The following is a 144,179-nucleotide window of genomic DNA, read 5'->3' on the forward strand; positions in this document are numbered from 1 at the left end:
TTAAATTTTCTGGTTCTTGACAAACTCACCGTAGCCCAACAGCACCAACACTTTGTCTCACTTGGTTCCAATGTTAATCTGTCTATAGATAAAATAAAATCAATAGTATGTAATTACATCCCCTCGTATTGCATTGGGATGCAGTTAGCACCATCACCTCTAGGGGCCACTAGTAAGCTTCAGACAGTCTTATTGCTATGAAACACCAACTTGTGAACACTTTTTTCATCTCACCACAGGAAATCCGACCTTGAGTTAGAAAAAGGAAAATGTTGTGCCATAGTGCGAAATTGGTGTCAGTTTCTCCCCTAAGTTTATTCCGTCTGCTTCCTACTCAACCCATTTTTTAAAATGGAGTCCAACATTTTAGCACTTTGTGGTGAATTCATCCAGCTCATATAACCTCTGGGTTTGCTTGTATACTGTTATGATACAAGGTATGGATACCACCAAGAAAATTGTGTGGTCATGTTCAGATCTTAGGTCACCACAAGGTAATGAAAACGTTTTTTAATATTTGACTTGTAAAATATGTACAACACTTGTTATTTCAAGAACTAGGTTTTTATTATGCATATTTATACATCTAACTGTTCATATTTGATGACACCATCACCAAACACACACACACACACACAATCACACATTAATATTTGTATAAGACTGTTGGTAACTCAGACTTGTTCGCAACCTGATGTTCTTCCAAAACTTCCCAACCTGTATTCCTGGCTGGTGACAACACATACGTAGTCTAACACTGGAAGAGCTGCCTCAACAACCAGCCAATCACAGAGTTTACCTAATATACAACCGACCAATGAAAGTGCAGTTCTTCAATACATCACATAGAAACCAGCCAATCCTATTAGTGTCAGGAGAAGCACAATCCATGGCCAACCTGGTTGACCTAGTTTACACTAAGCAGCCAATAAATGAGCCATAAAAATGAGAATTAAAAAGTGTGTTAGAATTTGTATCCAAAATGAGAAAATTTGATTTACTGACTTACATACACAGCATTGATGGAACATTTTCAACATTTCTTTGGATTTCAATTGTAACGTGAATAATGTGTTGATAGAAAATACAAAGCAATTTCGGTCACGGCCATAAAACCACAAAAACCATAAAACTAACATTGTGCAACAAATGTATATTTTTAGAACTTGCATCAGAAGTAATACCCATACCAGCACAAAAGTATTAACATGGATCCTGTCACACCTATATTCCTTTGCTAACAAACACAAACACACTCACAAGGCTCTGTGGAGTTTCAAGCTGAGTGTTGGGTATCGCGGATTACGTTGTGTATTTGTTTGTGCATGAGTGACTGTTTGAAGGTAATTGATTGGAGAGTTTAAAAGTGAGTATGTTTTTTATTTTGAGCTTAAGCCATGGTGTGCAGGAGCGCTCTGTATTTGTGTATTTGTGTTTGTGTGTGTGTCTTTTTTTAAAGGTAACAGAATACAATTTTTATCCATCAGCATGTTTGTGTGTTATGCTTATCTGCTCTCACACACTTTCTCCCAAGGCTACTTTGACTGCTATCCTGCTGCTCTCCACACGCAGAAGCATGCACACACACACATACACACACACACACAAACAGGTGTACACATTCACACACACTTTTCTTTCAGATTTATCAGTGCAAAAATAGCCAGGTTTTCTGAGGCCTTAATTTTCAAAGGAGGGAACACACAAAGGTTTGCTCAAGATTTAATGATTTAAAACATATACAAACTCACCTGGTCTGTGCATTAACTGTCATTAGGTTACGGCAGATCCTTTCACTTTAAGAGCAAATGTGTGATAAAATAAAAGACTTCAGTCATCACTATAACTCAGTCAGACAGCGGTGAATGCACATTATTGCTCTCAAAGGAAAAATGTATCTCAGATATGGTACATCAATTGGATGTCTTTCTGACTAACTCAGGGGTTAATTTGTCCTTAATAGGTTATCTTATAAACCATAAAATGCATTGAATTAGGCTGGGCATCATCCAGGAGTGAAGGAGTGTTAGCTGGCATGTAGTACTGTGGTATGAAAAAAGAGGATGGTTTCAAGGATTCAAGAGCCTCTTTCACGTATGCACTTTGGACATTTTCCAAAGTTGCTTAAATTTAAATGTCCCTCTGTGTCAAATGGGGGGGGGGGGGGGGTACATTTAAATGTCGTCATTGTAAAGCTCAACTAACCATAATGAAAATGTGTTATTGTGAGGGTGGTCAGTGAACAAAGTGTAAGATAACAGTCAAGATAGACATAAAATAGTTCAGATACACTGCAAGTGCTTAAAACTAAGCATGTTTTATCTCATTTCTAGTGAAAAAAATAACTCACAAAACTTAACATTAGCAACATCCACCTGACTATAGTCCTGATAAACGTCTTATTTCAAGATAATACATGCAAATGATAAGGTCTGAATTGCTTTTAATGAGTAATGAGCTCTGTATGTTTCAGTTCACATGTAAACACATTTCTGCTACAACACATTAGCTTATGCTGTGTTTTGTCTTTGGGGTGCATTTTTCTGCACCTCAAGAAGCTCCCATCAGAGCAAAAGCACTGCAATGTACAACTGTTGACAAGAGACAGTGGAGGCTAGACACGTGACCAATCAGTAACTACACACACAAGAATTCTTATCTACATTTTATCACATTATACACATTACTTTACTCTTAAAAATTGATATTTACAGCACATAGTTACTCCTTGTGGAGAGTGGCGGGGTGTACAGGTTGTTGTCGAGTAAAATGTATTTTAGTCTTATAATTTTTTTCAGTACCCTGACACCTTTTGCTAAACAGAGATACAAACAGGGAAATGTGGGAGAGAGGCTGACTTGTGACACACAGCAAAGACCCCTGGCCTGTAAAAATGGCATGCGTCTTAACCACTAGGCCGCCAGGCACAGAGCAAAAACTGCAAGAAACTCCTTTCCATTTTAAAGAGTGGATGGAGATAAGAGAGAGCTCAGTGGTCCTCTGTGTCCTGTCTGTGTGTGTTTGAGCTTCCTCCAAAGACACACTGCTGAATTGGAAATTCCAAAATGCCTTTAGGTGTGAATACAAGAGCGAATGTGTTGGTCCTTCTGGAATATTGTGCGTATGAGTCTGGTGCTCTGCCTCTCACAGAGTGCAGGGATTGGCTCAAGCAGCATGTAGCCTAAGAATCATGGATGAGGCTTTTTTTTCTTTGCATTGAGATGATCCCAACATGCCTACACCTCTGACACTTTCAGGTCAGTTCACTCAGGTGGGAATTCTACAAATAAATAATTACTATTTGATCACATGTTAAAACTTCAGCTTGACATCCACCACGACACCTGAAGGTTAACAACTCCACAAGAAGCACTAGTATACCTAACACCTCAGCTGGCATAGTGGAAACATGGCCTAGAGTCAACTTCAGTAGGTGTTTGTTATATTTGTGATTTATAGAACTATACACTATATCAATAATGGACATAGCCAGCGTGACATTACCCACTGCTTTGTTGACTTTAGTTATGAAGCCTTGAGGATAGCGGTTAGGTTGTCTCCATGTTGTTCTTTTTGCCAGACGTGCTCGGATAACACGATCAAGCTGAGGAAGAGCAAGCGGATGTTGGGTCAATAATTAATCAAAATTGTAATCCTTATGCTTGTTGCTCGCAAATTAGCGAATCAACCATAATGTTTCCCCATAATGATGACTTATTTGTAGTCAATGCTGTACGTAAGATCCTGTAAAAAAGTAAAAGACTTACTGCGCACTTACCCGACTCTCTTTAATGGTGAATCTCAGTATGGAACAGGAGTTCTCTCAGTCCACGTCCACACGGATTCAGATGTTTTTATAACCAAAGTTTTTTCTCTCTGTTTTCAAATAAAAATCCTGTCCACACCTGAGGTGTTCATGAATATTTCTCTAGGACTTGTTGTTCAAGAGTTCAAATCTTGAAGCCAATAAATGTAAGGAATGTGACCATAGTTTATATGAGCTCTCCAAGCCCAGAGGAAAATTTTGCTGCTCAAGGCTTTCTCTCTTCTAAGTCTCTGTAGACAAAATTGAGATTCTCACTTCAGCTTTATTCAAGTTTCAAATTGTTCTCATTCATTTCTCATTAGTTTATCCTAAAATTCACTAGGAGCAATAGTTGAGACCATAACATGAGTCTTATTTCAGACTTAAATGAGAGATCTCATTAATGGCGAATTTTCTTCTCTTTATTAAATTTATTTTTGGCCTTTTTGCCTTTATTTGACAGGACAGCTGAAGAGGGACAGGACATGTGGGGAGTAGTGAGAAGGGTAAGACATGAAGGAAATGGTCGACCGACTGGGAATCAAACCGGCCACCCCTGCAACAAGAACTGTAGCCTCTGTATAAGGGGCGCTTAGACCGCTAGGCCACCAGCACCAAAAAGAATCCACCCCTTTAATTGTTGTAAGAGCCAGATTCATGTTTTGGGTCAAGCTTTGAAACACATTGTTTATTGTGCCACAAGGTGTCATCGTTTTGCTCATTAAGGGCACAGGTATAAAAGTACGTCACCGCCTGGGTATCAGATGTGTGTCTTGACCCGGAAGGGCAGTTGGTTTTTGACCGTTGTCGCGTTGTCACGTTGTTGCGTTATCACGTTGTCACATTGTTGCCTTGTCACGTTGTTGCCTTGTCACGTTGTTGCCTTGTCACGCTGTTACGTTGGATGCTGTGACGCTGCATCGGCAGGCGGCATGGAGAACCGCATCTAAGATGTTTGTTCGTGCAATGAAGGAGAAACTTGTGGACGCTGTCTAACTGTTCGTACGGTGATGCAATAAATGGATTGTATGGTGCTGCAAACCAAAGTTACGCCTAAGACCTGTTATTTCAACAACTACAGTAAATGGTATTGTATGGACAAACATATGACAGTACAACGCGTCAGCCAAGTCATTCCCGGGAGTAATCAAAACACACCAGCAGCTTTAGTACAGGACTAAGCTTCTATAATTGTAATAATCTGGCTAAATCAGGTCAGCCATTTTGCGGCCCATATTTTAAAGAAATCGTCTGTCATACCTGCTATGAAATCTCTATCTTTTGCAATTTCTCTCAAATACACCAACTCTTTGTGAAGTTGTTTTGTTCCAAACAGACTTGTAAAGGAAGGACCATGTTGTGAAGTCAAAGAAGAGATCATTTGACATCTAAATAGCTGATCTTGCAAGTGGTTCAAATTTTTTTTCAATTACATTGAAATCTTAATTTTTCAGGGTACTATAAATGTTCATGAAAAGATGAGCACAGGCTCTTTCTTTGCTCCATCTGAGCTCAACTTGAGACACAAAAACTGAGTCTGACAAAAACAAATGGAAGAGGTTAGATTGAGACAATTGAGAGAGCTCCCTGATTTCTCCACCTGAGCTCAAAAGGAATCACAAAACTTGAGAAATACCTGAGAATCATTTCAGACTTTGACAAGATCTCCTTTTGAACTGAAAGGGAGACTGAGCTGAGACTTTTTGCAACTTTTTTCTGGAGGCAAGAATGAGAAACAGGAGACATAAGCTGTAGTCTCATTTTGCTTTCAAACAGATCTCATTGTTGTCTAGGAGACATAAATGAATCACTTTTGAGCTCTCCTCTCTAAATTTCTTTTCCTATGGGAGGAGACATTTCCAAACTTCCCCTATTTTTGGAAAGCCATCTGTCCTTCAAAAAGCAAATGTAACATTTTTTATTTGTTGATATTGTATATTAAATTTCTATGCCCGCTAGGTGAGGTTTCTCTCTGTGGTTCATTTGTGTTTTCCAACTAGTACAATGCAGCTGTGGCCATGTGATGGCATCTATTTACAAAAACATAATCTAGGTGAAAATAAAAAGCTTCAGTTTCTTCAAACTTCTCATCAAACAAGGAACTGATTTGGCCTGGTGGTTAAACCGCATGCCCCATGCACAGAGGTTATATAATCCTGGATTTAATTCCAACCCCGCCTTACCCAGTGCTGTTCCCCACTCTCTCTCCCAGTTTCCTGCTCTATCCACTGTCCTATGAAGGCATAAAACCCTCCAAAATAAACTAAAAAAAAACATAAACACTTCTGACTAAACTCTAAACTTCAAAGCTCTAACTTTAAAAAAAAAATTTGTTCAGTACATGCTCTTCAAATTGTTCAAGAGCGGCTTTTGTTTACTTCGGATATGGCTTGGAGAGATGTGTCTAATTTTGAAGGCCTAGTAAAAAGGTAATATACTGTAAATGTTGGGTTTGTTTTTTTTCACTGTCAGGATTATTAAGACCACAATTGCAGAAGCTGGAACATTCTTGGTCAGTTTGCAAGCAACATTTTGTTTTAAAGTTTTGAAAATGCACAAGGTACTAAATTTAAATTGAAAATGATTAGATTTAAATAAGAATGGATTTCATATACTCTGCCCTTTCTGATATAGTCAACATGCATGTCATGACTTGTGAAAATTCCATCATGAGGCAACCCACGTCCTTTAGAGTAAAGTGCACACATGCATGCTGTGAGGTTTCAAGGCCGCTATTATTTAATCATGAAGCCGGCTGAGAGGCATGTGTTAAAGTTAGCATAGCATGTTACCACCGTGTGTGAAAACACTTTGACAAGGACAAATATTCCTGCATGTTGAAAGTTTACAAAGGCCATATCTTAAAGCAAATAAAAAACACATAATTTTTTCACATAAACCATTGTACTCACTGTTAAAGATGTTAAAGGTAGCTTCGGTTTGTCACCTGTTCTACACTGCAAGGATTGAATTCCTCTTCCTTGTCCAGGAACTGCCAAACAGAACAGCAGCCCCGCCATTGGCTTATGAGGTGGTGTGCTAAGTGAAAGGCACCATTTATGGATGAGGTGGAGGGGTGTTTTGACAGATGAAATAAGAAATGCTCTTTTAACTGAATATTGAGAATTAACTTTATGTAAATGTATTTGGATAATGTTTTGTAACCCCGTTGTATATGTTTGAATCATTTGTAGACCAGGTCGGAGTTTGATGTGAGTTGATTGATTACAAATGATTAACCCCTCTCTCTTGGTAGGAGCCAGCTGCTATATAATAGGAGGCTGAACAGCCTTCTGGCTGTTTTTGGTTTAAATTGAAGTCACATCAGTTGTTGGAGAGTGGTTCAATTGAAAAAGAGAATACTGAGCTGCATGGGCCAAAATGGCATTATGTTGAGCCTTGTCCCAAACTTTGGTTAACACTTTAGTCTGGCATTTTACAGATCCCTAGGCCTGCTCTGTACATAATGCCCCACAGAGGGGTTTTTTCTACACTGAAAATACACTTGGACTGCAGTTTTGACTTTGGCCTCATTATTGGACCAAATCAACTAGGCCATACTTACAAATTCAACTTAATGTCGTCTATACCATGAGGAAAGGCTTATCTATGTTCTCCTTATGTGAACACGGTAAACGCAACCCCATTTGAAGGCACTAAAATTCTGTCTCCTTCCTTCTGTGTTGGATCATTGCATCTTATCCCTTGTACTCTATGCATGAAATCCTCCTGTCCTGGTAGCTCCTTCTATGTTTATTCAAATTTTCTGTTGGACTTTTTTGGAATATTTTTTTTGCCTTTTCAAGTACGAATGTTTGTCTGCCTTTTGAAATTTAGTTTAACAAATGTTCTGCAAGTCTGCACTTGAGTCCTCTACTTTTAGAAAAAATAGAATGCCTTTATTGTCATTGCCTGACTTGCATACAATGGAATTAGTACAATTACTTTTGATTTAGTGAAAACTGTGACAATACCAAGCAATGTTGAATCTCTTAGTTTATGCACTTGTTGGATAAATAGAATTTTTTTTTCCCTTTTCAAGGAATATGCAGCCCAAATGTGACATTTATTTATAATTACAACTTTTTACTAGAAATCATTACACCTTCTCTGCTCCAAAACATTAACGGCACAGCATGCTGCTTTGTCCTGCCACCATGGGTTTTTAAAAATGTTATGACTGACTGTGAAATTTAAAATTAAAACAAACCATAGACAGGGTAAGTGTCATACAACTGTTACTTTTTAAGTCCTGCACCAGTATTGGCTCACTATTCCAAATTAATATTATAGGTGGGGACTTTAGGACAAGGACTGAAGCTGGAATCTGTGTCTCTTGTGTGTGTTTACATGCACATACTGTATGTGTCATTATGTGGTCTTAAGGCCGACTCTCAGACCTCGCACTCCCTCTGTCCTCCACATGACAGAAATCCATAATTCAGCTGTCACTGCCATACCCTGTAGTAAGACCTACCACTGAATGTGTGTGTTCATTGTTTTCTAACAACATTTTCTCTCACTCTCTCCCCACCAGGTAAATCCCTGTCTGCCTTCTCACCTAAACTAAAGGTAAGAAAAATCAATAGCTGTGATCTCTCCTCTCTCCCTCTCTGTTTCTCTCGCCCATGTGTTCTGTGTTGCTCTCTGAGGTTTCACACAGTCACACACACACCGACCACTCAAATGCACATCACATGATGAGCATGGTCTACAGGTCTGATGCCCCCCCCCCCCCCCCCCCCCCCCCCTGTTTTGTATTTATAAGATAACTGATGGTGGCTTGCAAAAACACAACTATCAGCCCTGGTATAATGTTTGACCAGCTCTCTTTTGTGTGATGAGATAATTGATTGCTTTGGAATGATTGAAAATGATAGAGGTGGAGAGCAGGTCTTCAAAAATATGTAAATTTGCCTTGCTACTGTTGACTGGCACTTTTTTTTTTTTGGTGTATACAAGAAACAAACAGCTGATGATTCCGTAAAAAAAAAAAAAAAAGTCTATATGATCATCCAGTATTTATTGGTGTCTATCTGCCAGAGTATGCATTAAATTTACATGAAAATAATAGCAAAACAATGGTCACCGGTCTTGGTATGTATCTGCGTTCTGCAAGTTCATTATGATTGCAGTTAACAGGAAATAAAATAAGTTAGTAGCTAGAAAGTGCAACTTGGATTAAAGAAGTTAGGAATTTTTACAAAATGGCTACGGTGTAGTTTTTGACTTTATTTTGTATTTTCCTGGTATCTCTGGTTGAAGCTTAAACTGGATTTGAAGCAACCCTAAGGTTTTGTCTGCAGTCCTGCCATCTAAATGTACACAAGGGAATATAACCATGAGAATATCAGACGTGTACTCTTCAGGGTGTATCATCCTTCATATATCATATATTCATCAGAGTAACAGTGTATTTGTAAAATTTTTCATTTACGTTGTGGTGTACATCCACAGAGGGATACCCATATTCAGTATAAACAGCCTTCGAGGCACATCCAAATAACCTCTTTTCACAAAAGGGCGGAACGTTTTGGTATGGAATGAATGAATTAATCATCCAATCAATCATCCAATCTAATTTTTATGTTCCCAAAAACTAAATATTTTTTTTTGTTCAGATGATTATGCAGTCATTCAAATATACATATGAACAATATACTCTTTTCCAACCAATCTGTTCTAATAATTGCTGCTAAATATTACACACTGCTCCTTTCAAGTTGTGTAAAAATGTCGTATGTAACCACAATGACTGACACTCTGTTCGGTCCCCAGCGGTCACCTTAGCCTGTGTACTTCAACATATGTATCTAGCAACCTTCAATCTTCAAAAGAAAGTTATGAAAAGAAAACCACAAAGCTATAGAATAAATTTACTTATTTCCTGCCATTTGTGACCAACAGATGTGGCCCTTTTCTCAAACAGTCTTCATTCTACTTTCGTTGTGAGCAAATTTTTTTTCCAAGATTTGTGCCGGCTCCATTTTTTCTATGCAATGAAGCAAATGCCTGTAAGCTGACCACTAATCACCTGGCTGAACCTGGACAGAGGAGAAGACAAGTAGCCAAAGAGAGGAAGTAGGGATTAGTCCATCTGGAATGGACGGTCACATTTGTGGCATATTTTCAAGGAGCATTGTATGTTTTGGCTCTGAAATATGCAAAGGCCTTAATGTCCATATGAATGACCAGTGTAATCCTGTGTTGTCCTGGGATGATGAATGGGAAGAGAAGAAGATGGGTAATTCTTCTTTACCAGCCAAAGGTTTGAAGATGAGTCTGCCCAGACACTGTCTGAAAGAAACCGGAAAGATTAAGAGAAAAAGAAGGAGAATTGAAAGGAGAAAGGAATTAAACCACCCAGGCCTTGGTGGCTTAATCCACCTAAGCTGGACCTGGAAAGAGGAGGGTAAGGGAGGAGAAGGCTAAAGAGAGGGGCAGAGAAAAATATGGACAGAAAGGAATGGATGGGGCAAAGAATAGATGGACAGTCAATCTGAGTAAGCCAGCGAGAGGTAAAGGGATTGTTAATCTTGGTTGACCCACAAAGTCTGGAAGACCTTGAACAAAGTCTTACCCAAAATTTGAAGCGTGTTCCCGTGGCTTTGAACCTGGTCCTTTTTTGAGTTTTGGGTACAAAAAGTTTTGGAACTGCTCAGTTTGCTTCAGTGAGATGTGAAACAAATTGATCATTCAATGGGAGAAATGTCAAAAGGAGCAACCAGCTCTCTGACATTTTAGGCAATGTTTCTTTATCAGAAAGGTGTAGTAAAAGGAGACAAGAGAGTAGTATGTGGAAACAAACTCTAAAAGTGCAACCCAAGTCTACTAATGTGACCACAGATGCTTGCAAGCAGCTTAATGAGAAATACAAGAAAAAGGCTGAAGTTGATCATTTCAAGCACACTTGGCAACTCTGAATGACACAGGGTTTTAATATGTTTCATTATCACAAAGTCTTGCAGAAACATACAAGCAGATACTATGTAGGAACTCTTTATGCTGATGATTCTGTGCTTTATTTAACAGGAAATGTGTTGAGTTTAGTGGTGTAATGAGGTTTCAGTTGTGTATGGCTGCACGGTGAGATGACAGCTCCTGAGGTAATCCTTTCCACTCTCAGGCATGTCTCAACAATGAGAACATCCTTTGATCCCTCCTCTAGAAGTTCAGGTCAGTACAGTGAAGCAGAAAACAGCACCTGACATGATGAGGGTGAATGATAGGAACAGAGTGTCTTGTCAGTCCTTGGACAGATGACAAGCACACAAATATACACTCCTATACGTTACAATCTGGCATTTAAGTTAATGACATGGAAAAGAATCGGAAATGGCACAGCGTATTGGATGTCCACTTGACATTTGCAGCCTGACGCGGGAGATTTCTGATGCTGTGCCAGGGATTTTATATTTAATTTATCTGTCACGCAGTCAGACTGGCGTGTACTTTCATGCTCTCTGTTTTCACCGTGAAAGCAGTGAGTCAATGAGATCAACAAGACATCAAGTTCTTCTTCAAAGACACGTTTTTTCTCATGTTGAGGCAATGCTGCTTTCGCAACATCACAGTCGAGATAAAGGGAATGGGGAAGGAAAGTTATTAATTTGATGTTTCAAAAAATCATCTCTCCTTATAATCTGTTTGGCTTAAACCTTTTCCTTAAAATATGTTTACTGTTTGGACAGACAGGCTTAATTAAATGACTGCTCTCTACTGGATAACTTGTTTAAACCCTACCCCCAGCCTTCAGACAAGGCTATGATTCGTCAACTGAGTGCCAGGAAAAGATTTTTAGCTGCTCTCAGACTGACAGTAGCCCCTGTAAGAAAAGAAAAACCCTTTCATGTAGGAAACCAGTTAAACAGCTCAGTGCCAGTGCAGAGCGCCAGCCAACCACAGATTTGTCTTGCAAAAAAAAGTTACACATTTTCCTAAAGAATACAACATCTTCTTACAATGCCAGGCTGAAGCCCAAGTCATATCAATGCAAAAGCCAGATGTAAGTATGTCATATGAAGACCATATTCTTGCTTAGTACTTTGCAATTGTTGGGAGCAAAAATCTGTATGTGAATATTAAAGGTGACATATTATGCAAAATCAACTTTTTAATGGTTCTCTACCTGAAATATGCGTCCCTGGCATGTCTACAAACCCCCCCCAAAATGAAAAAAAACCCTTCCCCCTGTTTTGATTTCTCCACCTTTCTGTAAATGTGTGATGAAACGAGCCAATTCAGTTTTCCGTGTTTTTCTTACGTCACAACATCATTAGTTCTGTAATGGAAGTCAGAGCTCGGAGCTTGTAGGCCCATAGACTGTATAAACTACAACTCAACCCCTCCTCCGTTTTTCATCACCTGCACATGTGTGCTAACAAGGAGCTTAGGAGGGAGGCATGCTAGTTGTAGGCTGTCTTAAAAAACACAAAGTTCGGTTTTACTCCCACGTTTGCAGATTTGAAGATCTAGTGGATGATTTTTAGTTTTCATGGGAAAGTGCTAGCGCTAGTTAGTATAGCCATATAGCTACATATTTGTAGCCATGTACCAAGACACACGTCGACATACTGACAAATAAAACAACAAGAAACACAAAATCTGTGACCAATCATTCAGAAAGGTCCTGCTGCAGGCGCCTCTCCGTCAGGATCAGATTCTGAATCAAATTCAGAGGGTTGAAGTAATGCGGGTCTGTGAGCAGCCGTGTATATTCAGCCAACATGTAAACATTAGATCAACGTGCTGGACAGCTGAGGCCACATCCACTTCCTGAGGGGGCGTGGTCAGAGAGCTCATTCTCATTTAACGGCACAGACACAGAAAAAAGCCTGTTCTGAGCAGGTCTGAAAAAGAGGGGTTTACAAGCATACCAAAATCTGATTTCAAAGTGTTTTTTGGAGTAATAAACTTTAAAGACGTGCTTTGGGGACCTCTTAGACAAAATATATTTGATGAAAAAGAGCATATGTCACCTTTAAAAAACATTGTATAGGTCATGTAGGCATGTAACAATTAGGGATGGGGATTGTTAATTTGTATATATATTAATACTATTGTCCAGCCTCCTTAACAATCCAAGTTTTTATCCATTCCGTTTTTGATGCGTTTCTAATATTGGGTGGGAAGACAGTACATTTTTGACAGAACTGGTATTGCTACATTTTATTAATCTTTACCGTATAGTAATTTTGCTGACCTGAGCTTGAACACATTACATTTTCACTTCATGTCACTTCATTTAGTTAGCTAACTAACTGTTATTCTGCCTTTTCAATGCATATTTTAACATTTGGTTTCTATTTTTAAATGATACTTGGTACAACACTTGTGTGTGATAACCGTGGCTGCTTTGAGTGGAAGAGGTGGATGACTGTCCCACAGCAGCAGTCAGAGTATTTTGGTATAATTGGATGCTTATGCGCTTGGTAGTACAAGCAGGTGACCACCAGAAGTCTTCTTTGTGGCATTTAATAACTGCTGTTTGCCAGTTCAATTTTATTCAAAAACCTATACATTTGATCTATGTTTGTGCAACAGTGTTTTAAATTAACATGGCATGACTCATGGGGGGGTGGTTTTGGCCTAGAGGTTCATTTGCTCAACTCTTGTAAAAAGGCTATTAGTCCTGAAGTGGGCGGCCCAGGTTAGATTCCAAACTGTGGCCCCTTACAGCATTACACTCTCCACTCTCTCTCCTGGATTCCTGCTCTATGGAATATCCTATCTGCTCTAGGTAAAGACATAAAACAGGGTTCCCATTCTTTTCCAGAGATCATTTTCCAGGACATTTCCAGGACATTTTCATTGATGATCAAACTGGTATGACCGTCTAAATTTAGTTCCTAATTTAGTTCCTAAATAGTCTAATCCTCTCAGTGGAAGTCTACATTGAAAGACATGTAGTCTATGGCTATCAATGAAATCATCTCTTACATACTTAAAAATGATGGCAAATTGATAATAGAATAATGCAACCACAGATGTACAGCACTTCACTTTATTAGTGCAACCAAGTAACAATGATGGGCAACTCTCATCTCAGCTTTCTCTTTTCTCAAAAAATGTAAAATGAGCTAAGAAAAAAACAAAAGAGCCAGCAAAGGAATCTGGAAGCTGCCTTACTGAAATAATTAAATAATAATAATGATCAGAGGATCAGTGCTTTAATGACCTAAATAGATCTGAATGACAAAAATGGCCACAAATGTTTCTCAACTCAACTCAGACTCAAAATATACCTGCTTAATCATGATATTCATCCTGCTAAGTGGTCGATATAAAACAAAGCAAATGTCACATTTTTTTTATTTGAGTTACCGTAAACTTTGAAAAAATCACACCGGTGTAAAGACGCACTCTGTATTTGAAGATCTCCCAGAGATTTAAAAAAATGTAAACTGTCTTCCTGCGTGGCGTTGTCTATTATGATCAGCGATGTCTACAACGTGGAGTTTCTGTGCAGCTGTGTCACTCTTTTTGTTCCTTTTGTTTTCACTATCGGGAGTTTGCACTCCTACTAGCTAGAGCAGGGGTTCTCAAACTTTTTGGAGCCAGGGACCCCTTACAGGTGAGAAAATTGTCCAAGGCCCCCTCATAATTGTAACACAGATTAAGCACATTAGTGATGTGTCATGATCAAAAGCTGCGACTCTGAGAGCCGATGCTTTATAGTGAATCAGAAGAGCCGGCTCGCATCGAGAGAGAGCCGGCTCCCAGTTTTTTCCTTTCACTGCTTAGCTCTCACAGTGCTCAGCCCCAGCTCTGCTCACAGCAGAACTTTGTTTTGATTGGTCAGCATGGCGGCCATGCGGCCAATCACATGTGAGGATATAGGATACAGGTGATGGAGGGGAGGCTGTGTATCCTGGCTTCATCTGTTCCTTCAGAGAGAGTCTTCTTGAAGACCTGGCAAAAACTCACTGAGAGGAGAAATCGGATCAGCCCATCCAAGCTGAGGCATCTGATTTTTCTTATTGCCAACCTGTGGACATTAATAATGCTTGCTTGAGTTTGGTTCTGGTTCTGTTTGTTTGAGTTTGGTTCTGGTTCTGGTTCTGTTTGCTCGAGTTTGATTCTGGTTCAGTTTGCTTGAGTTTGGTTCTGGTTTTGGTTCAGTTTGCTTGAGTTCGGTTCTGTTCTGGTTCTGTTCTGGTTCTGTTCTGGTATGGTTCTGGTTCTATTCTGTTCTGGTTCTATTCTGTTCTGGTTCGATTCTGGTTCAAGTGAAGTTCGGTTCTGGTATGGTTCGAGTTCGGTTCTGGTACGGTTCTGCTTCGGTTCTGCTTCGGTTCTGGTACAGTTCTGGTATGGTTCTGGTTCAGTTCGGTTCTGGTTCGGTTCTGGTTCGGTTCTGGTTCGGTTCTGGTTCGGTTCTGGTTCCGCTCTGGTTCAAGTCTGGTTCGGTTCTGGTTCGGTTCTGGTACGGTTCTTGTTCGGTTCGGTTCCGGTTCGGTTCTGGTTCGGTCCTGGTACGGTTCTGGTTCAGTTCTGGTTCGGTTCTGGTTCAAGTCTGGTTCGGTTCTGGTACGGTTCTGGTACGGTTCTGGTTCAGTTCGGTTCTGGTTCGGTTCTGGTACGCTTCTGGTACGGTTCTGTTTCGGTTCTGGTTCGTTTCTGGTTCAAGTCTGGTTCGGTTCTGGTTCGGTTCTGGTTCGGTTCTGGTACGGTTCTTGTTCGGTTCGGTTCCGGTTCGGTTCTGGTTCGGTCCTGGTAGGGTTCTGGTTCAGTTCTGGTTCGGTCCTGGTACGGTTCTGGTTCAAGTCTGGTTCAAGTCTGGTTCGGTTCTGGTTTGGTTCTGGTACGGTTCTGGTACGGTTCTTGTTCGGTTCCGGTTTGGTTCTGGTTCGGTTCTGGTACGGTTCTGGTTCGGTTCTGGTTCAGTTCTGCTTTGGTTTTGGTTCGGTTCTAGTTCTGGGTCGGTTCTGGTTTGGTTCTGGTAGGTTTCTGGTTCTGTTCTTGTTGAGCTTGATTCTGGTTCTGTTTGCATGAGTTTGGTTCTGGTTCTGTATGCTTAAGTTTAGTTCTGGTTCTAAACCTAACCCTAATCCTAACCCTAACCCTAACCCTAATCACAACCCTAACCATAACCCTAATCACAACCCTAACCCTAATCACAACCCTAACCCTAATCACAACCCTAACCCCAACCCCAACCCCAAACCCTAACCCTAACCCTAACCCTAATCACAACCCTAACCCTAACCCCAACCCTAACCCTAATCACAACCCTAACCCTAATCACAACCCTAACTCTAACCCTAACCCTAATCACAACCACAACCCTAACCACAACCCTAACCCTAACCCTAACCACAACCCTAACCCCAACCCTAACCACAACCCTAACCCTAATCACAACCCTAACCCTAATCACAACCCTAACCCTAATCACAACCCCAACCCTAATCACAACCCTAACCCCAAGCCTAACCACAACCCTAACCCTAACCCAAATCACAACCCTAACCCCAACCCTAACCACAACCCTAACCCTAATCACAACCCTAACCCTAATCACAACCCTAACCCTAACTCCAACCCTAACCCTAATCACATCCCTAACCCTAACCCCAACCCTAACCCTAATCACAACCCTAACCCTAATCACAACCCTAACCCTAACTCCAACCCTAACCCTAATCACATCCCTAACCCTAACCCCAACCCTAATCACAACCCTAACCCTAACCCTATCCCTAATCACAACCCTAACCCTATCCCTAATCACAACCCCAACCCTAATCACAACCCTAACCCTAATCATAACCCTAACCCTAATCATAACCCTAATCACAACCCTAACCCTAATCACAGCCCTAACCCTAACCCCAACCCTAGCCCTAATCACAACCCTAACCCTAATCATAACCCTAATCACAACCCTAACCCTAATCACAACCCTAACCCTAATCACAACCCCAACCCTAATCACAACCCTAATCACAACCCTAACCCTAACCACAACCCTAACCCTAACCCTAATCACAACCCTAACCCTAATCACAACCCTAACCCTAATCACAACCCTAACCCTAATCACAACCCTAACACTAATCATAACCCCAACCCTAACCCTAATCACAACCCTAATCATAACCCTAATCACAACCCTAACCCTAACCCTAACCATAACCCCAACCCTAACCCTAATCACAACCCTTATCATAACCCTAATCACAACCCTAACCCTAACCCTAATCATAACCGTAGGATCAGGGTGGTAATGATTTTGTAACAGAATAAATGCACACAATTGGACAATTATGAGGCTTCTCATATAAACACCGTACGTAAAAGGGTTTTCAACACACAAACCATTAGTTTTTGCAAAAAGGTAAAATACACGACTACAAAAGATCCTAAATTAAGAGCCGTTCGGGAGTCGAAAGAGCTGGCTTTTCTTTGGGGGCCGAGTCAAAAGAGCCAGCTCTCTGAAAAGAGCCCAACTTCCCATCACTAAAGCACATGCTTACTACCATTTGCACTCTTAGTTGCCCATGGAACTATTTGTATAGTAAAACGTATCAATGTAAATACTTCAGACCTGTACCATAGTGATAAACAGATAACACTTCAATTTGAATCAAGTAAATACCACTTGTATACTTTAAAACAGAGGGTCGTTTCATTCCTTGTGGACTCAACATGACAGCATTTATACTTTTCAAGTACTTAATCTTAAACGCTTTTAGAAAATTAACAGTAGCAAGACTCACATATCCCTTCGAGCCACCAAATGGTATCATAACAATGGTGTGTATGCTGTTTTGTAATGACACAGCACAATTTTATGATTTACTAGAAATGTATTCAAATTATTTCACGGACCCCCACGCTATGGTTCGCAGACCCCCAGGGGTCCCAGGACCCCACTTTGAGAACAACTGAGCTAGAGTACGGTAATTGAGCCAAATGTACCATAAAACATAAACAATATACCCCCGTTTTCTGTGAATGCATGATTATGACCAAGTGAAGGAGAAAAGATGTGAAAAAATTTGTGCAGTGTCACTGTCTTTTCCAGCCCAGTGTGCACTCAACTTTCAATGAATGGGGATGTGTTTTGTTAATAGGGTCAGGTCACACGCAGCCATGTTGGAATAATTTTCCAGGACTATATGTGATTTTCCAGGACATTTTACTTTTTCTCCCATTTTCCAGGTGTTTTCCAGTACTGGAAAACTGGTCAACTGTTTTCCAGGTTTTCCAGGACGCGTGGGAACCCTGATAAAAGACTAAAAATATACCCACCAAAAACAAGCAACTTCTCCCAAGATATGGATCTTACATCATAGGACCCACAGACTAGATAGAAGACTTGATTAGCTCTAACTATTGAGTTTGAGTTTTGAAAAATGAAAAACAGGATTTCTAATATGACTGGGTTTTTACTGCCCTGTTCTAGTGACAATATCTTGTGAGACAGTTATCAGTAAGCATATAATCAGACGTGGCAGCAGCAATGGAAGATTTAGCATTTTCTGTTTCCTACACATAGACGATACCGGGGCAGCCAGCCAAAGTATATTTGACCACCATTGTAAAATGTTTTCATGTTTGTCTATACTGTCTCCACACCTCAGCAAAGAACAGACAGAGATGTAACAGACAATGTTAAAGCTTAAGTCTCTTCAGGAAACAGATCCAACAAGTTATATTGTTGATAATCCTTCCTGCTGTTTTCATTTACTCCTGTAACTTTACCAGTTGCCAGTGCCTTTTTACGTCCTTTCAAAATACAAGCATGTTTGTCCTCAAAATGTGAAATGAAGTAACCTAGGTGTAAGGTAGTAAAAAGAAAACAGAGAGCATGACAAACGACAGTTTTCGGAGGCGAGACAGGAACTGAGTTACTTACTCTCTCAAAAAAGTGGAAAAAAATCACATCATGAACCCAGCATCATGGATTTCATTATGAGTCATGTGTATTGTTGTACAATATATTGATCATTTGTTGATCAAGATATTGGAGCTTTGGTAGCATATTTCATGTCAGGTAGGTCTGTAAACGTAAGTTCAGGACTTGCATCTACTAGTTAGAAGTTGTTGTCAGTATGTTTCCTTCAGTGAATACTTTCTGTTCTTAGTACGAGAATAGCTCCACATCAGACACACGATAAAAGTGCATCCATTATGCACCATTATGTTTTACTGTGTTCATGTTTTAGCATGATTATCCTTCCAAAGGACAAAGCTCTCTCCAGATGCCACCAGGAGGTCGACTAATGGTAATTATTGTTCAAGCAAATAATCCGGCCCCATGTGGAAAGTCCAGGTTAGTGATTTTCCCTCCATCTACCACGCCTGAAATAACTTAGACATTCTTAAGGTACCACTCACAATCTGCTAAGTGTGGCTCCACTTTCAGTCCAGACAGCCTGCTGTATAGTGTTCAACTCATGGTGCCTGTGGATTTCAGTAAAGGGCTTGCACAATGGAAATATAATGGCTCTAAAGACAGAAGGAAAAGAGGAACAGAATTTTTTATACTTTTACTGTGTAGGCTTGCATTACACACTATCACACCAAATCCCCTCAAAAACAGAACAACAGCGTCATTCAAGGTTAAAACTCCTGAAGGGAACTTTTGGTTTGTCTAGCTTCCCCAGTGGACAATATTTCACTGCTGATTATGTCCTAAACATGTAAGTATGTGTTGATTTCAACTAAAATCTCACCCTGCTTTCTTTAAATACTCAAATACATCATTCACTTTGCACTTTGATGGATTTGTTTGCTTTTGTAACCCATGTAGAGTTGTCAGTTTTAGTTTTGGTCTGTTTCATTATTGCCTAAAAACTTCTTATTGGAGCTTTAAGAACCAAGAAACCCAATCTAAGCCCATCAGTCACTGCACTACGCTGGCTGGAACTGGCTTTCAGTAAAACAAATGCTAGGCACGTTATTCTTATGTTTAGACCAGCTGCATACCGCGCAACATCTCTGGTCTGGTTAAAAAAGGTAACCAAAGACCTGAGATGGCAGCCTTGCAAAAACACAGCATGAAGAATGCAGAAACACAAGGAGAAGGTGTTTCTCTGCAGATACACACAGGTGCACTGAACATTTGTGAAGCTAGCAGGTTGTTGATGTGTTTTAGAGGATGATCCAAGAGGAAAATACTTCAGGGAAATAATTTACTGTTGCCAGAACTTGCATTTTGTCATCTGCTCTTCCATTTCAAGTCTAACGTGTCACTTTTAATTTTAAGTAGTTTCTGGTCAATTGTTCTGACAGTTTCTTAGTCTGATGTATCTCTGAGGAGACTTCAGAGGATTTCATCTAATCAGTGTGATTTTGTCTCACTGATGTTTGGTGCGAGATGCATTGTTTATGAGTCATAATTCAGCTGCCTGTTTGGCTCCCTGGTGTTTGGGCCTTTTTTAATTAAAATGATGTATACCTGTATGATTCTTTGTGATGATGACTGGACCTATGTGCAGAAACATGACCAACCTGAAAGATATTATACTGAACTATCATCTGCCAAGTGATTTTCCCTTGACACTACTCTTCTTTTTATTTATTGCCGATCTGTATGGTTGTCTTTGTAAGCATGCTTCTCAGTTGTAATGAATCACTAGTAATGAAGGCTGTGCAATGATCAATTTTTAAAAATATGATTAAATGAAGAATATCAATCAATGATCGTGACTAATCCCATGTATGTCTAAAATTCCATTATTTTGCGTTTCAAAATAGTTTTTAAGTCCATTTTAAGAATGGAAAGCAATTTTTACCATTATATTGATTAGGGAATCAAATTAATGCAATAATATGTATTTTATGATATTGTCCCCCAAGGTATCCTTTGGGCCAGTGCCCCGAGAATATGGAGTGGATGGCCTGTTGCTACGGGCCATTCAGTCTCTGTATTGTCGGAGCCAGAGTTTGGTTCGCATTGCCGGCAGTAACTCGAATTCATTCCCTGTTGAGGTTGGACTCCGCCAGGGCTGCCCTTTGTCATCGGTTCTGTTCATAACTTTTATGGACAGAATTTCTAGGCGCAGCCAAGTGGTGAAGAGAGAGCTGAGCCAGAGGGCAAAGTTCTCAATTTACCGGTCAATCTTCATTCCAATCCTCACCTATGGTCACGAGCTGTGGGTAGTGACCGAAAGAACGAGATCGCAAATACAAGCGGACGAAATGAGCTTTCTCCGCAGGGTGGCTGGGCTCTGCCTTAGAGATAGGGTTAGCAGCTCAGACATCCGGGAGAGGCTCAAAGTAGAGTTGCATGCTCCTCCGGATTGAGAGGAGCCAGATGAGGTGGTTCGGGCATCTGGTCAGGATGCCTCCCAGACATCTCCCTGGGGAGGTGTTTCGGGCGTCTGTCCGCCTGAGAGGAGGGGAAGGCCCAGGACACGCTGGCAAGATTATATCTCTCAGCTGGCCTGGGAGCGCCTCGGTATCCTCCCGGAAGAGCTGGTGGAAGTGGCCAGGGAGAGGAGTGTCTGGCCTTCCCTGCTGAGGCTGCTGCCCCCATGACCCGGACCTGGATAAGCGGAAGAAGATGGATGGATAGATGATATTGATTTTTACATTTATACAATATTTCAAATAAAAACCTCACTGCTACTACGGTGTGGTCTTAAACCATGGCTTAGAGATAGCAGACAGCTTCAAAGTACTTATTCTGTCAAATACAGGGTTTACTAATTTACTTATTTCAAAAGGTAACAATGTTAAATATTAAGAAATAGTCAAGAATGCATGTACAAATTGTCCATTGATATGGTGAGCAGGTATTCTGAGATCATTTTGATCACTCACTGACGTTAAGTGATCCCTGGTTAACACAACAGCATTTGCAGTCTTCAGGAGTTCCAGTTTGGTTGCTTCATCAGTTTCACTGGTCCTGTATGCAGGAAACTATTGGCATGACTGAACCCAACAACCTGAGGACTTTTCATAAACCAGAGTACATCTCAGTCTGTCGCCATCCATTTAGCAAACACTGTAGATCCGTAGACACTTCTTCGACAGGTCTGTGGTGATTAACACACTCTGAAGTACTGCTCTGATGTTTTTCTGATGCTTTTGCTCGCCGCCGTCAGTCTGATTAGCTGCATATATGCTTATAGCTCGTAGGTGGTATCTCAAACGTGAAGTGCTTGAAGACACAAAGTGCATATTACTTTGGACTTGTCAACTGAGACGTCTGGAGTTTTTTTAAATGAAATGTGCCGTGGTGTCTGTATTTTCCATTAGTATGGCAACTAGAGTCGAGAGATGCAGCCGTGGCTAAACTACTTAAAAAAATATATAATTCGATAGTTAACCACTTAACTTGCATTGTTTATGCTTACAGTGCAACTAATACCATATCTTTCTTACATTTCTCTCTTTGCTTCTGGCCATTATTGGCAGTATTTCAGCAGCTCCACTGAACTAAGTCTTCGCCTTCCCTTTTTAGCTGCATGCTCCTTAAGAATGCTGTTTTATTGGTCATCTGAGAGAACCAGTCCCTTAATTTCCCTTTATGAATTCAACTTTCAGATCATATTTGATGACGTTTTCTTTTGTCTACTTTATAAAATCCCAAGAGCAATCCAGGTTATAAAACCCTGCATGTGAGGCAGACAAATCCCAATGACTACAAACACCTCTGCTCAAACAGAAACCAATATACTGCTTTGATTTTCCTCTTCATACTGTCAATAATAAGAACTCGTTTCCAAAAACACCTTGTGAACTTGTTTACTTGTTTCTACAACTAAATCAAAATTCATCAGATGACAGTAGATAACAGAGATTGCCAAGATGGGAAGAATAACATCATAGTGGTGATTGTTTGTGGTATTCAGCATGAACCTATCAGCAACTACTGTCCATTCTGATAAATGTTGCATGTCAGAAACAATAAAACACTTGTTAAAAGTTGTCAAATGAAATATGATTCAACAAATATTTCAACATTTGAATATCAGCACCCTGTAATCATTTAATTTAGAGTTATTGGCAGTGATATCACAGTCTGTTAGTTCAGACACTCATTCTCTGGAAGCCAGTGAAAACACATAGCCATGCTTTTTTTGTTGTTTTGTGTTTTTTGTTCCCTTTTCGCTGTTTGTCCACAGGTGGCTGTTTGGCATTAATTTGTTATAATAAGATAAAACAGTCAAAATAAATTCACTGCCAGAACTCAAATCTCATTTAGTGATGCCTAATCAAAATATAATTACAGTTAATTAAAGTCACATTGACCCGACGAGTCCAGAAACAACATCCTACATAAAGATTTTACAAACCAACAATGATTGTAATGAGTAAAATATCTACCAAATGCATGAAGTTTCTTGTAATACATATCACATCTTGTGTGAGGTCCATGTGGCTTGTATTAAGTGTGATAGGATATTTTGACTATTACAGGGTTTCCCACAGTGTGACCCTGTAACTATAGCTGGGGAGATGGCGGGGGTTGGTTTTAACAATACTGAGATACATTTTCCTTTTTGTGTAACACTATGACATCCCTCTTTTCTCTTTTATTATTAGTTTGTGTTCATGCACTTCTTAAATTTGCTCAACTTACGTTCTTTCAGTTATGTGACCCTTCCAACACACACTCACACTCTGCATCTTTATACATACAACAGCCCCGCCCTTGCCTCTATTTTCTGCACGTATTTGATCTCTTTGTAATATTCATCAGTTGCATGTTTGAAAAAGAAGCAAAAATAACAACAGTTTCATTCAATATTCTTTTATCACAAAAGGTGATCTGCATGTGGATGACACTTGTTGATGGCATACTGTTTCACACAGATCAAAAACAATGATAGTTGATTAATAATGACATTGGCTTCAGTTGATGCACATAGCTTTTAAAAACGCTGGTATAAGAAGGTTCCAATTTAACATGAGATGTTAAACCTCAATCAATGCATTCACAGGAGGGATAATGAAAGACCTCTCTCTACAGTATTTCTGACCACCTGCAGAGCATGTGTCAGATGCTGCTGTGAAAAAGTGTTAATATTTCATCTGCATTAGACCCCCATCAGTTTACTCTCCTGTGAAGGTCAATAAAAATAGAAGTCAAAGGGTTATAAATATACATAAACCTGCTTTTAGAAGGCTGGAAAACCTCATTATTAGCACAAGGTCATTTGAACTGACCATCTGACCCCATTTCCATGAAGAAAAAAAAGCTGCAATTTGGTAACATTCTTTGGAAATGGCCACTTTGCTCCTCATGGATTTTCAAATAGCTGATTGGGCAAATATGACCAATAAACCCCAGAGAACATCCCAACCAAGTATTATTATAAGCAGACATTAACCTCTTTTTTTTACACCATGCACATCTGTCCTGATGTTCCTGTTTTCCTCCCTTTCTCATTAACTCCATCATCTCTTGCTATAAAGCCATTCCCAATGTTCCTTCCCAGTAAAACTACAGCTGCAGAAAACCAGCAAAACTGAAGAAAACATTATATTTTGGAAAGTGTGAACTAATAATCTCTCCCACAAGCTGTTAGAATGGTTATCATCACTATCTCTGACAGCATGCAGTAAACAGCCTGGCACACCTGTTGGAGGGTACTGGCAATAAGTTCATCCCCTGTAGGAGAGAGATTTATGAGCTCAAAGCTGTAGCATTATACTTTATGGAAAGCTGTGTTGAGCAGTGATAGGCATTTTTATACCAGGGCACATAACTTGAGGCTTTTACTTTTATGGCAACATTCAAGGATATGTTAATGACTGTCAAACAACTAAACTGTTTTTGCTGTTCCAGGTGCAGTGTTTCCGATAATGACAGGGTCAAGAAGAAGTGAAGTGACGTCCCTCTGTGATGACATTTTCAGCTGATCACAGCTGGATCAGCTGTCAATTGGCTTCTACTGCTGTGTGTGTCTGCACACATGTTCACTGTACCCCATTCTAATGAAACAAACAGTGACAGTCTCAGTTTGTTATCTGTTAAACAAAAACACCTGCACATGACATCATTTAATGAAGTTTTACAGGATCTTTTGGGAGTTTTAGTCAGATGGTGAATCAGAAAACAAATCAAATACAAAACTTTGGAGTGGTCCGCAATTGTATTCTTATTTAAGTTGTGGTAAAGTACACTTCTTTCAAATCACTTTCTTCCGCAACTCTTAACTGATGTATGGCTATGGTCTGTTTCAAGGCACCCCTTAGTGTCTGTTTTAGGTCCAACTGTTCTCTGTTAATGAAATCCTGCGAACTGTCAGTGCAGTCCAGTTCACTGCAGCATCCAATCATTAAGCAATATTCAATACTGGGGTGTGTCTGTCTGTGAAAAACTGTCTGTGTAGGCATCTCTCTTGTCTCCTCGCCCATCACTCGTCAGACTTCTCTCCTCCATCCTCTATCCACAGATCAACAGTCAGAGCTTTGGGATGCTCCTTAACATGGTGGATCTGAACATTCTTCCAGTTTGATTGAACGAGGAGTGTAGTGTAGTGTAGCAGGGATGTAGGTTGGGCTTTTGAAATGCTGTATGCACCACACAGGTGGTTCACATGAGCATGAGTTTCTGATATTTTTGGCACCTTCAGGGATGTGGAGTGACTTAAGTTTGAGCACCAATCTTTAGAAATGCAGAGAATGAACTTGTAGTAAAGCAAAAATTCAAATATTTATGGCATTTTGCAGTACATATTCTACACATACCTGCAGTTTTTAGAGGGGCTTGAGCACTCCAGTGTTTTAAAGTTGCTTGTACCAAAGTGTATGCTAAAGCCCAGGAATCTGTTGCTCTTCTTTGCTGTTTTTCTCTCTTGATTTGGTCTCTTGTGACCAAATGTTCCACCAACCGTGGAACCAAACACTCCATGAGAACTCCATCCCTGTGTGGCTCTATAGGTGGCTTCTCATTGGCCCACTGTGTCCCCAGGCGCTTTGTCATTGGTCCCCTTTTCCTGCGGGAGGCAGTTGAGGGCCCCCTTGGATCCCAACAGTGTCTTACCCCCCTGTTACGCAGAGGTAGCTGCAGGATTTTCTCAACTTTAAGACTGTATACACAAACAGTTCATAAACACCAGAGGTGGGAAAAGAAACTACTGAGCATGTGCGGTCCTCTCATACAGCACCAATTTTTTAAATTTAGGTTTCCCTTATCAGTAGGAGTTATAAAACGTATTTTCTTTCGTGGAAACTGGTTCATTGCAGCAGCTCGATTTCCTTTCCAATCACCAAACTTATTTGTTACCATCTGCTTGAGGAATTAAAACTGGAAACTCTCCAGTCACATAGCTTTGTCTATAGCCTATACAGTGCTTCTGCTGGGTGACGTTGCCAAGTGGAGCAAATGAGTCAGTCCCTGCTGCATACATTGGTATTTTATTTGAGCAGAATATTATCAGAGCAGCATGTAGCTGCACAATTCTTGGAGGCCCAATCCTTCATACCAAAACCCACAACAACTCCTCCCATGGCTGTTTTGCCTTTTCCTGTTTACTTTGATTTTTTCTTAAAGCAAATGTAAGAACCCAGTGTGTACAAGATAAGCAAATACCCTGTGCCCACGGCAGTCTGTGTTATTGGAAAAGCATCAAGGAGTGGCACATTAATCTAGTGTGTCTCACATTTTGGATATTTGTTGTGTTTTTGTTTGAAATGAGACAGCTTGGTAATGCACTTAACTTACAGGTTTTTGTAAAAGCAAATCAAGGTCCTGACTTGCTCTCACGTAAAGCACTCTGCTCGCTGTAATGGAACAGTAAAAGTCTCTCCAGGAAGTTGGGGTGTTAAGATTCAGTGACCTGAGCAAAGTCAACAAATCCTTACCTTCTTTCAAGCTTTTGGCAGATATCTGCCAAATTTTGGGAAATTTGAGCAATCATCCCTTTGATTTATCAAAGATGTCACCAAAGTAACTTATTTGGCATTCAAAATATGAATCCCCTGAGGTGTGCTATGTTGTAAAAACATCAGAGGATTTAGTGTCTTTAATTACTTTGATTTACAACAAAAATAAGAGTTTGGATTGTGCAAAGGTCCAAACTGCTGAGCCCTTTCAGTCAAGGCTCTGATGCGCTCTTTTCTCTCCATGAGCTGAAAGAGAATCTGGCCTCAGTTTACTCTGGGCTTGATTCAAAAAAGGATTGCTCAACTTTTGAGGCCAAAAGACAATGCTTAATCTATCATTTTCTATGCAAACTGACCCCACTGTAAAAACACCTTATTAGATATGATTAGATATGATTAGATTAGATTAGATTAGATTAGATTAGATTAGATTAGATTTTTTGTCATTGAGCATGTAACAGGTACAAACAAGCAATGAAATTATTCCCAAACACAGGGGGCTAACAGACATGTGCATTTGACTAATAAAGGCAGGGGATAGGGAGATCCTTAATGATAAAGAAAAAGTTTAGCCAGCCATAACACACAGCTTAGTACTTTTTCCCAGCACAGACAGAGTGATGTAACCACAAAGTTGTATTTACCAGGAAACATGTTCTCCCTCCGCTGTTCAATTACAGAACAGTGTCATTGATCCACTTCTCTCCACACAGTCCATCATACATACACCAAACACACACATACACACAGCCATCTACACAAATTACAAAGCCAAACACAGGCACACACACAGGCACACACACACACACACAATGGTGTCATAAAGTATCTGAGAAATAATGACGGCCCTAACAGAGAGCACATTGATTAAATCATTACACCACTAATTGACTGGAGTCATTGATCTGGACTTAACACACACACTTTACAGGACAGCACAAACAGGCCAGACAATACACTTTGTACTTTTGACCGTTTCTGATCAACAGTGGATGCTCAGGCACGTATTGTCTGGATGTTCATTTGTTTCTGTTTTCTTTTTCTCTCTGAATATCACATTCAAACAAACGCACACATACTCACATACACACACATACACACATACACACAGGTCAATCATGCCGATGAGAAAAAACACACACTGGTGTCTTGAGACACAGCACAGTTTAAACATTCATTAATGCTTAATGAAGGCAGAGAAAATGATTGATTAGGTTTTATTAGCTGCTCTGTGGGAAGGTGAGGATGGCCTTTTGTTAACTGATTAGATTGTGGTAAATAAGTAATTGGATCAGGGGATATAGACAACTTTCTCAGGCCAGGATTTAAAACTGATTATATGTAGTTTCTGAGAAAGGGATCAGGCTTGAATTAAATATTCACTTCTTTTTCTCATGACTGCCTTATGGAACATCTTTTATTTTTTTCTCTTTATTTTAACTCTCATGTTGCTACTTTACGATTCAGACAAGACATTTTACAGTTTCCAAATCATTCAAATATACACACCTATCACCTTATAGCAGACTTTTTTTTGTGATCAACTTTTTTGTTTTTACTCATATGTATACATATAAAGATATAAAGGACTTTGAATTGGGGTCTTCCTTATACCCTGAAGCACTTCTAATTTGCATAAACACCTGTCCATTTCAAATTATTTCACTTGTTACCAATGTACCAACAAAAGACATAAACTAGTTCAAACAAAATACCAATTTAAAGATGATATTAATTGTATTAAAGTATTATTTCATACAGCTGAAAAATAATGCCCCTGATTCCATAGTTAGAAACCTTTCATGGCATGGATTCTGATCTGCCTCCTTGTGAAACAATTAAATATTCAACTGAACATTTTAATTAACATTTGAATTAACATTTGAATAAAAATGGCGTCAAAGCTACTACAAGCTCAGAGAGCTAGGTTTATATGTATCATTTGGAATAAAACAATTGTTTAGTTACACACTTTGGCGTGCTTCCTCAGGTAGGACGGGGGATTATTATAAGCTGTGATGAAGTTTGTGCAAAGTAAACGCAGTGAACATTTAAAAATGTTATGTCCATGGCTGCTCAGGTGGAAAATCATCATCCTTCTCTTCCGTCACCACCATTTGTCATTAGGACCAGAAAAATGAAGAAAATGAATCAGAGAAAAAGACGCAAGAATCAAGAACTTTCATAAAAGTCAAAAGTACAATATTTGTGTTTCAAAAGTAGTGGAGTAAAAGTCACAAGTTTCCCTCAAAAAATAATACTCAGGTAAAGAACAGATACTCAAAGCATGTCCTTAAGTACATAACTCAAGTACATTAACTGTGTTACTGTCCATCACTGCTCTCTAAATACACTTCACACCTAACGATGAGTGTTTTAATCTGTCTTAAATGTAAGTTTTAACTAGCTAATAATCTAAAAGTCTTGTCCCCCTTAGGTCATAAATTCCAAATGCTTCTACAAAAGAAGACTGTGTGAAAAGCCCTTTCAAGTTTGACATTTGGAACAGATCTTCATCTTTTTTTTTATCTGAGATTTTATTTGAACACACAAAACACAAATATACACATTTACAGTTAGAAGGTGAATTTCATGCTGTCTGTTTCAGCTCTGTGGGAGAAAAAGACCTAAAAACTGAGGCTAATGTACCACACACCTTTAATTAAGCTGTTCAGAACACACACACACACACACACACACACACACACACACACACACACACACACACACACACACACACACACACACACGCAAACACACACACAAACACAAACACATATACAAAGCTCACACTCTCAGGAAATAAGCATAAAAATCCATGCAAGGAAGAAGTGAGAGAAAAATACACTTTTGCAGCACACACACATGCACACCTGTTGATGCTCCGGTGCGACTCCTAGTTTGGACCAATGGTGTGTCGAGCCACGCAGCAGGTGTCCAATTAGCAGCAGCCTAAGGCGGGACCTCCTGCTGTGGTTATAGCTCCTGACCAATTAGAGGTCTAGATTTATACCAGTAATAACTGTGTGCTCACCCCGCTGCACACATACTGTGTCCACGGTGAGTGCTCACACACAGGTATATATTGTTAGACAGGATTTGTGTATGCATGAAGAACAAAAGAGGCATAAACATTACAACTAGAGTGCATGCAACACAAACACAGACCCCCTATATGTGCTATAATCATCAGCAATTAGAGCCTTTTGCAGGATCAGTCATATCTCAGCTCAACAAACTATTGCTGCATAAGCAGGACTTCAGCTTTACAGAATGTGAGCACATACACTCACTGTTCTATAGTTGTAGCAGACCATCATTAAAGACCCATGGCAGTATGGATGATTGTAATAGAGCTACAAAAGGAAGACAGTCTTTTTCAGTCAAAGCAGATTGCTTATAAGCCCTCTTCAAATCTTTCTGCTCGGCTGGCTATTCAGTGAGTGTGTCTATGGTTACACATCCCCTGGGTCCAGTTGCAAGGCTAATCCAAGAAAAGGGTTTGATTGGTTGAGCAGTGTAGTAGCATAGTGTGTCACTGACAACAAATGCATTGATCTGTGAGTTTCCTGAGCTGCTAAAATTGTGAAAGCTGAGAAAAGCATTGTCATATGAAGTAGACTACTGTATGGAAAACTAAAACTGTGCTCTGATTGTTTTAGCTTCACAAGATGAAGCTATTCAACTGACTGAACATTCATCTGGGAGCAGTGGGTTTTGATACCTGTATGAAACAAATACTCATTGTTGAATGTTTTAGGTTATGTAATGCATGTTTGTTGAGGAAAGCTTTTTCGTTAATTATTACACTTAAGTAAATTTATGTTTAAACAGTCAGACGTGGCATTGTTCTGTCTCAAAGACACCAATCAGAGCCAAACCCTTCTCATTAGGGCTCAGACAACTTTCCTGAAGAAAAAACAATCATTGCTGTTTTTCTGCATTCTGACAAAGCTAAACTCCGTCTTATTGTCCCTTACTGGCATAAATTGCTTCCTGTATGCTTGAGTTGGCTGGACTTCATTATCCACCCATAGAGTAAATCACTTGCATATTCTTACTAATAAAGCATTTCTGTACATGCCTCCCTCTTATATAGTTTTATTATTTGAAAAATGCTGAAAGCTAGAGTTTTTGTTCTTTGACCCAGTCACAAGACTTATTTTTGCTTTTTTAGTCTCCTGAGATGAAGGAAAAAAGAGTTTTAGGTACGCTGCTCCTTCAGACTGGAATCTGCTGCAGGAGGATTTGGGTCTCTTTTAATGTTTTTAAAGGCAGATTGAAGGCTTTGGAGGAGGATACATCAGGTTGCAGACTGATGACTGTTTCTTGATCCAGAAAATATTTCCCTGCATTTTTAATTTTCATGTGTTGTATGTAAGTCACTTTGTTGGAACATGCTGCTGCCAGTCTTTGCCAGGACACTCCTATAAAAGAGATTTTTAATCTCAATGAGGCTTTCCTGGTTAAATACATTTAAATAAATAAAAAAATAACACCTTTTTGGAAAGACTACATGAAAACAAAGTATAAGGGAGATAAGGTATTTCTCATATTCCAGGAACAGATGCTGATCGATTTCAAACAAAACTAACAACACATAGAGTTGATCATAAGATGATGGTTAGTTTAACTGCTTGGTTGTTTCCATTACTGCACTCTTTGATACCTACTTGAAAGTTCAATAAAGTATCAATAAGAAAGCTTTAAAAAATGCAGTTAAGAAACACAGCCTCATCTCATCAACCGCTTGAAGAAGCATTGCAGCTCAGCGTCAGCCACTAACAAGGTGCACGGAACAAACAGGCAACACGGGGAAAAGGGAATATCTGCATCGCAAAAAATAAAACGTGCACAGCATGTGGCCTTCAGCGTCTGTGTGATTCATTTGCAGTCATGCAGTAAGACTGGCACTCAAATAATTTGCAAAACTTGGTTTCTCAGAAAGCCCCGGTATTATCAAATCACCTTTGATGCTGCTGAAAAACAAATTCAAAACCAAGACTAACAGGAAATCACTGACTGCTTGTTGAGGTTGTTGATATCAGTGTAACCTGAAAACTACAGATGGTATGAACTGAAAGCTTTGGTAAGGATTTTTAAGTAAATCTTTAATTTTTTTCTTATTGTTGTTACCTACTTTAATTGTCACTTAGGTTTTATTCATCAAAATAAACATGAATAACTTTAGTGAAGAAGCTTAACATTCTGTATGAGCACAATCAAATAGCTCCATGCAATGTTGCAGAGGTTAGGGGGCGTTGATACTGGGTGGGGTGCCTGACGATCCTTTATCCCGCCTTTTGATAATTCTGTTACAAACTGTAAAAAGTGCCTGCTTTTGAGCTTTTTTTTTTTTGGTAATGTACAGTCACACACATTTGCCTTTCATCAGCTCTAAATGAACACAGACCAGAACACATCTCAAACATATCTTCACATTTGATTTGTGACACACATGAGCAGTAAAAATCAACATAACCAACGGCTCCATGTTCTCATAAAAATAAGTTTTCCATTAAAAACAAGCCAGCAAATGAAACATGCTGAAAGCAGCTGAAACAATATCATAGTAATAAAAAATTGATTTGACACACAAAATCAGATGATGGAGCTCGGTGAAGACCAGGTGTTTACCCACTGTCTTCAAAGAATAGATATTACGGGGGGGACATTTCTCAGTATGGAATGTGGAACTCATGCTGTCATGTGCTGAGACAATTTGTATCCACAACGTCAGCCGCAACTTCGATCTTTTTGATCCATCTTTGAGTCTTTGTGGTGTTTCTGCTACTGACAGAAAATAATATCATGCAAGAAATTTTCAACACGCAGATTCCTGATGTCCTGACATTGCATCAGAAGTGTTTGATTGAGACTCATTCTATAAACAAGCATTTTAAAACTGACACTGCCATCTGATGCCTTCAGACCTCAAGAGAAGCCCCAGACATGTAAGGATCATGGGAAGTAGCTGTTGGCCTCTTGCTTGATTTAATGCCACACTGACTCTGATTTCCTACACGTTTTTATTTTTCTTACTGTATCTCCGTTTGTGTCTGCAGAGTGAACTGTCTTTATCATTCATTCATTATTTTACCCAACAGTTTTATTTCCATCTCTTGATTCAAATATTAAGTTATAAAGCACAGCATTTGTGAATGTGCAGAAAATATATTCCGTCCTTGTTCAATCATGACTTCACTTCATCTATATCACCACACCTCACCATGCCGTACTTGAACAGGCTGCTTCTCCAGCATTAAATTAGCCTGCCCTCAGGCCTCTTCTTTCCCAAACCAAGCCTTACTTTATTGTGAAGAACAAAAAGAAGAGAAGTTCCTTTGTGTTAACCTTTTTAGAGAAAAAGTAATACTACAAGTGGTTGCTTTAAAGATGTACGAATGATAAACCTTATTTACATGATACCTTAAAATTATCATTATTAAATTATATTTTTCAAGATCTGTAATGTTTCTAATTCAGGGTATATGCTGGAATCCTGAGGTTAAATTCAATACCTTTTTAAGACTTTTTTAAAAACCTTTCAAAAAATTGTTAAGACCTCATTGCGACTTTAAACTGTTGTTAGCAACACATCTTTAACATCTTGACATTTCCCTCAGGTCACAACAAGTAACAACAGTTATTCAAGGCCAACTTGCAGAAAAAAACAAGAACTTATAACATCATGATCAAAATTTAGGACATGTGCCTGAGATTGTGTGATTTGCATTCCATCAGCTTCTTTGTGTCCATCAGTTCTCTGAGCGTTTCTTTGGGCCTTTGTCTAGTCACAGTACAGTAACTCAAGTAAAGGATCTATGTTTTTCCCCTAACCGTAGCACAACTATGACAGTAAATTGACGATATTGTTAGTTTTGCAAATGTATATTTAATCTGTGTAATGTGCGGTCACAGGTGTGTTAATATCGGATATTACACCGCGGCCCTAAATGTAACTCCACCTATCAGCAGCATGCACCAAAACTCTGAAACTACAGTACATTAATAATCCACTGAGACATCACATCGCTTTGGGTATCGCGATGAATTTCTGCGAGTTTTAGTGGAAAAGGACTGAACCCAGCAGGTTAAATGTGTTTAATCACCTCGTTTGCAGACTAAGAGCGTCATAAGAGATGAGTTTAAAGGCTATGAGCCTTTAAACTCATCTCACTAATGTGCATCTGCGCCAGATGCACATTAGTGAAAACAAGCCGGAGCCGAACAGACCTACGAGTCGTGCACAGGGTCATTTGTGAGTAGGAGGGGCAGCTGAGACAGATTAGATAGCTGCCAGGCAAATGTTTCAATGTTGCCTGTGCTAAACTGTTGCTGATTGGATGCATACCTACGTCGCACCGTAAGCCCGCGGCCCAGAGGCGATCTAGTTCCGAGTACGCCACCGAAACAGTGTTGTTTGTAATAGTCGTGAGGAGGATGGATACTTTTTGGAGTCATAGCTTGAATACCAATAAAATGTAATACCTTATAAATTCGCGATTAAGACTTTATAAGGTCGTTAATTTTCCCACAATTGATTTATCAACTTTTAATACTTTTTAAGAACCCGCGGACACCCTGTATTTTTAATGTTTGGTACAAAGATAAAAACTGCCCAATTTCTGCCTGCTCATCAAATGAAGTGGACTGTGTGCTTAATTTGCACACATCAGTTATTCTCTAAACCAATGGATGAACAAGCACGTTTTTCAGTCTTTTTTTTGTCAAACAAACAAAAAGTACCCTTCAACAGACGCAGAATTAAGTTCTTAAAACTGTTACTTTTTAAAGCTTATTCAATCATTTCTTTTAGTTTAGTTCTTAAACAAAAAACTCAGAGAGGCGAGGTGAAACTTTCAATCAGTATGCTCAATAAATCTAAGGAAGCTGCAGCCAGTGATTTGTGTCAGCGCTGAATGCTTCTCCTTTATGAAGCTGGGTGGAGTTCAGATGATTGTCATAGTTAAACAACCTAGCTCTCCTAACTCTCGCTCTCTAACCTTAAGTTGCCGATCTCATTCAGTCACACTGCAGTCTTCCCAGTCACGGAGAGTGGCCCTCTTCTTTTTTTGATGACGCTGGACGTTGTAGAATTGTGTCCACGTGCTCATTATAGACCGGGGAAAATAAGAGGAGGGGGAGTATAGAAAGTTGACTATTATGATGTGTTTCTATAACGTTTCCAAAACCCCTGTGTAGTCAGCACTATACTGTATATCAGTGTTAATAATGTGCGTCAACTTTATGACGTTTATTCATTAAGCTATTGATTGCCTAAAACCCTGATATTAGCTTTTATTTTAAAGGCATGTATTGTAACCATGACTCCAAGAACTGAAAATGTTATGGCCTTTAATGCCAAACACTGTTTCTTTTCGTTCTTCAGTCCCCTGGCCTGTTTTGTGAACATGGCAACCTTAAAGAATAAAAAAGTCCTTCACCAGAAAGACTTGATTACCGCTTCTGACTCCAGTGTAGACCATGAAATGAGACCGCAAGTGTGTGTGTGTGTCTTTCATTGTGTGTTTGTGTGTGCAGACCTCATTAAGAAGCAGCATGTCAAGGGCGCAGCAAAAAGCCAACAGTCTTTACCCCAATGATTCATTCGAGCCAATTGCATAGATGGACCGTTGGTTTGTTTGAGTGTTTCTGTCATTTATCACTGAGTGGACATCTGCAGGACAGAATACAATCTTTGATGAGGGAGTCTACCCACTCATAGACTTCTTGCACTCCCACCTGATTCTGATCTGGATTTTTTGACTATTCCCCTCTCTCATATTGTAGGAGCCATCTTCCTCAGTTTGTCTCTTCCCTCCTTTCACCTCCTTTAACTGCGATTCTTTTTTCTGCAGAAACTTTACACCTCTGACTCGATATTATTAGAAATATATATTATCAGTTACAGAAGCAACTAGATGACCAATATCAAGAATTCGCAGATTGAAAAAACAAGCTATAAAAGTCATTAAAAAATAACCAAACTCCCACAACACTTTTATATTTTTAGCTGAAAACCTTTGTATATTGCTATTTAGCCGTTATTGATCTCTTTGGGTCCAAATCCCAACATCTGAGTACAAAGTATCCTCATAAATTGTTAGAAATATGCATAGCAACTGCCCTCTACAGATCGAATGGACATACATAGAGAACAAGCTGACCTCAGCTAACGTTAGCAAGCAAACACTAATTAATAAACATACAGGAAATTTAATGCTGATTTGCTGACTTGGCTTCTGTTGCATCAGTTGGTTTTCCACCCTAAATTTTGCCTTATCATGACAAATGTATTTGTTTATCGATATGACAGCTGATGCCCCTAAAACTGAGTGAAACTGCTACAAGAGCCATAGTTTGTGTTTCTTGAGACAAAATGAAACCAATGAATAACAAGAGCAATTTGAACCTGCTGGCTTCTTGAACACTACAGCAGTCTACAAGATAAGAGAAAGAGAGAGAGTGATGCAAAAGACATGTCTGAAGTGGTAAATTTACCAGCTGTCCTCTAGCATGCTGCTGGCTTCACTTGCTTTTCCATTAAAGCATGCAGCAGAAACCAGTGTCCTGTGCAGAGCCACCAGCTGTGTGTGAATGTGTACCAGTGTTTGTCTGTGTACGAGTGTTTGTGTACAAGTGTTTGTCTACATACGAGTGTTGGTGCACGGACAGAACAGTAGTGGTATAACCAGTGTTCACTATCATGTGTTAGTCTGCTTGAATTCTGAATAACACCTGGGTCCCTGCCATTTCAGGATGAGCCCTAAGCCCTGATATGAAATGCAGCCTAGCATGTCTACACACACACACATAAAAACACACATACATACAAACACACACATCACACAGAGGGTCCTTCTTGGGTGCACTCATGCATAATGGCACATTGACACACTCTCATACATACAACCAGGAAAAACAAAAAGTCCCCACCAGACACACAGACCCACAGAGGCGGGCAGCTGGCCTGCCTGCCATGCCAAGTAGAGGATTACAGTGCAAATCAGAGGCTTACCTGGAGAGAGTGTAATGTAAAAACACACAATGCACCATGATGGCTACCTGGATGCACTAGGAGGGATGGTCAACATTTCATTGTGTGAATAGCAATGGACACAACAGCTGCAAAGATTTGTTTATCTGTGTCTTCCATCACAACAATCATTATAGATTCACCCTAATAAATTATCCATCCATCCATCCATCCAGCCATCCATCCATCTTCTTCCACTTTCCTAATAGATTATGAAGCAGAAAAATAAACTAGCTACAGCTACTGTTGGCACAACCAGAGATGTTTTGTCTACAAAGACCTGTAGTAAGGTTCTGTCAAATTTAGTGTGACTTATTAGATACAGTGAAACTGAGACTCAGGGAAGAAAGATTGATGGGCACTCCACAGCTGATACAGAAAGCCAGTAGTTGGTGGGGATCCATTAGGTGTGAGACATGTGAAACATGAGACAAAATTATAAAAGATGGACAGATTTGCCAGATGTTGTCATGACTAACATTTTTTCAGAGTGGTTATTTGGAAACCGAATTACCACTCTGAAAAATTGTTAGGTTTCCAAATTATTTATTATTCTTTGTCAGTAGATCATTTCTAATTCTTTATTTTCACTATCAATGGAATCAATTCAATATTTTTTTTATCATGTAAGTAAATTACCAATTAGTTTGGGATTCTGAGAAAAATAATTTTATGTGAAAAGGTTCAAACTGGTATATTTTGAGATTTTGAGGTTCTTCACATCTTTTTGCTTTGAAGAGGTTTTAGCTGATTCTGTTCTTCAAAAGAAGTTTTGCAGACCAGTGAAGCAGAGGGGAAACATCAGCAGGAATATGCTTTGTATAGTTGTGTTTGTACTCAAAAAAACAAACAGGGTGGGTTGCATGAAAAAGCTTGGTTCAAATAGTCTACAACATGCTCAGGGTTGCTGCACACTTTTCAAAATCAAATTTGAATAGTTTTGAGACCTCAATGACGCAAACAGAGAAATGACTACCAATTTTATAAAAACACGTGCAAACTTGATAGCGCGTGCAAAGCTGACGTACTAACCAGGAGCACATGGGATTGCGTCTGTCAAATGAGCAAAATAGCACTCGCAAATCATTTAGCGTGTTTGCCTTCAAGAATATGTAGAATACATGTAGATCATCAGGACGCGCAAAATACTGGGAGGAGGAGATGCAAATGTTATCATTTAGCACACGCAATGTGATCTATCAAACCTGAAGCAGATAGCGTGCGCTGTATTTGCGTCTATATTTAGCACGTTTGAAAGGCAGGTGCAAACTGGCACAGCGTTACGCACACATGGCTGCGGTCACTGTAAAGCTCATCATAACATCGCTTTACAACATGCCTGCAAAAGCTGGGCTTACAAGCATTACTACATGTTTTAGTCAATCAAACCAAGAGAACAAAATAATAATAATAATAATAATAATAATAATAATAATAATAATAATAATAATAAAACAACACAAATTCAAAGCAGTTCAGCACCACGGATAGCAACCGCATCATTCTGACACCCACTTTAACTTTTTCATATAATGAGAGCATATATATATATATATATATATATATATATATATATATTTTTCCCCTCTTTTTTAATCTTTGCTTTGTAAACTTGTCTTCTGAATGCTTTCTTAGATCAGTTGTTTTTTTGGGAAAATCCCCGTGAAATAAAAAGTAACTTAGAAGAACTTATCTCAAAGAAATAAATCGTTTATACATTTTTGGTGATATGGGTGGTTTAAGGTTTGAATTTGAATGAGGAAGAGGAAGGAGCACATGAAAAAGAGGGAGGAAGTACGGCCGGGTGATCATTTGATACTGATAATTATCATGATATACAGTTACATATCAGTTGAATATCAGTTGAACATCAGAACATTTATCGTGATAAAAATTACAGACATAAATTTATAAACCATCTTCAACTTTCACTCAGGAGCAAAAATCTGACTTTAAATTTAAATGGAATGATTATTTGATATTTATCATGATAATTATTGAGATAAATTGATATGAAACATTTTATCACGATAAAATCTTTTTCAATATCGCCCAGCTCTAGGAAGAAGGTACAGAGAGGAGGTAAGACCGAAAGAGTGAGAGTAAAGAGGCAGACGACTCAGAGAGGAAGAAAGAGGTTGAAAGCTCGACTCTGCATGTTTTCTTTAACCAAACTCTGGGAAGAACAAATATATGTATTGTGAACTTGTGTGTGAGTGTGTGTGTGTGTGTGGGGGGGTGTGTTTATGATAGTAGTGTGCCACCTACTGCTGTGATGCTGCATTTTAAACAGAAGCACTATCAATAAGTAATGACAATGCAGGCAAATGGTATAATGAACACACACGCACGCACACACACACACACACACACACACACACACACACACACACACAGCACAGCACAGCACAGCACATTGTGGAAAGTGCTTGTTAGAGCTGGGCACCTTGTACCCCTCCTCGTTTGCTTGTTTGTGCAGATTTCTGTCATGATAATATTTGTAACCATAATAAGAGGTGACATTCTTTCATCACACACACACAGACACACACACAAATACATGCACGCACACTTACTCACACCTAACAGAGAACAAGAAATGTTTGGAGGGACAATCAGGGATTATACCTGAAGATTTTCATGGATGTAAGAAATACGTTTATGTTTTATTTTGTCATTTGTTTTGCTTTGAGAACACTTTCAGTGTCTTTTTTTTTAAATGTCTTTAAAGGGATAATTCACTGTTTTTGTGAACTGTTTGTACTTTTCAATATCAAGTGTATTACCCACAAGGGATCCCGGTCAACTCAAACTCTTTGTTTAGAAACCAGCTGAAGAACCAGTACGGAGGCTAGGCTATCAACCGCTACAGATAGGTTAACTATACCATGTAATTTAGCTAATTTTAAGTCACTCCATGACGAACACTGATGTCAATGTGAGTGTACACTTATGGAATTTTCCAGCGCTTTATTTTGGAAACTCCCATTTGCAGGAACTAATTATATATGAAGAAATTTAAGCTTGTACTTTGTGCCTGCATTGACTTGTAATTTTTGAAAGTAAAAACCACTCAAACCTTACAACTTAACAATCCTCAATAATTCTTAAATGCCACAATCACTGAAACCTCAAGTTCAAATGGATGCTAAAGACAGATTTTCTTCTTTGGGCACACAAGTGGTTACTTCAGATCATGGCTGTTTGATTCAAGATACTCTTTTTATCCTCTCAATGTTGCACAATCAAGGAATCACAGAGACATAGAACGAGCTACAGTCAATTATTATGTTTTTCATGTATTATGTTGAAAATCAAGGGGCATTTACGGTCACAAATTCTCATTACTTAACAAGAAAAGTTTTACAGCCAAGAGGTAATAAACTGAAAATAATTAGAAAACCTACGACCCTTTTTTATTCTGCAGCTAATTTGTCTGTGACATTTTCCAAACGGGTCTTGGGTCCTGTGGAGAGTTTCCTGCAGAGCTTTAAGACACTGCTGGTTATATTTTTCTCAAGCTCAATGGCGTTCACAAAAAACTTTTTTCCGTGATCTTCCATGAACTTTCGTTACTCGACCTGAAATCTATTTAAAAGTTTGTTAGTTTGCATGTTTTGATTGTTAAACTCTTGGTACAAGAATACTTAGAAAACCTTGGATAGTATTGCTTTGAGAGAACATTTTCTGCTAGAGTTTTCGCACAAGGACTCCTGTAATATTATCGTGTTTTGTTCCCTCTGATTGTCTTCAAAGATTCAAAACAGGCAAAGTGAATTTTTACAATAATGGAAAAACTGATTGACTTGGGTCAATGGTCTTCAAAATTGATGGTATGATGAAATTGTATTCTAGAGATGTCCTATTGTGTGAGGTCTTCATCTGCTGCAGTAGTACATTTCGAGGGTATTTACTTCAAATGCACATGTAACCAATTGGATATCTGTTTTCTGAGTCATCCTTCTTTGTTCCCATGTATTTTTCTGTGAAGTGCAGTTTAAGTGTCTATTGTGTAATAAACTCCATGTAGATTATTAAAATTCTGATTGGAGCTGCTTTAGTTTTCAGATTGAAGCTTCTCCAGTGTCTCTTGCTCGTATTCTGCTCCTTTCCTTAATGTATTCGTTCTGTTCCAGCCTCTTGTCCAGACTGTCAGACCTGGGCTGCTCCTGAGTCTCTGGTCAACAAAATTATGCATGTATGTATGTTGGCCACATCAACGTGTCGTTGCGCCACAATAACACACTTTTGTATATATTTGTGCTGGTGTGCTGCTTCCCCTACAAGAGCATTGTTGACATTCTGTTTTTTAGGAGCAGCAAACTGGTCCTGCTTTTATTCACCTCCTTTGTGTTATATTTTACCCCCCAAAAAAGTTTTTGTGTCGCATAACTTGAACGCCTAGGAACACAAACTTTGACAGGCAAATCCATACACTTCTCTGGCATTAATTATTATGCAGTAACACGTTTTAATCTTAGTCTTTATTAGGTTAGTAATAGTTGAATCTTTTTTGCCACACAATAGTGTTAGCCTAGCTTTGGTTGACAAAAACATTGACTGTATAGAACGGACAGCATCATTTAATTTTTGCCCACTTCGGAGTCAAAAGATTGCCTCCATGGGTGCCGACATTCATAAGCCACCTGGATGGATGCATCACAGGACTGATGTCGCACTAGTGTTAATTTTGGCGGCTATTTTAGATTTAGTCTTAGTTTTTAGACAAAAATGCCTGTTAGTTTTAGTCACATTTTAGTCTTTACAGCCCTTTATAGTCCTGGTATAGTTTTAGTCGGCGGAAACTCAAAAAAATTTGAGTCTAGTTTTAGTCAGATTTTAGTCTTTGATTTTTGCCAAAACATTTTCTCTCTTTAAAATAATTCATGTAGTCAATCAGATATCAGTATCCGGGCTACCAAGTGTTCAAATAGCCAATATTTCACTATTTTAACACTTTTGTGTAATATCTGAAGTTAAATGATTTAGCCTCTAACTGCTAAAAAGTAAAAAGAAAACATTCTTGATGTGACCACTATGAAGATATTTTGATTCTCTTGATTCAAATAAAAATGCAATGGACACAATATAAGGGCTGTATTTCACTTTTACGACGGCCCCTGAATGCACCTTGGAGCAAAAGAGGCACTGGACAGTCAGTTCACGGCACTCTGAAATGCATCTGCATCTTCGATGACAGGGAGTTGATCCAAACTTACTAAATGTGTCTGATGTATCGCCAAACTGGATTAAATCAAGCTGAAGACTGAGAACTTTTTACGGTGATGGTGGCAAAAAAACGTCAAATAGTAAACAGACGTCCCCCTGTTGTGTCTTTGTCACTAACGCACACCGGGGGTAAAAATCCTCAATGGAGATGAGACATGCATGGATGTGGGGAGAGCTGGTTCATAAAGCACACCTGCTGCAGGTAGAGACCAAGCTAACACTGAGCCCCTCAGATAATAACTCAGCCTGTCACAGGAAGTCATCACTTTTATTTCTAAAGATTAGACGCACAGCGGAGGAAACATGGATTCTTAATGTCCGGCGGTCTACTAAAGTTTTCGTCTAGTCATCATCTCGTCAAGGAAAACTAATCATACGTATGTCAGAGTTTTTATCATCAGTGATGCAGTTTAGCACGTATTAGTCTCGTTTTCGTCATGAAAAAATAGTCGTTTACGAACATATTTCATCATAATTTTCGTTAACGAAATGAACACTATGTCGCACATGTAATGATAACAAAAACACACATTAAACTTACTAATAACACATTCAAGATCCCTGCATTAGTTACAGTCCACAGCACAACAGATTCATGAGTTGATTTATATTTTTATAAAGTTTAATGACTCTCAAGTCAGGTTTTCTCTTGCTGTTTCTACTCTACTCTGCAAATATGGTACAGAACATTACAGAAGCCTTAATTGGGTTACAAAGCTGTCAATCATGATGTTGCATCCTCTTTTTTTTATAAAAAAAAAAAAGAAGTCACTAATTCAAAGTTGCAATTCAGTTAAACTAAAAAAGCCTCCTTTGCCCATGGCTAATCATATGCCATGTACAGGCAGCACTTTCCATTGTGGGAAGCTGGCTCCAAGACGCTGATTAATGTTAGCCAGTTAACTCACCAATAGTTTGAGTCCTGGGTTGACCTGGAGCAGCGAGGAGGTCAAACACCTCATAGATATTCAGACAGATGAGCATATTTGTCAAATTTTGGATGCCATACAGAAATATATGGAAGTTTACAAACTTGTGAGTCAGGGCATGAACAAGAGTAGCCTTCACTGCTGTGCAGAGCAGTGTCATGTGAAGGCCAAGAAACTCCGACAGCAGTATGTAAAGATCATAGACTGTAGAAAATATGGACGTAATATCCGTGACGTCACCCATCTGTTTCTGAACACTGTTTTGAAGCTAATCGGCAGCGGCAGCCATATTGCTTCTGTTGAGCCAGTTTGATGTAAAGAGGCGGGCTTTGAGCCTCCTATCCAACAGCTGCAGTGTTCCCACAGGCAGCTGTGCCTCTCATTGGAAGACTAGTAATCTCAATATCTTCGAAATTGCAGCGTTAGAAAAAAATCCCCCCCCTCACAGTGAGAGGACATCGAGAAATTAGCTATTCAGACTACACTGGTCTTTTGTACCAGGCTGTAAACATGTTTATTAATGCTGTAAAGATCGTCTTTTTCCCATTCATGTGTATGTGACTTCCGGTGCTTCCGGAGCCAGCCTCAAGTGGATCCTCAATGAACTGCAGCTTTTAACACTTCCACATTGACTCATATTTTTAGACCAGAGGTTGCCGCTTGGTAAAGATACAAGACCAGCTTTGCAAAAGTGGCGTTTCTAGTGATGAGGAGAAATTCCCCTGGTTCAACCTGCCAGAAAACATTCTCTGAACTAAACCAGTTGTGTAATCAGTACATGTCCTGCGATGTTGCGACACATAATTCTTCTACTCTGCTCCAGATCTTTTATTGAATGGACATGGTGAATAACGTAAGCCTGTCGCTTTTCTTATGCTAACTCTCAGTTGTAATTGAAATTGCACGATAGCTTTATCATTTCAGTTGTCTCAACTACTATAACTGGTGCAATGAGAAAGGTGCTTTGCGTTTGAGTTGCTGAGTTGATTGCATTCTCCCTGCAGACTGCTCCAGGGCTTGATTGGAAGCAAGCTGATCTCAGCTCCCTTGTTTTGTCTCGCATCAGAGTGCAATTGCTGTGTTCACATGGGTCCAAACGACTTGGGCTAAGGAGGAAAACGACCCCTAAAAATTGACTTTCACTCAGTTTTGAAGTCACAGGGACTACACACTCTCCATCACCAAAACACACTTTTAAAATAATCTTTGAACTTGCCCCTCCCTGTGTCAAGTTTCCCTCATTTTTCCTCAGCTTGCTTTGGTATGTTGTTGATTGGCGCTCACTACACACACACATGCACGTGTACACGCACTTTGTGCTTTGGTGCACTCCTAATTTTCTGTTTGTCTAGCAGTGTGGTGCACCCGTTCAAGTCTTCCTTGGGGAGCAGGCTCTCTGTGTAAACAGTCCCCACCTCCATCAGCCTTTCAGACTCAGGTAATAGAACCGCTTCAGGCTGAACAATACAGACCACTGCTGAACTACCACACACACACACACACACACACACACACATGCTGTGAACCTGAGACAGAAAGCATCATTATGGCCTGAGACTGTACTCGTAACAGCTCTTTGACCAAACCTTAAAGGTGCATTAGAAAGCTATAAACGGAAGTGTGTGAAAAGCAGGAATGAACAGGTTTCTCAATGTGCTCCTGCAGGTCTCAACTCAAACACATCTCTTCTGGAACAACTAGTGTTTGATACAGTCAGTAGTAAAGATATAAGTATGAAGAGGTGAATTGTTCTGCATATTTTTGAAGAGTTGTCATGTGAAGCTCGAGAAACTATAAGTATTGATACACAAAAAGAAAAAAGTCAAATCAAATTTAAACTTTTTGGTGAGGAGCACACTGAAGCACAGAGAGGGAGATAGCTGTATTTGTACGTGGATCAAAGAGGTGATCACACACATAAAAGTTATATCTGCTCATCTCCTTTTATATCATCCGTATCTGTAATGTTTTATTATAAACTCTGATAAACTGCTAACGTGGAGGTTGTGGAAGTTCTACGCTAGACACTGACGCAATGTTTGTTGGTTGGATTTTCTCAGTTGGATCTCTTCCCTTAAAAGTTTAAACGCAGAGAAAGGCCAGTCCTCTTAATTATTGTTTATTTCAAAGAGAAAATGTCCCACAGTATTACTTAAGAAGAAAAATGTTCCTGATCCAAATTCTCCAGATAAGCTTGCCACCATTACACAGTGAGCCTCTCATAACTCAGACAGTGAACATGTGATAACCACGTCTCATGTTGGGCTCTGAGGATGCATTTTTTGGGTGAATTTTTCCGCCTGAGAAACGGTCAGTGAGCTGTCTAGAACTCATAAACATGGTCCTGTGGTTTTCGGGGTGACACTTTCATGTTTTCAGCAAATAATGAGAGAACAAACAACAAATAAAAACTGTTCAGTTGAAAATGAAAACTGTGAAAATTGCACTGATGGGCGACTGTAGCTTTGGACAAAAGATGGGAACGGTTTTGATGCCAGGCTGAATTTTATCACTCAAATGTGTTCTACTGATAAAACATTTGAATAACTGTTGTTATAGCAGTATTATTGGACAGATGGAGGATGATGGACTGTTACACCATAGTTGCTGCTGCAATATTTATGCAAGACGGAGGACTGTTAACAGCAGAAAGTGCTGATCTCTCCGCCAACTAACACATCACCATGGCTGTTTATGCATTTTGGCATCCTTGGCTAATCGTCTGCCTATTTGGAGTCCTTGGCATGAAGACGTTTCAGAAGTTGTGTTAATGCTGCAGCCTGTGCTGTAAAGAGCCTGTGGATGAAAGTGTTTTTTGATAAAAGGCGTGCTGTGCCTGTGAAGCAGGCTAGTTAGCAGTTAGCCAGCATACGGGCTCAGTGTGTTCCCAGTTACCATAACCTGCTAGCTCAGTATGTCTCCTTCAACACCTTGACTCTGTGCTAATTGGGACAAACCCCCCGTAGTGTGACCCTCAAGGGGAGCCGTACTGGTGTGTGCATGTGTGTGTGAGTTTGTGTGCAAGTGTCACACACAGTAAGCTGTAAGGATGGAACAGAGAGAGAGAGCAAGATGGTGTTAGATCTGTAATCTTTACTTCTTTTTTTTTTTCTTCTCCTGACTGATTGCCTTCCCAGCACCGCCAAAAGGCTAATGGTGTGATCATTAGTCCAGATATTAGTCCAGGTAAGGCTCATGCTACGTTCTGACCACAAACACCAAAGGTTAGCTGACCCAGATAAAAGTTCCATCCTGGAGTCACTGTGTGTGTGCTGCCAAGGAAGGTTTCCTGCTGCTTTTCAACCCTTACACCAAGCGATGCTGTGGTTTTTATGTGTGCATGTGTTTGTGCGTGCTGCATCATTTATTAATGTTGCATCCTTGAACCAATTTCTTCACAGAGGCGGACATCCTGCTGGGTATCGCGCCAACACACCCTCCCATGTCCTTGGCGATGGAAGTTCAATAATTCTCCTCTCCTCTTTAAACTTGTTTTGTTGTTTTTCAATTACTCTCAGACCAGCAGAGACAGAGGCACTTTTCATTAATGAGTTGCACTTCAGTCTAAAGTTTTATAGTGTGAAATGAGGTATTGTCGCATAGTCTTGCAGCAGGTTTCTTCGGTATGCTGCATGTTATTAACTCATTTACTGCATTCCCTGTGTCGGCTTCACGGGAGAGCTGCTTGGGTCTGCAAGCTTCAAAAGAGACAAAAATACAACCAAACTAAAAATGAGTGATTCTGACAGCGACAATGACATGTTGTTTACTGCAGACACAAGAGAGCACCATAATGAGACGGAGAAAGAACCCCAGGTATAAAATGGGGACGTTGTATCAGTGATGTCACCCACTGGTTTCTGTAGTGGAGTTTTGAAGCATATTGGAGACTCTGACTCAGCCTAACTTTTGGACAACCTAGCAAGAGGCTAGAGCCTTTAGCCTCCTCGATAACAGCTACAGTGTGCCCACCTGCCAGTCAAGTAAGCCGTGCCCCTAATTACACTGCAAAAACTCAAAATCTTATCAAGTGAAATTGTCTCATTTTTAGTCAAAATGTCTTCTCCCACTTGATTTAAAATAAAAATGACTTAACAAGTAACATTTGAGCAAGATAGAGGGACTTGTTTTAAGACATCTTAAGTCAAACAATCTTGAAATGATCTTGTTTTGAGTTGTAATTTAGAAGAAACAATGTTTATTTTACATTTCATACATTTTTTAAGCTGAGATCTTATTTGTAGAAGACGGATAATCTTGATTTAAGACAAACCCTTTACTTGATTTAAGTAAATGCATTTTATTGGTGAGTCTATCAGAAAACAGCTCCATTGATAAAAGAAAGAAAGAAAGAAAAGTTGTTTCTTTTAAGGGTGGATAACAGTTTTCAGGCACTGTTTCTTCTAAATCAGATAAAAATATACATCCTCAAACTACAGTACATGAACACAATGAAACACCTACTTTTAAGCATAGCGGGCTTATCCTAAAAAACAACATGACTGAATATTAGTATATCCAGCTCACTATGAGAAGACATTATAACTCAAAATGCTCAAATTAAACTTTGTCATCTTACACCTAGAGAAGTGCCGCTATAATACAACTCAAATTAAGGTGAATATATCTCAAATGAAGAAGTTGACATGAAATGTATTAGTGCAGAAATCTTTTTTTGTGTGAAAAAATACTAATTGTCAGCATTCCTGGCTTATTCTGAGACACTAAGCTTTAAAATACTGGTTAAATATTTGCTTAAAATAAGTTTTCCATGCTAATTTTAAGATCACAGTTTTCTAAATATTACGTCTTATTTTATGAAAACTTCCCAAGAAAATTTTCACTTGTTCTATTGGCAGATTATTTTGCTTATTTCAAGGTAAAAGTAACTTGAAATACGTTTTTTTTTTGTTTGTTTTTGGAGTGGTTTTTTTTCCAGTGTATGCAGAACTCATAACCTTAATATCTTCAAATTGTATGAAAAATTCATCCACCATACAATGTATGTATAGAAATGAGCTATTCAGACCAAAATGTTTTGTGAACCAGACTGTAAACATGTTCATTTTTGCTGTAAAGATTGGCCTCCTTTAATGGGTGTGTATGTGGTTTTAGGGGCTTTTGAAGCCGGCCTCAAGTGGACACTCATGCAAGGAGTAACAGTTTTTACCACCCCCAAAGGCTTGCCTCAACTTTACCTCTTTGCTTCATGCTCAGTCAACCGAAAGTCAGGTTCAGGTGGCTTTTCCTATATGGTGGTCAATGAGGTTCAAAACCCATCTTCAGATACCAATGGGTGACATCACTGAGACTGCATCTATGTTTTATACAGTCCATGGTCAACAAATACATTTCCAACCAAGTGAAACTGACCCGGTACTATTATGGTGTTATTGTATAAACCACCATCACTGTTGGCATTCAGAGGTGCCAGTTTGTCTCAGTTGGTAGAACAGAAATTCCATGCATAGAGGCTATAGTCAAATGAGGACGGAGCTCAAATTAAAATAGAATTTGTGGGCATTCATTTTCTCCAGATGATGAAGAAGTTGACATTTTGTTGAGAAAACTCTCCATTACTCTAGCAGAGCTTTTGTCAGGAAACAGAAAAACAAAAGGAAAGTCTGTAACCTGTGGGCTGTGGAGATCAAGGAGTGAAGAGGAGGAATAGTTGTACAGACAGAAAGCTTCATCCGCAGCAGCAGCAGCAGAAATAAAGCATGGTAAAAGACATAAAAGCAGAGCTGGAGAAAGAAAGGAGGTGTCAAACTTATGAAAGACCAGAACATAAAAGCAAGCTGAGCTCCTCAGGTTGGTTTAATCCAAAGTCTAAGTTCTGTGAATGTAACTGATGATTACCTTTAGTCAACTATAAGTGTTCAAATATCAGAGATATGTTTTAATGATCTATTAATCTGATCTAACTAAAGCCCTGTAGTCTTTTCTATACAGATCTAAATAAAGAGTGGTAACATATTCAGTCCAACTGTGAACCACCATCATTAACTTCACTGCGTGAAGGAGCATGTTAAACACCATGCATGATGCAAAAACATAAAGCGATGACAAATAGGGGAAAAGAAAGGGAAAAAAGACAAGAGGGAGACCAGGATAAGGTGGAGAATAAAATGGATGTTGAGGATAAAAATCCAATAACAAAAACATTAAGTGATTATAAAATGCAATAAATAAGAGATGCAAGTGACAGCAGTTTGTGAAAACAGGACTGACAGACCCGTGTGTGAGTTTCCTGTGAGGGCAAGTGTGTGAATTTGTGTGTGAACGGTAAGTGGGGGGGAGAGGGGGGGCAGGTTGTTCTCCACACAGAAAGAAGGATTTAAGCCAACAAAATGTAAACTGCATCATTTGAGTAGAAAAAAACAACAAAACTCTACATAGAAATTAAATGGAGTGTAACAGAAGATCACACCTCAGGTTCAGAATAAGAATCAGCACTGTGACCTGGCTGCTCCAAGATTATGGAATAAGTAGAGCACGTTTTGATCCATCAGAGCTCTTCAAGCTTCAGTTTTTACAGGCAACAAATCTTTTTGCCTGACTCTCTCTGTACCAGTGTCTGCAGATGTTTTATTAAGATCTGAACGGCATACCCTCTTATAACCTTCCCTGTCTTGTTTATATACCTTTTAAGCACTTCTTAGCATAAAACTATAGTGTTACCTGGGGTAATATACTTTGTGCCCCTTACCCACAGGAAAATGAGAATCTATTATTACCATACAAAATCATCTCCTGGAACTTCTACAAAAAATTCAACCTACTAATGGTATTCATAAGCTTTCCCATGCCAAAAGATGGCATGCAAACTTCCCTTAATGCATGCTCCCAGACATGCCACCTTATTGATCATGTAAAATTTCCCTCTCCTGATGGATTTGACCTTCATATTTGGTGTGATGAGCTTCCAAAATTGCATCAACATAGCTGCTTTTATACACCTCTTCATTATGGTATAAATAGACCCAAGCTTTCATTTGGTAATCCTCTCAATGGAACATAACAAACATGTATTTTTGAAGCTCCAGTGAGCAACTTTTGGTTTGTGTAGAATCTTGCGCCCACTGTGGACAAAGTGGTGCTTGCAGGTTTTGTTGTGTGCACGTGGAAGTTGTTTCTTGACAAGAAAATCTCACTCTGCTCTCTTTTGTCAGTCAAATATATTTTATGCATTGAGAATCTCTGCCATGGGACATGTGAAACAAGGCTGTATCAGAAGTGTGGAGTTAATCACTAGTCTGAATCTGAATTTTTAGGTCACAAAGAGAAATCAATATTAATCTCATTCTTTTTCACAACCTGCTTAAAACTCCCCCCAGGAGCTTTAATGTTCCGCCCTGAATTGCACCCTGCAGTGAAGGGAACTTGTAGAAACAGTGAACAAATCTAAAGTAATAACCTGCCAAAATATTTGTGGGAGTTGAAAAAAACCCTTCAAGTTGACATCTAATTACATAAATCCATTAATTTACAGAAAAAAGTTTGTGTACATGTGTTTTCAAGGGCATCAAAGGCTCCACAGTAATGTCAATGTAGTAACTGAAATATATCTTGTAACGTATCGCGGAAAAATTATTGGACAGGTGATAATCTTAATAGTAATGATGATATTCTCCAACCATGAATATTAACATATCAATACTTGGGAACTTTAACTCATATGTGTGTCATCGGTTATAACATGATGGTCCAAAAAAAGGGGTCAAGTGTAAGGTCATTCTGTAATAGAGGGACTTGTTGCATGGTCCTTCTGACCTTTCTTCGGCCATCTTGATTTTGAATTTTTTTTGGGACACTTACAATAACTGGCCAGTGGGTGGCAGTGTTTAGAAAACTTACTTTCATTCAATGAAGTGGCATGAAAGGGTTAACTTATAATTCTGAATGATATGCTACTGTGGCATAAGCTTAATTTTGTCTTAATGCAGGGACATAAGTCATGGAAGTAATTTGTAATTTGTAATTTATTTTTGTAGTTTATTTATTATAGGATAGCCCCTTGAGATGCAGCATCTTGTTTCAAGGGGGTCCCAACAAAAACACAAAGCAAATTAATACACACAAAACAGTAAGTCACAACAAACACAAATACACAAACACAGACAGCTCTCCCTCACCCTTACTCCTCCTGGACCCACCCAGCACCCCACCATTGAACAAAACCATGACAAAGGATAGCATCAATAAAGAAAAAGGCATCAAAAAAGCACATTAACACGTGTCAGAAACAGGAGCAGCTTGTTTTTAAATGATACAACAGCTTTGATTTAAAGCAGTGGATGGAGGTGATGGATTTAAGAGAAGGGGGTAGATTATTCCAATCAGATGGGGCTTTGGATGTTGCGTATGTCTGAGGGAATATGAAGATGAATGATGGACCAGGATCTCTTTAAAGTAAAGTGACCATATATTAATAAAGTCATGATTTCATCCAAATAATGCCATTCATACATACATACATACACGTACTCTGTGACAGAAGTGAAAGAACCTGGCCCAGCAAAACTTTGACAACTTCTTTTTCTTTCACCTCCAATCAAGTTATTCTCACTTTGCGTGTGATGTCTTGGTTTTCTTAAGTAACTCTTTTATGTTCAGATCACTGTAACTATTGCATCAGTTGCTAATTTGGCCGCTGAGGAGCATCAAGTCACATTGCTTTGAAACCTTGCTCATAAATCTACTGTTTTTTAAAAGCTGCTAACAAAGGCTGCTAATTGTTGTTCACCCAAACAAAACCTGGAATTTCACCAGCACATGTCATCAGGGAGACGTTTTGTATAACCCCTATAAAGTTTGAGAATAATCTTTACATAATTAGTCGGGAGCATTTAGGGAATAATAAAAAAAATGGTCTTTCTCCTCAAAGCGGCCTGCAGTTGAACAGTTCCATTGTTCATTTTTATTCATGCCTTCCTCACCAAACAAAAGGTTGCTCTTCAACTTCACTCCCTCCAGCAGTAACGACCAGTGAGGGAGTTATTAAGTAGCAGTGTAACTTTCCTAAGTGGTCAGACTGTGGATGAGAGTGTTTGATGGGTAAATTGGGATCCGTGGGGGCCCAGGACCCCACAGCCTTGAGTCTCAGCACCACGCCAACGCCGAACAATCTGTAATTGGCACCAAATAGAGACACCCGACGGTTACCCATAAGGAGAGTCAGAGAAGGAGAGGAACAGAGGCGTCTGAATTACAAGATGGCAAGACCAGCGAGGGATCTGCTACTGCGATGACTACCAACCAAATCTCTCTCCTCGCTGTTGTTTCTCTCCTTTTTTGTTCCCTTTCCATCTGTCTGTGGTTCTCTTGTCCAAATCCCTTCATTATTCTCCAGTTTTTATCTCATTGTTCTCCAATATAATTCTCTGTCTCTGTCAAGATGTCATTTTCTACAGATTCACATTTATTTTCTGTTTTCTTCAGACTCTTACACAGTCAATTATTCTCCTTTTTTCTTTATCTACCATGTTTTTCATCTCTCCTTGTACATATTTATGTATCGCTCCACCTCTGTTTCTTCTGTTACCCTTATTTTTGCTCTTGTGTTAACAATGTCTTGTGTCTTGTACAACCCCAGCTTTAAGCTGGGGTTGGTAATCAGATTTAGATACACTTTTTGTTATACTGGTTAAAATGATCTTTATGTCCCGATGGCAATCAACACATAATGTGTTCTTAAAAAAGAGCAAAAAAAAGCTTCTATCTACAGCCGGGGTAAACCTGGGAAAACACTAACCAATCACCGTTTTTGGGGTTCAAAATTTTAAGCCAATCAAATCCTGTCCTGCCATTTTGCCTGCCTCCTGCACGTACATTTCCCCAGCGTGCACTCCGAGTCCCCGTCCCCTACCTCGGCTTCCCCTGCCTCTGCTGACTGCCCCTCTAGCTCGACCTCGGGCCTGTCCCCTCTGACCCGATGAGGGGCTTTGCTCAGGACTGTAGTCTGGGTCAGAGTCTGAAAAGCTCTCACCACGGGGGCTCTGACAAGCAAAAGAATTAATGACATTCAGTAAGTCCTACAGAAAATGTATATGTATTGTAACGTCCGTCCGGACGCTGTAAGGATGAGAAGCCCATTCGTGAACACATTGATCTTTAATAACCAGTCACTGTTGGCCGTGATCACGCCAACCAACAAAGCAACAATCAATGTTTGAATGAATGAAAAACTCCTCCTCTTGTCTCTCCTCTCTCCCGCTCGCACACTCTACACCTCTCCTGATGCCTTCACTGACTGTCAACACTGTAGGAATTAAGAGCATCCACACTGAACACGTTTAACAAACAGTAGAGCTGTTACAGTATTATATATGTGTTATAACTTTTCTCCTAATATCGTGTCACCGGTACAACTGGATAATGCTAGCATGACAGTTGTGAGTACTAACAGCAGCCATGTTTGTTTGTGTTGTTAACTTTCACTATGATAATGTTTTGGGGAGGACCGGTTTTGAATCAGTCACGATCATATGGTCATGAATCAGCGGTGCTCGTGCATGTGAGCAGGGGGGCGTCGTTTTGGAGGAGCTCCGAGGGGAGGGGGCAGGGGTTAGACGGAGTCATGAGGAAATGCTACGTTCAAATTCATGCTAGTTTTCCGAGACTACCAACCCCAGCTTTAATATGTGGGTATCAAATCAGATAATTCAGATAGTTACATTACATTCCCAGCTAATCTGTGGCCAAGCACCAGCTACGATAATGTAACTAGCCTAGCTAATATTAAAGTTAGATCCATAACGTTGTCCTGGTGATAATTGATTCGGCATGACTCCTGACTTTCACAATGTTGACAACCTAAGCTAGCTTTCTACTTAATCTGTGGCAGCCAGTAATGATTTTGCGGGTGTCTCTGCCATGCGCTCATCTGCCGCCGGCTGATTTGCAACCAATGTTGCCTGTCATAGTGGCAACTTGTTAGCAGTCAGTGGCTCGTTGGGTTTTATGTGTTGTATTCAGGGCTTGAAGTTCTGAAATACCCTTTTACATTTACATTTCTGAAATCTACTCTAAGATTTTTCCCAGACATTTTTGGTGTTTTTTATAAATTCCCAATGCCAGTTATAGAGCACTCTTTCATTGGACATTAGGGACTTAATACTAACCAATCACAGTGGCTTCAGCTTATTCGAGTTACTTATTTTCCAACCCTCCCTCCAGGGCCCATCACATGCACACACACAGTGGCAACAGCACCACACAAGCATTTTTTTTTTCTCTCCTGGGCTTTGTGGGCCCCTCCACGGTGGTGAGCTGCAGGACCAAGCCCTGGTATTTATATTTTAGCAGTTGCTGTGTTTGTAGGGGTTCAAGTTGAAGAACAACAGTTGTAAAAAATGATTAGCTCTTTGCAGTTCTCGTTTGAGAGATTTTCAAGTCTGACAATAAAATGAGTTCCAAGCTGTGAGGTGCCTGAAACAACATTATCAAATCTTTGGTTTTTAAAGGTTTGCTATTGCTGGATTCTTCCACATATTTCTGAGACATACAACATGCCCCAGCAGGGGAAAGTTTCCACAGGTCCATCACCTGAGAGGAGCTGTAGGCTGCAGAGTCAGGTTCCTCCAAAAGGTTGAATCTCTGCATCATGTCTTCTCATCTCCTCCCTCACGGAGGCCCGCTGTGTGTACACAGAGTGCTCTTCCACTATATGAGGCACCAGATCATTACTGTGACTCTGTGCAGGAGGACGTGCAGTGATGAAGGTGATCATGACTAGGGGGGCTGGAGGCAGGGGGCTGTGCCATGAGTCACAGGATAAACTTTACAAAACTTTTCTTTCTGTCTTTAGGAAACTCTCTGTCAAAGGTCATGTTCGAGAAGACCAACAAGAGTGACAGAGTTTCCTGCAGTGTGAAGTTCTTGTATTTAATCTACTTTTACGTAGCCATGAAGAAGAAGTACAGGTTCATTTGTGATGTTATTCAGTCCATTATACAATTATTTGTTTTCCTATGAGGAAGATCTGTCTGTGTCAAAAGTATCAGCTTTAAAATTAAACTTACAGAGTATTTACATGTTCTCTGTTTTTTCAAATACAGTGAACATCAACATGTTAATTTTAAGTTGCATAGAATAAATCTGCACACTGAACATCATGCTGCATAGTATCTAGACATAATAGCAAACTTATTGTTTCCCTCGATAATGTGAAATACATGCAGTTTTCAACCAACGAGCAAAAACATGTTACATTTTTTTTTGTTATTTGGGAAATGCAGCGTTTTTGGTTTCAATTACATCCTGTGTAATTTAGAGTGCACCATCTGAGGTGAGCATGGTGGAATGATCAGAGGAAAAGGACATTGTAAGACTGGCTCCTACACCATACATGATGATGAAACGGTAACCGTGGTGCTATAAAATCTGTAGAGGTGACATTGAAAAAAAGTTCATATAGAGAGAGTGAATCATCAACATAGCTGAACAAGTTTTTCTATGGTATAAACAAACTTATAAAATCACTGATGTGGTCATCTAAGAAACGTCACCTCAGCACTGCTCCTGTGAGTATGCTCTAATTTTAGATGGATTACTCCTTTAAACTCAAACTAGTTGTAGCAGATGAATGTTTTCTAAGTCTGTTAACACCTTGCAGCGCACCAGGGCTGCTCAACATGCAGCCCCAGCCCTGTGTGTGGGGGTGTGTGTGTATGTGTGTGGGGGTGTGAGCACTGAGTAGCCCGGGCCCCCCCACAGTGTTTCTCCGTAGGTGTGCAGATGAAAGCATTGCTGGTGAGCGTGCATATACACTCACAAACATGTTCACACACACACACACACACACACACACACACACACACACACTCTCTCTCTCTCTCTCTCTCTCTCTCTCTCTCTCTCTCTCTCTCTCTCTCTCTCTCTCTCTCTCACACACATACGTACGCACACACACACACACACACACACACACACACACACACACACACACACACACACACAACAATCTCACAAAAAGAGGATGTTTGAAGTGGCACCCAGCAGCTGAGCTGAGTTGTGGCCGTAACTTCAGTTTGACATCTGGCTAAAATCCCCCAGAGAAGACAACACACACACACACACACACACACACACACACACACACACACACACACACACACACACACTTTTCTCCCACTCTCTCCAGCTCAACATGTATGAACTCCATCATGCTTACACAAGCAGTACCTTAATATGATTGGCTATCAACTCAATGACGTCACATTGAGTCATTACAAAGTCTTCAATTCCGGTGTGTGTGTGTGTGTGTGTGTGTGTGTGCGCGCGCGCGTGTGCGTGTGCGTGTAACAGTATGATTATCTAACCAGCGTTTTTCCCTCCTGCTGTCGTTAGAGAAAGATAATCATCTCAAAATTAACACCAGAGCATGCATTAAAAATAGATCCTTTGGAGCCTGGTGGTAAATGCAAAAATAATAATAAAAATCCATTGGGGGAAAATTTTGAGATTATTTGTTCTGTTGAGGACTTAAAAATTTCAGTATCTATGCAACTCACAGGGGTGTTATTTCCTCTGATGAAGATAGAATTCCTTAAGTTACTATGCTCTGTCCAAAAATGTTCTACAACTCAATGACTTCAAATCTAAAGCTATTGTCTTCCCCGAGTTGTAGCTTCATTAATAATCTGCCCTCAGCCTGGGTGCCCTATTATTCAACCTTCGTAAAGAGGGCCGCAACCAAGGAGTCATTTTTGACTAAACCTTTCCTTTGACACCCCAAGTGACCAAAGTTATGCAGACCTGTTGAGCTCAACTGAAACAGTTAAATAAAATCAGGTCTTTCCTTTCCCCTGCAAACTTAGAAAAATCATCCATGCGTTTGTTTCTTCCACACTTTGTAACTTTTGTAATGCACTTTATCCCAGCATGAGCAAGCCCAACATCTAAAGACTGCAATTAATTCAAAACCCTGCTGCCAGGCTTTTAACACGCTGCAAGAGAAGCAATCATATAACACCAGTCCCCTCTGTCCTTCACTGGCTACCTGTGAGTTAGAGAATAGATTTTAAGATTTATCTGCCTTGTTTTTAAAGCCTTCGATGGCCAGGCTCCAGCCTATATCTGTGACCTGCTAACACCCTGTGAGTCTGACCACTGCCTGAGGTCTTAAATCTGGACTGGTCACAAGAGGTGACTGAGCATTTGCAGTTCGGGCTCCACAGGTGTAAAACCCCCTGCTGGAAGATGTGAGACAGCCAAACAGTGTCCTCTTTAAAATCTCATCTGAAGTCACTTCTGTCATCTGGCTTTCTCTTGGACAGTGGCTTTGTTGTATTTGTCTTTTGTACCTTCTAAAGTACTGAATGTTATTGATGTGCTATTTGCTTTTATTTTTTTGTCCAGTTTTATTTTCATAATTTTGTCTTATTTATTTCATGCGTTGCTTTGTTTGTTATTTACATAATTTAATTGGTATCTAGCCTGTTATAACTGTTATCTGCCCTGTGTTGATTATTATTTCTTGTTTATATCAATGGTCAAGCCATGTGTAACTTAATAATAATTCTAATTCTAATAAAAATGTTAATGATAACAATGAAATGAAATAATAATAATAATAATAATAATAATAATAATAATAATAATAATAATAATAATAATAATACTTTTTATTATTTCTTCACACCATAAGGTTTTATGTCTGTATGTGGACATATCTAAGCTCTATCAGGGTGAGAGTACAGTTTCGATCAGTATAGAGTGGAGATGCTAACAGCTCATTTCTACTGTCAGATGCAAAACAAGAGCAAACTGCGCAGAGCTGCAAAACTTTACAGGCATGTTTGTGCTGGAATGTCAGTAGTGCAATAAGCTTTGTGAACAACACCTCAAGACAGAACAGAAAGTGGGAGCACTTGATGCTCCACTTTTGGTGTCATAGCTAGAGTCCATTTTTGTTAATTCAACCCTGAGTTTTGTCTATCAGGCTGGAGGATTCAAGCAGATTCATCTGCATGAAGCCCAACATTGAATGGATTCTAACTCAAAACAATGACATCTCATGGTCATTTGCTTCCTGACGGTGGGGTCTGCAGCCAGTTTAAACTTCTCTAAGTATTTCTTTTTCAACCATAAACATATTTTGAAAACTACCTTTTGTTTGTTCTCTCTGACAGTTTTTTGTACATTTTTTTAAAAGATCTAAAATATTAAATTAAAAAAATCACGCCTACTAAACGTATTTAGTTGCATCTGCTTTTGAAATAATGAAAACAACAGAGACCGAAACAGAAAATCTAATTTGAGAAATGTGCAGTTGCACTGAAAAGACAAAAGATTGAATCAGAGTACTTGAATTACAGCATAATCTGTCAGCTTTCATTTTTTAATCAAATCTTTGGCTTGTATACTAATTTGTTCAACATTCTTACCATTGCTTTATGCTGATTTTATTTGATTTTGAATAATTTCTTTCTTTAAGATAAACTTGGAGCTAGAAAATCACATTCACAGAAGAGGTACCCGAGCCATAATTAAACTGTTTTAATGTATATCTTTTAAATATATACATACTTTTTTAACGACAGATAATAGTGCATAGTCAAATGGAACTTAATACTCACTCACACATGTAGGTCGAGGGTGTACATTTTACACTTTAAGAGCCAATGGGCCACAATTACACCAAATCATTTTCTAAACCTTTGCACTCCTTTAAAAATGGACCTCATTATTGAACAGAAATTATTAATTTATGGATATATTAAACATTTCTTTGAACCTACATTTGCAGCCATGTGTGCAGTAAATCCATGCTCGTTGCTAAGTGAAGAAATTAAACTTTTTCATGTCTGCCTTAAAGCTTAACAAGGTGGCACTGAGGAGCTTTTCATAACAGACAATATGATATATTCATTTTGCGTGTAAGAACGTGCCGCTGCGGATGTTCATCTGTTGTGATCAATTATAAATTAGCCCTCTGGATGGCTGCCAGCATGGTAGTGCTGTTAATTTCAGCAGGCGGAGCAGTGGCTCCATGGGTTGGAGCAACCTCCTGGATGAGCTCCAAGTGTCTCTCTGATTCTCTCTCTGAGCTGTTAGTGTGAGTGTACAGTATCTGTGGTCATTTATGGTCCATGTCCACCCCTCTAGCTCTCTGTTCTGGTCCTCTAGAGTAAATTTGAGCTGCTGAGAATCTCCAGACTCGTACAGTTATTTAGCTGGGAGCTCTGTTGAGTTTTATTTTTTATTTTATTTTATTATTAAGGAAACATGAAGTCACACTAGATCTTCTGGTGTTGCTCTGGGGGAGTTTCTTGCAGTGTGGCACTCGCAGCAGCACTGAATTAATAAAGAGAAACACTAAATCTCTTTTATTTATTTATTATTTAATTTCACTTTGATTCTAGGATAACTTAATTTTCATTTTTATGTTTTAAATTTTGCCAAGACCTTTTTTTTGTGACACTTCAATGAATGTGTTTGTGTGTGTGTGTGTGTGTGTGTGTTTGTCTGTCTGTGTGTTTGTGGGGTGCAGCATGTACATCCTTCGGGCGAGATACTGAACCCAAAGGACTTCTTTTGAAATCCACCAAAAATTACTTCTGGGACATCCTGCTGTGTGTGTGTGCGTGTTTGTGTGATTGTATGTGTGTTTGCCTTTGCTTGCCTATGTGGCAGTCTGTATAAGTGTGTGTTTTTGTGCATGGGTGTTTGTGTGTATGTGGAGTGCAGGCCTACCTGTGATACCTCCAGCAGCGTTGGTAATGAGCTCCATTGATTGAGGCTGTTAATTAAGACCAGTTTTTAATTAATGATGTTCCCTGAATCTGTGTGTGATAAATTATTCCTGACAGATAGACACTTTGCTTTCTATGCAGCAGATGTTGGAAAGTTTTCCAGCTCTGTTTTCAGAGGACGTTGGAACAACCGAACATATATGACCCTATTATTAATTTATAAGTTAATTAAACTAAGGAGCCTTTTTTTATTAGTGTGTTATCCTTTGCATATTTAACACATGGTGATAATATGAGGCAGAACAAAAGAGAGCAGTTAAGTTATTTTTTAATGGACAAATTAAACCTTGTGTTTACTTAAAGCTGGCTGTTATAAACTCCAAACAAACCCCAAATCCAACTGCCCCCCACCTTTTTTTTAACTTTACTTCTGACCTTATTATCATTAAAAATGTGTCTCAATCTTTCCTTAAACTTATGACAATGAAGACTTAAGTTGAAAATAGGGTTGTTCCTTGTAACTAATTTCGAAGATGATTAAACTTAGACTCGTCTAAAGGTAAGAAAACAAAAAGAACACAGTCAAAATGGAGAACTCTGCTGAAATGTGTGAGTCTGTGTGATATGCATTTTAATCATGCCCCATTCTCCACAAAGCATAGCTGCAAGTCACTCAATAAAAGTTCACAAATGACTGTTGTAAATTAGGAAAGCAAAGCTTTTTTCATTCCTTTTTTTTTCTCTGTGAGTAATAACTTTTAATTTATTAATTTTGTTTGTAAAGGGATCATGACTGTTTGTCATTTAATATAAGTTGATTATTTATTAGACTTTTCTTTCCTCTAGAATCCTGTCAGCTGACTCGGCCACACTCAGACTTGAAGAGAAGTGAGTCCTTTGTTTAGGGAGGTTGGTTAAAATGTTCAGAAGGATAAATAAACACACAGATCTGTAGTTGTGGTGAAACCTCGACGCACGAGAACCATTTCATCATGATCCTCTCAAACAAAATATGTTGGTGGCTTTAAAGGACTTCATTACTTTGTATTCAAAGACAGAATTCCCTGCGGTTTGTCTGGCAGGCACAGAGATGGAAGGGATTTAAAAGCAGGAAAACAGTTCTTTTTATTTATCTGAGGCTAAATAAATCTGGTTTGTTCTCTTCCTGGGTTACACTGACATGTTTACATCACAAGAGCTTTCTTCTCTGTTTAAAGCGGCCCTGTGTTCTCTGTCCAAATTAGGTTTTACTGGTAAAACCAGGACACAGCGCAGACAGAGAGCGGTTACCAAAAGGGGAAATGCCTTTCACCCCCCTACCCCCTTTCATCTGCTCTCCTTCCTCTCCTCCTTTCCTCTGACCTAACCACCTCTCATTCCTCTCTCTACACTTACATCTCTACTCTTCCTCACAGCTTTCCTCCTCTACTCCTCTTCTTCTAATCTCTGGGATCTTTTGACTTCTCCCCTGAGCAAAGACTGGTCTACATTACACACTATAGCTACCGGGGAATCCTTGTTTAGGAGTAAATTCCTCCGTGACGCAGGTTCTCTGCAGGGAATGGTGGTATGGATCTCAACCATGATGATGGGCTGTAATCTGGAAAAAAAATGTATGAAGGTATGGATCTAAAAATAGTAGAGCCTTTACTCTTCAAAGACTAGGAGAATGATTAAACCAGGGGTTACAGTGCTGCTTTTGCATAATATGAGGTAATTTCTTTGAGTATCCTCACAGTTTCATGTCCCATACATATGTATACAAAAGCTAAAGGGTCATATGAATCAACAAATCATAATTCAAAATAATAAAATTTGCTTTGGGAAATGTCTTAACTGCAATGCAGGTGTGGCTGTGCCAAAGAAGGGCTATTTAGAATAGCATTTCAATATGGTGCACAATGCTGCAAGACAGATTTCTCCACGAAGCTCTATTAACCAAGTAATTGTGAAAGTTGAAGGGCTAGTAAGCAGCAGTAAATTTTTACCAGGCCTAAAACCAAAGATGTAACCATATGGCATTTCATCACATTGTTATTTAACACAAGAGGTTTTCCAAGGATGGTAAAGTTGTGAAAGAAGCTTTTGTTGAGTGCCACTGTCCCAGGGTCAGAGGACCTAGTGAGGTAGAAACAAACATTTAGTTTCACTTTTCCTACCGAAAGAGCTGCCCTTATCAGAACATGTCTGTTGAGTTTGTATTAAATACAGAGGTAGGCTATGATGAAAGGCTATGGCTTTCTATGCAGACTGGCAACTGTGTGTGTTTGTTCATGCACATGTGTGTGTATGTGCATATGTGTTTGTTACGCAAAAACTGGACTGGTAAATCTCAGCTGACTGGTGAAAATACATCTTGGTTCAAAAAATGTCAAGCACTCCTGCTCTCTTTCAAATTCTAACACTCTGTGACTGTTTAGTGGTCACCACAGCATCGTTCTGGGACAATAATCTGTTCCTGTGTCTGGTAGTTCTGTAACTGTATCATAGCGGAGGAGTTAATACAGTTTGGGTCCGAGGTGTGACAGGTCTGTGCTGACATCTCCTGCCCGATTTCTGACCCTGAACCGATATAAGTCCTGGATGGAGGACAGGCCAGTACTGATATTTCTCCCTGCAGCCCTCCTTGTGCATTGCAGTCTGTTCTTGTCACTAATGAACATGCTGTGAACAGACTGAATAATGACGACGTAGAACTTGAACAGCAGCTCCAAAGGCAGGATGAACCTCCTGAGCTGTTGCAGGAGATTTTAGATTCCAGGAGACTGAAGGTGTCCACAGTAGGCTCCATGACATCGATGACATGGGAAGGGGAAGACTGCAGGGACCACAAGGAAGTGACTTCATTAACAAAGACACTTTCCTGAAATGCAGCACAAATATTGAAAATATGTCATTGATCAAAAGGAGAAAAAAATAAATCAGGTCAATTAAGTATCTTGATAGACATAAAAATAAGAGTTTTGAGATATATAGATATATATGTGTATATATATGTATATACATATACCAGACTGCAGCCTTGCGTTTTCTCCATATTTTACAAAAACATAATGATGTAATGTGACGTCATTAAAGCACGTAAAACATATAACGTGAAAAATATACTTCTTATTTTTTACATGCAAAAAAAAATACAGGATGCAGCTTCAATATTACATTTAGATAATGTTAAACAGATTCATTAAAAAAAATAATCTCTGTTTTCAAAGAGTTAGCATTAGCCTTTTCATGAAAGACTGCCAATTTATCCCTAAACAACACATTTAAATGCATTAAGTAAGATGCCATGCTTTCATGGCTTTCTTTTTAATGCATTTTTTTTTAAAAGACTCAAGCTTTAAAGGTTCTCCCTCTAATATCTTCAGCTAATACTTGAAGCGTTTGTAAAGCTTGTTGAAGTGATGTTTATGAAGAGGAATGCACTTTGTTACATGTTGTTAAAAGTGGAATTAGTTGTAATTTGAAGCATGAAACAGCAGCCAAGTCTTAGTCTTGAGTATTAAAACAGTGAGTCACCCTCATCATGTCATCCTTCTTTGAACCACAGAGACTGTACCAGTAGAACCGGGCTAAAAAGAGAGAGTCTCAGTCAGTGAATGAAAAAGAAAAGCGACCTTCCTCTGTGTCCTGCATGAAGCTTAGCCAGCTCACGTTTACAGACAGCTTCAGAATGAGTGTGCATTATGTCCGTGTGTGTGAATGTGTGTGTGTGTCAGGCAGCGGGCCACAGAGCTAACAGGATTAGCATGGTCTTGGCATGTGTGTCAAAGAGCACACGACCAGCAGACTGAATGCTGCAGCGTTTGTTGCTCAGCACTCAGAGCGGGTGAGACAGCAGAGAGAAGCTTCTGCTACAGATCTCTGCACCGAGCGAGTTTGTCACACTGGTTAATAAGGTTAATTCTGCTGCCACCTCTATATCTCGTACAGTTTGTCTTCTTGTCAGGGTTGTTAAACAGATTCTATTTGGATTTTTCCCCCAATATAACAGCTCAATGACGTGGATTTATTCTACTGACCTACATTAGGCCGTCAAGTTTTGCTGGGCGGATTTTAGAGGAAAAACTGCCGACTGGAGGACAATCATTTAAAGAAGGGGCATTGTTAATGTGCTTGATATGATGCGCTCTCTGGCGTCTGTGTGTTTTGTGTGTGTGTGTGTGTGTGTGTGTGTGTGTGTGTGTGTGTGTGTGTGTGTGTGTGTGTGTGTATTCTTTTAGATAACGATTTTTACCCAGGTTTATACTCACCAAACCAATCCTGTGCAGCCAAACATTGTTCGAGTCCGAGGCCATGGTTCTCTGCCGAAAAATGGATTGGTCCCTCCGGATTGGGGGTGAGTCTTAACCTCAAGTGAAGGAGTTCAAGTATCCTGGGGTCTTGTTAACAACTGAGGGTTAAACTGATCGTGAGATTGACAGGTTGGTGACTCATCAGCAGTAAAGCAGGCATTGTACCAGACCATCATGGTGAAGAGGGAGCTGAGCCTGAAGGCAAAGTTTTTGATTTACTAGTCAGCCTATGTTCCAAGCCTCATCTATGGTCATGAGCTTTGGGTAGAAACCATAAAAAACAGAGATTATAGATACAAGCATCTGAAATGAGTCCCTCCACAGAATGGCTGGGCTCGGCCTTAGACATAGGCTGAGGAGCTTAGATATCCACAGGGAGCTTGGAGTAAGCTGCTACTCTTTTTCATTGAAAGGAGCTAGTTGAAGAAGTTTAGGCATCTGATCTGGGTGCCTCCTGTTAGCCTCTCTTTGGAGGTTTTCCAGGCTTGTCCAACTGGAGGGAGACCCTGGGGTAAACCCTGAGCGTGCTGGAGGGATTATATATCCCATCTGCCCGGGGAACAACCCTGGATGCCCCGGGTAGAGCTGGAAAGTGTTGCTGGGGAGAGGGATGTTTGCGGCAACACCCATCCATCCATTTTCTTCCATGTATCCAGCCCTGGATACGTGGAAGAAAATGGATGGATGGGTGAATGGATGAATGTAACAAAGGTTAATTAAGTGATTGCTGAACTGGGGACATATCAAATACATACTGTGTCTGGTCACTCGGTTGAATCAGTTTTAAAATCATTGTACGCATATACTTGATTTAACAGAGCAATGTAAGATAATGTTTTAGGGCCCTCATTGTTTGACTCTAAACGTCTGCAGTTCATGTAGGGATTGTGTTTTGCTCTAAAGATTTATTTACTCAAAACCTAATGGTAACAAACCGGGTTAAACTGTTGGTTTTATTATTTTTTTTGGTATATTTGGTTGGTTTATCTAGCTTTCAGCTTGCTGGACGTCATTCTAGTGCTGTTACAAAAATGTGAGATGTCGTTAGTTAGCTCTGGGAGTGTAGAGATAGCTAGATTTACATGTATATCAGACTTTATCTATGTATTTTAAGCATTGATTGTCTTTGTTTTTTTCCTTCAAGGTGAAGTGTTTGATAAGCTTGTAAATTAATTGTGATCATTTGAATACAAAGTTCAGTTTCTGGATGGTAGATTCATCACAAAGTGTGCACTATGTTAAAGTCTCTCAGATAATGTGAACAAATGCTGCTGTGGCTTAAGACATACAGAGTAGTCTCTCTAATCTCTCTGAAAACAGCATTAACAAACAGAGCTTCTTAATTTATCTGCTTACATCTACCTGGTCACCTCACTGAGGCTGTGTGTGGATATTTCTTTGGCAGAATGAGTCTGCAGTGATGAAATACAGGAATAATCTATTACATAAATAACTCCTGTGAATGCCATGAAATAATATCAGCTATAAATTTCATCTGTTATTAATAACCGTTGTCAAATAAGATAAGCTTTGTTCTATTTTAAAGAAGCAGTTTGTATCTGGAGTGGGTGAACGCCCTGGAAATGCTGCAGGAATTTATTATTTGTCTGACATAATTAATCGTTCAAGGAAAATTAAATGTACCTTCTGGTTTCTGTGAAAAGCCGCTTCTCGTCTTATAATTCAATAACATTCCTATTTATAGTTTATTGTATCACCTTTATTTTTTATTTAATTTCAGAAGCAGAGCTGTGGCAGTGAAATGTTCTGTTTAACATCCTGTTTACTTTGCTCAGAAGTTGAACATGTTCTGTTTTAAAGCAGGTTGGTCATGCAGTCTAATTAACCATGGGGATCTGCTTCACACACTCACCACAATGAAACCTGAGAAGAAAGGGTTAACCCAGCAACGCCTCACTAACACACTGATCTGTCCTACACAGACCCCAAAATACATCAGCAGATTTCTTCTTCAGATTGCTGGGAGAGATGAATAACCTTCAAGATAAGCGTACAAATTATTGTTGTGACATGATTTTAATTCAAAGAGGAAGTGAAGCGCTGAAGGGTTTTTATGGCAGTCAAGTGCGAGGAAAACCAAATAAATTCCTGACAGTCAGGGTGAGGCATGACCTCTTGGTTTTCATATTAGTGATCAAGCCTCCTGAGATGGATACAAAGAAAAACATATGCAAATAAATGCTCAACGCAAGGGGAGAGAAATGAGGATAATTATATCATAAGGACCAATTAGACAAGTGTTGGGAAAGCAGTTTACCAGAATCGAGCTGCAGAGCTCAGTTAAAGGACACATTATCAGATACAGCTGGGTATTAAAGCAACTCTTTAAGATCTGGGTTTAAATAATACTACAGAGATAACAGACTGTATGATCTGCAGGAGGAACCAACTAGTATTTTTGCAGTATTAAAGTAGTAAAGTATTTTTGCTCCATGTAATGTTTGTGTTTTGAGTGTCTTCAAATGTATAATTAACCGTCAACGACAATAATTCGTAGAAGTATTCACATTGCTTTCTTCATCTGAAACGCAAAATTGAAGTTGTATTTTCACCAGAATTTGCTACTTGAAAAAATGTAACTCTAAAACCATTTTAAATTTACAACCTTGTAAAAATGTATCCAGACACTGCAGATTTTTTTCAGCTCGTACGTTTTTAGTTTTTGATAAAAAAGTAGAAAAATGGTGGACAATTTGAGCTGCTGTAAAAAAATACTGTGGCTACACTTGTGTGTTTGCTTCCTGTGAGGCCATTTCTTGGAGAATTTTCAAATGCTTTATATCCATAAAATCTGTACAATCTCAGTGTTTAAAAAATTGTGTAAACTCTGCTTTTGGGGGGTTGATTTTTTGTAAGGACTTCTGAAACAGGATTAAAGAAAACTAAAAATCTCTGCAGCAACATTATTACCAACCCCCACCGTCCTGGCTCATCCATGCAACATGATATCTAACAAACATGCACCATGATGACGTGAGAGACGGCAATCTGTGCTTTCTGCTGCAAAAAGAACATAGGTTTATTTCAGCAGGATCATGTAAAAAAAGTCCCTCTTGAAGACATAAGTGGTTTGCATTCAGGGTCAAAGCAGTACAAAAACAACAGGATTTTGACAAGATTTGGTCTTAAATTAACAAAGATTTCAGAAACATTGAGGCCATTCAACAGTTATAAAGCTATAGCTAAAGGCCGGGTTTGCTTTTAACAAACCATGTTGTATGAAGCCTTTGGACGATTTGTCGATCAAATACATCTGCAGCTAACAGTGTTTGTAGCCGCCCAGAACAGGCTCAGCGAGGACTCTGCTTTCTTTCATGATCACACTGTGGAGCTGCTTTTTGGACACTAAAGCTTCGGGGGCATGTTTCTGGCTAAATATGAATGTTGAGCAGCTTCCATTGGGATGATGATATTCTGCACACACACATGCTTGGACACACACACATCTCCTGCTGTTAGCAAAGACAGGATTGGCCCGCTCATCCTTGATTCTCTTTCTTTCTCCAGTCACTCTGCCTCTCTTTCTGTTTTTCTCTCATCCCATCGCTTTGTCTCTCCTATCAGCACAATGAAGCTACATCCCCATGTTTCCAGATTCTATTCCTGCTTCCCGGGCTACGCAAATGTACACACACCCTCTCCTACACCCCCAACTCTCTCCCCAGGGTGCCTTAGAAACTCAGTTGGAGGGGAGCGTCACCCCTGCCTTACTCTTCTCCACAGCCACACCCCCATCCTCTTCCTGATTCCCATCCAATCCCATCCTCTCCGCCCGACTCATCCAATACCCACTTCCCCGACACCTGCGGGTCGCCCCCAGCTCTGGGCCAATAGGAATCCCTGGTTTCTACGTCACAGCAGGGGGTGTAAAGCTGCTCAGCAACAATGAAGGGAAAAAAGAGAGATCGTAGTAAAAATGGTGACCTAGTTTCTCTTTCTTTTTTTTTCTTCAGCACCCCCACCCTCAAATTCTCTCTCCTCTGTGAGCAGAAAAAAAAAATCTTGTTCAGAGAACATCAGCGTGCCTCTCAGATCCTCTCCAGGCTAAGTGTGCTCTCGCAGAGAGGAAGGTGTGATTTAGAGGGGTTTTATTAAGGTGAAGCACCCTCCGTCAAACAACTCTATCGAGCAGGAACTTCACCGAGTGTTGCTTTTTTCAGGGAGTCACATTTTCTTTTTCAAAGTGCTCTTCTTTTTATGGCGGCAGATTGAGTAACAACACTGTTGAGCCAGGAGTATGACAATGCTAGTATCGCACCCATAATGCACATATTAGCATGCACATTGAATAAGATGAATAGATATATTTAGGATCTTATATATCTAAACCCCAGAGTGTCCCTGTATCGCCTGAGGGTAGCAGCATTGAAACCGTAAGATTCTTCATGTATTTAATGAAGATGATTTTTCTATTAATATCCAGCTGATTCCCACAGTTTAACAATTTCTGCAAACTCCTGCAACATTTCTTCACTGCAAATATCATTGAGTCCACACCACTCTACCACATACCAGTTGTACTAGTTGCAAATGCTGATGTTGTGCATTTATGGAAACTTAAGTAAAATGTTCCTGAAGTGTTTCACATCAGTGCAGATTTTCCTTTGTGCAGCACAGATAAATAATGATAAATAATGATGTAATAATTAGAGGATGGAACTGAATTAGAGGAGAAAAAGTCCACTATTTAGTGCAAATACATGAAAAATGTGTCAATGAATACTTCACTGATACTTATAAATCAACCACATCATCAAAAATATTTATTAGTACAGTGCTTATTTAAAACAAATATTATTTTAAGACACTTCACACAAAAATATACATAATATTATTCACCTAACATTCACCCTTTATGCACATTAGCTGTAGGGTAGCGTGGAGTGGTGCAGCATACAGACAGTTTCTGTGTGAAACTCTAACCAAGCCGTGTTAATCTCATTGTAAGGTCACGTACTAGATATAAACCTCATCATTCTTTAAATGTCTAAACCAGCAGACAACACATAGAGCTGCAATTTCCCTACTATTCAGAAGGCCGGGTGAAATAAAATTGTCCCCACTACACGCATCCTTTCTGCAATCTCCACCATCAGGGGAAAATGTAAAGACAGTGTAGGTCATTCTTCAGTTTTAGCAGCTGTGCCACCTTTCTGTGTTGTCTTGTGTAGATGGTGCTCTGCAGACTGACTTGATGAAAAGCTCCTAGTTCAGCGGCATAAACCAACACATCAGACACAGACAATAGTGAAAAAATATCAGTTGCTTTTATTCTCCTAATTTAATTTGATGTCTCTAATTGTCTATGAAAAAACAGGACAGCATCCAATAAGATGCTGTTAAAGAGTAGATGTATTTGGAGCAAACTTGGCCTGGAGCTTCAAATCACATCAGTTAACATGTGAAAAAATTAAATGAATACAATTTTAAACAATCTGTTTCTATATAGACTAAAGGTATTTAACTTGAAGTTTTCTTTTTACCCCAAATTTGACAGACTCACTTAAACATACTCATTACTTCTAATTGCACCAGGAAGAAAGATTGGGTTTCCCTGTATTATACGCTTAACAACTCTAAATATTTACTCTAAGAAAAAGCTTGAAATTTGAAAGAATAAAATAAATTAATTAAAATAAATACAACATTTTGAGGTTTTACAGGGTACATTTAACAGACTTTCTGGTCACACATTTTTATAATGATACACATAGTCACCATTAAACTGTTGCCAACAAGAGGCTGACACATTTAACTTCAACTACTTCCTCATAAGTACTTGTATTGAAAAATAAAGAAATACTGGGCATGAACTTAGATTTTTGGTTCATCATCGATCTTATGTGTTGGTGGCACCAAAATATGGAGAAATCAAATCAAGCTTTACATTTGTTCGATAAGCAGGATTTTTAATTATTCAGTGAAGAATGGCCTTATTTTGGAGGAATGTTATAAAGCAAGAATATATTTGCATGCTTTTTAAATAAGTAATAAACAACACATTCTACTCACAGGCTTGCTTATAAGCGTTTATTAAACGGTATATATTCCACCTTGATACAATGTGTAACTGATTTTTACCTTATGCAACTTAAATAATTTTTTTTTTTTAGCACCTGAAGAAGGCTGGATGTCAAATCTTTCTTTTGATGACCTGAGAATAAACTTCATATGAAAGGATGAAGCACCCGGAGTCAAGGCTCCGTCCTTCCTTAAGGGAAGAATTCATGAAAACATTAAACACCATTCAATGATTCATCCTTTTAATATTTCATTATTTGATTCCTTTATACATCATTGGTGTGTGGGTTATGCAATTTCACCAGAGGTTTTGAAAAAGGCAGCCCACAAAAGAGAGGCCAGGGAAAGTCGTGTCATCCATTTATACACAAATTACAAGTTAATTAAAACCAGCTGCAAAAGACTGCATCAAACCCAGTCTTGAAAATATACTGCTTATTTTTCTTGTTACTAAAAAAAAGAAGAAAAAGAAAAAAAAAAAGAATCTAAACTCATATCATAAAATAGAAACATCCTCATCTTAAATTCCATGGCTCTACGTAACTTGATGGAACACAGGTGAAGGGGGTTGCCCACTTAATAACCCCAGTGCTGTGTTGTCTCTTGCAGCCTTTAGTACTTTCTTTTATTTTTTAAAGTAAACATATTGTCTTTAAAATATTTAATGCATGGCCTAACACAACAGGGCCGATGATGCTGGCGACGATGATTGTCCTCCATGTATGTTTGTTTTCTGGGCCATTTGGTAGGCTGTGTAACTTACTAGTGAGGTGAAAGCACTGGGGAGAGGTCGCAATGGTGGCATTTGTGGTGGTTGTTGGGGTCCACACTGAGTGCTGATTCTTTTCATGCGAGCACAAGTATCTCATTTCAAACATTAACAACATGGCATTCAAATGTGTTAATGTAACACACTTTTGTTCCTGAAACACTTTTTAAATTGTAGTATTGGCTTTAGAGATCACCTGACTGTTTTTTTTCACTGAGTTTACTCTGTTTTCAGATAACAAATATATGAATGTTGAACGGATTGATGGCTTACCTTTGTAAGTGGCATTAAGTTCTGTTCCTTTTTGAGTAGCGTTCACCAACAAAAACTCCGGCATGAACAGTGATTAACAAAGTTTTCACTGGCTTCTTGTCTTCTGTTAGCCTTCCAACAACAATCACTTCTTATCCAAAAACCCAGCATTAATTCAAATATTCTTTTCTCCAAGGCGATAGCTGCGATAAAACATGGCTCTGAGGAAAAACAGATTTAGAGTACTTGTTGGAACCAAGAGACTGAGGAAGATTAAGAAATAACAACAAAAAGACCGGCAAGTAAAGAAAGTAAGATTTGAATATGTTCCTACATTCCATTTCTGTGTTTTAGCAAATTACTTTTTTTCTCTGAGGTAAATTTTTGTATCAGAATATGAGTACTTTTGTACCAATGTCAAAAGTAGTCATAGAGCACACACACACACACACACACACACACACACACACACACACACACACACACACGCACACAGATGTGCACAGGTTTTGTTTATGTTGGGTGCATATTTGAGTCAGGACAAGCTTTTATTTCTGCAGGACAGTGAAACTGTGTGATCTAGGCAGCGTAATAGCACAAAGGCACCAGTGAGCTTTTTATAATCTGGTTCAAATGTCTACTCAGTGGTTAAAATGTGTTTGATAAAGGTCTGCATCCAATCCACATCTAAATCAAAACTCACCACAGTGAAACATTTCTCTTTGAGAGGTGGAGGTGTTAGGGCAGGGATTGCTGAACTTTGATGTGAATCTGAAATGAGAAGCCCGTGTGATACAGCGAACAGCGCTCAGAGAGGTGCCTGTGGGATTGGCAGAGGATGGTGCCTTGGAGCTCTGCATCTACTTCTAGTAATTACAGACTCTGAAGGTGGAACTGTGCCACACGATCAAGAAAGTTGTCATTAAAACTCCTTGGTTTATGGAGAAGAAGAGCAGGTCTGCTTTGAGGAGGGTCACAAAGCAGACTTTTCTGAAACACCGACAATGATGTCCTAAAGTGCCAGCTTGGCAACACAGAGAGGACTGAAACACAGATCTGGTTTTGATGTGACTCAAATGGTAAGCCATTGTTAAAATGAGCCCTGCTTTCTTTTACTATGTTTCCTGCCAACAGAAAACCCACTTCCATCAACCTTCCATATGGCACATGGAAAGCAGCTCTCTTTGAAACGGCTTGACTTTTACAGAGCAAGATTGTGCTCTTTGATGCAGATTCAAAGCCAAGTGTGTGATCCACGGACACAATGGGCCACCGAGGTGCCAGGATTGAGTGCAGTCAGAGATGGCTCTAAATCATGCAGATGCAAAATCCAATTAAGCCTTTTAGGAAGCAATATTTTGACAGATTTTACTTTGATAATAGTTTAAAACCGTAAAGGATGTCCAAGCCATGCTCAAATGAAAGGGATCCAAAGCTAGATTTACTGGCTTTTACATCAATAGTCTAACTGTGTTTGTATACATCAGCAGGAAATGGGATTTGTCATACATAAATTGTATTTCTTGTAAAAGGAAGTGCTTTGATTTGGAATTCAAACATCTAACTTTGCAAGAAGTAGAAATGCCATTTTTTATCGCTAATAAGAAGAGTTTAGGTTTGGCTTCCAAACCCTGAAGTGACTCTTTCCTTGGACCATTGCTTGCGATACATTGGCAGGCCAATTGTCAGAAACATGATGCCTTCCCTTTCTAAATCACTGGGTTTGTTTAAGTGGATTACAGCAGCATGCAGTGAAAGAACAACCATTGTGTTATTTGAATTCAGGGAAAAGAAGACCACATTTTGTGAGCTTTGGAAATGCTTCTAGCTTGTCAAACCATTCAGACATGTTCAGTGTTGACATGCAGAGTTCAAAGGAGGAAGTCTAAGAACTGGTCAGAGTAATAAAAGTGTCTGCAGTGGTCAGGTTTTATCCTGCTGGGGGAAGGACTTTCAGGAAACAGAGCTATTTGTACATCGGACTTTGATTTTTTCATTGAAAGGTTGCCTGATGTTGGAAATCAAGATAGATCTCAGTTTATTACAGTATTTTAAACTACTTGCTTGTGGTTGTGAGTAACCTCACCAAAGTTATTTGCCAGTCTTTCAGAAATTATACCTTTACATCTAATTGTGTGAGACAGTAAGGAAGAAACCTTGCACTGGGCAGACATGTTGCATACAACAGCTTATCACTACTCTTATGTACTCACACACAGAACGCCACAACAACATAATATTAATGTTCTAGAGTGTGATTTCACATTCAAGTGGAAACGCGAGAGGAAACACAGCACTTTAGGTTATTTCTTTATTTTCTTAGACTATTTCTTTGTGCTGCAGCTGGATTACTTACGGGAAACTTTCACCGGATGTGTGTTTGGTCTGTCCCCACTCTGCAGAGCTGATAGGTTTCAATTCCAATCAAAGTGTGTTCTTCAAATGGCTCCACTTCATTGCGTGTGCTCCGTCTCAGCTCCGGCAATCCCAAGCTTTCTGCAGTAGATACACAGGAGCTGGAGTTCAGGTCAGAAGAAGAAAAGACTCATCCATGGGGTATAAAACCATTCATTCTGTAATTGGTGTGGGAAATCCTCTGTCTCATGGCTCAGATACTTCATACTGCACTCTGAAAATGCAGCCAGTGAATGTTGATGGAAGAGAGAGCATGCAGCCAAATCGCAATACAGTGGAGATGAATCAAACATAGATCCACCACGTTAGCATCCCTGAAACAAGTCATTTAATCTTTGCTACTGAGGTACAAAGTTATCTAGTTGTACATCCAACGTTTTGGCAGGAAGACATAAATAACATGTTTGTTTACCGACTCTCAGATGCAACCTCACTGGCTTCACAATATCACTGAAAGAGATGATGCTGTATCTGCCCTTGATGCTGTCAGGTGTCAGGTAGTGTTTTCATCTTTTTAATTAAGGTCTTCTTTGTGATAGTGAATAGCAGGAATGTGGTGATTGACTTTCTATCAAATAGATTTGACTTTGTCATCACAGAGAAAAGTGGCCATAATTCAGTGTGAAAATTAAACAAGAAAATTCTGCTCTTATAAGTCAGCTTTTAATCAAAACTAAATAACACTCACTGTGGTGTCACCAGTGGACTCTCTAATCATTATTCTCATGGTGTGCTAATGGCAGTTGTTCATTATGAAAAGACATGAATCTAATTTCTTTAATATTTGTCTCAATTAAAGCCATTATAAGAGGCAAAGAAAATGAATGATGTTCATGTTTCTTGATTTTCTAAAGGTTAAAATTAGAAAAACATCTGCTTCAGAGATTCTCAGCTGCAGCCTTTATTAGAAACAATGCTGTTCACACACTTGGACAAAAAGATGAACTTTCAAATGTGCACCAGTTTAAAAGAATCCTTCACTGCCTCTCAGAAATTAAGCATCAAATATGTAGATAAAGCATATAACACTATAACCCTTAAACACTCATACTAACAAAATCCAGCACATTCAAACATCTTGCAGTCTAGCAAGTCCAACATAAAACCTACTCAGTTTTATTATCTGTATATCTATATATAACCCTTGCACTCACATGTCTACAATGACGCCACTCACTACAGTGGGCAGCAGAAGTGACAGTGGTGACATTAGGCAGTAACCTAAGAGAAAGAGCCTACCTCACACAAATGTCTGACTCAATGTAATGAAGGGAGTCCCCTTAAGGGTGCTGACAAACATAGGTATGTATAGACACTTGGGAAGACTTGTGTGACCACCCTTCTGGTTCCTATGTGAGCTGACCAACATAACCTAGCCGTTGTTGATTAATCACAAACGCTCATGGGATAAAAAACAACCTTGATCATGTTTGCAAATACTTCATTATTACATTTGATCTTTTCGACGGTGACTGTGATGCACTGCTCAATAAAATTTTCATTTTGCTGCAATAAATATGAGATGAGACCTGAAAATCACTGTAACTTCTTTGTAAATGTGTGACAAATCATGCGACTAAAGCAAGGACAACACTTACTATTAGATAAACACAACAACCACTGGATTAAAGAAACCAGTTTATGGAGGAATCTTTCTTTTTTCTGTCCATTTGTTATAGCATAGTAGAAGGCTGTATGAGCCTTGCCTTGTCTAATAGTTCACCTAATGTAGATTACTGATTACCACTGAGAGTTTGTGGTCAAACGTATTTACACCTCTTTGTTCATTGCATTCATTGACTTTAATTATTTCATTTGTTAAGGAAGACAGTTTGACCAAAATTTTGCCAGGGACTTTTATTTTGAAAGTGTGACTGGACATTGCATTTTCATTATTGCTAGTTCACCTTGGGACCCTGCACATGCAAAACCAATGCTACCTAGGAACCTTAAGATTATCATATTCTGAGCATATGGGCCCTGACTGAGCTGCTGTTTTTTGACAAGTTGGGACTAAAGAAGAACATTTAGTGTCACAGGTGCATCCTGATGCCATTTATTCCTCTCCTTATGTTTACACTATTTAAATGAGGGTTTACCTCGACCATGAGAATGCATATTTTTCACCAGTAGTATCAAGACATGCAGATGGTTTTGGGTTTTGATGTGTTGTAAATTTCAAAATGTCAGCCTCGGATTAATGCTACAATGGAGGTAACTGGAATATAGTTGGTGCTCCTTGGAACATTAAAGATAGTATTTGAATAAATATGTTGATGGTTTTACTGAAACACTGCCCGGGTTTCTCTCGCTGACCCACTTCATAACTGACTTTGACGGTGATGATTCAATCAGAATAAGACGTAAAATTGTTGAAAGCAGAAAATGTGGATCATGGTCTAGAAATAGGACATCGAATGCCATGTGATAGAATGACAGGAAAATCTCAGAAATGAGGTGAGGCAGTTTCTCTTTTTGCTGGTTTTGGATGCACTGATTCACCAAATTGGATGGAATGTCACTTTACACTTTCAGATCATTAAAGCCTTTCCAAACCCACCAGATAGCCTCTCCACATGTTTGTCAGATGCTATGCCGGATATATTCTCCACAAATATTCTTTTTTGTTTACTGTTTGAAAAGCTCAGTCTGTGGCAGCAGAATCTCTCGCCTTGACATCTCGGTTTGAATGCAGCAGGTTGAAAAGCACAAGATGCCTCTTGTATACACACACAGCTCTGATAGGAGATCACTTCAGTTCAGCATTAACAGATGCACTCTGGTGTGTGTTTTCCTCCTCTGAACTCCACAGGATGGCAACATAGCTCTACATTATTAGGGTAACCTTGAAGTGGTGGCTTGTAAATGTTTTGGAACAGGAATTTCGTTTCCTGTTTGGTTTGTGCTGGAGCGCTGAGATAATGTTTCTACTGCATGTTAATTAATGGACTGCAGTGAGCGTGCTCCATTTCCAGGTGTTGGCAGGGAAAGAGAGATATGTCCTGCTGAAAGCTTTCATTGTGAAAACCTGGAAATATTAATGAACACAGGTAAAAAATAAGGAAAAACAACAGCAAGTGGTCATGGTGTGAGCAGGCAAATTCCTAATCACTTGAACCCTTGTGTCCGGCGTCAAAATTGTGTTTGTCGTAGTCGGGGATGTCCACAGACTGCTGTTTAATCAGAGATTGAATATGAGCAATCACAAATCACACAGTGTGTGTGACCTGGAGTAACCCCACAATGCATCTGCAGTTCTCCCAATCCCCACTAGAGAACCTAATCCTTATTCTAAAAATACTTAGAAGTACCAAATAATAAAAAGATATATTTAACTGGTTTCCGAATTAAGAATCTATTTTTATTGTGTTGTTAGACTCTGCTTGATGTGTACTTCTGGTTGCAACTCTGGTGTGTTATGTTACACCAAGTTTCACTGTGCAGTAAGTCTCTTTTGCATCATTGCCTAAGGTATATTTCCTCTCTGGAACAACAGAATATATATAATCAAATATAATTGCATTAACATAAACACAACCAAAGCTCTTTCATAAACAACATGATGCAATTTAAATCCTCCAATATTAAATCCAGTTCAATACCAGATAGAGTTGTGTCCCTTTTATCTAGATTAGCACTGTTATGAAAGAAGTGGTATTACATGAAAAACACAGAATGTTTAAAACTTGTCTTTTGAAATGTTTCTTGAGCAAGGCAATTTAAAGAAATGGAGGAATTACATTTAATCTAATTTAATTTAATTTAATAGACATTTAAAAACAAGGAGTAACAAAAAACTACAAAAAAATGATTTGATAGGACAGAATGAAACAAATGGTAAAACGATTTACATTTTTGAAACTAGATAAATAAATGTACAGCAGGTAAGAGGGCAGAAATAAGTTTGAAGTCACACCACGTCCAGTAAAACAAAATTAAAATGAAGAGGGGCAAACATCAATCATAAGCAAAAGAGGGACTCACTAAGATTTAAGAGTGGCTCGCTGAGATTCTGAGAGTTTTTGAGACTCAAGAGTCTCAAACAAGCCTCTACAAATGGATTAAAGAAGATTAAAGTCAGAATAAATTAACCAACAACTGTGATTTAATAATATTTCAAAGGTGCTTCAACAACTGTGATTAATTATATTTCATTGAACAAATGCTTCTCAGTACAACCTTTTAATTCCTCTGATAACTCAAAGAGCATCATTTTACATCCCTCTTTTATGCACACGCTTACAAACAAAGGGTAGAGATTGGGAGCAATTGCAGGTTCAGTATCTTGTCCAAATAAGGCATGCTAGAGGAGACATTTTATTGAGTGTTTTTGATTTTAATGCTGCAAAAACTTCCATTTAGCCTCTTTGGAGTCATCTGACTGTGGGGGTACGATAGAGAGATGGTAATAGTGGAAAGAATCGTAGAGAGGTAGGGACTGAAGGTGTGGAGATGCAGTGTTAAGATAAGAAAAAGATAAAAATAAAGATGTTGAGAGAAACTCTGAGAGGGGTAACTAATAGAGTGTAAAATAGAGAGGGGGCACATAAAGAGAGGAAGAGAAGATTGGAAGAAACGCGGGGCAGCCGGGAGGGGGAAAGCTTCCCTTAAAGAGACCTGAGCTCCACAGGAGGCAACAAAACCTTGAGTTTGGTGGTTTCTGTCGAAAAAAGATATGTGGGAAAGATTTGAGTGTGTGTGCAAAGAGAGAGGGAGGGAGAGAGCAGCAACCACTCAAATTATTACTCTCATTAAAACCGTATTGTAAGGACCAGGATGTCCCGCCCTTTTTTTAGCAGCCTGGCCAATCCCTCTGAAATCCTCTTTGTATTGCTTGGCAACAGACGAGTCACTTCTGGCATTTTGAACCATTTGCTTTATACATCAACCTCAGACCACTTGTCCTTGTATTTAAAATTGAAGCTCTGGTATGTCTCTTTGCATTTTGCAAAAATTAAAGAAACAAATGAACTGAATCTGTGAAAAGATAATGTCTCATTGTGCAGCCTGGAAACACCCCACATGCTTAAGAAGAACATCGCTAGCTGTTAATTACACCCCAATAATTGGAATATTAGCAGTGTGGGTTTGTGCAGGGCCACAAAGAGCCACACTAAGTGAACATGCATGTTTTTGTGTGTGTGTGTGTGTGTGTCTGTGCTGTGTTTGGCATTTGAACACATTGTAATGACGCCTGTTAATCCGCTCTCTGCATCATTGTGTTTTCTCCGTCGGCATTCTTGCTGCTGTCTTTGGAGGACTTTTGGACAGACGAATACAAACAAGACTTTAGCATAATTGATATTTCATGGTTTGGCGCTTAATGAATATCTCATCAACACAGCTGACCCGTGCACGCTCCTACGCACGCGGACATGGATGCACATGCACACACGCACGCAGCGGGGCATTCCGTCAGAGGAGAGCTGATAAAGGGAAAAAAGCTGAGGTTTGGTCAAACAAACACATGCACAAAGGGACAGACAAAGGCACACATGGCCATGCTTTAAAATAACAAACCTAGCTTTTTGATTTTCAAACCTTTATTGTTCCAATTTGTTTATTTAAATGTGGTTTTCACCCTAATTGCAGTAGAAATGATTCTACCACTACCTTCATTTTTGTGTTTTTTCTTAAATCACTGCATAAACTCAAATCTTAGCGAATTTATTTGTCTGATTACAGGTCAAAGAGTTTATTTTAGACATTTAAGACACCGGATTGGTCACACTGACCTGACAAGTCTAGAAATAAATCTTATTTAAAATGATTGCAAGCCAAAAATCAGGCCAGAATCGTCTGTAATATGTATGCTGTTGCAGCAAGCAAGATGTTCTTAAAACAAATTAATATTAAAATAATTATGAATTACATCTTATTGGCATGATTAAAACAAATACATATATCTAACTTTATTTCGTCAAATATTGGTATCAAAAAACATTTTTAAATTAAGAAATATAAACAAATATTTCACAAAACTTTTTTTAATCTTTGAGATGTTCTCCTTTTTATGAGCAGATTGCACAGCAAGGATAGATTTCTCTGCTGTATAAACACAATGCCTGCTTTGGTGTTTTTCATTTGTTGTGATGCACTTTCTTGGAGTTTCTTCGAATGCTTCATGTATATTTTAAAGGTTATATAAGTGTTTCTTTTTCTGAAGTCAGGCTCTCACTTTTGTGGTATTAATTTTAAAGAGAGGATTCTGTGAACAACGATTTCTGCAAGATCACAATGTGTCCTCTGAGTGTTGGAGCAGTTTCACACAATTTGAACTACAGGCAACATGAAATAAGCTGTTATTAACAAATGTACAACACTTATTAATCACTCTGAAACTAACAGGATGGTGTTAGATTTAGGAAGTATCACACTGTAATTACTCCAGTGATAATACACAGGCAGGCTATAGAGACTGAGCAATGATTAGAATGATTCTGGATGGTCAACTGAGGGGAAGGCTGTCTTAAGGAAAGCCATCACAGACTATTTTTATCGTAAGAATTTTAATGCAGACAGTGTTTTTATCCTTGACTTACTGAATCTGTAAATATTCTCCTTTAATCAAATTTAAAAAAATCAGAAGCAGGTCAAAACCTCTGGAATAAGCTGTGTTAGGATTAATTAGAGGTACATTTAAACACAACCACTCAAAGCAGATTTCCAGCTAAAACAAATTTAAGATCTGTCTTAATTGAGACCATAAAGTTGTGGTACCTACACATTAGAGGCTACGCTCAGGTTTCTTTCCGGCCTTGAAACTTTTTTTAATCAGAGGCAGTTTTAGTGTAAGGGGCAGTGGTGGCTGTCACTGTCGGAGCTGCTCTGTATTCACGGGGAATGGTCTGTAAAGCACACACACAAACACACACATACAAGGAAGCGCAGACAGAGGAAGGATACATCAAATTAACGGTGACTTTTTGACATCACCCCTCCACAGACAAGATGAAAAGAGAGACACACAGGGAACAATTATTGTCTATTGGCTCATTTTGAACCTGCACTCACATAAACACACACACACACACACACACACACACACACACACACACACACACACACACACACACACACACACACACACACACACACACACACACAGAGAGAGAGAGAGCAAGATAGAGAGAGAGAGAGGGAGAGAGAGAGGGAGAGAGAGACACGCGCACAAGGGGATGTGGGAGCAACAGCCAATCATAATAGATGAGGCTGCGCTCCTGATGTCATTTACATAATGATAAAATCACTATCTAAAATGAGCTGCCCCCAGAAAACTACTGATGACAGCTCACACACTCACAACAAGGCGAGGAGGTGAAACTGACAGTGGTGCATCTAGAGGTTATTTTTTTTTTCCTTTTATAATGTGTGTGTGTGTTTAAGCATTCCCTGGATTACTGAAGTGTTACAGTGGCCAGTGAGAATACGCTCGACTGAACCCTGTCACCAAGAGAGAGAGAGAGAGAGAGAGAGAGAGAGAGAGAGAGAGAGAGAGAGAGAGAGAGAGAGAGAGAGAGAGAGAGAGAGAGAGAGAGAGAGAGAGAGAGAGAGAGAGAGAGAGAGAGAGAGAGAGAGAGAGAGAGAGAGAGAGAGAGAGAGAAAACCAAGAGAGTAAGAGCAACAAATAAAAAATGACACTTAAGGGCAATGAGAAAAGAAAAGAGCTGATGGGATAAAAAAGAAGAAAGTAAACGCATCACAGTGGCCTCTCCCTGCACCTGCATGAGTTTGTATTTTGTGTTCATCAGGGGACAGAAAGCTGTGATCCACACTCAGTTGTCAAACACGCTGGTTTGTGCTCACACTGGGAGCTGCCCAGTACATCCACAGTGTTCTGCTGGTTCTACGGGCCACTGAGCAGACCTCTGCGCTCACAGACACACAGAGAGTGTGTCAGCACAGTGTTTGGAGAGGGGGGGGGGTAGTTTGTCATTTTGCAGTCCAGTGACTTTCTCCTCTCAGTTAATTCATGGCCTCAGATTTTATTTGCTGCAAGCTTTTCGTTATAGGTTTAACCTAAAAAATGATGACTAAAGTGAGTGGTGTTAATATGAAAAAAGATTTGTACATTTTAAACAATTCAAACATCTCGTCCCTACTTCTCTGCTGCTAGCAATCAGTTCCTGTCCGATCTCCGCCCAGCTGTTCTGCTGTCATCGTCTGTCCCTTTTTCCAGGCGAGGTAACATCATATATGTGTTTATAGTTTAAATCGAACTAGCACAATCTTTCCTCAAAAACTTCCATTATTTTCCAAAGTCATTTTCTTTGTGTGGCTTGAACTGTTGACCACAAACTGCCTCCATGATTTCTGGTGTTGGTGCTGCAAAGTTTGGTCCATATCTCAAAGCTTTCAGAAAAACATGGAGGTACAGCCCATTTGTTGAGGACACTTGTATTCTAGCTGAATAAGAAATGAAGAAGCTTTCTGCTTTTTATCTTTATTTCGTTGAATTTCAATTCAAGCTATAATATTTGCCGTACTCTCCCTTAAGTCAAACAAAGACTGTTGTATCTGACATTTCCTGTGACATTTACCCTCAAAGTCTTGAGTAAACAAAGAGATTCTTTGTGATATAAAATTAGATCCAAGCCTCTCATTTTATAACGTGTAATTTACAACATGGATGAATGCACATGATGTATACTTTATGATAATTTCTATCATACCCAAAGATATAGAAGACCCCCTGTTGTTTTTGCACCGTCAATCAAGATGTTTTCCTGCCCCTATCCCCTTAAGTCTCACTGAAATCACAGCTGAGCTTATTTATTTTCTTTTATGGAATTGAGAAAAACATAAGTGATATCCCAGCAATGAAATACACATAAATAACTACCCCTGTGTGGATGTACTTTGCTTTATATTTAGATCTATGGATCTAAGTTGTATGCACGAAGAAAGCCATTCTTTTAAACATCTAGCTGACTGGAGAACAATTAGTTAGGAACTAACACATATTGCACATATTTACACCAATATTTATTCAATTTAACTATGAACCAACCACAAATTTGTCTTTTTTCTGTTTTCTTCTTATTTTAGGAATAGCATAAAAAAACTAAAATCAATAACTGATCCTCTTGACACTTGTGTGTAACTAATCTATGACAGCTTCTGCCTTAATATTATTCTATAGTTTTTCCAAAAACAAACAAAAAACAACAACACATCACTTAATTTCTGGATGCTATGCTAATACTGGAGGACCAAATATGCAGTTAGTCCCCCGCAAATGCACTGTTTACTTCTCCAGTACCCAATAAATTTTGTTAAAAGCAAGAGTCCACCTGTTTTAAGAAAAAAGTATTTTTATTTGAGTATAAAACTCAGCTTTTAAGAGCTTTTTATAGCTCAGCTATGTCTTTAGTAGAGAATAAGAGGCTCAGGGCTCTGAGCCACAGTCTGTAAACATGAGGAGACTAACATAGTTGTTTTTGATGACAAAAAGAAATAGAACTAAATAACACAATCCAGGTTTGGTTAATTCATTGTGTTCTGACCTTCACTGATGTTGCTGAAGTTTCCAAAACTCAATTGAAATTAAATATTTATAAGCGACTAATAAAGTGATAATAAAAGCACTGGAATATAAGACACATCTATTTTTGTGGGGCTTCTAAACTGTGATCCTGCTTGGAGAGTCATATTGGGTTCAGCAGCGTGCAGTTTCTATGCAGATGTTTAGTTCTTTCTAGGACCGTCTGTTGTCCCCCCTCTGTACAGTATAGTTGATCCCTACCATGGTAATTAGGTGAGCTACAGACAGACCCAGTGCATGTGTCCAATGCATTCAGACACAGCTACCTCCTTTAGTTGCTGGTTGTCTTAAACTGAGTCTCTCAGTCCAACCAGCACTTCAAAAGGTGTATTTACTGTACTGTACAACCCCATTATCTTTAAATGCATGATTATGACCTAACGATGACGAAAAGTGCTAGACTGGTCTGCCTAGCTATGTATCTAGCATGCTTTACAAAGCTTTGCAAATGCTTCTTCAAGCGCCATCTTTTGGATCAAATACCATAACCCAATTTATTTATTGGTCGCACCATATAACAAAGCTCCCTTTAGGTGACAGAGAAGGCATTGAAAGTAGGGATGCACCGAAAATCCGGCCACCGAAAATTTCCAAAGACTTTTATCACTGAAACAGCATGGCCGATACAGAATGTTGTGATGACGCAATCAAAAAACGCGGCCAGTGCGCGCTTGTCTGGATAAGGGCCAACATGTCTGCATCCGTTATTCCTTTAAATGCAGCACTAAAGCAAGGTTAAGATGAACCACGGAGTGAAAACAATGAAAAGTACACTCTTAGAGTCTGTCAGCACACGTTTCACTGACATCTATTCGGATCCTCTGCACTTCATCGTGACTGTACTTGATCTGCGTTATAAAGATCATTACTTGGAGGTGGGAATAAAGCAGCGCGCACGAGAAATGATCCAGCCTGCGATGGATGTGTAGAACCTGCTTGCCTTGGTTTTACTGAGGTTAGTACACACAGTCATAGCCATAAATGCAATGGTACTAATAATAATTTTTTTCTGTGTTTCGGTTTTTGGCCTTGGCTTCCACATTTTCGGTTTTCGGTTTCAGCCAAGAATTTTCATTTTGGTGCATCCCTAATTGAAAGTGTGTCTTAAACACCATCTTTGATGTTAAGTATTAAAAATATATATAACTGTCAGTATGTGTTAGATTATATGTTCAGAAAGCCTATGACTAAACGTGATTTTTTAAGTGTTTAATATCTTTTTTTTCTACTTTTGAAAAGCAGAGTTTGTGTTTTCAATAAAATATTTGATTTATTGTCAAGGGTTTTCTTTTTATCGACACATGTTAAGTGTTTCATCTGATGATTATTTCTCTCCTTTGTTTCTTTCAACTCGAGTCATCAAAAGTTTATTCTCAAAAACAAACTGAATGAGGAAACTTTAAAAACACAGAACTTAAAAAACTTTTTTGTCATCTTTTAAATTTGTCCAAACTTAGCAGTGTTGTTTACATGCAATACACAGCGTAATTAAAGAAATTACAGAAAGCAGGTTGAAACACTCATTCATTATGCACGCACTTACTTATTGTAATTACTGACTTGGCTCTCGGATCTGATGCACATGTTTTGACTTAACACTGGAGACCCAGAGAGGCTGCTGTGATTGAAAGTTTGGAAGTTTGGCAGTGAAATAACTTTATGAAAGTTTTTTGGATTGAACAACTTCTAATCTGCTGATCTTTAGAGCAAATAAAAAACATTCCTATTTCAACTTTTCCTAACCTTTATTCTGTTATTCTCCAGACAATACACATCAGCTGTGCAAAACAATTAACATTGTATCAGATGAATGTGGTCGAGATTTACTATTGTTACTAAATTCAGCATGTTGCTGAGTATGTGTGTGTGTGCGTGTGTGTGTGTGTGTGTGTGTGTGTGTGTGTGTGTGTGTGTGTGTGTGTGTGTGTGTGTGTGTGTGTGTGTGAGACAGAAAGGGGGGAGAGAGAGAAAGAGAGAGAGTGTCTTGGCATGTGCAAGTCGGGTGTCAGTGAAGATGAAGGCAATCTGAAATAACTCTATTTAACCCTGCCCAGACGACTTGTCAGTGACTTGTGTGTGCGTGTGTGGGTGTGTGTGTGAGAGTGTGTGTGTGCATTGTAGGGGCCTGGTGGGTTCAGTCACCCGTACTCTCATTTTATGTGACACCTACCTTCTAGACTTTGTCAAATCAATTATGATCACTAACACTGACTGGTGCAAATATGTGCACATGTACACACACACACACACACACACACACACACACACACACACACACACACACACACACACACACACACACACACACACACACACACACACACACCATACTTTTAGAGACCACAAAATCTGTCACCCAAATGCTGCCTTCACAATCACAGAAAGACTGTTGGGCTGTGTGCACAAGTGTTAAAGGAATATTCAGAGAGAAAAATAGACAACAGGAGGGATTTGAGGACTCCATGCTGCTCTCTCCTTCTCTTCATCAATTTAAAGACTCTTGAGTGTCTCTTTGACTGGCCTGTGGCCACAACACATTAATATGGATCTTTCACAAGGGGTTCTGTGTGAAAAAAAGTGTTTCTATATTCTTCATGGAAGCAGGTATTGGATTTAAAAACATCTGTCTTCCCTTTTGTATCTTACTTTAATAAAAGAAGCACTCAAGCTGTAAGCGTTGAGCAGGCTCTGGGAGAAAAAAATGTAAAGGTCATTTGGGCAACTTCATACCATATAAGTATCTATCCATCTACATTCAGCCATTGCTCCTGACCCAGACTCTCATTTAGTTTTTATACTGCTTTCAAAAAATGTTGCACCGTGATTTCTCTATATAACTGACACAATATTTTTAAATCGGACCCATACTGTCATGTCCACATGCATGAACCGAAAAAAAGATGTTTTACTACTTTGTATGAGGCCAAATAAACAAACAAACAAATAAATAAACAAAGGCTTTGTTAGACTCACAGAGCCACTGCACAAGCTGTGTTGAATAACACGGTGCTTTTACAGAGGAGGCTGAGATTAGAAGGATACGATAGAGGGCATCGTTAGCGATGGAAAAAGAGAGTTTTTGTGTAAAAAAAAGTTACTTTGTCACCAGAATAAAGTTGTAATAACACAAAAATAAATCTGTCAAGAACAGAATTTACATATGAGAATGAAGCCTTTAAAAAATCATAAATGTATCAGATTAAAGCCTATAAAGAGCATTAAGAATAAACAAGAATAATAAATATAATAAACAATAAATAAGAATAAACTTGAAAATTGCAAAAATGATGTCAGAGTTTACGACTGTACAGTCGCAATATCAAATGTCTTTCATTTTGAACGATATGCTGTAAGCAAACACAGATTTTTCCACTGTTCTATGAAAGAAGGGTAGAGCATACATGCAAATAAGAAAATAGAGACAAAGTTAGCACCAATAACTGATAATCAAAAGAGAACAAGAGATTAATATCAATTCTATGTCGTCATACCAAATGTACACTAGGTGGTATGTATGTTTAGTCAGTAACATGAAGAGATTTTCTGTACCAGCCGTTATAGCTAGCATGCTAATCCACCATTAGCAGTCTGAGAATTAAACATACCATTTGTGCTGGATGAGCCAAGAAGGCTGCAGGCAAACAGTCCTTTGCTGACTATTAGCCATGTAGACACATTTACATTTACAGACTTAATGTCAAACAGTTCCCCTCCAGATGCAGAAGCACTTCCAATATGTGTGAAGCTGCTTCAATACTGCTGTATCTGTGTATTTGGGAGGAAACATTAAGCTTGAGGGATATAAAGCTGGAAGTAGCACTCACAGTGACACAGTGTTAGGGTGAGGAGGAAACTGTGTAAGAAAATTGGGCATGTACTTTTTTGCAGATGAATTTGTTTAACATTGAACAGATCAAACTATTTGTCGACTTGTTTTGTTACCAAATGTTTTTGTATTGTACTAGACAGTCATGTAAGGCAAAAACATGCAGTTTACTGGAAGATTTGATTTGTGCTCCCTGCTTGCCACCTTCCTCTGAAGCACCTGAAACAAGCCAATCTAAATTTAGAACATAAAAAAGAAAGCCTTGGGAGAGTTAAGGTGAAGAAAGCAAAAAAGCATCACCACAAACTGACTCTGACTGTACTGACTGTAATGGACCAGTGATTGTCCCTTGTTTGTCCTGAATATTGTTATGGTTGAGCTACAGAGTTTGGACATTTTGAATTGAGCCCTGCACGGTTAGTCATGAGAGGAATTCATCTGCTCAAGCTGGTCTGCACTGTCTTCAATATTCACAGAGTTTGAGGAAGCCTGCCTCCTCCATGTTAACAGATGAGGGGCTGTGTGCACCATCACATTAAGATCTAAAATGAACACGTGTGGAGTGTGTTAATCATCACAGACATGTAGATGAGACTAAATCGAAGAAGTCATCTACAGCGCTTGCTATATGGTTAGCAATTTACAGCAGGCCAGCCAACATAGTGGAAGGCATTGTTCTACAGGATGTCCTCAGGTTGGCATGCTGTGTGATCAGTCATATGAATAACCATTGCAGGGACCAATAGATGCAGGGAAACTTAACAGACAGGGTGCATCCCAGGTCAAGGAAAGTGATGCTGCTGTGTTGGCTGCTTTTATTTTTCTTTTGCTGTAGAGGAGGTCACCATAGGTTTTGGATGGGTGGCTTTAGACAGCAGAAATGTAATTAGGTGACCTTCAAACTTTCTGGCTGATGTTTACTTTTTTAAGAGGACATCCAATTTGGACTGAGGGCTTTTAAACTTGGCTTTAATCTCATCGCAAAGGGAACCGAACCACCTCCAGATTCATCTACATCCACTCACACCAGCACTGACAAATGTTTGCTTGTAAGATGCTTTTCTGCTCCAGTACCACAGCTCTCTCCACATTGTCAGAGCAGTCGAAGGACTAATACAGTTGTTGTCCACTTCTGCTGTTCTTTTGTTGGTGATAATTCCCTCTAGAAGACCTGGAAATCAATTTCCTAATTATTGGCTTCCTTCCACTCTTTATTTGATTTTCCATTCTCTTACTCCTGCTTTAGTTTTCAATAGGCAAACAGTGCCTTTTCACTCCCCTCGTCTCCAACCTCTTTATTCTATTTTCGTTCACTTTGCCCCATCTTCTCCCAGCGCTTTCACCGTACCCTTTCATCTCCTCCCCACCACCTTTTATTGTGGCTTTCCATTCTTTCCTCTCTCCATCCCTTAACCTCTCCTGCTCTCTGTCGTCCTCTTTTTTCCCTCTTTGTTCCGCATGCTTTTGCCATTATTTCCTCCTTTTATCTCAACGCTATTTTCTTCCCTTGTTCAATTTTCTTCCATTCTCTCCTGCATTACCTCCCTTGACCTTTTGGAGAACATTCATCTCCACTGCACCACTGTTTGCTCAGCCTCACAGCAACAGAACTGCACATCTTTTGCTATCAACTTTCTGAAAATAAAAATGATAGTCAAGCTGTTTCATGTGATGAAAACACGATGGTTAACTTAAATATTTCAATGAGTGTTGTTAACAGTTGGACTGCAATCTGTTTTAATTTAAAATTCAAATTATAAAAAAAAATTAAAAAAACAGCTTGTCTTGAGCTTCTTAAAAAGTTTGAAATAAAGTCACAAGAGACACAGAAGTCATAAAGGACAACCCAAAACATATTACTTTTCACCCTGTGACCAAGTCCATCTGGCATTCTTGCAAGCCTTAAATCTGTATTTGAGCTTATTTTGGTTCTTGAGACACTCCTCTGCCAGATATGCAACCTGCACTTTCTCTAAACATTTGTGAATTGGAACTACATTTTTTGATCAATACTGCTTTTAATGACCAGGGTTCCCACTCTTTTCCAGAGATCATTTTCCAGGACATTTCAAGGACATTTTCATTGATGATCAAGCTGGTATGACAGTCTAAATTTAGTTCCTAATTTAGTTCCTAAATAGTCTAATACATTCCTCTCAGTGGAAGTCTACATTGAAAGACATGTAGTCTATGGCTATCAATGAAATCATCTCTTACATACTTAAAAATGATGGCAAATTGATAATAGAATAATGCAACCAAAGATGTACAGCACTTCACTTTATTAGTGCAACCAAGTAACAATGATGGGCAACTCTCATCTCAGCTTTCTCTTTTCTCTTTTTCTCTATAAAATGAGTTAAGAAAAAAACAAAAGAGCCTGCAAAGGAATCAGGAAGCTGCCTTACTGAAATAATTAAATAATAATAATGATAAGAGAATCAGTGCTTTAATGACCTAAATAGAACTGAATGACAAAAATGGCCACAAATGTTTCTCAACTCAACTCAAACTCAAAATATACCTGCTTAATCATGATATTCATCCTGCTAAGTGGTCGATATAAAACAAAGCATATGTCACGTTTTTTATTTGAGTTACCATAAACTGAAAAAATCTCAGCGGTGTAAGAACTGTATTTGAAGATCTCTCAGAGATTTAAAAAAATGTAAACTGTCTCACTGCATGGTGATGTCTATTATGATCAGCTGGTTCGTTTCTGTTCTGGTTCGATTCTGGTTCATGTCTGGTTCGGTTCTGGTTCGGTTCTGGTACGGTTCTGGTTCGGTTCTGGTATGGTTCTGGATCAGTTCGGTTCTGGTTCGGATCTGGTTCGGGACTGGTTAGGTTCTGGTTTGGTTCTGGTGCAGGTCTGGTTCGGTTCTGGTATGGTTCTGGTACAGTTCTGGTTCGTTTGGTTCTGGTTCCGGTTCTGTTCTGGTATGGTTCTGGTTCATGTCTGGTTCGGTTTTGGTTCGGTTCTGGTACGGTTCTGGTTCGGTTCTGGTTCGGGACTGGTTCGGTTCTGGTTTGGTTCTGGTTCGGTTCTGGTTTGGTTCTGGTTCAAGTCTGGTTCGGTTCTGGTACGGTTCTGGTCCGTTTCCGTTCTGGTTCGGTTCTGGTTGCGTTTGATTCTGGTTCTGTTTGCATGAGTTTGGTTCTGGTTCTGTGTGCTTAAGTTTTGTTCTGGTTCTAAACCTAACCCTAACCCTAATCCTAAACCTAACCCTAACCCTAATCCTAACCCTAATCCTAACCCATACCCTAATCATAAACCCTAACCCTAATCACAACCCTAACCCTAATCATAAACCCTAACCCTTATCACAACCCTAACCCTAATCCTAATCACAACCCCTAACCCTAAACACAACCCTAAACACAACCCTAATCACAACACTAATCACAACCTTAACCCTAATCACAACCCTATCCCTAATCACAACCGTAAACATAACCCTAATCACAACCCTAATCATAACCCCTAACCCTAAACACAACCCTAACCCTAATCACAACCCTAACAATAACCCCAACCCTAATCACAACCCTAACCCTAATCCTAACCCTAATCACAACCCTAACCCTAATCACAACCCTAACCCTAATCACAACCCTAACCCTAATCACAACCCTAACCCTAATCACAACCCCAACCCTAATCACAACCCTAACCCTAATCACAACCCTAACCCTTATCATAACCCTAATCACAACCCTAACCCTAATCCTAATCATAACCCTAATCACAACCCTAACCCTAATCACAACCCTAACCCTTATCATAACCCTAATCACAACCCTAACCCTAATCACAACCCTAACCCTAATCACAACCCTAACCCTAATCACAAGCCTAACCCTATCCTTAATCACAAGCCTAACCCTATCCCTAATCACAACCCTAACCATAACCCTATCCCTAATCACAACCCTAACCCTAATCACAACCCTAACCCTAATCACAACCCTAACACTAACCCTAATCACAACCCTAACACTAACCCTAATCACAACCCTAACACTAACCCTAATCACAACCCTAACCCTAATCACAACCCTAACCCTCATCCTAATCATAACCCTAATCACAACCCTAACCCTAATCATAACCCTATCGGTTCTGGTTCGGTTCTGGTACAGTTCTGGTACGGTTCTGGTTCGGTTCTGGTATGGATCGGTTCGGTTCTGGTTCGGTTCTGGTATGGTTCTGGTACGGTTCTGGTTCGGTTCTGGTTTGGTTCTGGTTCAGGTCTGGTTCGGTTCTGGTATGGTTCTGGTACGGTTCTGGTTCGGTTCTGGTTCGGTTCTGGTTCGGTTCTGGTTCAAGTTCAAGTCAGGTTTGGTTCTGGTACGGTTCTGGTTTGGTTCCGGTTCAGTTCTGGTTCGGTCCTGGTTCGGTTCTGGTTCGGTTTTGGTTCGGTTCTGGTTCGGTTCTGGTTGCGTTTGATTCTGGTTCTGTTTGCATGAGTTTGGTTCTGGTTCTTAACCTAACCCTAATCCTAACCATAACCCTAACCCTAATCCTAACCCATACCCTAATCATAAACCCTAACCCTAATCACAACCCTTACCCTAATCACAACCCTAACCCTCACCCCAACCCTAACGCTAATCACAACCTTAACCCTAATCACAACCCTAACCCTAACCCTAATCACAACCCTAACCCTAAACACAACCCTAATCCTAATTACAACCCTCATCCTAATCATAACCCTAATCACAACCCTAACCCTAATCATAACCCTATCAGTTCTGGTTCGGTTCTGGTACAGTTCTGGTACGGTTCTGGTTCGGTTCGGTTCTGGTTCGGTTCTGGTACGGTTCTGGTTCGGTTCTGGTTCGGTTCTGGTTCGGTTCTGGTTCAGGTCTGGTTCGGTTCTGGTATGGTTCTGGTACGGTTCTGGTACGGTTCTGGTTCGGTTCGGTTCTGGTTCTGGTTCGGTTCTGGTTCGGTTCTGGTTCAAGTCTGGTTCGGTTCTGGTTCGGTTCTGGTTCGGTTTTGGTTCGGTTCTGGTTCGGTTTTGGTTCAGTTCTGGTTCGGTTCTGCTTGCATTTGATTCTGGTTCTGTTTGCATGAGTTTGGTTCTGGTTCTAAACCTAACCCTAATCTTAACCATAACCCTAACCCTAACCCTAATCCTAACCCATACCCTAACCCTATCCCTTATCACAACCCTAACCACAACCCTAACACTAATCACAACCCTAACCCTAATCACAACCCTAACACTAACCCTAATCACAACCCTAATCCTTATCACAACCCTAACACTAACCCTAATCACAACCCTAACCCTAATCACAACCCTAACCCCATCCCTAATCACAACCCTAACAATAACCCTAATCACAACCCTAATCCTTATCACAACCCTAACACTAACCCTAATCACAACCCTAACCCTAATCACAACCCTAACCCCATCCCTAATCACAACCCTAACAATAACCCTAACCCTAATCACAACCCTAACCCTAATCACAACCCTAACCCTATCCCTTATCACAACCCTAACCACAACCCTAACCCTAATCACAACCCTAACCCTAACCCTAATCACAACCCTATCCCTAATCATAACCCTAACCCTAACCCTAATCACAACCCTAACCCTAATCACAACCCTAACACTAACCCTAATCACAACCCTAATCCTAATCACAACCCTAACCCTAATCACAACCCTAACCCTAACCCTAATCACAACCCTAACCCTAATCACAACCCTAACCCTAATCACAACCCTAACACTAACCCTAATCACAACCCTAACCCTAATCACAACCCTAACCCTAATCACAACCCTAACCCTAACCCTAATCACAACCCTAACCCTAATCACAACCCTAACCCTAGTCACAACACTAACCCTAATCACAACCCTAACCCTAATCACAACCCTAACCCTAATCACAACCCTAACCCTAATCACAACCCTAACCCCAACCCTAATCACAACCCTAACCCTAACCCCAACCCTAACCCTAATTACAACCCTAATCCTAATCATAACCCTAATCACAACCCTAACCCTAATCATAACCCTAATCACAACCCTAACCCTAATCACAACCCCAACCCTAATCACAACCCTAACCCTAATCACAACCCTAACCCTAATCATAACCCTAATCACAACCCTAACCCTAATCACAACCCTAATCATAACCCTAATCACAACCCTAACCCTAATCACAACCCTAACCCTAATCACAACCCTAACCCTAGTCACAACACTAACCCTAATCACAACCCTAACCCTAATCACAACCCTAACCCTAATCACAACCCTAACCCTAATCACAACCCTAACCCCAACCCTAATCACAACCCTAACCCTAACCCCAACCCTAACCCTAATTACAACCCTAATCCTAATCATAACCCTAATCACAACCCTAACCCTAATCATAACCCTAATCACAACCCTAACCCTAATCACAACCCCAACCCTAATCACAACCCTAACCCTAATCACAACCCTAACCCTAATCACAACCCTAACCCTAATCACAACCCTAACCCTAATCACAACCCTAATCACAACCCTAATCACAACCCTAATCACAACCCTAACCCTAATCATAACCCTAATCACAACCCTAACCCTAACCCTAATCACAACCCTAACCCTAATCACAATGCTAACCCTAATCACAACCCTAACCCTAACCCTTATCACACCCCTAACCCTAATCACAACCCTAACCTAATACATTCCTCTCAGTGGAAGTCTACATTGAAAGACATGTAGTCTATGGCTATCAATGAAATCATCTCTTACATACTTAAAAATGATGGCAAATTGATAATAGAATAATGCAACCAAAGATGTACAGCACTTCACTTTATTAGTGCAACCAAGTAACAATGATGGGCAACTCTCATCTCAGCTTTCTCTTTTCTCTTTTTCTCTATAAAATGAGTTAAGAAAAAAACAAAAGAGCCTGCAAAGGAATCAGGAAGCTGCCTTACTGAAATAATTAAATAATAATAATGATAAGAGAATCAGTGCTTTAATGACCTAAATAGAACTGAATGACAAAAATGGCCACAAATGTTTCTCAACTCAACTCAAACTCAAAATATACCTGCTTAATCATGATATTCATCCTGCTAAGTGGTCGATATAAAACAAAGCATATGTCACGTTTTTTTATTTGAGTTACCATAAACTGAAAAAATCTCAGCGGTGTAAGAACTGTATTTGAAGATCTCTCAGAGATTTAAAAAAATGTAAACTGTCTCACTGCATGGTGATGTCTATTATGATCAGCTGGTTCGTTTCTGTTCTGGTTCGATTCTGGTTCATGTCTGGTTCGGTTCTGGTTCGGTTCTGGTACGGTTCTGGTTCGGTTCTGGTATGGTTCTGGATCAGTTCGGTTCTGGTTCGGATCTGGTTCGGGACTGGTTAGGTTCTGGTTTGGTTCTGGTGCAGGTCTGGTTCGGTTCTGGTATGGTTCTGGTACAGTTCTGGTTCGTTTGGTTCTGGTTCCGGTTCTGTTCTGGTATGGTTCTGGTTCATGTCTGGTTCGGTTTTGGTTCGGTTCTGGTACGGTTCTGGTTCGGTTCTGGTTCGGGACTGGTTCGGTTCTGGTTTGGTTCTGGTTCGGTTCTGGTTTGGTTCTGGTTCAAGTCTGGTTCGGTTCTGGTACGGTTCTGGTCCGTTTCCGTTCTGGTTCGGTTCTGGTTGCGTTTGATTCTGGTTCTGTTTGCATGAGTTTGGTTCTGGTTCTGTGTGCTTAAGTTTTGTTCTGGTTCTAAACCTAACCCTAACCCTAATCCTAAACCTAACCCTAACCCTAATCCTAACCCTAATCCTAACCCATACCCTAATCATAAACCCTAACCCTAATCACAACCCTAACCCTAATCATAAACCCTAACCCTTATCACAACCCTAACCCTAATCCTAATCACAACCCCTAACCCTAAACACAACCCTAAACACAACCCTAATCACAACACTAATCACAACCTTAACCCTAATCACAACCCTATCCCTAATCACAACCGTAAACATAACCCTAATCACAACCCTAATCATAACCCCTAACCCTAAACACAACCCTAACCCTAATCACAACCCTAACAATAACCCCAACCCTAATCACAACCCTAACCCTAATCCTAACCCTAATCACAACCCTAACCCTAATCACAACCCTAACCCTAATCACAACCCTAACCCTAATCACAACCCTAACCCTAATCACAACCCCAACCCTAATCACAACCCTAACCCTAATCACAACCCTAACCCTTATCATAACCCTAATCACAACCCTAACCCTAATCCTAATCATAACCCTAATCACAACCCTAACCCTAATCACAACCCTAACCCTTATCATAACCCTAATCACAACCCTAACCCTAATCACAACCCTAACCCTAATCACAACCCTAACCCTAATCACAAGCCTAACCCTATCCTTAATCACAAGCCTAACCCTATCCCTAATCACAACCCTAACCATAACCCTATCCCTAATCACAACCCTAACCCTAATCACAACCCTAACCCTAATCACAACCCTAACACTAACCCTAATCACAACCCTAACACTAACCCTAATCACAACCCTAACACTAACCCTAATCACAACCCTAACCCTAATCACAACCCTAACCCTCATCCTAATCATAACCCTAATCACAACCCTAACCCTAATCATAACCCTATCGGTTCTGGTTCGGTTCTGGTACAGTTCTGGTACGGTTCTGGTTCGGTTCTGGTATGGATCGGTTCGGTTCTGGTTCGGTTCTGGTATGGTTCTGGTACGGTTCTGGTTCGGTTCTGGTTTGGTTCTGGTTCAGGTCTGGTTCGGTTCTGGTATGGTTCTGGTACGGTTCTGGTTCGGTTCTGGTTCGGTTCTGGTTCGGTTCTGGTTCAAGTTCAAGTCAGGTTTGGTTCTGGTACGGTTCTGGTTTGGTTCCGGTTCAGTTCTGGTTCGGTCCTGGTTCGGTTCTGGTTCGGTTTTGGTTCGGTTCTGGTTCGGTTCTGGTTGCGTTTGATTCTGGTTCTGTTTGCATGAGTTTGGTTCTGGTTCTTAACCTAACCCTAATCCTAACCATAACCCTAACCCTAATCCTAACCCATACCCTAATCATAAACCCTAACCCTAATCACAACCCTTACCCTAATCACAACCCTAACCCTCACCCCAACCCTAACGCTAATCACAACCTTAACCCTAATCACAACCCTAACCCTAACCCTAATCACAACCCTAACCCTAAACACAACCCTAATCCTAATTACAACCCTCATCCTAATCATAACCCTAATCACAACCCTAACCCTAATCATAACCCTATCAGTTCTGGTTCGGTTCTGGTACAGTTCTGGTACGGTTCTGGTTCGGTTCGGTTCTGGTTCGGTTCTGGTACGGTTCTGGTTCGGTTCTGGTTCGGTTCTGGTTCGGTTCTGGTTCAGGTCTGGTTCGGTTCTGGTATGGTTCTGGTACGGTTCTGGTACGGTTCTGGTTCGGTTCGGTTCTGGTTCTGGTTCGGTTCTGGTTCGGTTCTGGTTCAAGTCTGGTTCGGTTCTGGTTCGGTTCTGGTTCGGTTTTGGTTCGGTTCTGGTTCGGTTTTGGTTCAGTTCTGGTTCGGTTCTGCTTGCATTTGATTCTGGTTCTGTTTGCATGAGTTTGGTTCTGGTTCTAAACCTAACCCTAATCTTAACCATAACCCTAACCCTAACCCTAATCCTAACCCATACCCTAACCCTATCCCTTATCACAACCCTAACCACAACCCTAACACTAATCACAACCCTAACCCTAATCACAACCCTAACACTAACCCTAATCACAACCCTAATCCTTATCACAACCCTAACACTAACCCTAATCACAACCCTAACCCTAATCACAACCCTAACCCCATCCCTAATCACAACCCTAACAATAACCCTAATCACAACCCTAATCCTTATCACAACCCTAACACTAACCCTAATCACAACCCTAACCCTAATCACAACCCTAACCCCATCCCTAATCACAACCCTAACAATAACCCTAACCCTAATCACAACCCTAACCCTAATCACAACCCTAACCCTATCCCTTATCACAACCCTAACCACAACCCTAACCCTAATCACAACCCTAACCCTAACCCTAATCACAACCCTATCCCTAATCATAACCCTAACCCTAACCCTAATCACAACCCTAACCCTAATCACAACCCTAACACTAACCCTAATCACAACCCTAATCCTAATCACAACCCTAACCCTAATCACAACCCTAACCCTAACCCTAATCACAACCCTAACCCTAATCACAACCCTAACCCTAATCACAACCCTAACACTAACCCTAATCACAACCCTAACCCTAATCACAACCCTAACCCTAATCACAACCCTAACCCTAACCCTAATCACAACCCTAACCCTAATCACAACCCTAACCCTAGTCACAACACTAACCCTAATCACAACCCTAACCCTAATCACAACCCTAACCCTAATCACAACCCTAACCCTAATCACAACCCTAACCCCAACCCTAATCACAACCCTAACCCTAACCCCAACCCTAACCCTAATTACAACCCTAATCCTAATCATAACCCTAATCACAACCCTAACCCTAATCATAACCCTAATCACAACCCTAACCCTAATCACAACCCCAACCCTAATCACAACCCTAACCCTAATCACAACCCTAACCCTAATCATAACCCTAATCACAACCCTAACCCTAATCACAACCCTAATCATAACCCTAATCACAACCCTAACCCTAATCACAACCCTAACCCTAATCACAACCCTAACCCTAGTCACAACACTAACCCTAATCACAACCCTAACCCTAATCACAACCCTAACCCTAATCACAACCCTAACCCTAATCACAACCCTAACCCCAACCCTAATCACAACCCTAACCCTAACCCCAACCCTAACCCTAATTACAACCCTAATCCTAATCATAACCCTAATCACAACCCTAACCCTAATCATAACCCTAATCACAACCCTAACCCTAATCACAACCCCAACCCTAATCACAACCCTAACCCTAATCACAACCCTAACCCTAATCACAACCCTAACCCTAATCACAACCCTAACCCTAATCACAACCCTAATCACAACCCTAATCACAACCCTAATCACAACCCTAACCCTAATCATAACCCTAATCACAACCCTAACCCTAACCCTAATCACAACCCTAACCCTAATCACAATGCTAACCCTAATCACAACCCTAACCCTAACCCTTATCACACCCCTAACCCTAATCACAACCCTAACCCTAATCACAACCCAACCCTAATCAGTACCCTAGGATCAGGGTGAGAATGATTTTGTAACAGAAGAAATGCACACAATTGGGCAATTATAAGGCTTCTCATATAGACACCGTAAGTAAAAGGGTTTTCAACACACAAACCATTAGTTTTTGCAAAATTAAGGTAAAATATACGACTACAAAAGATTCTAAATTAAGAGCCGTTCAGGAGTCGAAAGAGCCGGCTCTTCTTTGGGGGCCGAGTCAAAAGAGCCGGCTCTCTGTTTTGGTTCAGTTCTGGTTCGGTTCTGGTTGCATTTGATTCTGGTTCTGTTTGCATGAGTTTGGTTCTGGTTCTAAACCTAACCCTAATCTTAACCATAACCCTAACCCTAACCCTAATCCTAACCCATACCCTAACCCTATCCCTTATCACAACCCTAACCACAACCCTAACACTAATCACAACCCTAACCCTAATCACAACCCTAACACTAACCCTAATCACAACCCTAATCCTTATCACAACCCTAACACTAACCCTAATCACAACCCTAACCCTAATCACAACCCTAACCCTATCCCTTATCACAACCCTAACCACAACCCTAACCCTAATCACAACCCTAACCCTAACCCTAATCACAACCCTAACCCTAATCACAACCCTAACCCTAATCACAACCCTAACACTAACCCTAATCACAACCCTAATCCTAATCACAACCCTAACCCTAATCACAACCCTAACCCTAACCCTAATCACAACCCTAACCCTAATCACAACCCTAACACTAACCCTAATCACAACCCTAACCCTAATCACAACCCTAACCCTAACCCTAATCACAACCCTAACCCTAATCACAACCCTAACCCTAACCCTAGTCACAACACTAACCCTAATCACAACCCTAACCCTAATCACAACCCTAACCCTAATCACAACCCTAACCCCAACCCTAATCACAACCCTAACCCTAATCACAACCCTAACCCTAATCATAACCCTAATCACAACCCTAACCCTAATCACAACCCCAACCCTAATCACAACCCTAACCCTAATCACAACCCTAACCCTAATCATAACCCTAATCACAACCCTAACCCTAACCCTAATCACAACCCTAACCCTAATCATAACCCTAATCACAACCCTAACCCTAATCACAACCCTAACCCTAATCACAACCCTAACCCTAATCACAACCCTAATCACAACCCTAATCACAACCCTAATCACAACCCTAACCCTAATCATAACCCTAATCACAACCCTAACCCTAACCCTAATCACAACCCTAACCCTAATCACAACCCTAACCCTAATCACAACCCTAACCCTAACCCTTATCACACCCCTAACCCTAATCACAACCCTAACCCTAATCACAACCCTAACCCTAATCAGTACCCTAGGATCAGGGTGAGAATGATTTTGTAACAGAAGAAATGCACACAATTGGGCAATTATAAGGCTTCTCATATAGACACCGTAAGTAAAAGGGTTTTCAACACACAAACCATTAGTTTTTGCAAAATTAAGGTAAAATATACGACTACAAAAGATCCTAAATTAAGAGCCGTTCAGGAGTCGAAAGAGCCGGCTCTTCTTTGGGGGCCGAGTCAAAAGAGCCGGCTCTCTGAAAAGAGCCCAACTTCCCATCACTAAAGCACATGCTTACTACCATTTGCACCCTTAGTTGCCCATGGAACTATTTGTATTGTAAAACGTATCAATGTAAATACTTCAGACCTGTACCATAGTGATAAACAGATAACACTTCAATTTGAATCAAGTAAATACCACTTGTATACTTTAAAACAGAGGGTCATTTCATTCCTTGTGGACTCAACATGACAGCATTTATACTTTTCAAGTGATTAATCTTAAACGCTTTCAGTAACAAGACTCGCATATCCCTTCGAGCCACCAAATGGTGTGTATGCTGTTTTGTAATGACACAGCACATTTTTATGATTTACTAGAAATGTATTCAAATTATTTCACGGACCCCCACGCGATGGTTCGCAGACCCCCAGGGGTCCCAGGACCCCACTTTGAGAACAACTGAGCTAGAGTACGGTAATTGAGCCAAATGTACCATAAAACATAAACAATATACCCCCTGTTTTCTGTGAATGCATGATTATGAAGTGAAGGAGAAAAGATGTGAAAAAAGTTGCACAGTGTCGCTGTCTTTTCCAGCCCAGCGTGCACTCAACTTTCAATGAATGGGGATGTGTTTTGTTAATAGGGTCAGGTCAAACGCAGCCATGTTGGAATAATTTTCCAGGACTATATGTGATTTTCCAGGACATTTTACTTTTTCTCCCATTTTCCAGGTGTTTTCCAGTACTGGAAAACTGGTCAACTGTTTTCCATGTTTTCCATGTTTTCCAAAAAATCTAAGCCCTCCACTTTCTGACTTGCTGATACCAAGTTGGTGACACCTTCCAATAAAACAACCAAACTTGTGTTACTTTTTGTCAATCAGAGCAACTGGCCTCTAACAATCAGGGGCGTAGGGTTGCATGGCCTCTCTTGAATTCTGATTGACCACCCCTGATGCCACTCCAAAATCTCTCATCTCTGAAATCTGTGATTGGCTATTTACCTTGTCAAGCTACTCACAAAACTTTGCAAGGCCAAGCTAGGACTAGCTATAACCTACAGCCAAAAGGGTATATATGAAACAGTAACAGAGTTAAGAGGCAGTGTCATCTTGTCTTTAGTTTAGCTTGTCTTTCCTTGTGCTTCGTGCAGTTTTGTTTCTTACTCTCCTTGTGGCCTTTGTCATTGGTAGCCCACGTTCTTGAGACAGCTTATAGCAGTCAGCCAGAACAAACAACCATCTGAGAGTTTATCTGTCATTTTGGTGAGGAAAACAGTTCCAGGGATTCTGCTGCAAACCCAATGTAGTAAGATTAGGAAAAGGTTGATTTCATATGAAATTGTTGACCATTAAGCAACAAATAAATCTACCACAATGCTGGTGGTTGGATATTACGTTTTCCTTTGTCTTGCAGTGTTTCTAACACTTCTTGAAGGTTCTATTGAAGTACTTTTATGTTTCTACCTGGCAAATCTTTGGCATATAAAGTTGTGTAAGATGTAGATACTGAATGAAGACAACCAGGAACAAAGCAGTGTTGAGCAGGCAGGAACATTGTCAACATATAAGCCAGTAGCCTCTGATTTACTACCCCAAACCTAATTTCAAAACCTATCCTATCCGGCAAAGCACGGATTGAGTTTTCAGAATGTTAAAAAGCCTCAGTCATGGACTCATGTCATGGTTTGGAAACCTGAGTGCTTTTAGTAGCACCTATCATGATCCAAGGCCAGAGTTCAGCGATTGTGTGCCATTGAGGACAGTGCTGGCAGCTTTTCATTCCAGCCAAACACTACAGCAAAGATCTCATTCACAAGGGTCCTTTGTGTTAGTCAATGCTTGAGAGTGCCACCTTATTGTAGTGGTGAGCTGTCACTGCCAATTATAGCTTCATGGTCCCTTTCACCACTTCCAATTTAAGTTGGCGTTGATGGAAATGTAATATGGTCTTGTTGAAAAGACGCATTTAACTTAATATATTTATGTAACCCATTCCATTGGTTGAATATAAACCTCATTTACAAATTCAGTGTGAAAAAGACGTACAGTTGGACAGCGTGAAATTCTTTGTGACCCGACATGGCAATTACTTTGATTAAATGTCAAATGAGACAAGGGGAAATATGTTTTTTGATAGAGCTTGATAAAAAAAGGATAAGCCAATTTAAAACAAGGCTTCTCTGTTTGATAAGAGGGGCCATATCACCCTTTGTATAAATGCGCAGATGATTGAAATGGTGAGTACATCACAGTCAAGAGTCTCTATGATTTGCACAACAGAGACCAAGTCCCAGGTGTTTATAACATTGAGCAGTTTAAATATATATATATATAAATATATATTTATAGAAGTAGGCTGTAAACTGTTTTATTTGGTTTAGCCTGAATTAGAAATGAGCTCATGTTGAGTGAGATGTGAGACTTTAAATTTGAAATGCTTGGTTTAATGTCCAAAGTTATATAAAGTCACATCATCGGTATTAAGAACATTACAGTTTGGGATGGGATAGCATTGCTTTGAGTTGACCGAACAAGTTAAGGGGGTGCGACTTGAAACCATTGGAGAGATGTGCCTCAGTTGTACCTAAGATATAGTCAGAAAACTATTTTATGGACTGTTTATCTACTGGAATCAGTTATTAGCATGTGTGCTGCATTTTGCTTTGTTGGATTTTGTCCTGGTGACAGCAGTGACATTTAAAATAACTCCAGAAAAAAAAAATCTTTCATGCTGAGAAACCAGTGACAAAACTCAGGATCATACAAAGGCATGTGTATTTAATTGTTGTTGAAAGCGTCATAGTAGATAGCACTACTCACAGTGCATTTAATAACCACAACAGAACTGCAGGTGGATAAAGCTGAGTGAGAATTGTTGTGACTGCTTGTGTGCAAACAAGCAGAGAGATAGAAACAAATCTGTTAAAGACAATCATCGTTTGCCTGTGAGGGCAGCATCATCTTGACCTCACATGTTGTTTTCTACCCAAACAATGGTTGGGAATATCTTCCCTTCCATTTATTATCAGTGTGAAAATGCCATCCATAATGCTGACCATATATCAGCATCCATTATCTTTCTGTGGATGTATGCATAAACCATGGATTGTACATGAACCAAGATGTAACCTGGCCATAAAACAAACATTTCCAGTGACCTGATTGGATACCACTTTTAAATTTCCCAGTCTCTGTTTTTAAATCTCTTCTAAAAACATTAATTTTAATTTGTGTGTCTTTTTTGTTTTCATCAAGTGGATCACTTTGTAACTTTTTAACATATTTATAAGGATAGTTATTATTCTCATTTCACCCTCATCAGTGTTGTAGGTCACTGTAAACTGTATCTGTGAATGCACAGGACTTGTGAAGACACTAATATACACACTCCCCCATTCCACCGCTCTCTCAAACTGATGTGCCTACACACTCACACACACACACACACACACACACACAATTCACACTCACAGTTTGATTTCTGCATGATGTCTGAGACCTACCAGTGACCCGGAAGAGTGAAGTGAAGCACTCTGACAGAGCAAGTGCCAATTTTTGTGTCTTTCTGTGTGTGTGTGTGCGTGTGTGTATATGTGTGTGTGTGTGTGTGTGTGTGTGTGTGTGTGTGTGTGTGTGTGTTGTGTGTGTGTGTGTGTGTGTGTGTGTGTGTGTGTGCGTATAAGTATTAATGTGTGTGTTGGGGTGGAGGGGATCCCAAAAGAGCATTTGAGGGCAGAGGAGGCCAGACAAATTCTCACCTTCTTCCCTGTCCTTTCTGAAACACACACACACACACACACACACACACGTTAAATTTTTTTTAGGCATGCCTGTGCATGTGCATGAATAAGCATCTTACATGCACTGTTTGAAGGTATGAACACACATAGGCGACACACGCATACACTCATGCACACACACTGATGTGTGCAGAAAGAGAGAAAGAGAGAGGTGACATCTGGAGTGTTTCTGCCTCACTGCTATTGTCGCTGTCCTGGTTGGACTGACAGCTCTCTCCCTCTCTTCCCAGTTTGTACTGGGAACAGTTCAGCCCTGGACTTAAGTCTAAGCAGTCTTAATATGAGTCTAACATCACTATTTATTCTGGACTATAACTTGATATGTGCCAATTATCCATGTGTATAGTACATTATCCTGCATCATTTTCATCAAAAAAAAAATTAATTCATGAGCGCTACTTTTTTTTTAATTCTTAGAAATAAACCTGCAGAAGGTTGAGTGACAACTTCTCTTTAATAAAAAACACAGGAGAACTACAAACACATGACACAGACCCTGCTTTGAAAGTACAGTGTCTAGTAATTAGTGGCAAACAGCAGACCAGACTTGTTAGAAATTGAACACAGTGTTCACCGGAATTTTAAATTATAAGTCTATAATTACCTGAATATAAAAACATTTTTTTTGTTGACTTAGAATGAGCCTAGTATATCAACAAAGGAGCAGGTCCCTTCCACGGGGGCAGCCACCTTGAACTGCCATGTTTCTACGGTAGCACAGAATGGAAAAACCAGTTACATACAGTCCTTTGTTGAAGGAGATAGAAACGTGGATGAAGTACGACACTGGGATAGAGAGTGGAGAATAAAATACGGCAAAGAGCTGCAGGTTGGAATCAAAACTTGGCCACCCACTTGACCATTTAGCCTCTGTGCATGGAGCATGTGATTGCACTACTGAGCTGAACCTAGGCTCCTACATCCATGTCTATTACAGGGTACAGAGAGGATGTAAGCAACACAAAAGAAAAGAAGAAAAAACAGAGGCAGAGCTGGACATAACATTCATGAGCATGTTGTACATCAAATATTCTTATTCCTGGCTGTTTAGTGACCTTAGCCGTCTTGTGAGCACAGACAATAGACATCCTAAGTGTTTATTTTGAGAGAGCTGATACCAGATATGACCCTTCTGCTGCATGGCCAGTTACGTCTGTCTTTCTATCTTTGTTTATCTTTTTAAAAAAAGAATAACAGCTCTGTGTTCATCGGTCTGTGTGTATAATGTATTATGTTGCCCTTGACAAGTGATCTCTTTAATTTATGTATGTGTTTCTGCAATTAGCTGTGAATTAAGTAGCTGTAAAAAGCTGTTGATGTGCCAGTCGTTATTGTTAGTGTGACCTTAAATTACACACTTAGACCACTGAGCCATGTGTCTGGTGTGTTTATTTGTGTATCATGTTAATTGTAAAAAAAAAAAGGAAAAAATAAGACATATTTCACAGATGACGGGAGCAAGACCAACATACTTAATAAGTTTGAAGTATCTAAAAGTCATATTGCTTGGGGTAGGAATCATATGAAGTCATGCATAAGTCACTATTCAATACTACTGGCTTTTTAATATTTAGAGATATCCTTAGAATTGTGTTAATATTGGTTTATTTCCTTTTTTTTACTACAAATAATAACCCAAAAGGGTCTTTTATTGAACATCAGTTATATCACTTACTGTGACACTTTTCTGCAAAATATGTTTAGTAAGACTCTTTAAGTCTAAGCCATGAGAAATCAGTGTGACAACAACCTGATGGCAAACATTGAACTGTAAAAATGATAACAATATGCATTTAATGGAGCATAGTGTTAGCTCAGGCAGGCAATAAAGTCAATAAATAAAGGCAAAACAGTACATTAGATAATCTAAGCGCCAGCCTATATCAGCTTACAGTTCTGATTCCATTTTACTCATTCAATTGGTGAATGAAAAAAGGGCATTCTATTCAAACTGCTGTAGCCTGCGTATGCCTCCTGCTCCCTTCACAAATCACTTTTCCAACTTGCCTCTAGCCAAACTCATTCTTTTGCTGTGTTTTATTTTCCAGTGCCAAATGCATTGTCACCGGTGCCTTCTCTGTTCTATGCCCTGAGGGACTTCGCTGCTGCTCTCCCTGCCTTGGCTTTTCATGTACGCACATGAAAAGGCAGGGAGCTCTCAGAACAAAGTCATACTGCCAAATTTAACTTATTGCATGTAAAGAATAATTGTCTTTGACAAGAGTGGTCCTGACTGAAATAACAATCTTTTAGCTGATGATTCATGATGTTAATTTTAGTCAGTTTCATTACTAGCTTAGAAACTCAGCAGCAGTTCAGACACTACAAAACTATTACAGATACTTCCAATCCAGAAGAGACTAAGAAAGTGATGAAGCCCTTAAGCAACTGGACTTCAATGACTGTTTTATTCAATTTAATGCCCCCAAAATAACCATCCTATAAACCTTTGATGAGCCTACCAGAGACGGACTCAGAACCATCTACAGGATGATTGGCTTTATTGTTGCAGTACAGCGAAGTTCTTTTTATCAAAATTAGCAGAATAATTTTCATAAAAAAGGACGAATACTTGGCATCATTTTTTCCCATCACTGCTTTGAAATACCCATGTGCAAGTTTACAGAGAGTCCAAGGAACAGGGTAAACTATCCCCCTGAAAGTGATGCGCTCTATTCTACAGTGTTTGATTGAAGGTACAGTGTTATTAAACCATATTTTTTCTTTGCCAACATCTAACCTTACCCAGATGTAAAGGAGGAGGAAACTTAATTACATCCAGAATAAAATACACAAATCAAATCCCTTGTGTTGAATCATCTTCTGGCTCATTGTCTCCTCAATTTCTCTTTGCAATTATATTTCTATCAAAATGATGTTTCAAAGTACATGAAATTTTTTATAAAAGAGGATGCTTTTACCTAATAAATTTGACCTTCATAAACTGAAATATAGATTTCATTTTATGCTTACATGTCATGGTGGTAATTTTAGATACTCTATCAAACACTCTGAAGCCCTAATGATATACATGCACATGCATGTACAGTATATGAGGACAATAACTCTCTTACTGCACAATGTACAGCCCTCTGGTTATGGTAGGAGCTGAGTAGCATCAACAGTATGTAGCTGATATGCATACAGCTCTGCATTATCAGTTACCACTATATTCACTAATGTATTGTCAAGTGCAGCAGATTCTCTCCTTTATAAACCCTCCATTAAAATACGCAGTGTATCTCCCTACTGGCAGAGTTTCCTCTGCTTGAAAAAGCAGTGTGGGAGAAATATGATTCTTGATCCAAAACTCCTACAACCGCTCCTTTACTACCTGCAGTTTTATGAATTTATCCCAGAATTCAGAGCATGCTCTGATGAATATAACATGTATTTGTTGGCCATTTTCTTCCTCTGTTTCTTTCTGCCTGTTTGAATTACAAATAAGGTAAATGTGCAAATGTTTTGTTGTATCAGCTGCAAAGCATGAAATTAAATCCAGGAGATACGGACTGACAAATTTTCACAGTTGAGGCGATTTTGGTGGGGTGTCTTCATTATAACAGGTTTCGCAAATAGAGTCCCTTTTGGGATAGAGTTCAGTCTGCTCTTTGTGACAACTCAAACAACACATTTCATGCAAACCACTTCAATTCTGTCAGCAAAGATTTGGTACTCTATGTCCTGCTGGAGAGGCTGGAGCAAAGAGCAGGCGGTCATTCACATCAAATTGGGTTTATCTCCTTTGACATTCATTTGGGGATATTAAATTCAGCAAGTTTGATGTGAATAATTTTGAATTGTATTGGGTGTAAAAAAAAAGGATCTCTGTATATCAGGACACACAGTTGAAATAAATGTCCACTAATGTTTATCTTTATCTATAGAATACTGCCAGTAATTCACATTAGACTTCAACTTAAAAGTCAAAATCTGCATTGAATTGAGTGCTTCCATCTATTGGTTCATATTCATTATTTAATCTCCAGTATTTCAACAAGTTGTGCATGCCAGCTGACAATACTGTGCAACTTTTATCTGGTCTAAATCTTCGGAAAGCCCTGAAAATGGCCTGTAAAAGGCTTGTAACAGTCTTGTTCATTGGATATAACCCTCTTTGTCAAAGACTCCCACTTAAACTCAGTTTGATATGGTTTCATAGAAATAACTAAACCTGGGATCTGTTGTTGATTCGCTTTTCAGATATCTCTGATCGAAGTTGGCAAGCTGCGGTGACATATAGCCAAACAACTCCCAGGATTGGGCAACTCCACAGCATTCACAGAGACACCAGAGCAGAACAGAGGTATGCTCACACTGACACGAACATACACACATGCACACATAGCAGCTTTGAAGGTTGGCAGGAGCTTTATTTTGAAATGAAAGCTGAATGTTGACCTTTAAATAACACAGAGGACCTAATTTGTCCGTGAAAAAAATCTATTTTTATGAGACTTTTCCTGCAACATGGACACACAAGACTCCCACACCATTTATCCATTGAACATTTGACCAAGTTCCCACATGTGCAGTCTATTTCAAGTTATTTACACTTAACATTACTGGTAGGAATGATGGCCAAATAACCAATAATAAGACCAGTTGTTCAAATCTAGAACTTTACTTTAAGTATATAAAAAAGTTACACGTTTTAAGAAAAACTTAGTTCATCACTTTGTACTTGTGTCAAAAAGAAAAAAGAAACTCATCCATTCTCTATTCAATCGATGTAACTGCATACAAATCAGACAACTGGCCCACCATTTGTGACTGCTAACTGCTGCTGCAGATACAAACTGTTTATAGGCCTTAAAAACTCCACAGCCATTAAGAATCTGAACTTATAGTAATGTAAGAAACTTGAGGAGACAAAGTTTCCCACCAGTCATCATACAATCTGTCCACAACATTAAGTCCTATACTGCTGGGCATGATGTCACTGCTCCTGTCTGGAAAGATGCCAGAGAATGATAAATCTTCGATGCTGGCATGGATGCACTCGTCAGTTCAGGGTGGTGTCCCAGCAGCCTCCTCCTGCAGGGTTGATGCTGGATTGGAAGGCTGTGACATAGTTTTTTAGAGGTTTTTAATGGAGTCACTTTTTTCAATATTTCCCACAATAATCCGCTGGAATATGACACTGTTTCTTGTCTTTTTTGTTGTTTTTATTTGTGAATAATGCCACTCTATCTGCTTGTTTACTTTTTCATATTGCTAAGACATATGTTAAAGGTTCTGTGGTTTTCTTCCCATGTCATTTCGTGTACAAATGGTTTACACTTGGGAGGTGCTTCTGGATGAAGACCAATCATACCATTTTTAAAGTTTCCTTGAAGCTCAGAGGAGTTTTTGCTGGTTTGGAAACAGCCTTTGATCAACAGTGATACCTTTGTTACCCACAAAACACAACTAAATTATCAACAAAAACTGGACACTTGCAATATTGTTCATGTTTTTTTAATGCCTGTATCCACTGCGAGGGGGTTGATGGGGCGATTTGGTGGGAAAAAAATGGCTATTTTCACCTTTTTCCACAGCAGATATTCATGAGAGATGCATTTGACTGTCAAGAGAAAGTAGGGTATATATATAATTTTTTTATTTTTCAGAAGTTACAAGTTACACATTTACAGCACAGGATCAGCAAAGGTGTACGTGGATCACTTTGCCCACAGGGGATGCCAAAGTAAAAAAAAACATACCCTTACAGGAAATGTAAAGGTGAGGTAGAAACAGGAATATTTAAGGACATGTAGAGAGTCAGATTCTAGACTGAGACGCTTCTTTTGCTCACCCGTCTCATTCGTCAAGTTCTAGCAGTGACTTAGGCCTGTAAGGCAAAAAGCTCCCGTGATGTATGATAAGTATGATCCTCCATTTGTCAAGTGTTACCTTAGAAAATGTCCATCAATATTAATTACTGTGCTCAACAAAAAACACTCTTCTTCTTCTTCTTCTTCTTCTTCTTCTTCTTCTTCTTCTTCTTCTTCTTCTTCTTCTTCTTCTTCTTCTTCTTCTTCTTCTTCTTCTTCTTCTTCTTCTTCTTCTTCTTCTTCTTCTTCTTCTTCTTCAAATTGCTGCATTTTGGGTAGCTACTGACTCAATACAAAAGTGCATAACGCTGTTACTAATTGTCCGTTCCATGCTACTATGAAAACATGGTTGTGCAAGATTGTGGCCTCTGTGGATGGGGATCTACTCTTTGTAGATACACAATGCTCATTCTAATAACAAAAACAACAAAAACTTCATATTTATATGTTATACACTCATTTAAACATACTTATGAATATTCCACTTCTACCAAGCCTGTCCTGGTAAATGCTGCTAAATACTACACACTGTACCTTTAACTATGAAACATTAATCACACACCTATCTTTGGGGGCTTGGTATTTCACATCCCTTCCACAATTTGGGATTTGGCCAAATTTACACTAGTCACTGTTTCATTACTATTACCTGAACTACATATGAGAGAAAGGGAATCTTATCTGCTAAGCCAGCATATACCCTTCATGACTGTGGCCAGTCGTCGTTTATTACTATGGTGCCAGGAGGATAAAAGATGAGGAGATACGAGAGCACAAATGTAGGACAAGCTCAATAACTGAGGCCTTTTTTTGTATCAATCAATCAATCTTTAAATACATGACAGCAAATCACAACAAATTTAAAAACAGAGAAGGTTTAGACTCTATTTAAGAAAAAATATGAATCACAGGCGTTAAACAACAATCAATTTAAATAGCTTTCTTTACAAAAATATTTGTTTTATGTCTTTTTCTGAACATTAGTCTTGAAAAGAGATGATCAGTCTTCATATATTTGGGTTAGTATGGTAATTAACTCTGATTCCTGGTTCTCCCTGCACAGTCTTAGCAGAGATCTTTTTTTTTTTTTGCAGACCATGCTCATTCTGTTATATATCCCTGCTAATTAAGGTTTCCTTCTTTTTGTCTGTAAATACTCTTTTTTTCATGTTCTCTTATTTTGCTGCTGCAGAACAGGAAACCAGCTGAGAACAGCCCCTCAAACTGTGCCAGCCCTTTGATAACTGACCTTTTTACGTTTGTTACATCTGAGCCCACTGCTGTGCTTTTAACTACAACTTTTAAAACTAAAATGTAAGAATTGAGAAAGATGTTCCATCAAATGGTTGCATAACCTTTTTTTTTTTTCAGGTCGTTACATCACACAGTATAACAGACGAGAAGTGAACAGAAGAGAGGGGCAGGGCCTTGTAAGGTCGTCCTGATCATCTGCTGAGAGTAAGGGCTGGGCCAATTGTACTTGTCAGACACATGTCTTGTCAAGCTTGCTTTCTCTTTCTACACAACTCGTCCACTCCCTCAAAGCACTCCACATGAGAGGCAAATGTGGTTCCCTTTCAGAACCGTCATTAAAAATCATTATCATCTCTCATCTCTCCCTGACCTTTCTCTCAGTAAGCCGGGCGTTCAATTGGCACCAAAAAGTTCACAGCCATCAATCAATCGCTCCATCAAACCTTCCATCTGCTTGTACTTTTTTATTTCAAAGTCCTCTGGAAAATGAGTCACCATTAAGAATCTGCTGAAAAGGTCTTGATGACTGGGGGAGAAGACAAAGGTTCGCACTTCATGAGGATGGTTTCCAGATCAGGAGACCAGTGTTGAAGGATCATGTCAACAGTCAGAACACCAGCTGTGGTCTGCTTTGAGATGTTGGAAGTCTTCCAGCTGTAGTCTGGCACCAACCCACACAGCCTATTCTCTGCCAAGCACAAAAGAGAGGATGTACATCTCCCTCCACCAGTAGCTGAGTTTCATCCAGTTCACTTCACAGTACACAAAACTTTGAGGGGCGCCAGTTTAGCTCTGTTGGTAGAGCTGGCTCCCCATGAACAGAGGCAAAATATTCAACTCCAAGCAGATTTTCTAGCCAAGGCCAGAAGAAAAAACAGGTTGGAAATGTTACCAAAAACAGTGTAAAGTTCAATGCAATATCAACACCTAAGGTGAGGTCACTTTTAACCATGTCTAAATATACCAACGTTGTTTCTGCCACTCTGATGTAGCCTTTAAGCATTTACAAAGACTCCACAAAGTAACCTTAGGTCTCTGAATGCCATGCATAGGCTTTGAACTAACTAATGTATTGGCAATGTACTGGTGATATCCAACTCAGGGGAACTGCTTTTACTGCTGTAAAGGTGGGATTGTAGTCTGCTCCGGGTGCAGGTTTTGACGGGTGTATAGCCTAGGTCTCTGCTGTGCTGCTATCTGAGCGTATGTGCCAACACCTTAGGTCCTGAGTGGGTCCTATCTCTAGGGGATTACAGGATAAGTCTTAAGGTGTGTGATGAGTTCCCAGATAACTCAATGTTGACAATCTGTGTTGAAGAAGAGGGACTTTTATCACGTCAGAAATGTATTAATACGATAACACCATTAACTTAGGAAGCATGAGATAAAATGACCTTGTATTTTCTCTATGTTCTGGGAAATACTGGCATTACTACAACACAAAACAGTTTAAACCGTAGAGCTGTGGGAGGAGGTTACACTTGTACTACCTTAACTGCAGCTACTGACACCTCAGGCTGGCTTCAAATAGCCAGTGAAATGGCTGCATGATGGCTCAGGCTCATGCTGACATTGTTTTCATGACAGGTGGATGAGCTACAGCTGTCATCCTCTTTCTTTACAGATTTGACCCACATTGGCTGTCTTCATTGAAATGTATTGGTGTCTTAAATGTCATAAGGGTTTATTTTATACAATAAATGGTTAAGAGGCATGTTCACAGTTGTAAACTATTGTAATAGACACAAGGTCTTAATTCTATAGGTTTCAGGGTTTGGGCTATTACAAGACTGTCATTTATAATCTTGCAAAGAATGAGGGAAAAGGTCATACAAACATAAATGGCATTCATATCTTGGTGTTATGTAACTATTTACATTGTGTACCCTCAGCTTATGTCATGACTTTTTTTCCATGAAAATTTTGTTCACTTGCAGCTTTACAAGTGACTTCATATACCAAGTTACTATCTCTGAAAGAAATTCAGAATAACTCTTAAAGGTGACATATCACGCTTTTTTCATCAATATATAGTGGTCTAAGAGGTCCCCAAAACATGTCTTTAAAGTTTATGCTCAAAAAACACTTTGAAATCAGATTTTGGTCTGCCTGAAAATCCTTCTTCTTCAGTCCTCCTCAGAACACTCTGTTTTCTCTCTGACCACGCCCCCTTAGGAAGTGGATGTGCCCTCGGCTCTCCAGCACGTTGATCTAATGTTTACATGTTGGCTGAATATACCCGGCTGCTCAGAGATCACATTACTTCATCTGATCCAGAATCTGATCCTGACGGAGAGGCGCCTGTAGCAGGACCTTCCTGAAGGATTGGTCATAGATTTAGTGTTTCTTGTTGTTTTATTTATCAGTATGTCAACGTGTGTCTTGGTACACAGCTACAAACATATAGCTATGTGGCTATGCTAACTAGCGCTAGCACTTATCCATGATAAATAAAAATCATCCACAAGATCTTCAAATCTGCAGGCCTGGGTGAAACGGCTCGTTTCACACACATTTACAGAAAGGTGTAGAAATCAAAACAGGGGCAGAATGGATTTTTTTCATTCTCGGGGGGGTTTGTAGACATGCCAGGGAAACATAATTCAGGTAGAGAACCATTAAAAAGTCGATTTTGCATGATATGTCACCTTTAAAAGTGACAAAAACTTGTGACAGAACCCATTTTGGATGTCAAGTAAATGTATAGTAAAAAAAAAACATATCATTAATAAACTCTACTAAAATGCACAAATCTAATCAAACTGACAAAGCAGGTAGGCTATATGAGGAGCACATCACATAATTAAACACACATGCACACACAGTCCCACCAGCAGGCAAACACACAGACACAACCCCAACAGCACACACAACAGTCATTGCTGCTGGTGCCCGTATGAATGGCCTGTTTACACCTGTATTTATTTTTGGATACGTTTAAAAATACAGTGCAGGAACACTTTATAATGAATTACATGCATACAAAGTAGAAGCAGCTCATTTATGTAATCCAGTCAGGAGGAAAAGGAAAAAGAGGATGAATAATAAGAGATTATTTGTGCTATACAGCCCTTTTGATAACTGAAGCAATTTCTGAAATTGATTAAACAACTGTCTGGGGAAACCGCATTCAGAGCTGATATACTGACCATAATATGTTATTTTGTAAACAATTGACAATGAAAGGATGGTAGGATTTATGGCAGGGCTTCTGTCATAGTCTTATATTTCATTTTAATTATTGTGGCATTGAGCTGGTTTTTGGGCTAGCTTTGTAAGCTGCTGGGCTGGTTTGGGGCAAGTTTTGATTGGCCACTGGGCTGGTTTAGTCACCAAGACCTGTCAACCCTGAGCTGGATAGATATTCACAATCGATAAAGTAGTGGATGATCTCTCTTGACTCCTGGCGTGCATGTTATGAGTACTGCTATAACCTGTAAACGTACTGATCTGTTATGTCTCTTTAGCCGTATTCTTTCTCCATCATTTCTGGGATTTTCCACTCTTACTCTCATCTTGCTGCCATGTTTTTTAACCTCCTCCATCAGTCACTTCTGGGCAATTAGTGCCACTTCTAACCAGCACAATGAGTATTGATTGATCTGTTGCTGCTCGTTTAGAAAAGCTCATATTTGTCATCGTGCCTCTCCGTCGCTCATTCTCTTTTCTAATCAAAATAATTAATCAAACATATTGGATAATTAACCTATTCAGTCTCTGTTGATTGATTCATGTAATGCTGTCTCACTTCTTGGCGTGTTTGGATGAGGACTATGGACTGTACACTGATCTTTTCCTACTTTTTTATTAATACAAAGGCATCATTCATTTTTCTGCATCAAATCAAGCAATCAGTGTACTGTCATACCTAATTGGTTCAGCTACATTAATACATCAATTTCCGAATGAATCAGCGCAGCATTGGCCTTTTGTTTAACACTTATGTCAGGTTTGTCCATATTGAATATTACAGATGGTGATGGATGTAGTTTTATTACATTAAATTATGATTTTATAAGTAGTATAATATTATGACTGAAGAACTAGAGTATTTTGGAGATGCATGGCATCTGAAGTCATAATACTATTGCAACAGTAGGAGCTTTCATGAAAACTTATATCAGCATGTTATTATCTTTATATTTGTACATGCAGTGTCGGACCGCTTCCCTTCTTTCTCAGCAGGATTCTCATTCCACCTCCAGCTGAGACTTTTGTTGGACAGTCTAAATCAACATACAGGCTGGAGACATAATGAGCCGTGATCAGGGCCTGGTGTTTTGTATTCTTATTTTGTATCTTGTGATGTTAAAAAAGTTTACCACTCGGGACCCCTCACTGGGATCTTCTGCCAACAGTGTGACACTTAAATACAGAGATCCCAGCATGCCCATTACTGCACTGTATTCTGCAGTAATGCTTTTTAAATACTACGTTCAGCTGCTTCTGGCTGGGAGATGGCCTACTTCTCTTGTAAATCACTTCATGTGGATAAAAAGAAAGAGCAGCATTATCCAACTGAATAACTCAAGTAAAATGTTGGGCAGTCGGGCCCACTGGTCCGTCTTTTCAGTCTTTGTTTGGCTTCAGTTTAGATCGATGACATGGCAATTTAGTGTCAGATTAGTGTCAATTTTGATAAGGGATTCTGTCTATATATATATATATATATATATATATATATATACACACACACACAGCGGGGCAAAAAAGTATTTAGTCAGCCACTGATTTTGCAAGTTCTCCCACTTAGAAAGATGAGAGAGGTCTGTAAGTTTCATCAGAGGTACACTTCAACTATGAGAGACAAAATGAGAAAAAAAATATCCAGGAAATCACATTGTAGGATTTTAAAAAAAAATATTTGTAAATTATGGTGGAAAATAAGTATTTGGTCAATAAAAAAAGTTCAACTCAATACTTTGTAACATAACCTTTGTTGGCAATGACAGAGGTCAAACGTTTCCTGTAAGTCTTAACCAGGTTTGCACACACTGTAGCTGGTATTTTGGCCCACTCCTCCATGCAGATCTCCTCTAGAGCAGTGATGTTTTGGGGCTGTCGCTGGGCAACACAGACTTTCACTCCCTCCACAAATTTGTGAAGGTCCACAAATTTCTTCCTTGTGTCCTTCGACAGCTCTTTGGTCTTGGCCGTGGTTGAGTTTGGAGTCTGACTGTTCGAGGTTGTGGACAGGTGTCTTTTATACAGATAACGAGTTCAAACAGGTGCCATTAATACAGGTAACGAGTGGAGGACAGAAGAGCTTCTTAAAGAAGAAGTTACAGGTCTGTGATAGCCAGAAATCTTGCTTGTTTGTGGGTGACCAAATACTTATTTTCCACCATAATTTACAAATAAATTCTTTAAAAATCCTACAATGTGATTTCCTGTATTTTTTTTCTCATTTTGTCTCTCATAGTTGAAGTGTACCTCTGATGAAAATTACAGACCTCTCACATCTTTCTAAGTAGGAGAACTTGCAAAATCAGTGGCTGACTAAATACTTTTTTGCCCCACTATATATATACATATATACATATATATTCATATATATATATATATTTATATTTTGTTAGCGGTGCAACGACACACAAAATTCACCGTTCAGTTCGGTACGTTTTTTCATGGTTCGATACGTTTTCGATACAGAAAAACAGAAATTTCCATGCCTTTTTTGTACTTGTAGTTTTTTTAAATTACCAACATTTGTTTCAGCTCAAAAGCACAATTTTTAAATTAAATGTATCAGGGGCAGTTATACCGGACACATGTTGTACTGTGCATGGAGGGGTTGCTTGTGTGTATGTGTGTGTGTGTGTGTGTGTGTGTGTGCGTGCGTGCGTGCGTGCGTGCATGCGTGTATCTGTCTGTCTGCGTGGGCGATACAGAGAGCACAGGAGAATTGTGAACGCGACCATGTAGACAGAAATGGCATCCCGTCAGGTAAATAAGATAAATAACATAAGGCTATTTAGTCTGTTAAATAAAAGAACAAGGTATAGACCTGATCTATGAGAGAGGTAACCTTAAATTACTTCTGCTTTGACTTCCAAGGGGGGGCGGGACCTTGCTGTTGCGCCCCTGATATAACAGGAGTGAAAACACTGTCCGGTATCAGGCTGAAGTCTTACACAGCGTACAGTATAAGACCACAAGTAATGCATATACAAACTTTAAAACCACATCACCCAGTCTAGCATCACTACAGGACCACGGAACAACTCTGCTCTGCAACCAAAGAGGACACTCGTGCTTCCCTCTCGTGCGGGCGCGCTCACACACACATACGTGAACATATGAACCCAGCAGGTCGAGCACAGATTCTCTGAACTTCCAGCACAGAGCGCCTCGTCAGAAGTTGATAAAATAAATATAAAACTTCGTATTGTTCGGTTCATAGGGCGTACCGAACCGTGAGCACGATACAGATACACGTATTGTTGCACCCCTAAAATGTATCATGATGTTATTTAGCAAACTTAACGTTGTTAAGTGAAGTGAGTAAATTGTCAGTAAATGAGGAGAAAGTCATTGTTGAATGCTTGCAGGGCTTTGTTGCCTCATTCTGCTGAAGTAAGAGAGAGTGGAGCCTCTGTGAAATGTACGGTCTACTGTTGCACTGAGACCTACACAAAACAAATGCATGCACACTATTCTGTTGGTGTAATGGACCAGAAATGTTGCAAAGGTAAATGCCTCATAGACCAGGTTTGCATGGTTAAGGTCTAGGACCAAAAGGTTGCTAGTAAATATTGTTTGCAATTTTGACAGTGGGTTGGATTTTTGGCAATTTTATGATCTTCTCATTCCTCTCCTACGCACTCGCCCCTAGATGTGTGAAGCCCTTTCTTCAGTACAATAAAGTGGACCAGGTCTATACACATTTTAGTCTCCTCTCTGATAAGATCCTGATGTATGTATTAAATATTATGACCCTGGTGCGACATGCACTATTTATTTAATTGTTTGAACGCTGGATTCATTTCCTTATTCAGTCTTTCTTCCTTTTGTATCCTTTATTTTAAATGTTTATGTCCACTCAACTTATACACTAGTCTGCCTCCATGAATCATGTATGCCATGTGTTCCCGTATCTCAGAAAGAAAAAGTGAGTGCATCTACCTTATACCAAGCCTCTGCAAAATTCAATGAAAATTTGATCTCACAAAAAAAGCGCTGTTTCTGTTTAAAGCAACAGTCAGAAAATTTACTGCAATAGATAAAATAAGATCTTAACAATATAGAAGAAAGCAATTCCACATTTTAGACCTAGGCAGGCCTTTAGTTTACTTTGAAAGGCATCCAGAGATCACTATTTAAATACCAAGAGGCAGAAAGTTCTAGTTTTTGGGACATACAAACAAAAAGCTCTCTGGTTGGTGTGTGGGACACATGAGGAACGTTTTTTTTAAGTTGTATTTTTGGACTTTTATACCTTTTATTAAGAGAGGATAGGACAGTGGACAGAGCAGGGAACTGGGAGAGAGTCGGAAGTGACATGCGGGAATGAGGCTGCCGGTTGGAATCGAACCCAGGCCCACCGCTACATGGGGCGCTCAACTTGACCACAGGCCAAACCGGCCAAAACATCTTCTTGTTAGCCTAAGGGTGTGCAAATTTTCATTTTGTGTGATTCTCAAATTTTAGGTGAAAATCTAACGAGTGTCCAAGATATTTTACCTCCTGAACCTGTTCAGTATTAAGCAGATATTAATCTTCGCAGTCAACTCATTAGTTTCTCAAGAGAACTGGGCCTTGAAAGCAAACAATTTTATTCATGCTGAGTGTGAGACATGATGTCTCAAACCAAGCTAATGTAGACAGTAGATGATGAGAAGGCTGCTTAAAAACTGACATCACATCCAAAAAATATCTAAATATTTTATGGGATCTATCAACATTCATAACTGATCTTCAGATTGGCAGACATGGAGGATGCTCTTTCTTGGTCTAGTAGCTTTAGTTTGTCTGGTTTTATTTAACAGGGATTATGGTTTTGGAGTCAATTTTGTCATCAATCTATTTCACTGAAGTTTTCACAATTTAGTCATGAAATAAAAAGGTATAAACAAATATTCAGCATTAAAATTGGGGGTGCAAATTGTGTCTTCAGATACAAAGATACAGTCATATTAATGTTTTGCTAGTAATTCAGGTTTAAAACAAATCATTGTAACCTTAATATTTAACTTTTTTACAGAGTACCTTCAGTAAATTAAATGAAAGCTATTGTTTCTATGCACTAGAAATTATCACAAGGCTGTAGCAAACCTGTGACATTTAAGATAATATTTTAAACACTCATGGCTGTTTAAAATATTTAAAGGCCTGCCGTATCTGGGAGGTTTCAACATATATATCTGATTTAATGAGAGCTGACTTAACCATATTTGGATTCAAGAGATGATCTTGAGCCCAAGGGTGAGGGTGTGTATTTACTAAAAATCAGTAAATACACACGCCGAAAGAGGAGGGAGAGAGATAATCTGTAGGACACCCCTGGGTGAAGTCGGATATGAAACACTGATCTCAGTCTCACTGGAGCCTTTCGATCTAAAATTGCTTCTACTGTAAGCCGTGCGGGGTGAAATGTGTGGTCCAAATGGCTGATATTTATGTGCATGTACGATAAATGGAATGATGAATGCCACTTTTATCTGCTGGCTTGGCGTGTGTTTTCCAACAAGATGATGAATGGTTGGCATTAGACAGCTTTCTTAAAAGGCCTCTCCTGGAGAATCCGTTGGCTCGGATAGTGAAATCATCACTCTGAAAAAAGAGAGTCCAGCAGAGAGCTCGAGGGGGAGGGTGCTTTAGAGAACCATCACTGGCTGAGAAACAATTTAATGTTGAACTGAGCTTCAAGTCAGTTTTTAATTTGGTTTCTTTATTTTGTTTTCCTCTTAGCTTGTTTTGTTTGATGAATGACAGACTCTGTACTGCAAGAAACAGTTCACCATACAATGAAACGACTTTTACTGTTTATTTGCATTTCTGTAAATAATATTAAATATATTTTAGGACCAAGGGTTGACATCATTTCCCTATTTTTTTTTACATGGAAGCTGTAACAAAAAAAATAAAGAGATTGATTTGGAGATGGTTCTTTAGTTACAACAAACAGCCATTGACAGTTTTAACCTCAATACCAAGGATAAATGGCATTTTTTTAAGCATACTTTTTTTAAAGTGGATTTGTACTTATCTGATGTTGAAGTGGGCATTAATGCATTAAGTGTACGACAATGAGGCTTTCTTGCATGTTAATAATAATTATCTGAACTACATTAGAGCTCTGATGCACTGTAGAATAAGATATATCACTCATAAAAATGATTGTGGGATAGATTTAATATAAACATTTCAACTTTTTCACGTTTATTATTAAATACAAGCGAAAACAAAGAACATTTTAAATATACACAACCATTTTCTACAAAAGTAAACATACAAGTCAAAATGTATACAACAAAACAGGCAATTAAACCATCTTTAAAGTTATGTCCCTAGTAACATGGATATGTTTTACGTTCTAAATCCCCCCCCAAGATCATTTTGTTGTTTATAAATTTTACACACTGAATCCTTGCCTAACACTTAAATTTGTGTTCAGACTTATTAAATCATTTGCCTTGATTAATATCAACAAGACAGCTGCCAGAGAATAAATATCAAACTTGGCCACACCACTTCACCAGCACAAGGTCACTCACAGTTTTTTTTCTGGTAAAGCTCATTACCAGGAAAAATAATAACTTCATCTTCAAAAATAATGTCATCATTTTTACTGTTTTTTAATACTAAAAAAAGGAATTCACAAAGGAACATCTGCCATCGGACGTATTATTTAACCAACTGCTGCTCAGTGCCTCCACTGCTCTGGACTGCATCCACCTGAGGGATCTTTGATGTTTCACATCAGTTTAATGCATGTCCTGGTTAGCACAAAGGGCATGATGTCAGTCCCACGGGTCTACCAGCCAGTTTACTTCTGTGCATGCATTGGCTCCACCATCCCAACAAGTCAGCGTCTAATGAGGTGGTCTTTTGGCTTCTTATCTCAGAATGGATGGAAACCAAGGCATGTTGTCCAATCTGTATACAGATAATGAAGCTAAATCTGCTGGGCCTGGCATGACGCACAGGAGGTGAAAAGTGATTTAGTGCACAGCTGGTTAAAGTTTGTCTGCATTGATTAAATGCCAGCTAAAATAAGAGAGGAACTGAATTTTCTGTTGAGCATCTATGGAGTCACTTCTGTCATTGGAACAAAAGTTGTTTACTTCACGAGGACTCTGCTATATGGTTGATTTTTATCACTTACAGACCACCTCTCTTGGATAACAATTGACTACCCTCCCTTTTCCTTCTTTTCCTCCACTTTTTCTGGAATCATGACTTTTTTGGGAGGTTGAGACATCATGCGGCAGCCTGCAACGTCCCTCCTCGCTTACTATCAGCAAGAAGCTAGTGCCAGGTCTTGAGGCTGGACTGAACAACTTTATGCATTTACAGGGAGAGTTTAGGCACCCCTGGTTATCAATAATTGAAGTTGGTAAAATGTATTTCCATTGGTAGTTAAACCTTATTTTGTGAATTTGCAAAGTGCTAAAAGGTGACATGAGTTTTTCATGATTTAAATTGCAGTGAGATGCTTACATTTTCCTCAATGTCTTAACTACCCTGAAACTTAAAAGCAGAGGACAGCACAAATATGCCCCAATAGAAATTTAAAACATTAACAGTGCTAGTAAAATCAGTCTCAGGCTGCACACGCATAATAAAACAGAAGTCTTACTGAGTCTGACATGAGGACTAACTTTTTAAGTGTAAAGACCCACACCTGCTTGTTGTTGTTGTATCTTTTTCTCTTCAGTGTGTCCCGTGCTCAGGTCAATTCCTACGAAAAGGAATTTTACGCGCTGGTCAGGAGTTACTCTCGTTGGCGCCTCTCTGTCGCGCTCCACCAAACCATGCACTTACCAAAAGCCCACTGGTAAAGAGGCATTCAGCCCCATATCTCCCCAACTTCCCCCCTTAATTAGGTGATCAATTATTAACACACCAATAAACTTCCTGAATAAGTAATGGCGTTAAGGCTTATGTGGAGTTTCAAGCCCACTGCCCAGACATTTGGTCAAATATTTGTTCTGCGTGTCTGAGGAGAAAACAGTGTCTTTTATTGGCTGCAACATTGAGGTAATTTTTATTTTCAGCTTGTCATTTATTTAAGCCAGAGGAGCAGCGTTATTAAATTATAGGTTCGGTTGCTTTGTCAGCACTAAACTGAGAGAAAAACAAGAAAAACACGGGCGAGCGTTTGAGGAAGACGAAGAGGAAGAAAGTTTGGAGGTGGTGAGTGATTTATTTTTTCTGGACTTTAAGCTTTGTAGGTCACTTCAATTTTCTATTCTACTTCTATAAATGTCAGTCTTAACTAAGAACTAAGACTCTTACATTATTTTTTCAAAGTACAGAAATCTGTGAGTGGCTGTTTTTGAAAGGTTTTCAGGTTGTAATTGGATTAGATAAAGAACAGAAGTTGTCCAGGCTCCTTCATTTCTAATACTGAAGCTGAGACTGTAAACTTCAGCTGGTATCGCAGGCTGAAGTAGGCCAGAATGGTTTCAATTTCACTTTCAGTTGATGGAATTTTTTTCTTTTTTAAATCTGCTGCACCTCACTCAAATCAAATTTTTCATTGCCAAAATATATTTGTAAAAATAATAATTAGCGATCAGTTTTAAATTGGGCCTAAGGTGAGTTCTCATTTCTTTATATATGCACAATTGTTATTGTGACTCAGTGTGTGTGTGTGTGTGTGTGTGTGTGTGTTTGGGTCTCTGCTTGTGAGCATTTAGTCTGCACCTTAATAAAATCTCCTGCATAGAGCTGAGAGAACTAAAAGAACCGTAGTCATATTCATAACCTTTATTCACACTTCTCCTGCATACAGTAAAAAATATGAATGCATTTGCTGTGAGGACTTTTTGTTTTGATACCCACATGCTGAGTCTCTGCAGAGATCATAAAACTGTTTGCCATGATTTAAACATTTTAATCTCAAATGGTTGACTCTTTGCTTTTTCATTTTTACTGTGTTACAAAAGGAAAATATTCAGTTTGAATCGTGCAGTTATTTTTCTTATTACTCCAGAGCTGACGTGTTGCTCTCACTAATCTGTGTGTTTTCTACTGGAGAACATTTTGTGAAATCATCTGCTAGAATTGAAGGCTGTAATCGTCACAATTTTTTATGCCTCCAATATGTATTGGCATACGGCAAGCTGTCAATACTGTATGTTTGAAAATAAATTAATCATTTTGCTACACACTGACACGAAGCAAAAATCCTGCTGAGGAAAATACTAAATATTTGAGGAAGAACAAATTAAGGCAGTGCTGCACTGCTAAATTACAACAATATGTGGAAGCTTTTTAAAAGCTTTAGTATTTGTTAAGAGTTCACATATTGTTTTCATGTTTGATTAATATGAAATCTGCCACTATGTTTCTTAAACACCTCACATTTATAACGTATTCTAATAATTTGTGTTTGGGTTCACTTCCCTGTTTATTCAGCGTGTGCCTACATGATGCACCTGAGCATTTACCAATTAAGTTGTTAATGGGAAAAATAAACACAAATTCAAGGTCAGAAAGTATGCACATAAAATGAGAGTACAAAAAATATTTTATTTATAATGTCAACAATGTTGTGAGGCAATGCAAGGCAACTTTATTTGTATAGCGCATTTCATACACAAGGGCAACTCAGTGTGCTTTGCATTAAAAGATTAAAAGCATTGGAAACATTCAGACAAGCAGAAAAGAGCACAATTAAAATTACAACTATAACAAAACAGAAAAGAACAGGAAAATTAGAACATATTAAAAATTACATTAAAATTTGCATTTAAAGTGAGCTAAAATAAGCTAAGATAAGAAGGCATTTTCAAATAAAAAGGTCTTAATGTTTGATTTAAAAGAGATTTAAAACATTGTGAAACTTTCTGAAAGCTACAAGCTCTTGTTAAAAAAATTAAAATAAAGTCAGGTCTGATACAACATGAAGCAAATGTTACAAGTTAAATGAGAACACTCAATTTGTATAATGTATATCAAGGTTTTGTGTTAAAACAATCTTATGTAATAGTTAGTATGAAGCGCAGTTGGTGAGGCTTATAAAATTAGTCTTCAATTTTTGTCGGTGTCGGTGTGACAGAGACGACTCAGCAACCAAAATGAAGCTCCAGTTGTTGGTTTATTGCCAAACAGGCGTTATAAGTCTGTGTTGGCTCAAAGTGCTGTAGTGTTTGACATCGATGCACACGTTACATACCAGTCACTATCATATAAAACAGGGTTTATTGAGTCTTTTAATCATATTTAAGATGCACATCAAGAGTAGAGCCACAACTTAATTTATTATGGTTTTAAATATTCTACAAGAAGTGTAATTGAAGCAGTCTAAAAGGCACTGCCTGTTTCCAGTATTGTTCTTCGTGAGGACACAAACCATTTCCATTTGTTTCTCCCCATTTGTGTGCGTGCAGCGGGCTGTCCTTCTCATTAACACTCCAAAACTGCCTCAGTTGCAAGAACGCAGGGAAAAACCTTCATCCAATAACGAATAAACTGTTTTTTTTTTTATTAAAGGAGGAAATAAATTAGTCGCATCGTGCTGAGTGAGGAACAAGTCACGTACGTCGAGAGGCTTTGAAGCCAAAGAGCAGACACGTCTCAGAGTAAGACTTTTGTTTTCTCTTTCTTTTCAGCTCTTTATTGTTCGTTTTCTTTTCTTCTCTCTCCAGTCCATGTTCCTCTCCCTCTTTACTCTGCTGTGTCAGGGTTCTTGAATACATAAGATTCATCCTCTTGGGCATGTTTGGGACCTTCTGAAAGAGTCTGGAGGTTGTTTTTTTTTAATTAATGTAAAAGAACAAAGGAAATTACTAACCAAAGATGCAAAAAGTACACAGATTATTTTATTCAGTAGAAGCTACAGCAGGAATAATGGATAAAGTAAAAGTTGTGATTTAACCTCTTTGTGTAAAGTTAAGTTTAGCCTCAAGGCTCTGAATTGTCCTCAGTCTCAAAGCAAAGTGTCGATCTTCTGGCGGCTGTTTGCGTGCTAGGCTAACTGAAGCTCACCTCGTGTGCAGACTATTAAACTGAAATCATTCTTATTTTAAATAAAAGAACAATGGAGTGAAAATATTGAGCCTTCCCTTCTCTCTCCCTATCGCTCACCACAGTTTTTCTTGCACTTTGCGTGTCCTGTTGGATTCTTCAAGGAATTATGTCTTTGTGTTACTGCTTGTCCATTCAGGCTGAAATCTGTCCTGATAATGGAACGGTGGCACAATGCTCTTAAATTAAGTAAATCCAAAATAACAGGCTAGTTTTTAAAATATGAGCAAAAGAAAGCACTGGAATAAGGTGTTAAAACGTAAGGTAAATGTTATCCGAAAATCAAATACTCAAGCAATGTACTAAAACCTGAATACTGGAAGAATTTGAAGACAGAAACACACCGGTGTTGACCTCATGGTCAAAGTTTAGAATATTGTGTTTCTTACAGGATGCCTGCAGACTACTTTAGTCTTTTTTCTTCTTCTCACTCTGCTGTGACAGGGTTTAAAGAAACATATTATCTTGGGCGTGTCTGGGACCTTTAAATACATTTTAATGCACTAAAGGAATAACAAACCAGAGGTGGCAAAAATAACTAAATGCAGATCCATATGTAAGTTCAGAGTCTCCTCCAGGTCTGTTAGAGGGAGAAGGTTTGAATAATCTTCCTGCGTGATGATTTACGTTGTTTAGTAAAGTCCATACATGCAGTTTTTTTTTTGCAGTGATAGTTACTTTTCGTACCATCCTTTTTTATTTTCCTTTTTTTTAACCTTCATTTTACCAGGTAAAAATGTTTGAGAACCAGTTCTCATTTACAAACATGACCTGACCAAGAGGTGCCAACAGGAACACATAGACACACAGACATATAAACATAAATAGAACAAAAGTGGACAAGTAACAAGCAATGTGCGCAAGGTGTAGAAAGTATGTGTGTATAAAAGTATGCATGGAAGTAAAGGCCGAAGTGATCAGCAGGAGCAACAGTCAACTAAAATCTGTTGAAGTTTTAGCTTGAAGGTTGTTAGTGGAGTCAAAGTTGAGAGTTTGAGGTGTTTTGTAAGTTGTTCCAGTTGTTAGCTGCTGCAAAATGAAAGGAATTACGGTCGTAATTCACAGTAGAAGTACCAGGGAAGGTGAACTTGATGTAGTTACATGACCTAGTGCGATATGAAGCTTGGGTGACGTGAAGAAGAGAGGACAGGTTGGGAGGTGTCTTGCCCAGGATTTGCTTGTATACGAAATGAAGCCAGTGGTGAAGCCGCCGGGTATGAAGGGAGGGCCACTTCACCAAATTATAGAGATCGCAGTGGTAAGTTTTTAACATCTAGCTACCGGCATGGAAGTTGAGCTCAGTTTCCGGCAGTGTTGATAGCTGGGAGGTACAGACCCATTTCCCTCAACTAAATCTCTCAGATGAAACAGCATCAGGTCAAGTAGTAGATAATAATCGTGGCTGACACTCACTGTCATGATGATGCGTGTCCGTTACGAAACGTTGGCTAGAATAAAGCCCCTTCTTCTGGGTGAAATACCTCCCTGTACATTTTTACTGGTGTATGGACTGCACCAGTTTATCAGATGTAGGCTGCTTTTTAGATGAAGAAGAAAGAAGTGAGTTTGTAGGCAATAAGTGTTATGGTAATGAGCCTGTTCATGCAGAGATGGGAGTAGAAAGTACACATGCTTTTGTAAAGACCGATTTTTAAATAAAATGAAGCACCCAAGACAAGTACATACATCTGTAACTTCTATGTAAAATAAAGTACTTTTCTTTAGTTCCTTACTCTCAGATAGCCTATTTCTAATACAGAAATAAACTACCTTATGCCCTTTAGGCCGGGCATGCACTGTGTGAAATGAGGCCCGATTTTTGAGCCACACGACTACTTCTGAAGTTCATCTGCATCATTTGCCGTTCAGTGTAAATGAGGGCACGAGGGCCGCTGCTCGATCAGCTGCTCCCGACAAGTTGGAGGAATTTCTGGCGTGAGGCTGGCAGCGTTCCCTCGGATGGGAAAGCAGAGCACTGAGCAGATTCCCCAACTCCAGAGTTTTTTTTTTTACCTGATCATGCCTGTAGGAAATGCTTAGACATCTGACAGCACCACAGCACCCCTCATGGAGGAGGCAAAGGAATACATTTTGATGTCTAGCTATCTGGTACACCGCCACTACAAACCACAACTTCATAATAACAATAATAATATAATATAAAGTACAATTATAAACCATAGCTATGAGTGCAAACCCAAATTCTTCTGCAAAGTAGTGTCCAAAAAAAAAAAGAGTCCTTGCAGATCAATTTGCGAGACCCTGCGTGTCGTGCTGAAGAGACTTTCGAAGGAACAACTCGTTTTGTCGAGGACTTGTTGAGAATTTGCTCGACAAGCTACTTGAGAGGAATGAATAAGTCGTCCCGCAGTGTGCAGCCCTGCGAGGAGACTCTATTTCCACTTTGCATTCCTCATCAGGCTCTCTTGTTCATTTGGAAGAGGAGCTCCATCTGCCCGCGCCATCACAGCGCTTTCATCTGGCTCCCGCTGAGCCGTAATAACTTTCCCTTGTGTTCACCTCCCCTGTTTCACTCCTGACGTCTCCTCTGTCCCTCCACACCTTTCCTCCCTAACTATGTCTTCTACCTTTCTGCACTTCTTTTGCAGTCATTATTTCTCCTTTTAACTCTGTCCATTTTCCGTGCTTTCTCTAGGTGCCTTAATTCTCTCCCATCTCTTCTTTCTAACCTTTTCTCCTGATCAGGAACTCTTTTGCTTCCCCGTCCATCCCTTTTGTTTTCATCTTTTATTCCTCTTTCTTTCTTTCTTTACCTACTTTCTTGCCTCTCCTTCCTCCATTGTTTAATGTTTTTTATTTGTTGTATTGACTTCTTTATATCGTACTTTCCTTTGCTCCCGTGCCCTTTGTTTTATTTTTTCGTTATTCATGGTTTTACTACTGTTACGTCTTTTTTTCGCTTTTGTGACATTGATTTGTCTTTTTCTTCCCCCTCCCCTCTCTCTCTGTAGCTCTTTTCAGACCTTGAACAATTAGGTTAATGGACTGATTTATTTGTCACAATGATTCCTTTTGGTATACAGACTTCTACATTTTTAGAAAGGTGAAAGAAAGAACTGCAAAGTTTTGCAGCCTGTTTTTTCTCTTTTTAAAATTAGTTTCCCTCATTTCACTGATCAAATAAATTTACTTCCTGAATAATTGGGATTGATACAAATACAAAGTTTCCTTATCACTGTCAGACTTTTTTTTTTTTAATAAAACCTCTGCCCCAGTTTTTTTTACAAGATACACAGCACTTTAATTCAGTGCAGTCAAAGTTTCTCACGTAGATGAGTTAACTCGGGTCATCTGAGGAACGTCGTTTCACTTTGCTCCTTGCTGCAAGAAAAAAAAAATCAATTCACCTGACAACAGAAGCAGGACAAGAACATTATTTTTGTCAAATATGCAGAGTGGCTTAGAAGTTTCCTTGAGCACAATAATGAAAAATAAAGGGTGTAAATAAATGTGTAAATTCATATCATACATTTAAATCTTGTGCATTCTGCATCCGTTAATGCGCCGACTGGAAGTGTAGAGGAGTTATACCACAGCGTTTCCGAGTTTTCAGATCTCTGAGGTTAAATTCCTTGAACTCGTACGGACTGAAGTTTTTGTTGAAGGCACCAAATATTTAGGATCCTGCATGTAAGACTTCACACACACCAACAGCCGTGTCCTGACTCCTCCTTCCTTCTCAGACCGCAAAGAACAACAAGCGCAGTTAAGCGAACAAAGAGCCGGTCACCCATTCAGTGGTAGCCGTAATAAACATAAATCTCAGCAGTCTTCCTTTAAAAAGAAAGAGTTAATGGTTGAAGCGATGCAGTATTTTTTTAATGCGACATAACATGGATCTTCTGAGGCTAGCGCTGCGGTCAGGTGCTCTGGTTTAGGATGCAGGACTGAGGAGATGCAGTGGAGGTACCACTAAACAAAAAGAAAAAGATCATTTCTAAAATGCGTGAAAACCTTTAACAAATTCTGTGCTTGTATAAGTAAATACAAGTAAAGTTTTTCAAAGGGCTAACAGATGCTCTGATTGCTTGTGAATAGAGGCAGATTAGTTGTCAGTGTCGTCTTAACAAAATTGCTCTTGCTGAAAAGTTTGACTTTGAAGACAGGAAAAAGTCTTGTTGGTTTTTATTAATCAGAAGTCTTCAGCAGATGTCTCTCCACAAATAGATGAATACAAATCTGTGACCATCACATACCTGACTCAGAAAAATGTCAAAAAAATTAAATTTGTATCTTTTTTTTTTCTGCAAATCTGAGTTTATCAACAGCTATGAGACACTCTTGAAGTAGAAAATCACTTAGAATTCAAGGAGTGGATCTTTGTTTATGTGATGCTTGGGACTGTCTTTGTTATTTAAGTGAATATGGATTAACTCCTGGTATTTAAAATTTTGTAGCTTTTGTTCCTGTGCATTATTAGTTGGATTGTAAAATCAGATGGATTCAGTAAGTTTAAATTAATTTCCGATTGTAAGAAATTGTACTGATTGTTATTTGTTGTTGTTGTTTGTGTTTACTCTACATTGAACTTTGGACATCTTGTAATTGTTTACGGCTACACTCTGTCAGATTTTTAGAAAACACTGAATAACTGACTGTTCCCCTCCCTCTGTCTCTCATCAAACCACAGCTTTGTGCTCTAAACGCCCGCTGAGTGCTGTCTAGTTGAAATATGCCCGAGGTTAGTGGACAAAACGAGCATTTTGTAGTCATTACGGATAATTTCATAATCAATAAAACAGTTTTTGTGAGCAGAGGCTTTCCCACAAGTGACACATCAGATTCATTTCAATCACTGATGGTCGATGATGTGTGTTTTAATGAAATTACAGCTTATTGTATCGTAAATGTGGAGTGACTATCTCTCCTGCTTTATTTGAATTTGCAAGTCTTTCTCTGACTCTCTGTTTTTGAATGAGAGGGCATTTAGCTGAACTGTTTTAATGTCAAGAAACACAAAGCAATGCACACCCGCTTTCTTAGATTTGAAATATCAGCAAAAATGTTGACTGTGAATTTGACATATTTTACATGCTGAACATAAGAGAGTAATGAAATGCTCTGTAAACCCAGTGAAAACATACCAAGCACAATCCACACAATCCTGTTCATCTGAAACAAAAACAATATTTACAGCCTTCATTCTTTTTGCAGCTGAAAGCTTGGACTTCTGTTTTTCCCGTCATCATGTGTTACAGTTAATGATGTTATTCTGTTCGTTTACATGTGGTAAAAAATCTCCAGCTAAAGGTTGTATCAACCACATCTCTATCTCTATATACATATATATTATTATTATTATTTTTTTTTTTTTACAAAACTTTCATAACCTACAAGTTCAGTCAAACTCATGTTGTAATGGTTTGAAATGTTTATTGCAACTGAACACCTTTTTTTTTTGGCGCCTTGGCTTTCGCCCTCATCACTCCTCATAGATTCACTTTACATGCAGATAATTGAGGAGGGACGAAATAACATCTTTAGCCTCCCAGTCAGAGCCTCGAGGTGGATGCTGGGAGGTGATGGGGCTGCAATGAGTGCGGTACAGATGCAGGGTAGGAGAGAACACAACAGAGCTTAGAGATCTGGAACCTGTCTGCTTAAATAGACTGGAAGGATAAATTGGTCGGGTCGTGGTGAGAATGATGAATGGCAAACATGAACTCGTTGCAGCTAAAGTTTCTTGTCTACTCCACGAAATGATGTCACAAGAAGCAAAACCAATGTACGTTGATTATATTGCAGATGAAACTATCAATGGCTTTGCTCCCTGGACATTGGGGTGAAATAGCCTCAAAAAAAATGCATGACCTTTTAAGACGTATTATATCCCTGTTTTCTGTATATATTTTTTTGCTATGATTGATATGTATATTGCAAAACCATGTGATACATAGTTTTATTTATTTTTTTATATTACTGTATTCTCAACACAAATTCAAATTGCATAACCTACTTATTATGGTTCAAATTGTAGGATAAGATTTTTTTGTTTTCATAAACTTAAAGAAATAAAATCACAAAAAGCAGAAATACCAATATCTCCCCTGGTGGAGTCATGTTACATGAAGACTTCAGAAGGGTTAAAAACATGTTATTTAATCATAATGAACTTATATTATATCCCCTAATTAATGTCTTCATATTATAATTAGCACTAAACCCAAAGTCTGACCTACATCTTATGTTAAAGGAAGTCACTCAGTTCTTGTAGCTCTACAGGGATTTGTGGTAAGTTATTGGCCAAGGAGGCTGCCTGATACATTTAAAGGCTCGCTCTGCAACACAGAATAATTACGAGGGGAAAAGACATGGTTTCCAGCCTCTCATAGTCAGACAGATAAGACACATTATTGTTAAAGAAGAACCTAGAAAGAGAAAATAATATTCACATGGTTAATCAGTTTACAATCCAAGCATACAGATTTTGTTAGATTATGAATCTGTGCGCACAAATTTGCAATTGCTGTGAGCAAATTATGAATCCATCCATCCCCAGATTACAAATCTCCGGGCAAATTTGCTCGCCTTTTTCCACCTAGCACCCGTGTCCTTGGTAGTTTTTACTTGACTACATGGAAAAACAGAGTAAAGTGAAATTGCAAGACAATTCTGGTTTATATTACAAAAAGGAAATCACAAAAAAAAAAATATTGGTAATGCTTACACAGCATATACTGCAAAACAAATTATAGAAAAGAAATTACATTAAAAAGGTACTTCCTCCAGAGCCTGAGAAATGGCCTATAACATGCTCCACCCTCTGTTCTGTTAGATAAGATCACTTACAGTTTTTTTATGTCTTTGTGGGTGTGATTTGGAGTCGCAAACTGTAGAATATATAGACAGACGAAGACCTCTAAAACGACCTGTTTTACTGCACAGCAGCAGTAAAAATGTAATCTCTATCTTATTTATCCAGCTGTAAACCTGCGCATGTATTCCTGTGTACATCCATTTGCTCATAACTGGAGTTCATTCTAATTCAGGTCCTCCGCAGAGTTTTCCCACCGTTAATGAGCTTCATTTAGCAAAGAGCCAAACAACAAAGAGGTTGTGATTCCCACCTTATTACCTGACTTCAGACAAATCACTCCACGTAAACCATCTCATTTGTTTGCTTTGACAAATTCAAATTGAGAACGGCCTCTTTTAATACGCAGCGGCCGGGTGGGATTGGATGAGGGCCGCTATTCAATTATGAAAGTTTTCACATTGGTAATTAGTCAGCGCTGTAACGTATTGTTTTATGGCCTTGATTGTGCATCGAGGTGGGAATGGGATGTTTTTAATGTGCGCGCTGAGAGGATTTTGTTTGTTAATGCACTAATGTCTGTAATGAAGCTATGCAATCTAAGAGGGAGAGCGGATGACAGAGACTCGCTCACACACACACACACACACGCACAAACACTTAATACACACAGGCACCACAAATCACAGCGGAATGTTTTTGAAAGAAGACTTGTTGGAGCTCATAAATGGTTATTGTTACAGAAACATTCATTTAAAATGTAAGACTTTGGTATTTGCATTTAGTAGAGGTCACGTAGGTACAGGGTTATGAAATACCAGATCTCAACCGACCACAGTCTGGTGTTTTTGGAGGACGAGCCAAGAAATAAGAGACATACCTCACTGGAAGAGCAAAATAGATTATTAAAGAAGTCATCACACTGTTGGATCAAAAAGTTTCACAATTCTACATTATTTTTTTGTCTGTAGTTTCTGTCTTGATGCTCAAACATACTAAAATCTTCTTTTCAAAAGAAAATTAAAACAAGATCCTTTAATAAAGATCTGAAATAAAAAAATATTAATTTCACAGACACAATATCATTTTTAACATCTCACACAATGTAATGTATTTATGCATTTATTGCAATACTTTTTAAATGAAGCAAATCACTAATTTGCTTTATTGTTTGTTGTTCTGTGTAATAAAAGAAAAGACAAAGTAGTAGCTCCTACTGATTATTAATGAAGACACCTAATTTAGTGTAAATTGTAATTTTAAAGGTTTTGGTTGAAGCTGCTTTTTGAGAAAAAAGATAACAAAAGAGAAAATCAAAATGATGAACTGAGGAGTGTGTGTGTGTGAGTGTGTGTGTTCCGATTCAAGGAAATAAATAAAGCAATAAGTCCTGCACGTTAATTTAATGATTGTCTCTGGAGCGCTGCCAACTCGTTAATGAGTGATTAAAAAAAACAGCAGAGCGACAGGAGGGAGGAGAAAAAAAATACAAGGGGACGTGGCTTTGTGGCTTTTCACATTCATACACTTGGCATTGTGTGTGTATGTATGTATGAGTGTGTGTGTGTGTTCAGTGTATGCAGGTGTTGTCGTGCTTGTTTTTGCAAACGGACCATCGTACAGAGGATCCAGTAGACTAGCCGAGCTCATGCTTGAACCATTTGAGTCCAAACCTACTGTAATGTAATGAACTTGAAATACAGGCATACTTTTACATACCGGGATTGTTATTTAACTGTTAAACATTATACAGTTATTTCCATGGTTATTATTTTCTGCTCAGCAAAAGAGTAAAACTTGACAGAGTATCACTTGCCTCTTTTGTGTGATTGAGGAAAAAATACAGCACCTGCTGCAAAACTTTTATGATTTTTAATATTAACTTTTATTTTAGGTTATTTCCTAAAATGATATCCCACTCATTAAAGACAATGTCATTATTATGTTTACTGCAAAGTAGTTTTTTTTATTCAATGACTTTTAGAAAAAAATAAAAAACAAACAAGATATTATCAGAACTCCCTAGAAAGGTTTGAATGAAATAAACTCTCAAAGATTGGGTGCGACATAAGTGTATGAAGCATAATAAAGAGCTGTATAGTTTATGAATTGGTACAAGTTTAATACTGTTGTGTTTCTTGTAATCATATTGGGGAGCTTCTCTTGTAAAAAAACAAAATTAAGGCAATTATTCAAAAATATGAGAATAAATCGTCACAGAAGGAAGCCATTTTTCCTCCCTTATTTAGAGATAAATAAAACTTTCAAACTTTTCCTCCCTGATTCAATCTGAATCTGGAGGGATTTCCGTAACTTCTTCTTTCATCTCTTCTCCTCATATTTGACTTACTGCTCTCGTAAATGCCAAAGCACTATGTCTCCCGCTGTCTCCCCCTTTCTGACAATCCCAATTAGTCCTCATGGCTCATTACCAGCAACCCCTACTTAATCAGAAGCCCCAAAACACAGAGGGGAGGATGGGTGAGGGAAGAAAAGAGGAGAGAAAAGCAGAGGGGAGAGAAAAGATAACGGGCGAATGCATCCATTTAAAAAGCTGTTACCCCATGCTGCTATTTAAACCCGCCATACCCACAAACTCTCTGACTTTTCTAAAAGTATAATTACCATCAGTGCGTAGTGTTTTTCAAGTGCCGCTGACCCTCCTGTGTTATTGAACGCCCCGCTAACAATGCGGCGAGCCGCTTAATTGGCTGGTCATTAATGAGACAGAGGTGAGGGGTGACAGAAATGAGGAGCAGGAAAAGGAAGATGAGGAGCATGGGGGGGACTGATGATGATTTTTCTGTGTCATCAGGTAGTCAGAGGTATGTGGTCATCATATTTAGACTAATACAGAATATATCAAGTAAGAAAGCATAGATAACACTTCTCCCAGTGCTGCACAGGCAGGACTAAAGCCCCGCTAGTGGCCTTTAATGGTTCAGTTTTCATTACAGCCCACAGGAGTGTCGAACAGACGGGACAACATACTGACAATATTGTTATTCATGGAGCCTTCTGGGGCCCAAACTGCAATGTAAAAAGTAATTAGTGAAGGGCCGGGGGGTTGTTAAAAAACGAAAGGGGAGAAGAAGAATGTGCTCAGCAGATTTCAGAGCAAACATTTTGTCCAGAGTGGAGTGAAGGAAAGGAAAGTTATGAAGCATCTGAAATGAAAATGGTTTGTCCTCTGGAGAGCAGGAGGAGATATTCGTGGCTGTGCATTGGATTCTTCTGCTTTTTTATTGTTTGAAATCGTAGAAAAGCAGCTTAGTGGAGGTCCAAAAACTTCACCAAAATAATACTGGTTCAAACTGGTTAGGGCCTGAACAGTTCTTGTTGAAATAGTGGTGCTTGATAATGAAAGAATCAATGTTTCATTTTGAAAGCTACCATTGTTCAAAAAACTATTCGGAGTACACACTTAATTTTTTTAGGAATATTGCTCAGCAGTCATGGAGTAGAATATAATTTATTTATTGTCATTGTGACATGTTCAACACAATTAAGTGCAATCTTAACTCAGTGCAAAAGTCAATAGGTAATGAATTACAAAATAATACTAAATATGTGCTCAAAAAATCATACAACAAACCCACATAGACATCTACATTCAACAGCTATTGCACACATGCCTTAAGTCAAGGTATTACGGTATGACTTTGCATATGTATGAATTATGATCCAGCAGCATTTAATACACCGATGGCTATGGGGTAGAGAGGATTTTTTCGGTCTGTTTGTCCTTCTTTTCAGACACCTGTATCGCCTGCTTGATGGCAGCATTTTAAACAGATTGTGGCCAGGGTGCAGTGAGTCCTTCAATATGTTTTGGGCTTTCCTGAGGCAGCAGGAACTGTGAAGTAATGCATGTCTTGAGAGAAAGGATAGTGGATGGAGAGGGAAACTGGGAAGAGAGAGTGGGGAAAGGGCTGCCGGTCGGATTTCAACCGGGGCCACCTTCTTCAAGGACGGTAGAATCTGTGCATAGCTAGGCAATGCAAGTTTATTTACAGAAAGGCGGGTCGCTGAGAATTCTGGACCCCATGTAAAGATATCAGGTTGGGCCACACCACAACACATGAAGCAAACTCCACACAGGTGTTCTATCTGTTAAACAATCTGTTAATGGCATGTTGGATTGGCTAAGTGGTAAAAGATACTGAAAATGAGCAGTACATGCAACCACTTTAAATACAACTAAAACCAGAGTGAACCACAACGTGACTACAAAACAGATTCTACAAACCCACACATACTGTTTGTGTACTGATGCACTTTTAACTGAACGTAACAGAGGCACAGACTGGATCAGAACTGTTGTGATTTTCATTTGTTTGATGTTTCAGCATGGTTTTAAAAAAATGTTTGGTTGACTCGTATTGCCGGTGTATTTGAGCCAAGTTAAAAAAATGCCTTTTTTTTCAATATTGTATTCATATTTATTATGATATGTACTTACTTTATTATTATTTCTTCAGGAAATATGTCTCCCTGAAAGCAGGATAATTATTGTCTTTCTTAATTAAATGTATTTTGTGGATGCTTGTGTGAGGAAAAAAAAAGTAAGAGGTGCTTTCTTTTATCGGCTGACTTTTAACATATCCCTTTTCATGATCTTAAATGTTTAACATAATAAGTAGCGTAGAAAATGATATGCCATCATTTTTCTTTTTGCCTTTAAATTAGGTCAAATATGTTAATATATATATATATATATATATATATTAAAAAAAAAAAAAAAAAAAAAAAGCTGCTGTGGAGATGAAACTTGGTGCCAGAAAACCCCTGAAATCTGTGAAAAATGCAGGGCCCAGGGATCAGTAATAAATAAAGAAATAGAGAGACTTATTTTTTGTGCAGTAACATCATATATAGATTGAAAAAAGTCTGGACAGAGTTTCAGAGAGACTCCCTCACATGGATTTATCTGAGTCTACCTGTGGAAGTAAGAATAAAATATTTATTGACAGCAAGGAACATACACGAGGTAGCAAAGGAAGAGGGTGAAGGGGGGGGAGAGAAGAGCGGGCAGTAAAGGTATAGAGGTGAAGAGCATCAAGAAGGAAATAGAATAAGAATGGACGGATGGGTGACGGACAACAGAAAAGTAAAAGATCACAAAAAGTTAAAGAAATGAGACTGAGAGAGAAAAGGGAGGGATGGAGGTAAACAAATGGAGGAGGGATATGAGAGTTTAAACACACACACACACACACACACACACACACACACACCAGTAGCTGTAAAACAGGATTAGTGCGCTTCTAAAGGGAGAGAGAAAACACTGAAATGCAAACACACATTCAACCACACGCAAAGCAGAAACATCCATTAGCAATGGACACACACTCTCCCTCGCTCTCCTCTCTTGCTCTCCTCTTCCTCACTCGCTCTCTCTCCCCTCTTACATTCTGTCTCCCTACAGTCCTTCTCCCCCTCTTCATGCCTATTAGTACAAGTTTCCCCCTCTCACTTTCTACTGCTGTCTCTCTCAGTCCTTCTTCCTGTCTTGGGAACCTGAGGCACCAAGAATTCTTGAAACTTTCAAATCTTTTACGTAACAATTGTGAATTTTCTTAACGGCACATAAAAATAAAACTTAGGATGCAAATCATTTTCTGTGTGGGATAATACTCAGTCTTTTTTCCTTCCGCAACTCTCCTGAATATTGTCCCGATGGGGAAAAACTGAGTAGGAGGACCCATGTGCAGAAAATAAACATTTAATAATAAAATGACAAAAGGTACAAGCAAACTTACTTCAATGTCCAATAAACTGAACACTAGAAACACTGAGATAAGGGAACACAAGAAAGACTAACACTAAATACAAAAAAGTCGACAATGATCCAACACAGGACAGGGGAAACAGAGGAACTAAATACATAGTAATCAACACAGGTGTGGCACACAGGACACAGGTGAAACTAATGAGGGGAATCAAAAAGGAAGGAAACACACAAGGGCAGAAGGTAACTGAACTGGAAACACAGGGATCAGAACGACAAAACAGAAACAAGACAAGGCTAAAAAACACAAGAAAGTACAACAGGAGACATGGATCACTAAACACAAGGGAGACAAAGGATTACTAATACAGAATAAACACAGGAGAAACCAAGGTATAAAACAAGAGGACAAAACTAAACTAAAGAATTGGCTCGTGACAAATATGCAAATTTACACTAATCCAGGTAAAATTCTGGTTTTGTTACCTGGGCTTTATTTTAAGTTTTTTTTTTATTTTAGTTTCTATTCAGTACAATTTGAAAATGTTTTGCAGCAAGTCAAAGTAACAAAGCATTTTTTCATAAAGTGACGAGGTACATAAAACAAGTATTAGACATTTGTCTAAACATTTTTATAAAATGAAGTGGTAATAGTGGTGAGAGAAATAATTGGTAAACAAATAGGGTCGTTTTCGTATACATCTATATGCATTTATACACCCTCGCTTACAAGAAAACATTGAGAAACATATATCTGTACACGTACAGTACATATCCATTTACCCATTCAGGGTGACGATAAATCAGTGAAGGAATGTAAATAAGCTTAAAGTAAATAAACTCTCATGTAAACTTGTATCCAGGCTTACAGATTTAAATCATCACATATTGAGAAAAGAAAAGAAATAAGATCTTTTTAAGATCTTCATGACTAATAGAGACATGAAAGTTAAGACATTCCTACAGTTTCAGCCTGCAGCAGTGAAACAGGCTGTAATGGCTGCAACAAATTACACAGGGAAGACACCCCTAATATAAATATGTCCACTAAAAGTTTAGAGATATAAGAGATGATAAATGTTTATCTAATCTTGTTTTTAACAATCTGAGCCTAAAACATCACAGAGAGGATCCCTTCAGAGATCCCTTTTTTGTTAGTTTATATTACTATGGCCCTTTCCCCTCCATCAACTCCTGACATTTGCTAAATAATATCAAGACTTTCAGGCTCTGATGTTTTCTGACACGCATGCACTTACAACAGGGTTTTTTTTTTTCTGTTGACGGGATGTCACAATTTAAAATACTCTGTTTGGTTTAGGAAAGAGGGGGCAACTGTGCAGAGCATGCAGGAATATAAGTGTTGACCAAGGTGACTTGACATAACTCTAACTTGTATGCAGAGATTTCTTCAATACAAACACGACAGTAGAAAACATAACAAGGTCAACTGAGGCGAGCAAAAGAGTAAAAGCAGAGAACCCAACTCTATGTGACGTCATCACTGCACCCACTCACTCTACTTGAATGTTACCGACATCTACCTGCTGAGGTAAATGATACATGGGAAAGAAAATGTCACAGACTCCGACAGCGACAAGGCAGATGAACTCAAACGGGTGCTGCAGTCCTGTTCATCATGTTTTACTTCACCATCAGTGGAAGTGTTCAGGTTGATGTGAGTAACATCTACATTATCTTTTTTTAAGGACACAGCTCAGGTCGAGTGCAAAAGGCATTTTTAGTATATATATGACTTTTTTTTATTTTTTTATTAAATATTTTCTAAATCAATGTTTGGTGTTCGTGTAAGAAGCAGGATAATGTATAGTGAGCAGGTGGTGATGTGAATTAGAATCCCAGCAGAGTGAGAGAAGACCCCTCAGTAAACTAACCATAGATTATTTTAGTCATTACATACGTAGCTACCAGTGAGAAATATGAAAAGTTTGACTTGCTGTAATCTGACCATTTCCATTCAATATAAGGTTAGACAAGGCTGAACAGGACTGCTGCAGGAATATTTATATCGACATATGTCCTCATTCAGCTCTCCCTCTCGGAGCTTCACAGTTGACACACCTTTAAACATAAATGAGGCGAATGTCACAACTTTGTAGCGATCAGCAACTAAGAGAGATGGTCTGACTAGCTCTGCTGCAGTTGCCTTAATTTCAGGACAGGATGTTGCTCTACTTTTCCCTATTAGTGATGGTCCAGTCTTCTTTCTAACATCTCTCTACAGACTATTCTCCTTGCTGTGTTTTAGGTTGTGGGGCCGTTAGGGGGTGGTAGGGCAGGTACTTTCAGTCTTGTCACTACCTGGAACTTTCATGAACAGAGTCTGGGTCTGTTGAATGTGGCAATGCTCTATATGTTGTGTTGTAATTGAAGGAGGCTCTCCTTGTGAGTATGATGGACGGTGGGAGCTGGCATGGAGAGGGATGGTGGCTCTGGGACCCCAGAGCTAACTGTTAAGCCTCTCTTGGGTGTCGTGGACATAACCTAATGAAACATCAGTGAAAGGAAGTTCCCACTTGATAACCTCAGTGATGTATTGTCACTGGTTGCCCATATGTCCCCATTTAGCTTGGGCTGTGAGGGACGTGAAGAGCCATGTGGCCACAAAACTTATCAGAGGAGGTAATGAGATGGTTGTCTTTACTGGGAGCTCATCCTTTTTATTAAAGCATAAGTGCCTTGTATTTATCACAAATTCAGACTGCTCTCACTTCTGTGCCTAACTCCCAAGGTCAGCCTGAGACGGACAGTAACGTTTTTGCTACAGTGTCAACAGGCAGAGATGAAATGTGCCAGACTCCTTTACGTGGATTGATTTGATATGACATATGTGATCTGGTTCTCCTTGGTGTCTCTTTTGCTGTTGAGAATTAATTAAGGTTGTTGTTGGGGTTGAACCAATCAGAACCATACAGTCCGGTAAGTTAAAAAATGCTGCAACAACCTTCTCAATATACACTATCCCTTATATGAGGGAAATAGTGCAAAGTAACAGTCACGTAGTGAATGATAGATGATGGTTACAGATCATTATTGTGATGCTGATGTTAAATAAGTCTGGCTGTAGTTGGTCTGAAGGTCCTGCACTAGTTTGTGTAGATTCCTTGTGTATGCAGAGAACATGAGTGTTAAATTAATGCTGGTAATCTGTTTTTCACTTCAGTCTCTATTTGTCATCATACTTAAAGCTTTAATTAGCCTAACCCTTCTTTAGTTGTAACCATTAATATGAACTGATAAACACAGGAAAGACTTTTTTCCCATCCTCCATGAGGTCACAGTTCCTCCTGTAAGGATGTCATTTACTGCTCCGTTAGAAAATCAGAGACCATCGCCTGAACTTAATCAAAATTTCACCAGGCTTTAAATGGAAAACATTTCACAGATTGTTCCGGTATTTCCCCTTTTAATTAAGAATGTAACGTCTTATCGAGCGCCAGGGTTGACAAATCACCAAAAATGTATTTGTTACAGTCTAAAAGAAGTTTAAAAACTTCTCAGGGAGCAGCCACATTTACATACAGCTTCCAGATAAATGGGGGTTAGAGTGTGTCGTCTAATCCCAAATTAGGATCTTAATTTTGTGCGCATGTTTAAGTTCTTTAACGGTCTACAGGGAGGATTTGCTCGCGCTCACATTGGAGTAAAAGACAAAAAGGATTGTTTTCTTTTGTCTTCATACCAACCTCCATGAGCATTTCCTTTTTTCTGAATAAAATCTCCCTTTTCTTTCATTTTACCATTATGAAAGCAATTTAGTTCACACTAAGTAATTCAAAACTTCCATCTGAACTTTTGAGTCTTGCTTTAAATACAGCACAGTTGATGCTGTTCAGGAGAGTGAGGAAATCAATGATCCCAAAAGCAGAAATCACACCCACAGTCCCGCTCCGACAGCTTTCCACACAATTAAAACAAGAGGTCATGCAGGCAGAGTGAAAAGCCGAGCAGTGAATGTGTGTTTTTGATCGTTCTTAATGTTATTGATGGACTGAACAGACGGAGAACCGGAGCTCTGTCACCATATGACTGTATCTTAAATGGAAGCATGGACAAAAGCCCACTTTCGGAGGTGCTCGGGTTTCTAACCGTGCAGAATGCATGCGAGGGCAGGAGCATGCAGTGCTACAGAAAGTGCTTTACAAATAACAGGATTTTGAATCAAACTGGAAATAACGGGGAGCTGGTGAAGGGAAACACAAATTTGGGTTATATAGTTTCCTTTCTGCCTCTCTGCAGAGTCTCAGGTCAGCAGAAGGCAAAAAGAGAAGCAGAAAAATATGAAGAGACAAAGGAATAGAGAGAGGGTGGTGGATATGAGGGATGTAATTGATTCTTAGGTCAGACACAGAAAGGAAGAAGCTGATCCTGGAAATCATGGAGTCTATTTGCTATACCTGAGTGCTGAGAAGAAAGACAGTGAAATTACATTTCAATTTTTGAATTTGGAGAAAAATAATCAAGCTACAAAGTGATCTGAAGAGCTTCATCCATCTAAACTAAAATGATCCTATTGCAACCTTTTTTTTACCCTTTGGATCTAGCGACTTGCATAAGTCAGCCGGTCCATTCTGATGTAATGTCTTTATCATGTGCCTATAAAATCTGTAAGACCTGAGTTGGAAAACAATCTTTGTTATTAACCCCAAACATTGTTTAAAGTACTGAAAATAAGTCACAAACTGAAGATACAATGATAGGATTTTGTCAGATTGTGCTTATTGTTTGATACATCACACTGCACAGCAGAAACCATCAGTGACCTAGCAATTGAGAGAGACGCTGATTTACGCACAGCTCTGCTCGTTCCTGGTATGCACTGGAATTGATTCAATGGATGTAACATCTATTCATGCATTGACATAACTCAAACAGTGACCTGTATGTGTATGCAATGGAAGGAGTGAAATATGCCCGGTCTATAAAAGAGGAAAGCTAAAATCTGCCTGTAACAATGCACCTGCCTGCAGATGCACCTGAATGAGGACGACACTGTTATTGGTTTGATTTACCAACCTCACTGAGCAGCCAGATTGGTTGTACCCTACTTCATTCAGGGCCTAGACTTTATTTTTTTTTCTTTTACTTGGTCCGTGCTGCAGATATTTTCTGTGTCCTCCAGACACAACGTGTGACTTATTCTGCCCAATAAAAAACTCCTTTCTAGATCAGCAGGTGGATATAATAGCTATAGGAATTAAACTGATATGAAAACAAAATATAAACATCATGAAATCAGTGTGTGCAACATTATTAGCTGATATCTGTCAAAAGAGCAAATATCATGTGATACCCATGTTCAATCAATGCTTCAGTGCATCCCCTTAAAATAGATGTTTCTGTTTGAGTCTGGTGGAGTTGAAGGAATCACGGTAGCTAACAGCTGTTTCAATGAAAAATTGATCTTACCTTAACAGAAAGGTCGATCACTGTTTGGATCCTTTCTTTAAAGATTTAAAATAATCTGAGCCTGTCAGTGACAAAAAATAAACACCTGTCCCTCTTGTGGCTGCCAGAAGTAGAAATCTGATGGAGCATTTTCAAAACTTTTTGTACCCACTAGTCATGTAGATCCCAAATTATGTAAGAAAAAAAAAGGGCATCATTCTGTAATAGAAGCAGGCAGAACACTGGTTGTGTCTGCATGAACAGGAGGGATGAACAAGGAAAGAGAATCTGTTTGATCCATCTTTCATTATGATCTCGCTCCTTATTCTGATTTCAGCTCAGCTGTTCAGCATTGCATCATGGCCTCAGCCTGCCTCACTGCGACATGCTGGGAGAACTGGGAAATCTCTATCTTGGATCATCCCCTGATTTGCTCAAAAACCGAGAGGCTGGGTTTTTCTGTGCTGTGCAACTCGGTGTGTGAGTTAGCAGGGAGGAAGAAAACAGATTGAGAGAGTGATGGTGATGATTAAGATGTGTAGAGATGAAGTATTGACAGACAAGTGTAAACAGAGGAAGGCATGAAAAGAAATGAAGAAGAGGAGACAGAAGGAAACAGGGAAAAAGGACCAGACGGTCGAGGAAAAGAAGAAGCAGAAAAGTTGTAAAGAAGAGGGGAAGTTATAGATATACTTTCTTGCTGAGCTGCTATTTACCAGTATTTGTTCTTCATATTCTAAGTACTGCTTGTTAAAATTACACCGGTTGCACTAAGTACAGCTGCCAGCAAAACTAATCCCCTGCCAAACATTTGCAGGATTACACCAGAAATTTGTAAAATCAAAGAGTCTGCTTGGGGACAAATCACCAGAACATGGTGAAACAGAGAGCAATACTGCAGGTCAGAAGAAAAGAAAAAAAGCTTGATATTTGGAGTGGAGCATGACATAAAACGTCTGCAGTTCCAAACCTGCCAGCTTAATATGTCTTCCAGGGTACAACTAGTTTATTTGGCAACAGTTCTCCAGCCAATACATGCCTCTGGTGTAATGTGTAAGGCTGACTGTTGCCAAAAAACAGGTTTGTCCCGCCCAACACACGCACTGTCATCCTTTAGGAGTGTATGTGTGTCTAAGCCTCAAGATGATATGTGTCAAATATCCTCTTTAAAGCATCTGTTCTATCACAGAGTCAGAAGTACAATAGACAGAGGTAACTTTGTGCATTTGCTCTCAGGGCTCTATTATACACCCAGCACCTAGGTTGTGAAAAAGGCGAGATAATTTCTCACATCAGCGCCCATTGATGTGTTGGTCTCAAAATGAAGTATGGACAGGCATAAAGGTAGCGAGTTGCTATCTTAAGGACACAGACAACATCTGCACCTTAGACCAACAAAAACCTGGTCTAAAATCTAAAGTTAGTAGCACTATGATTTCCTGATATTTGGAGGGTATGTTAGTGAGGCAATGAAATAGGCATGAGAGGTCACAATAGGAGTTGAGACACACACTTATTCATAAGGAACTATCAGTGTGTTTGATGATACATTGAAGCGGAGATTTTTATTTGGACAGAGGACTTGGAGACACTCATTCCCCTTGTCTCCTTTCATCATGCTAGTGCTCTGGGCTTGTGGATCACCTAGGGATGCCAGAGGATGAGGAAACCCTCACCT

At 39.2% G+C, this 144,179-nt stretch overlaps 2 long non-coding RNA genes across 2 annotated transcripts; one reads left to right on the top strand and one right to left on the bottom strand.

Moving 5' to 3' along the window:
* Positions 1–2,426: 2,426 nt before the first annotated feature.
* LOC117816475 lies at positions 2,427–4,040 on the bottom strand. The gene is made up of 2 exons (XR_004631964.1): positions 3,779–4,040; positions 2,427–3,604 (listed from the first exon to the last, which is right to left on the bottom strand). It is a non-coding gene; the product is annotated as an uncharacterized LOC117816475 (long non-coding RNA).
* Positions 4,041–7,137: 3,097 nt separating this feature from the next.
* Positions 7,138–110,692, top strand: LOC117816055. Its single transcript, XR_004631891.1, has 4 exons — positions 7,138–7,436; positions 8,343–8,377; positions 107,524–107,626; positions 110,508–110,692. It is a non-coding gene; the product is annotated as an uncharacterized LOC117816055 (long non-coding RNA).
* The last annotated feature ends 33,487 nt before the right edge of the window (positions 110,693–144,179 follow it).

The sequence above is a fragment of the Notolabrus celidotus genome, chromosome 7 (genome assembly GCF_009762535.1).
Source record: "Notolabrus celidotus isolate fNotCel1 chromosome 7, fNotCel1.pri, whole genome shotgun sequence".
Taxonomy (NCBI): domain Eukaryota; kingdom Metazoa; phylum Chordata; class Actinopteri; order Labriformes; family Labridae; genus Notolabrus; species Notolabrus celidotus.